This window comes from Tetrao urogallus (assembly GCF_951394365.1).
Source record: "Tetrao urogallus genome assembly, chromosome: 9".
Taxonomy (NCBI): Eukaryota; Metazoa; Chordata; class Aves; order Galliformes; family Phasianidae; genus Tetrao; species Tetrao urogallus.
The window spans coordinates 965,712-1,109,890 of record NC_136822.1 but is presented as its reverse complement, the minus strand read 5'-3'; the positions used below and the strand labels follow the sequence as shown (position 1 = coordinate 1,109,890).

General features: G+C 44.2%; 3 protein-coding genes across 3 annotated transcripts; 1 reads left to right on the top strand and 2 right to left on the bottom strand.

Annotated features, from left to right (window-relative positions):
• Positions 1-34,285: 34,285 nt before the first annotated feature.
• Positions 34,286-95,833, bottom strand: AMER3 (APC membrane recruitment protein 3; the record flags this gene model as incomplete). Its single annotated transcript, XM_079539907.1, has 2 exons — positions 34,286-34,539; positions 93,061-95,833. 2 exons carry the CDS (start codon positions 95,831-95,833, stop codon positions 34,286-34,288), a joined length of 3,027 nt encoding a protein of 1,008 aa, XP_079396033.1.
• Positions 95,834-119,119: 23,286 nt separating this feature from the next.
• Positions 119,120-120,163, top strand: GPR148 (G protein-coupled receptor 148; the record flags this gene model as incomplete). Its single annotated transcript, XM_079539800.1, has 1 exon — positions 119,120-120,163. One exon carries the CDS (start codon positions 119,120-119,122, stop codon positions 120,161-120,163), a length of 1,044 nt encoding a protein of 347 aa, XP_079395926.1.
• Positions 120,164-124,934: 4,771 nt separating this feature from the next.
• On the bottom strand, positions 124,935-142,909 carry KLHL6 (kelch like family member 6; the record flags this gene model as incomplete). The annotated part of the gene is made up of 7 exons (XM_079539951.1): positions 124,935-125,236; positions 127,117-127,330; positions 128,235-128,437; positions 132,239-132,476; positions 134,649-135,098; positions 138,605-138,770; positions 142,650-142,909. The coding sequence occupies 7 exons, from the start codon at positions 142,907-142,909 to the stop codon at positions 124,935-124,937; spliced, it is 1,833 nt and encodes a 610-aa protein (XP_079396077.1).
• Between the last annotated feature and the right edge of the window lie 1,270 nt (positions 142,910-144,179).

Genomic DNA, 144,179 nt, shown 5'->3' with positions numbered 1-144,179 from the left:
AGGGCTTCACTTGCAAAAATGCTTTGCACGTCAAGAAGGTGCAACAGTCAAGGCAAAACAAAGCATTTTGCTAAAGTATAATTCCAAAGCAGAAAATAGAGTGCTACCACTCTTATGCAGCTCTAAACCATTAGTACTGGGAGAATTTTCTCATAGCTTAACATGGGACTGAGGTAACTTCAAGAACTGCCACTGATTCAAAAGAGAAGGGCACAGATAGAAAGGGAGATCAGAAGTAAAACTTGAAACAGGGGGCCATTCTTATTTTTAATGCATTTTGATACTGAATGACAAGAAATGGATGGATGTAAGGCTTATATTCTCAGGCTGTAAAAAGCCACCACCTTTGATTTCATCTAAAAGCACTTTCACTTAAAATCCATTGTTTTAGCAATAAAAAGGAGTTCTAGGTTGGTCAGATATTTAAGTGAAATCAAACATAAACTGATTTTCCCTGGCTTACCCTTACATAAAAATAAATAGACTCTTGCTCATACAAGTGCCACCCAAGTGTGGCTGAAACATACAGCAGATGTTACCCAAGTACTGTTGACAGTAAAAGTTCATGAGAGAGTTTTCATGCTTGTGTCTTCCCTCTTCCCATGAATAGAAAATGACAGCACTGTTAGCCACTTCACAGTTGAGAAAATGCTAATTATGAAATCAAGTATTTGTTTCTTAGTACAGACAGTAATTTGGGAGGATCAGAGCCCAGTTTGTTTTATAGGTTCCAGTGACACTTTTGTAATGCCTTTCACCTACGTGTCTGTTTTAGCAAAACTTGGATGACTGAAGACCTAGCGTGTGCTTTGGCTGATTGCAATGGTAGCAAAAGTTGAGCATGGTTTCCTTCTATGTGCTCCAAACCTAAAGGAGCTGAGAAACAGTTATGTACTAAGGTACACAGGTAAATGAGCAAGCGAGTGTTATGACTGGGAAGAAAAAAGCTATCAGAAAAGCCCCAGGGCCTTCCAAGTCTGGCTGTAAATCGGAACAGATTGCCTGTGACACCTGTCTGCACAGCCTCCAAAAACAGAGAAGAGATTATCCACATCACAAAACAAGATGTACTCCAGTCTTACGCTCCACAAGAAAAGTTAATCTTCATTAATTAGTTGCCATAGAAACTTTCAGCCTTGGGAAAGCTATGAATGGTACACCAAGATCAAATACAAATTACTTGGAGCAAATGCCCTCATCATGATTTGGAGAAACAAACAGAAAGGCTAAAGTTTTCCTATTTCATTAAGTTTTACAGAAGAACAAATGTCACAGAGGTTCAAAATGGAAAAAAAAAAAAAATTAATTAGAAAAATACACATTGCAAATCACGGTTATAACAATTCCTGCAAGCTTTCTGGCAAAGACCTGAGATGGACACCTGAATGATGAACAACCTAAACAGCAAACTAGCAGTAGCAAGAATGAAACAGCAGCCCAGAAAGCAGGTGTGAAGGCCGTGCTCTTACCGCCTGCTGCATGCGAGGCCAGGTGTGGCAGAACACCAGGGATCTTAGCACACTCCTAAATTATTTCGTCACACAAAAGAGAAGTTCTGGGAGCAATTATTCACGCTGACTCTGGCTTCTGTTCCTCCTTTCAGAACTGTCTGTGTAGTCTATACTTTTTCAGAAGTTCAAACCTGTCTCCCCAGAGAAAAAACACCCCACGAGCCTGCTTTCCCCCAGCACTGATTGCACCTGTCTCATCGGCACGGCAGGGCTGAACAAAACTGACAGCGTCCTGCTGAACCTGCCGAGCCGGCAGAATGTGATGGGCAGAGCTGAGCAAGATGAAAACAGCTGAGGAAGCAGATCTGCTTTTGTTTCATGCGGGGCTGATTTGCCTGTTTTCTGTTGTTTGGGAGAAGGAACGAAGAGAACGCAGAGCGGCACACGATTTTTAGGCTTCCAGCTGATATTTTGTACAGGGTGCAATCAGTTGTTTTGCTCTAGGAGTGTGCTTGGAAACCAGACACCTAGCTGTGGAGTACACCATGACCAAAGCTGCGTGGTGCTGCAGTAGCACTCCTCTGCTCTTGTACTGCAGCACATCTCTGGCTTTCCTATTTCCTAGATATTAGAGGGAATGTCCTCTGAACTTTCTTTAGCTGAAACGGTGGATTACAGCAATGTAAGATGTGTAGTGTTTATATTATGCATATACATACCTGATTATATGTATATATAACATGCATATATATCATAGAATCATAGAATGGCCTGGGTTTAAAAGGAGCACAATGCTCATCCAGTTCCAACCCCCTGCTGAGTGCAGGGTCGCCAGCCACCAGCCCAGGCTGCCCAGAGCCACATCCAGCCTGGCCTTGAACGCCTGCAGGGGTGGGGCATCCACAGCCTCCTTGGGCAACCTGTTCCGGTGCCTCACCACCCTCTGAAATGATGTATATATAGCAGTGTAAAATAGCTATCTCTGAGATGATCTCCCTTTTTGTTCAGGAAGCACAAGATGTTACCACTAGGATCACTAAAATGTCCTCTTGCAGATCAGAAAAACATTTCATGAGTGACGGGTGATCAAAAAGCTTGATTGTTCCAAAGATGGCCAAAACCTGCGTAAGGTAGAGTTCACTGTTTTCCTCAAATAAATCAGCCAAGTTTTCCAGAAAAAAAAAAAAACAAACACACATACACAAAATCACCAAAAAAAGAGAAGACCCTTACAGCTGACTTGGGATATGTTCCCTCTGTGTATGGCAGCAGTGGCTCTGTGCAAGCTCCAGATTTACGTGTTTGCCCAGACATACAAGCAGATTTTGCTGCGACATCAGTCCCCACCTTGCCCCATATTATTTCACTGTCAGCACACAAGCTAGCTGGGGTGTTATGGCTTGGTCTGCAACTCCTGAATAGCCATTCCCTCTGATGGAATAATTGCCTTCGTTGTAACTGTTGATAAATATCTAAATATGTCTTGAAACAGTCTCTTTAAACTGGGATGAGCCTTTACCAGGGGATGTCATGTTAAGATTCAATCATCAGGGCCTTATGACCTGCTTAAGTAAAATACAGAATGAACAAAAATCTATCTGTGTTGACAGGGAGGCATTACATGCTGTGTATGAACCTGCGTAGAAAGAGAGTTTTAAAGTTGCCTTCATGCCTTACTACGATCACCAGTCAGTAAGCATTACGTAAACTGTATGATAAAAAATGCTGCCATTCACAGAAATATGGTATCAGACACCAGCTCAAGCACTACAGTAACCACATGTGCTCTAGAATAATCCTGTGCATGATGAAAGTACAGTGTAAAAGTTAACTGTCCTGTCTACCCGCTCATGATTGCTTCTATCTATTGGTGCTTGCAAATGCATTCAGATTCTCACTGTTTGAAGGCTCCCTGCGTGCTGAATGTCAGCATGAGATCTAGCTACCCAGAGCAGACTGCTCTGAGCGGGATCTAGCAGTGTTCAGGCCCAGTGTCAGCAGAAGACAGATGGGTCAGATTTAGTGAACAGTGACTTTGAAAAGATCTGCTCTCTCTTACAGTTCAAACTATCCCATGGCCACCTTCCCACCACTTCTTACATTTTCTAGACTTTCCTCTCATGCATCTCAATTCTCATCAAAAAACAAAGTATTTCTCGTGTACCATTTAATGACATATGTCTGTCATTTATATTTCAGTCACTAAACACTGGAACATATAAATTAGAATTCGAGATAGGCAGTAATTTACTCCTTACGTAATGTGTGTAATTTTATCTCCATTAATGAGGACACAGTATAAGCACAGCATAAGGAAGATATTTTTCCCCTCCCAGAACTGCAGAAATACCAGTTCTTAACCCAACCTCACTTTGCTTATCTTGCTCAGCCGACAGTGTATGATTTTTTGTTGTTGCTCTTCAGAAACTTCTGCTCCTTCATAGAGTTGGTTATTTGCATCTCAAATTATTACACTCAACCTCTTTAAAAAACTCCTGGAATACAAAGAGTTTGACGCTCACCTGTTGCCAACAGATTTGTTGAAGTTGTATTCAAGACTGAATAGGTGAGACTGCAAACTTGCTCAGAGATGGCTATTCAAAATATTAAGCTCAGCCAGTAGAGAGAGCCAGGCTCTACAAACAAGGCTTACCCAAGGCCCTCATGACCACATTACTGTTTTGTTGTCTTGTTTTAAAATTAGTAACAGAAGTAAAAATGTTAATGGAACTGCAGTGAAATGGAAAAACACTTGTCTTGCATTTTTCCAGAGAGGCCATATATATATATATATATATATATATATATATATATATATATATATATATATGTATATGATGAGGGAGCATTTCACTCGAAAATGAACGCTGTCATCCATTTGTCAGTGCAGGTATGCAGGGCACTGAATCAGTAACAAACCTACCATGGGTGATTTCCAAGAGTAACAGCTTGCTCATTAGTTTCCACCTACTTAGCATCATTTTAGAAAATTGGCTCATGGGAGGGGAGTTGAGATGCAGAAGTATTATAATAAGGAGTCATCCACTGCCAGAACAAGCATTGCCTATGAATTCCTACCTGTCAATTTGGCAAGACCCACCCACTGAAGACCACATCAATATTTCACCTTTATTTTTGTGTGGTATGAAAGATGCCATTTCAGTGAGGTGTGTAAAATGCCTCTACAGACTCCAGCCCATCACTGAAGTGCCTGGAACAAGGCAGTCCTATGGCAGCAGTGCTTCTGTGTTGCAAGAAAGTCTTAATTATTTTAATCTTCTTCTTGCATATTGCATTAAACCACAAAAATTTTGTCACTGACAATTAATCTCATGCAAACTTGTCTTGACTCCTAGGAGTTTGAATCAGGCAACAATTCTTGTGGGTTCAAAAGTTGAACCTAAGGCTATGTGTAGGTCTTGGTAATTTTTAACTGCGGTGTGGTTTAATCACACAGATTTTCATTCTTCATTTGTCTCTCGCATACCAGGTGAAACTCTTTTCTTAAGGAACATTACTTAAGTGCTACAAGATCACAATCGTATTAATTGAAATCTTACTTATCTGGGTAGTTAAATGCTCATCTGCATGACCTCAATAATGTTATTGAAAGTTTCTCAGCACCAAGAGCTATTCTTGCTGCTCAAGATTCCGTCTCTGAAAAGGAAACTGTGACTCCTAAGCAGTTTCTCTTCTTTGCAGCACAGCCAATAAAGGGATGATTCTGGTGATATGACAATCTGCTGATCAGCTGCCAATGATCACTCTGCAGGAAATCTTGATCTTTATACAACATGAGCTCTGATTAAACCAAAACTAATTAAGACCTTCAAGAATTTCCCCCCATTTCTCACCATAAACACCATTCCTCATCCTCGGATGTCACCCTTTCACATGCATTCTCCTAATTGCCAAGTTTTCTTTTCTAAGACATAAATTACTGCTTTTATTGGAACTGCTTTAGCCTACAAACAATTAATGTTGTTAGAGATCATATACAGAAATTATCACACACACATCAATGATTTGAACACAGAATTTACTTACACCCTCCACGACTGATAATAGCACTCTTGTACTGAAGACCACAATGACTGTTGCAGCAGTATTTCAGATGATGTATGCATTTCTATCATCCCTGCTAATCTATATACATACAGGCAGGTCAATCAGGAATTACCTGGCTGCCATTAATTTCAGTTTCCATTACTGTCGAAGATTCACAAACTCTTCAAAGACTCTGCCTTCTATTCAGATACTATAGTATTCAGATACTATAGTATGTAGATAGTATTCAGATACTATATGTATTAAGCAGTTCTACCTTTATATTTCATTAAGACTCTTCCCAGCAAAATGCACTCCCTCCTTCACTCAGTAATGGTGAGAGTTCATTTACCACTTTCCCTCCTTAGCGTATCTTCACTGACAAAACAGCAATGAATGACCCAAACCCCATTTCATTTTTCAGTTGATAATGTTTTCAGGCTAATTCTTTGAACTGATCTGTGAACTAGCTCAGCTTAATTCCAGTTTATTTGCTTCTGATACAGGAAAGTAAAGAGTGCATACTCTCAGCTGGTATCATCTCCTTGCATGGACAAAAAGCTCCACATACAGCAGTGTGCTCTTGCAGCCCAGAAGACCAACTGCACCCTGGGCTGCATCTGCTATACACTCTGTGGTTTGATGCAATGTCAAAAAACAAATCCTTTTTAGATGGAAGCCATTGCAGAAATAAAATATGTAAGTTCCACCCTTCTTTAGTATCCACGCTATTATTAGAAAATTTAATTCTGGCCATCATACGCGTTGTTTCAGTGGAAAATGCCCTTTGACCAATGCATTTTACATTCAATTATATACATTAAATATATACAATTCAAAATTAAGAGACTGCAGTTAACTTGAGTTGAAAAGCATTCATCTACAGTTTGATTTGGTTCCGCTGATAGAAATACATTCTCAGAGGCACTTAGTTTTGTTTTTCAAACCACTTAAAAACGCAAGTCATTTTTATCTATTTTTTTCAAAAATAAGTATTCACCAAGAATGATGTTCATTCTACACGCACGTATAACCCGCGGGTTCTTACAACCATACCTGTAATCATACAAATGTGTTGCTTTGCTCATTAAATGAGACCTCAGCAGCCCTCTTTGTAAGTTTGTAATGAAGAGATGCTTATGCTGGTATTACCTGTAGAGCTACTCAAGCACTGTGAGTTGCCATAGATGTTTCTACAAGATCTAAGCTGACATTGTCATTCTAGCTCCAGCTCTATAGTGGCTTGGTTGAATTTATACTACAAGCAGTTCATTAGCTAAACACTGACAGTCTTCTTCAGCCTGTTTTACAAGAAGGCAGTTCTCACCCAATGCTGAGATGGAGTTTTTGATTGCTCTTTATAGTTTCGGTTACTATTTAGAAAGCTGGAGCATTAGTGCACAGAAACACCATACAGGATCACATTAATATCTAGAAGATTAAAACCCAAGGTTGCACACACTCACCGGATGCCCAGTGTTAATACATCATTAGGATATCTACACCATATCCATTTGCCTAACAGTTGAGCATGCCCTAAGATCACAGCAGTGATCACCCCACCATCTAGATTAGATGGTAAACAACTGATAAACATGTTTCTAAGACAGCTGCATGTAAGAATCATTCCTTAGTTTTAGATGTGGAAAAATCAGAGTCATTTTTCAGCTAAATTTGGTACAGTCAAGACACGGCCTCATTTAACAGCCATGTTACAGCTGCCTGCAGCTCAACCAGAACTTGTGTGGATGACAAGGTACATTTTCATATTCTGACTTCTCCGAGGGAATGTCCACTCAGCAGGGTCTCTGCCTCTATGGAAATGTCTGGTAGAGAAAAAGGGGCACCCTCAGAGCACAACAGCCAGGCATTGTTTTAATGTCCATTTTGCAGGTATCATAGAGGTGCCAATGCTGAGACTAGCAAAAATTAACCCAGGTATAGGATTGATGGTCATAAAAAAAAAAAAAAACACAAAGTTGAGACAGAAAACTAACATGTAAAGAGGCTCTTTCATGAAATAGATGTGAGACCTAAAACAACTACAGATATGAAGTGTTATTTCTTAAGTCACATATATATTGTCCACGTATATTGTAGATAAATTCTTTAGTCTAACTCATGTAAATCTGATCTTTACATATTCTTCAAAGAGAGAACCAGCAAAGTTGGGTTCAGATCCAACGTCTAAGCTGGATAGACTGCAAAAACTAGCCAGGAAGAAGACACACACATTTCTGAGCAGAATTAAAAATGTGGTCAATGAGAAGGAGAAATGTTTGAACGCTGAATCTGACTGAATCTGATTTGGGATGTCCTGCAGCTGTGCAAGACTGCTTCCTGAAGATCATCATGTGCTGTGTTCAGATACTCCAGTTCTAACTAAACAAGTTTTTTTTAAAGCAAGCCTACTTCTGTGCAGGTGGAACAGAGTTTGGTAATAGTTCAGAGATACGCACAAGAGCTGCAATCTCAGACCATGTTTACATTTCTCTGGTAAATGATCTTCTACTTCAGTATTGCTGCAACAGAACCTTGTTATCCTTTCCAAAGAGGCCAGCAAAAGCTTTTATTGCAATAGCAAGGCTTCGAGGAACGAACGACAACAAGGTGCTCCTTCGTCTCCTCCGATTCAGCACCCCACTGTCCCATTAGGTGCATTCACACACCATGGGTCCTCACCAGCACCATCCCTATTCACCCACAGGCCTGCCCAAAACACACTGACTGAGAAAACAGCACCCTGCCACAACCTCGCCATTGCCTCTGCGCAGAGCAGAAATGGCAGAGCAGTGCTCTGACAGCTCTTAGGAGAGCAGCAGGGCTCCTGCAGCCCATGCCTGGAGAGGCAGCGATCGCTGCTCAGGCAGACATGAGCCTTTCCAAGTGGCCAGGGATTGTTTAGCTGGTATTAGTGGCCTGGAGCTTTGCTCTCCACAGAACAATAGGCGTACTATTTTAGAGGCATTAAAGGTATTAGTGGCAGATCTGCATCCGTGCCTCGTTTACCGCTGTACGGGTGGTATTAGATGAGAATTGAAAATAACTGCAACAGGCTGCTTGTTTTGAAATGCTCCATGCCATCGGTGAAAGCATGGTGATTATTATGACTGTCATAAAACACAGCAGTACTAACCAGCATCTTCTGGTTTTGCAGTTCAGGAAAACAATAACACACTTCTGCAAACTTTGCTACTGCACCTCAGAAAAACTGATCAAATACAGATCATCTGAGAGTTTCGAGTTTGCATTTAATTAGAAGTTACATTCTGAAAATTTCATGTTTTCAAACCAAGGCAAGAGTACAGATATGGAGAATATTTTAATGAAAAGATTATTTAAATTAGCAGAAAAAAAAAATCAAAAAAAAAAAAACAGCTGCTGAAGACAATCCAACTGTGTGTCTGTATCAATTTCAACATCTTTTTCTATTTCTCTTGGCAGAACCAAAAATAAACATATTAAACTCTTAAATGGATTCTTACGAGAGATAAAAATCTTGATTGGCCAAGATAGACCAGCATGTCAGTGCCAACACAGCTCCAGAAGATCAGATGTGCATGCAATTTTGTGTCTGCTCTGAGCAGGCAGTGAGAGAGTGTGATGCTATCAGAGCATGACCTGATAAAATCCCACCTCTGTGAACTTATTGCAGGCCTGACAGAAACACAAGCACTGCATGCTTTTAACACTGTGCAGGTGCCTGTGTATTTAAGGACATGGATGCAACAGTTCAGTTAACCTGGGACGGCGAACTTGGGGCAGAGCAGGATGGCCTGAAGCATTGTTTGCACAGCTTCCCATGCCTTCCAAGCACAGCTTAAAGTATTGCACCTCTAGAAAGGGCAGGAATGAAAAGTTAGGACTGGGCGTTAGGCTGACAGCCAATGATGGTGTCACATCAGAGTTCGACCTCTGGTCCCCAGATCCTCTGAAGAAGCCATGCCAGGAGGCTGCTCCAACAAGCAGCTGAATACTCTGCAGTGCTTCAGAGCGTTAGCAAGGAAACCTCCCAGCTGAGCCCAGCGAGGGCAGCCTGGGGAGCAACCCCTCCTACAGCTGCAGCTGCAGGTTTGTGCTCTTCCCATCTCCTCCTGCTTCTTCTACCAGCAGCAGCACCTGCTGCAGCCCAGAGGAGGACCAGTGTCACCACAGTGAGCTTTCCCATTTATCCCAAAGCCAACCCAGGCTATTAGCTGTTTGGCCTAAGCTGTTTTTGACTTCCAGTCAGGAGGAGGTGGTACCTCTCGAGTTCCTGGCAATCTTAGGAATCTTAGGAGATTAAATCACGTTAAGGAATATGGCAAAGACCTCAAAACTGCATTTCAAGCTATTTGGGGGCATTTTAATAAATTACAGGAATGTCAGAGCACAGTGTGGTGTACAGGACAAGTAAAACACAGCTATATATGTGTCTAGGTCAGCTTCAGTTAGTTACAGGCTGTCTATTCCATAAAAACTTCACAGAAAATGATGAAGAAGGAGAAGAAGAAGATGGAGGAGAAGAAGAAGGAGAAGGAGAAGAAACTGCAATTAAAGCAGACTTAATTTGACTTCCCTTCTGGAAAAAGTCATACAGACTTAGCTGGCACATTCAAGTCAATGAACACAAAGTGACACCTGTACATATATACAGACCTGTGTCAATCTCAAACTTAAACCAGAGGCAGTACAAGGCTGTTACTAAAAGATCGTCTTCAGAATTGGTCCAGCAACCAACATAACAGAGCTGACAGTTACCTCTCTGTTTAGTCAGCCCTGTTTTTTAAAGCTCTCGTGGCTGAACACTACTGTAGAGGTCTCATCTATATGTAAATAAATAAATAACAACAAAGTCTCTTTCAAGTACTAACATACAAACAAGTATACAGTCTCTCACCTTACATTCATTTACATACACTTTAGCAGCATGTTTTATGCTGAAGTTTTTCAAAGCCAAAGGTTTGCCGTGTGATAAAACAGCACTACCAGAACAACGAGTCAATCGCTATAGCCCAGCAATGGAGAAAAACTCGCCCGTTGTATTTTTTCTGTCCCTCGTTTCCTCCTCTCAAAGAATGCAGCACTTGGTGTATCGAGGTAATTGAGGAAAAGCTAAGTGGATATTTCCAATGCAACCGCTACTTTCAATGCTATTTTCAATGCAATTTTGAAGATCAGCTCCTCACAGTCCCCTTACTGAAGGCTGCCAAAAATACGGCCTTCTTTTGGCTTAGAAGAGTCACTTTTTTTTTATGAACCGGGTACAATTAGCAGGTTCTGACTGTAGCTTTTCTCACCAAAGGGCAATTGGTTTCCACAGAGAATCTCTGGGCTGAGGATTCCTGCTGACTTTGCAGCAGTGGCTGCAGTCCTGCAGCATACTTTACCTAGAATTAGTTTAGCATGAAAATTTGTAAATGACAACGTAATGGTAAGTGGGAAATTCAGCTGATTGTAATTATTCTATTCCTTAAGTATTTTCCTTCTAAGTCAGCACAATGTCTGTTGCGCCTAAAATTCTAATATTGTAGATGGCAGAATAATCCAATATTTGCTAATCCAATTAAACTTTCAGTTCCTTGGATCCACACTTCTCCAGATCATCTGGGCACGTCATTCCTGGTGCACACTTCCAGTGAGAGCTGCCACACGCTCACGGCACTGCTGAGCCATAATGGTGAGCGGGGCGGCAGCCACCGCCGTGCCCACAGCTCAGCCAACCACCTTGGACTAAGAGCAGGCAGAGGCAGGTCCCTGAGCTGCAGAATTTATTGCATTCACAGGAAAGGAAACTGGCTCACGGAGTTGCACTGAAGCTCAGATTTTTGATCGGGATGTTTTAATGTGAAGCATACATTTATAGTTCTGTGCAACGTCCTGTAGTTCATTTTCTACCTTAAATGTTTGCAACGATAGTAGCATTCAATTGCTTGATATGGCATGCTTAAAATACAACAAACGCTTCAGGAAAACATAATAAAAGTGAATCACAATTTCATTTTGCCTCACAACATGCACTTGTTTCTACTAACAACTCCCTGCTTACTGATGTTGTTTACACCGTAAGTTTTATAGGTTTCATCATGCAACTATCTCCCAACATAAAGCCAGAATAAGGGTTTTCTTTTTGTTCTAGCAGAATGTAACCACTTTCTACAAAACATATATTAACACAGCAGGCAAATGGCAAACCTGGTGAGTGCATTCTCTCTTAGTGGGCACCGGCTCTCAGGAAAACTGCTTTCTACATTCCCATACAAAGACTTCGTATCTAAGTTTCTCTCCTGCCAAAACAAAACTAAGCCAAACAAACTCCCACACTTAGGAAAAGTTTGAAATTGCTTACCTTGAAGAAGCTCCGAAGAAAATACATAATGCTTAGCATTTTGGAAGGTTTAAAATGAGGAATTGTTCAATCTTTAGAACATTGAAGGCCTGGGTGAATTCCTACACTCCTGCTATGTCTTTAGTTACATGCTTTCTTGTTGCTATTTTGGACGGTCTTAGTACAAGAGAAGCATATGAGCCATGCCAGGAGCTTATGCTAAGGAGTTGCATAACAATTAGGGCTTATCTGTGCCTCGCTGTACAGTACAGCAATGCAAACAGGTTTGTTCACAGTTTACTAGCCTCAGAACACTTCTACTAGGCATGCCCAGAATGATGCCATTGTATTTGCTAAAGAAACTAAAGCTATTTGTGAGTGCTTCTAAAAGAACTGGAACTACAAAGGACAGCACATGTTCCCGTACATCCCCCCCAGCTTTTGATTTGCCAACTGCAAGTTCAGTCAGCGAGCATTATGCGTGCTGCAGCATTTAAAAGCAAAGGCTCCCACAGCATGAGCTTTTTAGGTACTGTCTTTAAGGTGAGAGCAAACTGCAGAAAACTCTTTTGAAAAGCAGAAGAGTAAAGAAAATGCCCATTTCTTCTTTCTCACTAAACATTAAAGTCCCTTAAAGATCAACATTTAGCAACACAAAGATGCAATTTATGCCGTGTAGCAAAGAACCTATCAACATCTGGCCGGGACAGGGGCTTACAGGTAGACTGCTCACAGCAGATTTAGAACTAAAGACAGCAACCCTGGAGTGCACACCTCACCAGCAGTCAGGCACAGCCTGCTACTGCAGTACTGCAAACCCCCCTGCAGCTTCCAGCAGCCCTTCTTGCCAGCCCATTTCAAATGGAAATGCTATTGTTTTGGCAGTATGTACAAATCAGACACCTATGCATAAATCAAACACTCCAGAGGAGGAAGTTGTCTTTTAACACGCACAGACCTTTCTGCTGTTGTGGGAACAGCATCAGTTAGGCATACACAGCAACGAGGAAGGGCACACCTGACTTGTTTTAAGCCAGGCCAATAATTCTTAAATTGCTGCATAAGGCTGCAAATGCAATGTTGTCTGTGGTTTGATCTGCCCATCAGCAGTATTGCTTCGGTGAAATTCAGTCCTGCTGTTTTCATAGGATTTCGTGGATAAAAACATGCTCTCCTTAAATCTTGGTTTTAAAAGATATGTATTATACATCAATATTACAGATATAAATACATACTATATAGTCTAAAATACTATACATGTATTTATAATATTTTTACAAATGTTCTAGAGGGAAATGGGCCTGGCTTGAGAGCTTGCAATGCTTTTATTTGTTAACTTTGAAGTTCAGGTTATTTTTAAGGATGACTGACTGCCATTACAGCCTTCCCTGTACAATGCACATCCAAAGCAGTCCTGCTGTCCTGCTCCTGCTGCAGCAAACATTGGGCAGGGTGGCCCTACCAGAGTCTGGCTGGGGCAGAGGGAAGTGCCACTGGGGTGGTCCAGCCCTGAACTGCTTTGGCATTTATTTTTTACAGAGGAAAATAAAGCCTTATTCACATCTGAGAGGAGGCTTTTTAGTAAGAACCAACCTATGCCATGTCAAAGGCCAGATTTGTATCTGCTATCCTGTTTCTGCAGAACTGCCTGTATTGCAAACAGCACACTGGGAGCGTATCATTCCCACTGCCTAGGGGGAGCCCCAAGACCTCGACTGCTCTTTCAGTTTCTGAAATTATGGTTTAAACTGGAGACAAATGCTGCCCAGCTCTCATGCTGTCCTTCCACACTTCACGTGTTTGTGGGCTGGGAATAGGACGTTTGACCTTTTCACCAGATTCCTGTAAATCAGCTCAGAGCTGTTTCTCAGAGACTATTACATTTCTTGGACTGGTTTATTTCAACCTGCTTCACCAAGCAGGACGTGTATGTATTCCCGTAATCCTGCAATGCTTTAATGACAACAGTACAACTACAGGGAGTCCCAGGCATAGAGACACTGCCTTCAGCAGAGCTGGCAATGTGGAGTGGCTGAGACACAGCCCCCTGACTGAAGTTAGGTACCAAAACCCTGCAGGGCACTGAGGCCAGGATTCTCTGAAGGCAGACAAACAGCACTGAAACACCACTGATGTACTACTAGTAGAAGGCTTTCCTTCCCATGATTCCAACTGCCTTGACTGGTGCATGTACCATTCTCTAGGGTTATCTCAATATAGCTGGGTATTACCATGTTGGCTTCCAAAACAACAAAACATTAGAAAATTAGCTGATAATCATTCCAGCTTTATGGCTGCAGAGCTCAAAGGTAAGAAGCCCCGTGTGCACTGGTCAGCACAAGATGGGGGTGGGGACTGGGCCTGCCCTCCTGCCTTTTCTGAGAGCATCACGTGGTTTTGAAAGGCTCCTCCAAGGAGCAACACCTGACTTTCAAGGAAGGGGCTTGTGGTTCATTGTGGTGATTATTTACGCAGCGACTTTTTTTGTCCTATGTTGTGACAAAGCCTAGAGATTTCACTGTTTTCATTCCAGTAAAGAGATAAATGTCCACTATTAAATGTGGCATTTAATATGGTTTAGTGAAATCGTGTTCTGAAATGCTGCAGTCGGAAACAACAAGCTCCATCAGTGCAGACTTTGAGCTGTCACCCTGAGGTGGGCAGTAAGGGACGTGGTGCAGGCAGCCTTCACTAACTTCCACAGCAAGATGGCTCATGTGACCAAACAGGTCTTCTGATTTCTGAATGATCGTGTCAGACACTTTCATCTACTGTGTAATTGCTTATCTGCCCTTAGGCAGTTCATTTGATTGCCATTATTCTAAAAAGATACCTCTTGACTCATTCTAACATGTTGGTTCAAGTACTCTTTGAATCCTCTTGAATTTCCCTCCTGTGATGTGAGTTTTCTGTCTTCACAGAAGGTTAAAGGTTCTGGGTTTATAATGAGAAATCACACTTTTAGGAGCTGAGATGGTTGTTTCTGTGCTTTACTGCAGTCTTAGCTGTACTAAGCCAGAAATCTCCATGCACTAACACTGGCCACCATTGCTTAACACAATTCTATTGCTTACTCACCTTAGCATACAGCAACAGAGTTAGAATTTGTCAAGTCTGCGTTACACAATAGGGCAGTTGAAGAGTTTGCTTTAATTATGACTGTAAAGAAGCATCATAAAGTGTGAGCATTAAAAGCCATGGATCTGACTACAAAGGGAAGTTACAAATGTGTAAAGGCATGTTGATCTCTCTCACTCTACACTGGGAGCTGCTGGTGCTGCCATGGGCAGCAGGAAGGGCACTGCTGTCACCACATGCTCAGTCCCATACCCATAGGCTGATCAAGATATTTTTGCTCAAGTTTGACACCTCGATTCAATGTGCCCAGGCTGTGAGATGCAGCATCCTTGCAAAGTCAATTCAGAGCTGGTTAAATCTCCAAGATACTCTTCTAAACTGGAGCCAGAAGTAATATGGAGTTAGATGTCTGGTAACTTAGTTCAGCAGAGAGCTATTGCTGTGGTCAAAACATACCTCACTCATATTCACTTAAATCCTACTGAGCAAAGAACTAAAAATAACTGGGAAGTAGTTACCTTTGACTGTAACAAAGCCTTGTGAGATTAATTCCAAACAGCATTTCTGGAAAAAAAATTACTGGTTCTGAGAAAGTCTGGAGCAAAGAAAGTACTGAAGCCCCAGAATACAATTCCACGCTCAGATATGCTCAGCACAGCAGAAATAAATGGAAATTGCAGTGCGAAAGTAACTTTCTATGAATTTTTCCTTTGCCTTGGGAGAAGTCCTGCTGGTATTAAGTTGGCTAGATTTGAGACTGACTTCCCCTGTAATTCCCCATAGTCTCCTGGGCAGCTGGACAGCAAAGTGGTGGCATCACAGGCAGATGAGGAAAATGGCAGGTTGTAATGAAGTAGCGTTGCGCTATTTTTCTTCTCAAACTTATTCATAAACTCGTGACAAATGTCTCAAAGTTATAATCAAGACAATTATCAAGGCAATTATCTATCAAGTTGGATGATCAATGGAGTCAAATCCAGCTGGCGACCGGTCGTGAGTGGTGTTCCCCAGGGGTCGGTGCTGGGGCCTGTCCTCTTCAATATCTTTATTGATGACCTCGATGAGGGCATCGAGTGCACCCTCAGTAAATTCGCAGATGACACCAAATTGGCTGGAAGCGTGGATCTGCCTGGGGGTAGCGAGGCCCTACAGAGGGATCTGGACAGGCTGGAGAGCTGGGCTGGAGCCAATGGGATGAGTTTCAACAAGGCCAAATGCCGGGTCCTGCACTTCGGCCACAACAACCCCAGGCGACGCTACAGGCTTGGGGCGGTGTGGCTGGAGGACTGCGTAGAAGAAATGGACCTGGGGGTATTGATTGATGCTCGGCTGAACATGAGCCGACAGTGTGCCCAGGTGGCCAAGAAGGCCAATGGCATCCTGGCTTGCATCAGAAACAGTGTTGCAAGCAGGAGCAGAGAGGTGATTGTTCCCCTATATTCAGCACTCGTGAGGCCGCACCTCGAGTACTGTGTCCAGTTTTGGGCCCCTCACTGCAAGAAAGATATTGAGGCCCTGGAACGTGTTCAAAGAAGGGCAACGAAGCTGGTGAGGGGTCTGGAACACAGGCCATATGAGGAGAGGCTGAAGGAGCTGGGAATGTTCAGCCTGGAGAATAGGAGGCTCAGGGGAGACCTTATTGCTCTCTATAACTTCCTGAAGGGAGGTTGTAGTGAGCTGGGGGTCGGCCTCTTCTCTCGTGTCATTAGTGATAGGACCAGAGGGAATGGCTTCAAGCTACGCCAGGGGAAATTCAGGCTGGACATGAGGAAGTATTACTTTTCAGTAAGGGTGGTCAGGCACTGGAATGGACTGCCCAGGGAGGTGGTGGAATCACCGACCCTGGGGGTGTTCAAGGAAAGACTGGATGTTGCGTTGAGGGACATGGTTTAGTAGGAGCTATTGGGAATAGGTGAACGGTTGGACTGGGTGATCTTTTAGGTCTTTTCCAACCTTAGTGATTCTATGATTCTATGATTCTAAGTTTGTTATTAATAGCTCCTCTGCATGGTTGGTAACATTACAGTGGTGCAAATGAGAATCCGGCCCATCACTCTCAGTGCATCCTACACTGCATGTAAAATCCACTTTCTTTTCTTTGCATCAGCCAGTCCCAAATGCACAGAAGCTGATGGCACCCGCAGTAGGATGAGATACAGTGATAGCAGACAAAGAGCTGATGCTACAGTGCCAAGCCATGAGGTACATGGACAGAAAGAGATATGAACCAGCTCTACATATTACCCATCTGACGGGAGACACAAAATTGAAATGGCCAATATCTGGGCTATTAAAAGACTGTTACTAGGTCAGAGTCTTTCTCTGGTATGGAATCCCACTTTAAGGGCCTGACTCTCTGGAACCAAGAAAAACAGGCCTTTGGGGAGATCTGATAAGACAGAGGATAGAACAGCACTTTTTAACTGAGTGATGGATTCCAGTTAGGACAATGATACTATTTCAAAGGTTCATGACATTCAGATTTCTAATCCAGTACGTCTATTGTAAGTGATAGAGGCAGGGTACTTTATGGAGAGGTGTGTCTGGAGCAAAAGCTCTCAGGAATCCATTCCAGGAATAAACAGTGCACACACAACAGAGAAGTTTCCACAAATTACTGTCTGCTTCTCTGATCCCACAGCTAATCAATGGGGAGTGAGAAAGTCTAGAGCTTTCTTCCCAAGCAGGTAATATCACGAGGTTAGTTATCTGAGATAGGATTTGTTCTTCATTCAAGAATAACATCAGAACTGATTAAAAAACAAAGTACTTGTACCCTTTGTACAATCACACCTTTGATTAACATCCAAATGTTATTCTTGACAACCAACATGTTTTCAGCCAAGGTGTTGTTAGCACACTGTGTTTTCACTCGTAGCAGAAACAATTAGGTTGTATATACATAGACAGTGGCAACATGATACACAATAGCTGGTACAGTCCCAAATTATGCCATTATTGTCATATAGTGCTGCACTTTACAGTGACAAATATTAAATGCAGGCCAACTCCTCAAATCTATAAGCACACAGGTCGAAGCTCTGTATATACAAGCATAAGAAACAACATTTCTGTGCATTTAAAATAAAAAATCCTGACTAATTTGCTTTCCTTCTTACTTACTGTTGGCCTGGAAGCATTCCTTCTCCCAGAAAATCATGGCATGCATATTCTATACTATCTCAAACATCCATTCACTGTGTCTGTCCTCCTGTATGTCTTTTCCCTGCAGTATTGTATCATGTCCACAATTTCCATGTTTTTTGTTTTTACTTTTTCATGCTTGGTTCTTTTGAGTAGGAAATTTTTCGTGAATATCTTTGAATACTCAGAGAAACCTCTTTCCAATCAGCAGTAAAGGGAAGAAGGACATAGAAAAGGAAGAATATTGAAGGGAAGTGCAGTTCAGGAAAGAATAGGAAATGTTTCAGAGTAGGACGAAGTCACTGCATCCCAATCTCTATGTGTTTGTCCAGCATTAGCAATCAGACTGAAGGACAGTTTGATTGTCTGTGATTTCACAGTCTGTCAGAGCAGGACATGAACCATATTTCTTAGTCATTCAAGGTTAGCTACTAGTTTAACAGCTTGCCAGATGCTCTCTTTGGTTCTCCACAAAATGTGTTCTTTCCAACACAGTATGACACACTCTACAAAGGTTCTAACAAAACACTCATGCGCTTGCTGAAAATTCAAAATCAGAAGACCATGGTTTGCTCAGGCTGTCAGCTGTTGGTGTACCAAACCGTGCTGGAAATTGCACTCCCCTGACAGGACATGACATTCCTTCTGCCCTTTCAGTCCTTGCAGTTTAATCACTGGGTTTCAAATCACATGCACTAAAGCTCAGGTGAGTCACCAGCAAGAAAAACAAGATTAGAGCCTGTCATATCCCATCTGCCCCATGTGCACAAAACTAGTTGCACAGCTCCAAGGCAGTGAAACCCACAGACAGTCATGGAAAGAACCTCCCATTTGCCATGCTCTCCATTTGCCATCATCTCTTCAGAGCAGTGTTTATGTTCACAATATTTTATTGGGGTTTTTTTCCGTGTTTACTGTTTTTTTGGGGGGAAATCCCAGCAGCTCTTCTACAAGCAGAAGGTCACCTGATTTTACTCTTCCTGAGACAATACAGACACACCAGGAAAGCAGCACACCACTTCATGTATTGCCAACACTATCTCAGTTCTTTAAGTGTTTTCACTGAAGTAATTCTTTAAAATTCTTCTAACTAACCATCGTGCTGAACTTTTCTGCACAGCAGAAAAGAAACGCTTTCATGTAATTTGTGCTACTCATTCAGGAGTAAAAGAATTCTAGATGAATCCATTTCAAACTCAGAAATCTGATTCTGGTTTGAAAATTGATCAAGGTCATACAACCACCTACAAAAACAGCTGTGTTATCTAACTGTCATTTAATTAATTACCTTCCAATCATCTAATGCTAGGATATCTTCCTCAGCTAAGCAAATCCATTTTAGCTGTGGACAGCTTTTCCTTGTTCTAAATCTACTAACAGGTTTGAAAACTTCAAGCAACTGTGCCTCCACCTAGTTGGTAACCCCAAGTAACTCAGTACACCTTTTCTCTAATGAAGGCAACACTAGAGCAGCAGGAAGGCTGTCTGTATTACACCTCTCTATACCACAAGACAGCTTTCTCTAAGGCCTTTTGTTTTCCTACCGTTAGTTCACACCACATAGAAGACTGATTTATCCTCCTTTTAACTCTGTGCAAGGCTTCTCGCAAGCACATGGACTTGTGGTTCTACTTCCAGGGATCCAATGTTCTGTAATTAATATTCACTTGAACAACCATTGGGAAAATAGTATAGAAAAACAATCTGATTTCCTCCACATCCTCTTCTGTATCACACGAGCCTATGTGGAACATCTCATACTTATCAGCAGCTATTGCTGAAGCCCATGCCTCCAGTTTCCTGCAAATGACTGAAAGGTATATCCAGAGAACTTACATGGTTTCATATAAATTTCTCAGATGATAAGCATTACCTCAGTATAATTTTCTTTTCAGGAAGCCCTGCATATTAAAGAATAGTTTCCATATAACCCCTAACTTTGGGGTTAGCCATGGTGGGTTCAAATGAATACCTAATGTCTTCTTGAAAGGAGATGAATTTCTGGAGACATTTAAATATCAGAAAAAAATTTCAAACATGAATACTAAGAGGCCTATCATTTCAGCTGTCATTTCACAGTTTGTTTATAGTATCCTACTTTTGAATTGGGGCCAGGATTCATAGAATGCTTAGAATTAAAATACGACGTGCAGCTTCTTCCAGGAGCACTGCATCCTTCGTATATCAGAAGTATCATTTGATCTCAAGGGATTCTCAGTGCTGTTTGCAAGACCTGAACTTGCTTGTAAATTGGGCACCTTCCTGATCAAGTGAAGGAGATGAGTTGCAGCTATTCAGTGTTGGAAGCACTGTGGTCTACATCTTTCCAAATACTTGCTACACCTTTCCATTAGGAAAGAATCATTGGCTGCCATGATATAAGCAAGTAGAAAAGACTTAATTAAAGACTTAATTAGAAGAAAAATATCACGCTTTCAATGCTCCTCATAAGCAGGCAACTCATTTTCAGCTGTAAGTTTCATGTACAACAGGTTTCATGTACTGTTAGGCTTGTTTTACTACTTAATTTTCTAGGGAGCAAGTGGAGAGATTTAATATTCAGGATGTTTGATGAATGGTATTTTCTCAGAGAACTCTATGAAACCAGTTTTACCATTTTGTCTGTTCAGAAGCAAACATGCATAGGGCGCTGTCTGATGTTCTCGTCAGAACACAGGGAATGGGATATATTTATGTACTCCCAGCACTAAATTACACAGTTTTGCAGAGTATTTCACACATAATTAATCACATACATAACTATATGCTGTTTAAATTACACTTGAATTAAGACACTGCATACCAATCACTTTATACTGGTACTTCCTAGGAGGGGACACGAGCTGCAAACAGGCCAATGACAGCCATGGCTAGCAAGCTTTCCTCTTAACCTTACTTGGAATTGAGCTGATTAATATATTTTTCATTTTTAATTGTGTTTTAAAAACAGTTTCTTCTCAACTCATGCCTCCTCAAGGCTGCCACATGGTACCCAACACAAGCATACGGAACGATTTGCCTTTCATGGTGAGACAGTTGTAGTTATGGAAGAAAAATGTGCAACAAAATGAGGTGTAAACTCCTCCACGTACAGACAGCAGAAGGACTCAACAGGACTTAACAGAACTTAACAGAAAGAAGTTTCACTGGCCAGGTGCTTTCACAGCCATGCTTCCACTGCCAATCTTTTTTGCAATTTGGTTTGCTATAAATTTCACTTATTTCAAATTAGAACAACAATATATTAAGATGTCCTTGCAAGTCATTTTATATCTGGGAAGTCTGGCTCATATGGAACACTTTTGGCAGCAGGTAGACAAAAGCCAGGTGGACCTGAGGTGCTTCATGTCTTTGGAAGGAATGGAAATGTAATAAAAAAGAAACAGAAGGCAGAAGATAGGAGACACCACAACATGCTTCTGAGTAATTAAGTGAAAGGACTGAGCAGACACAGGCTGTGCTGTAGCTGTCCCAGGTCCATTCAGCTCCACACTCAAGGTGCTAACCACTGAAGAGTAATGTTCTATTTTGTCCTTGCTCACTTGAGTTGATCTTTTATTGCAATACGTAGAGCAGAAGAGTTTCAGTGGGACTGCAGAACACTCCCACCACAAAACAATTCAACACATCACTGAGGTATGAGGAGCAAGAGTGTTCTTCCAAAGAGTTAGAAACACAGCTTTTAGCCCTCAGATGGAGGAAATAAATGAAAGGAAATAAATTCTTGAGTTGAATTCTTCAGCTCAAGAATCTGATCATGTCTCTTCACCAGACTTTGATAAAACCTCTCACGAGGGATAAATATCCTTCTCTTCCCCATCACGTCTTCCTCATATCATCTCTTTTTGGCAGCACATACATTTGTCAACAGCTGTCAAGGATGAAGTACAGGAAGAGTAAAATTTCATCTAAAACCTCTGAAGAATACCTTGAGAGCTCAGCAAAAAATTTAATTACTGCCCTTGAACCAGACCAATGTATTAGTTTCACAAAGTCAATCATGCCACTAGGTTTATGTTTTTGTTGCTCTTTTTTTGCATGTTTTAATAAGAAATATTAAAAATTTTGGTTTGGTTATTTATATGCAAACTGTTTTGTGTATTTTACAAGGGCTGCTCTGAAAGTAATGCCTCCTGTTTGTTTTGGCCTGTGATATCAGAGGCAAACGGTGGTGGTGCAGTAGTAATGGTTGAACCTTCCGGCCCATATCCTCTTACATTTTGTTGCCATGTGGCAGATGGCAGCAGAGGGACAGTCTGACAGAATGGCAGCTGACATGGAAGTGTGGATGGAGCAAAGGTATGGAATTGAATTCTTCCACGCAGAAAAAATTGCGCCCACTGACATCCACTGACACTTGGATGGACTTGGATGTTTATTCCTACCTCAGGCCTTGCTGGATACAGCATTTTATTACTATGCTCCCAATTCCTTAGGATAATTGTGCTTCCTAAATTGCTTTAATGGAACAACAAACAGAGAATTCAAGGTACTCAAAGCCCTGACAGTGTGCAAACATGTGACGGCTCTGAGATCATTATTAACCTACAAAAAACAGGTCTATGTTTAAAAAAAAAAAAAAAAAGGCAAATTACTGAAATAAAATAATAAAACTAGCATCAAACAAAGCTCTAGGTAAAAGGGCTAAAATACTGAGTTTAATTTGAAAAAGGATTCAGTTCTGGAAACTATAGTTTGACAGAATCAAACAATAGTCAAATCTTCACAGTTCACAATTATGCAAAAAAATTTACTCTGTTATTTGAGCTCTTTAGTGTAGTTGTTGTACATAAGTGGGGCATGATCAAAGACAAGGCTGAATACTGTTAGCTTGTAGTGTCTTCAAGTGAATCGTTCAATTGTATTCTGTTATATGAATATAACAGAATATATATATCATATACACTATGTGATGTGTAGTGTAGTGTCACAGAAATAAAAATTTATCACAATTTAATATTATAATGCATAAGAGGAACAAGTTAACTTAAAATTGTATACTTGTATTGTCTGAGCTTGGCAGAATGGTTATGCTATCAAATCTGTTTTGCATTCTGTTTCCTGAAATCTCTTTTAACAGTTGTAAGAGCTACAAGATGGCACCTGCTATAGTGTTGAAATAGATGGCTTTTTCTGCATATTTTCTTTCGGTGCTCAAAAAATTCCCCTTAAAGGAAGCTGGATTTTGTTTTAAACTGGTAGAACAGAGACTGTAGATTGTTACAAAGAGCCTCTCTGACTATACCATGAATGAAAGCATGTTTCCAGCTCAAATGTACAAAATAGGCGTGCACCTGGTTGTAGAGCTTTCTCCTCTCAGAAGGACTCTCTTCTGTTTCTCCAGCAGTTGTTCTTACAGCTCTTCCATGGCTCTCCTATGCAGAGATATTGGGATAGAAAAAGAAGAAGTCAGCTGGCGTTTCACCTTTGGGGAACAAGGAGCTGTCAGCATTATTGCTTTTCAATTCACTTGTCTGTGAGGAAAAAAGTGAAGGTGACACATATGAAGGAGGGTTAAAGGAAGATTACCAGTTGCAAAACCAAGCTTTCAAGCATTAAGAACCGCCAGAATTCAGATTACCAGTAGGGCTCTGAAGTAGTTCTCTTAAGTATTACAGTATAGTCTTTAATTATGCAACGTAAAGTGTTTTCCACAAGTTCCAACCTTCATTTCAGCACAGGAATGAACAATACTCACTTAGTGTTCAAGCTTTACTTAGCTTTATTATCACTGTTCAGTGTACAAAGTAGGGGCAGAAGTAACAATGCTAGCCACCAAAGTGTCTCCATTGTGTTGCATGTTATGGGGAACCGCAGGCATGCTGGCAGGGAAAGAAAGGTCAGCCCTTGCTCTCATGTCAGCAGTCACCACTGCATAAGTTGTGGTTTCACTAGGGTAATATTGAGAGTTTCCAGAATTAGAAAAGTTTATAGCTCTGGTGACCGACAGGAACTCACTTTTGCACCGGTGCAGGCACTTTCCTGCCTGCCTTAGAGGTTAACTGGTCATTCACCTACCTTCTCATCCCCCATTCATCCCATATCCCATTTGTTCTCAGACTGTAGTCACTCAGAGATAAGGGTGCTGTCCACTGTCTTCTGCAGTTCTGCTGATGGCCTGACACTAACCACACACAAAGTGTGTGTAAGTGGCTCTATACCATTCATAAAGGGAAGAGATGGAGTGCTGAGCTCTGTCAGTAGCTGCCAACCTTCTCTGCTCTTCCCTCTTTAGACTGCAGAAAGTGTGCCAGAGCTGCAAAGGATGAAGCTCAGGGATACGTTGATTGCATGCTCATCTTTCTGATGCATTACTGGATGTTTACAGCTTTGTCTTCTTGTAGTTTGGGATGACAAATAACTGCACTGTGACTAGCTCAGATTAAGGATGATCAGATTGAGGATGGATCTTGTGGGGAAATGGGAAAAAACACTGCATTTGCTTTCATTGTGGGAAGCCTTCCTTAAGCTTAATGCCACAGGTGGTGGCTAAAGGGAAGAAATTAAGAGCAGAAAAACTAGCCCCAAATTCTTTGCTCTCACCTGGAGCCAGGCCAGCCCATCACACTCATTTGACAGCTGCCCCCTGGTGGAAGGAGGTTCTGCAGATCAACCCCACGCAGGGAATTGTACCAGGCAGAGGCCAGGTGGAGGCCACAGGCAGCTTGCACATTTCTGCCTCACCTCACTTGTTTACAGATGGACCACTTGTGAGTAAGCCTGCAGGGAGTAAATGAGGAGAAACTACCCCTGAGTAGACATTGCCTACCCAGGGGTAGGGGAGCTTTGCCAGGCTGAGATTGGGTGGCTGAGGTCAGCCCTTAAGGCTAAATGAGAACCACAGACTTTAATCCTGGAGCTGATTCTGACCAGGAGCTGCCCTTCAACTTATAGGTGCCACACTTACAAGACTTCTTTGTACAGGAAATGCAAGATATTAAATCTTCTCATTGCTTCCTGGTAGCATCGGAAGTTATTTAATCCATGCAATACAACTTCAACTCAAGTTTGCCTGAAGAATCTATGTCAAAAATAATGACTCACTAGAGGCAATGAGGGATAACATAAGTATTTAAGGACCTGAGTGTTAGACAACATAATAATGATCAATACTGACTACGATGTCTGTGATTTTTTCAGGACTGAGCTAATAGAATTCAAAGGTATAATAATTTAGATTTTTCAAATATACAAAAATTAAAATCTGAGAATATTCAAGAGCAAGAAGTAGTCAGTACTGCAGTCTAGACATGGGGGGAGATTCAAAGTTATAACATTTAATTTTTCAACAGACTACAATTCTCCCATTGAAGCATAGTTAGAAGTATGAAGAAACCTCAATGTGAATTGAATTCTCTCCTGAGAATACCTCTAACTATAATGGACAAAAAAGTAAGACAGTGAGAAAGAATAAATACTCCTGTAAGACACAGTAAGTTAGAGGCTACATGAAAATGTGCAAGAAGTTTGCCACAAAAAGTGATCGTAAGGATGGAAGACCTTCCTGGCGAGGTCAGGCTGAGAGAGCTGGGGATGCACAGCCTTGAGAAGAGAAGGTGAGACCTGAGAGCAGCCAGCAGGGCCTTTAGCAACTCTTCAGCAGGATCTGCCGTGACAGGACAAGGGGAAATGGCTTCAAACTAAAAGAGGGGTGATTTAGATTGGATATAAGGAAGAAGTTTTAATTAATAAGAGTGGTTAGGCACTGGCACAGGTTGCCCAGAGATGTGGTGGATGCCCCATCCTTGAAATATTCAAGCTCAGGCTGCACCAGGCATCTGATTGAGTTGTAGGCATCCCTGTTCAGTGCAGGGGAGTTGGACCAGGTGGCCATTAAGGGTCCCTTCCAACTCAAACGATTCTATGAAGTTACTGTGACAGATTGGGGAAAGATGAGGACTTTTAGTACACAGGTAATAAAAACTGCAAAAGAAAACGCTGCTTTTTTGATAAAAGGAAACTGATTAAATTAGCAGCTGAGAAATGGCAAAGACTGAAAGTTTTGTTTCAACAATAGAAAGTAATCATTAACATGAAGTTAAGACAGCCTTATAAGTAGCTTTTACAAAGAACTGGTATAGAAATTGAGAGGAAGTCAGCTAAAGATTTGCTGTCTCGATTCCATTTATAGATGCACATTGGAAATTAACAAGATAACTTCAGTGTACTCACAAGTATTTTTGAAAAGACATGGGAAATTACCAGACCATGGAGTGAGCCTGTGCAGCACTGAGTGCATAAGTCTGACATTCATCTTAAGTAGAATAATAGAGTAAAGAAAGAGAAAGGAAATGTCTAAACCATAAAACCACAAGCAAAGCACGTTTACAAAGAAGACTATAAAGATAATGAGTATATTCACATGATTGCAAAATTAGCACATGAAAAGGAAAAGCATTTGTAACACATTTATATGCTACTTATGTATGACTTCATGAAACCCACCATTATTAATCAAAGATCTGATGCACAAATATATGAGATCAAGGCACAGCAAAACAAGGTTTGTCATGCAGAACAAATAGAGATCTTGGGAAGACTTCTGCACTTGCATCAAAATTTCCTCTTTGTGTTCTAAAATGTAAATTATGATAATAGAATAAGACTCTAAATTATATTTAAAAAAAAAAACAACAACAAAAACAACATCAATAAACAGGAAATAAGTTTCAAAATCTTTTATGCACTCATGAATTCAGTTTAATGGTTAAGCCCTAATTATTGTCCTAAGGACTGAGGCTTTCCTTCACTGTTACCTTGGAAAGTATACATCGTTTTCAGATGTAGACAGGCTTTGTTTGAAAGAATGCCACTATATGTGATTAAATACTATATATCCTTCTAGTAGACATAAGGGGACAACTTGTCTAGCCACACTGCAAGCATCACTTGTAAATACAGCTGTGTCTGCCTAGTTGGAAATGTTGTCAAAAAAGAAAAAATAAATCATTTCACATACACAGCAATTCAGGAATTGTCACGCTGTTTTTACTCAGTGAGATTAATGCTATCCACCAGCAGTTTCCACTTTGCTGTTTGTTATAAACAAACAGATGGAATAGAGAAATGCCATAGAGCAGGTTAAGATCATAAGTATTTCATCCAGTATGATCAATGCAAAGCCAGAGGTCAAATTACTTGACACCAGAGGTCAAGCATTCAACGCATGGAAAGTCTGGTGTTTGGTTTGGCTGTGAAGTCTGAAAAACAAGAGTGTAACCACTCAGTACTCTGTGTTTCCTGCCAGGGGTTAATAACCAGTGTCCTCACTAGATGACATGGCTATAATAGCCATACTGAAGGGGCCTGTGCCTCCCACAGTGCTCATAAGTTTTGTTCAAATGTGCCAATTTAAAATGAAATTCAGGTTGCCATCACACAAGGTACTGTGTATCTGGAGAAAGAAACTACATGGCAGTAAGACGATGTGGAAAGAGGAAGACTTAAACAGGCCTGCAGGAAAATGGGACTTCATATACTGGCTTCCAGCGGGAAGATCTGGGCTTCTGACTCAAAGAGTGCTTGGGAAAAAGTTGCAGTAGCAGTGATAACACATCTGCATCCACAGGTGGAAATATGGGAGGGATGTGAGGACAGGCAGTGACTTACTGATCCATCAGGGAGCTTGGGGGAAAAAGGGAAAATCTGGGGGTATGCAAACAGATTTTTGTTCCTTTCTTTTGCTTGCTTTTTAACCTTAAAGTTAAAAAAAGACTATTTGGAAGAATTACTCTCTGTTACATTACGTCATAACAAATCTCTCATCTGATACCAGGATGAGGTGTTAGCATTTACTGCTTTATACAGATGATGGGATCACAAGATGATTCTGCTAGCAGACCAGGATTTCCTCAGAAGATACGTGCCCAGTTTCAAACAAGAAAGCCCAGATGGTAGCTTGTGTAATCTAAAGAGAAGATTCTTATATGGTTCAGTATTGAAATACGTGAACGTTGCAGAAACACTCCCACAAAACTTCCTGGGGCACAGTGTGTGCAGTCTAAATAAATACATCACACTCCTAGTAACTGCACCAATGCTTGTGTCCTTTCAGCAGTCACATTTAACTGGTGAATTAATATCCCTGTTAGTGTTATGTGCGGAAGGATGGCACTATCTATACCCAGTGATGATGGAGGTGCTACGTCCGAGTACAGCTTGAAAAAGAAAGGCATTTTTTCCTTTAGTATTAGGAAGGTTTCCATGTTACTGTTCTGTGTCCATAAGTTCATCTACAGCTGCACAGTAAGAGTCCTCAGTCCTTTTGCAGGCTCTCTCATCACTATGTTGACTATGAGCCCAGGCTTGAGACCAGGACCTGGCAGCAAGGGTAAGGTCTTTTGGCAGAGCTTTTCCCATGGCAAAGCAAGGAGCTGGGAGCTGGGGTAGAGGGCAAACTGCTGCCAACTATGACAAAAATTGTTCTCAGAAATGCTGAAAGCCTCAGAACTTCCCGTTTCCAAGGGGACACCATCACACTGAGAACCATTAGACAGCTACTATCTTATTTCAATTACAAATCAGACTCCGGCTGCTGCCTAAGCAGCACTGGTAAACCAGCAAAACACAACTGTTTATGTAAAGCGCTTGGAGCTCTTCACAGATGAAGAATAAATTATGAGGCTGAATGAGATTGTATGGATCTGGAACTACAAAGCTGAAGATTAGCTGGCATCTCGTGCAGATTTCAGTGGGTATTAATGCTGGGTGTACAGTGAGAGGCATCTCCACAGACTCTCCTGTAGCACAGTGAATTTGTTCCAAAAATAATTCATGAAAGGAAACACACGTCTGCAGTGCTACAAGCAGCAGTGCAAGTCATGGGGAACAGAGGCCTCTCATACATTTACAACGAGAGAGAGTAATTCTGCTTTTGCTTTTCCTAAATCAAAATCTTTTTTGGCCTGACAGTGTATTTGAGATTTCTAACATGGGATCTGACCAGATTCACATTTCAGTTTTATTTTTGAAACTTCAGAACTAAGCAGGCTTTAACTTTAGATCAAGCATCTTATCTAGAAATAACTTCTTCTGGCCTGACTTTGTGTAAAAGATGGTCCTTAATAGACAGCAAAGGCCAATGGTAAGAGGGAAAACTCACGTATGAAATACAAAATATATCTACCAGGTAACATTTAAACACAGAAAGTTCAGCACAGATTTTAGGGAGTCGACATTACTGGGAGCATATGAATCCAAATTTGATGTTTTTCTGGTTTTAGACACACATTTTTGAGTAAAATGTTGTATTACAAAAGGAGTGCAACTAAATAATTAAAATGGTTTTCAAAGCCATTCATCTAAAATATCTTTGACAAGCAAAATTATATTTATCTGAATGTTAACAAGATCTAAGATATTTCCATATGTAAACACTGCATCCCTAGGCACCTCAGGAAAGCTGCAATATGAAAAGGAAAAACGGGGCAGCAGGGAGGTATGCTGGGCAAACACTGCAGCCAACTATCTCTGTTTGGTTGCCCATTGCTTTCCCAAAAGAAAACTGGTATGGATGCATGGTACAACACCAGGAAAGGTACCAAAGATGTGAGTTATCTGTACAGCAATTTGCCAGGGGGTGGAAGCAAACCTACATGACGCCTGCCATTGCACAGGTCCTGAGTACAGGATGTGTTGCTGTGCCCAGCCCTGGGAGCCAGGTGCCCCAAGGCATCCCCTGCCTGGGCTGTCAGCAGCCCTACAGCACACCCAGCGAGAGCTGGCAGCCCCCACACAGCCCAGCCAATGCAGTGCAATGCACCCCATGCAACCCAGAGGTAGGAACACACTTAGTGTGACAATTACTATGAATGGTCAGTTCACACAGCTTCCATTTATATGGCGTGGGAATGGATGTAAATTAGCTCTTTCATCCCAGACACTTCCATATTGACCTCAACGTCCTCTGTTTCCCCACTGACACAGAGGAAGGTTCGATTACATTCAGAAGTCCCTGTCTATGCTAGGAACCAGCTACAGAACAACACAGAGACCATCAGTCCCACGGGATCTCTGTCCATCACCTTTTAACTTAATAGCAATGCAGTGACAGGAAAAACACATAAATCTGGTGCTGATGTCTCTGCTAAATAGTCTCAGCAATGAGCACTGATTCATGTGCAGAGGCTTGCTGAACAGTTGTGTGTGTTCAGACTCCATAATTAGACTTTCATACAGACATTTGCTCCTCTCAGACATTGCCTCTTCCCATACATCAAGCATGAATGACCACAGAACACAGCTGCAACGTAGGCACTCTGGCAGCAGACGTGCACGTGCACTGACTTACATTTTTGTCTGCATCAGTTCCTCTGGGTCATTGTGATCTGCTGCAGTTCCTTCACTAGGATTCAGAGGTGCTTTTTGGCTGACCACAGCCAGCCCTTTTTCTGCCCTTGTATCCCATCTGTGCTCTGATTGAGGGCAATCGTGATTCTGCCTGCGTGTGTAAGAAAGCGTTACGACAAGCGGTTGGATGGTTGGATGCATCCCGAGATCACTGAGTTTGTGAAGCAATGAGCAAAACAAATCCACAAATGAGTTCCATATCTTCACAAGCTTTGAATATTTTGTATGTTTTGGTGGGTTGCTTTTTTTGTTTGTTTTATTTTGTTTTTTCCCCACAGGAAATAACCAAATAATCTAATCTTTTTACAGTGTTACAGCTTGGCACTGCAATTATTTTTCCCTCTGTATATAACTAATGGCTCGGGAGCATTAGTGAAAGAGATTTATTACTGAGACAGAAGAATCCTGCTTGACGTCACAGACTGATTTTCAACCCTATTTATTCATTATTTAAGATTTACTGATATATTTTTCATAGAAAATGAGTTGTATTCTAGCACATCACTTTGATTAAAAAAAAAAAAACAAAAGTCAGTAACCGAACTTTAAATCTCTTGGGTTTTAAAACAAATAAGGAACTCTATCAGTGAAGAAATACATCCTAAACTTGCCTGCCACATCTTCCACCTGACTGGAGGGTGAGATGAGGATGCCCATACTTGGCTCCGTCAAGAGCTGTACAGCTGCATTATGCACTGAAGCTGGCACCCATGTTCTTTCAGTTCTCATGTTGGTATTAGAAGAAAATGTTTCAAATAAGCTGTCCCCAGTCTTCAGCACAACACTTTCTAAGTCTTCTTTCTTAGGCTTCTGTTGACATTCATTGGGCCTGTCAAGACCCCTCTAGATAGCAGCCCTGCCCTCAAGCACATCAGCCAACTGTCACCTCTCCCAGTACACTTTGTTATCTCCTCCACACTGGTGATAAAGGCGTTGAACAGGACAAGTGCTGGGGCAGATGTTACTCTTGGTCTCCAGGCAGAGTGTTGCTAACTAATCGCCACCCTCTGAACCTGTCTAGTCAACTACTTTTTACCCCTGGATTGTTCAGTCATCCAGACCATAACGTGTTCACTTGGATACAAAAGTATTTTGAGAGATGGCATCGAAAGTTTTGTTAATGTAAGTGAGAAAATCGCTTGTAGGGCTACAAATCCTTTCATTTTATCACAAGAAGGCGATCAGGTGAGCTGGATATCATTTATCTATGGCAAACCTATGCTGACAGTTTCCAGTCATCATAAACGCACTTCCAGGAGAATTGGTCCATGATTTTCACCTGAACCTGGAGAAGGTTGATGAGCTTGCAGATCTGTGAATTGGTGGAGGTTTTTTCTGGCTTCTTTATGTGCTCCATATTCCCTTTCTTCTAGTTGACAGGGGGCTCCACTGATCCCAAAGGATTGTGAGGTATGAAGAGAGGGGACTTGCAAGGACACGCACTTCTGGTATAGCCCAGTCCATGGACATGTATGGCTATGTCCTCTCAAGTAGCTTCTGTGGCTTCTCAGATTGGATATTGGGAAAAAATTCTTCTTAGAAAGAGTGGTCAAACATTGGCACAGGCTGCCCAGGGAAGTGGTGGAGTCACCATCCCTAGAGGTGTTCAGGATACACGCAGATGTGGCACCAAAGGGCAAGGTTTAGTGGGCATGGTAGGGATGAGTTGATGGTTGATCTTAGTGGCCTTTTCCAACCTCACTGATTCTGCAATTCTATGAAGTGTTCAGAACATAAACTCAGCCAGAATACTGAGAAAGGAACGCAAATTCTTAAAAAATGTTTTTGACAGAGCCAAAAAGTGTGACTCAGTTTCCCTTCAGTCTCCTTGGGAGCTAAAAAACCCTGGCTTCAAATCTGAGCAATAAAATGGAGTCCCACACTCACAGCACCACCACAATGAGCCCTTCATTAGCCAGCACTTCCGCAGACTATTAAAGGAGAGGAGGATTTACCAAACAGCTAATCCTCAGTAATGAAAGGTTTCCAACAAAGCCCTCCTTCCAGGGAGTCTCGGCACTTTCACATTAGCACGAAGTGAATAGATAGAGTGGTTCAGGAAACCTGCCAAACAGTAGCTCATGCCCTGAAAACAAAGACCTGCAGTCTTTAGGGAGCTAAAGAAAAAACAGTAGTGTTTTGGGTTATTTCTAGTCATCATAGTTACTTTCTTCTTCACTTTCTTTCATGCTATTTCCTGAGCAGTCTTCCATCTATGGAATGTATGCACGTTTGTCCTTTAAATTTCATTCACACCTATAAATCAGTTTTTGCACTGCCTTACCCTATTATCTACATGAGACAGAGGTTTCCTCTCTGCCCAGGCCATGTTCCCCCTGGACATATGCCGTGTTTATTACTATCAGCCCCCAAGGAACAGTGAGACCACTGACTACTACACATTCATTTCCCTGGGGCTTTGCTTTGCTTTGGTGTTGAACAGTCTGACAACTGGATCTTTTCCATTTGGGGTTTATTTTAAGAAGATTTGTTTAGTCAGAACCATTTAAGATCCAAGGGTGGGTTTTTTTTGTTTGTTTTTGTTTTTAAGATTTGTAAAGGCAATACATGTTCTTCAGAACTGAGTAGAGAATGTCAGAATTAACATCAAAACATAGATAATCCTTGTGGAAGCTATGCTAAGGCACGTGGAAGATAGGAAGGCAATATGGGAGAACAGTATGGCTTCACCAAGGGCAAATCCTGTGTGACCAACATAGTGGCCTCTGAATCAATGGACAAGAGAAAAGCTACTGATATCATCTGTCTCAACTTCAGGAAGGCCTTTGACACAGTAGCCCACAGCATCCTTCTTTCCAAATTGGAAAGGTAAGGATTTGATGGGTGGACTGTTCAGTGAATGAAGAACTGGCTGCAGGATTGAGTTCAGATGGTGGTGGTCAATGGCTCAATGTCTGAACGGAGATCAGTGATGAGTGGTGCTCCCAGGCTGCTGGGACTGACACTCTTTAATATCTTCATCAGTGGCATTGACAGTGGGGTCAAGAGCACCCTCGACAAGTTTGCTGATGACACCAAGCTGTGGGGTGCATTTGACACACCAGAGGGATGGGACACCATCCAGAGGAACATAGACAAGCTGTGCAGTGGGTCCAGGTGAACGTCATGAGGTTCAACAAATCCAAGTACACCTGGGTTGAGGCAACCCTCGCTACCAATACAAGCTGGAGATTGAGTGCAGCCCTGTCAAAGATGACCTGGGTTGCACTGGTGGGTGGCAGCTGGACATAAGCCAGTAATGTGCCCTCACAGCCCAGAAAGCCAACTGTATTCTGGACTGCACCAAAAAAAAGCATGGCCAGCAGGTCAGGGAGGTGGTCCTACCCCTCTGCTCTGTTCTGAGGCCTCACCTGGAGCACTGCGTCCAGATGTGGAGTCCTCAGCACAGGAGAGACATGGAGCTGTTGGAGCACAGCCTGAGGAGGGCCACAGAAATGATGCCAGGGATGGAACAGCTCTCCTACAGGACAGGCTGAGAGAGCTGGGGCTGTGCAGATGGAGAAGAGAAGGCAGGGGGAGAGCTGAGGGCAGCCTGTCAGCATCTAAAGGGGAGCGACAGGAAAGAAGGGGACAGACTCTTTAGCAGGGTCTATGGTGACAGGACAAGGGGAAATGGCCTCAAGCTGAATAGTGGCAGATTTAGGTTGAGTATAAGGAAAAAGTCTTTCACACTGAGGATGTGAGGCACTGGCACAGGCTGCCCAGAGATGTGATGGATGCCCCATCCATGGAGAACTTAAGGTCATGGTGACCTGGGCTCTGAGCACCTGATGGAGCTGTGGGTGTCCCTGATCATTGCAGAGGAGCTGGACTAGATGACCTTTAAATGTCTCTTCCAACTCTAAGGACCCTACGATCCTATAGCAAATAAAGGTCACAGCTCTCAGTTTTATGTCTCTGGCAGGCAGATGAAGGCAGCCTGTGGGAGGACGACGGGCATAACGCAGTACGGATAGCAGAGCAAGGCTGACACCTGACGGTTCCAGCTAGCGAGGACGACGCTCGCGCTGCTCTGCGGACAGAAACGCCGCCCGGAGGCGCTGAGGAACGCGGCCGCCAGGAGGCAGCGCCCGCCATTCCGTCCCGCGGCTCCGGGCGGGGAGCGGGGCAGGGCGGGAAGTGTCGGTGTCCGTGTGTCGTTGCCTGCGGGACGGAATGCGCGCCTGACCTCCTCGTTCGGAATAACTTGGCGCTAAGGCGCCGCGACTTGCCGTTAAAGGGCAGCAATAAAGTGTGCTTGAAACCCCGGGCCCTGTAGGGTTGCGAGCTCACACGAGGCCCTGGGGGTTTCGTGCCCAGCCATCGAGCGCAGAGCGGTGCTGGCTCCGAGGGGGGTCATGCGGGAACCACGGCCAGCCTGGGAAGACACCACTTGTGACAGCCTGCTTCTGTGGCAGCCTGTGGGCTCCTGGGCTGAACCTGACCCGTCACCTTATTGCACAGTGCCTACATGTCAAGCTGGATGTTTGCTGCACCCCCTCCTTCTTGGTTATTTCACAGAAGGGTGGGCCTGCTTGGAAAGGAGCTTCAGGACTCATCAAGCCCAACCGTGCCACAGCAGCGTGACTCTTAACACCTCCTGCAAACGGGGATTCCACCACTCCCCTGGGCAGCCAGTTTGGATGTTGAGACTTCCTGCTAGTGCCTTAGCGCAGGTGGTTGCAGGGAGCAAGAAGGTCCTTCCTCTGCCCCTCTCCTCCAGACTGACCCATCTGCTTTCCTCGCCTCTCTCAGAAGCCTTGTGTTCCAGCCCTTTCACCAGCTGCGCTGCTTTTCTCCGCACACACTCAAGCATTCTTGAAGTGAGCAGCCCAAAACCGAACGCAGTATTCGATACGCAGTCTCAGCAGATTTCCTACATCTGAGTAAATCACGCAAATGATTTACGAACAGAAACCCCCACATTCCTGGCATGCCCTGTTGTTGCCCTTTCCCCCACAAGATAGCTCCTGTCACAAGAAGTTACCCTCTAAGTAAAATTCAAGACTAGAGACTCCTGCCAGTCAAATTAGTGCACCTTAAATCATCTTGTAAACCTGGAAAGTGAAACAAGAAAAAGGGAGCTTGGATTTACTTGCTGAGATTTCATAATTAGCCTCCAAAAATTGTCACAATAAACTAATAGAACCAAAGAAATTATATCATTTTCTCTTTTGGACTAAATGAGCAGATAATCCTCCAGTGAACAAATCCTGCACTTGGCAAGCTAGCATGGTGCATTTGCCAGTCTTGACAGATATTGTAGATAATGGTCTCTTTTTTTGCTCAGCTCCACAGTCGTAACGTTGAGTCTTAACACATTTATCTTTTAGTAACGATGTAAAGCTCAACTGTAACAGAGGCTTTGCATCAATGCAGGATCTCTGTCCTCTGCCAAATGACAGCCCTTTCCCCAAAAGCTAGAACTGATAATTTCCTACAGATATTTGTCCCTCAGTACACCCTCAAATTCACCACATTAGCCATGTTTTCCTCTATGCTACTTATAGTTACAATAAACACTGTAAAAAAAATAAAAAGCAGAGATCGTATTTGTAGCAATCTGACTGCAAGCAAGCAAATGTTACTTGAAGTGTGTGTTTTAATGCTTCATCTTCCAAGGTTTCAGCTCAGTCGTTTGTTATTATAATTTGAAGTATCTCAAATACTTTCACATGTATGTTATGTTGAGTCCAAAGACTCACAGAATGTCCCCTCAAGAAAATATGGTAAAGATAATAATCTAATAGCTTTGTTTTTTCCTAAAAAAAAAATATATATAGTTGGCAGAACACAAATCTTAATTATGATCCTGAATCTGTGCTATGAGTCTAAAGGGGAAATTGCAAATGAATGTGAAAGCATTCATCAGTTTCACCTGGGAGATTTCAAATATTCCATTTTTCATTGCTTCCATTTCTCTGAACACAAATAATATGCCAATCTTAGTTTTCTTTTAAAGAGAGACTGAAGCTAATAATCTTGAGTCACTTGAGTAACAAGTAGATTAGCCTGGGTTTGAGTAAATATAAAAAGGCAATAATTACAGGAAATAATAGTGTGGATTGCTTTCAGTCTTTGGACTTCATTCATTCCTAAAGTAAAGGACAGATACCAGGTGAAGGTCAGGTTATCAGCATTCAGTGCCTTGCACTATATCAGGCTTTCCAAATGACTGTAAGCAAAATATTTTCTGTATCCACCCCTCGTTGTCCTTTTGCTACATCACGGATACGCTGGAAGACTGAATCCGTGGAGAAGGTACTCAAACACCATGGTGACAACTTCTGTACAAAGAATGCGAGAAGTTCAGGCATATTATAAGGAAAAGATAACAAATTGTGTCCTGACTCTCTGTAAACCGTCTGCTCTTCTCACAGCTCTTTCTCTCTAAGCTCTTTTGGTTTCATTCTTTACCATAAAAATAAAATCTTGTTTTCCTTCTCTTTTCCTTCATTTCAAAGGACACAGTCGTTACAGGTGCTTCCTCATGTTAGAAGTTAGCACAAGTTACCAGAAAGCTAATGATGAGAGCAAGTATCTGGGAAGATTAATTGTTGTGTGGGACAGATTCAGCTGTCATGTACTAACAAACCTATCACACTGTACTCTTCCTAAAACCACCTTTGAAGTACCAGAATGCAAGCAAGTTCTAACTGCAAACAAATTAATCCAGATTCTGTCTTTGCTTTCAAAGCCTGCACTGACAGCAAACAGAATAGCCTGCATTCCACTTCATCTGCTCAGGGGAAAATACTTGGCACAGTTTCAGCATGGAAAGCAGCAGAGAACTGTAGCACCTTTATTGTCATCATTTAGGTAATAAACACACAAGGCAGATTACTTAGCAGGTCTTTTTACTTGCATTTAATCAAGGACTGAAAAAACACTAGAATATACTGCTTAACTGTGCAGGGTAAGAGCTCACTTCTATGTAATAGAAGTCTGCTTTGTTTGCAGTGTGAATGCTGATTTTTGCACAAAGAGCTCAGGAGCCCTCTGCCTGGGGACAAGGATCACTGAAGGTACTTTCTGGACAGTTAATTTAGTGGTAAGTACACAGCAGTGTCTGAACTTGCATACCTGATGCTGAAGTCTGCACAGCCTGCCATACAGTTCTGGACGCTGGAGTTTTATTTCTTCCAGACAATGTTCTATATTCTGTTCATGGAGGCCCCTACTAAAATCCAGTCCACAAGTGTTCAGTGACTGCTGCTGTCTCCTGTTTGAACAGACTGGTTCAGACCAAAGTAGTCTGAGAAGTCTGTAGATGTTACAGACATAAAGTAGATCTACGAATCTGCACAGCCCCCAAAAGGGGCTATTGCTTCGTATCTGTGTCCCTTAAGGGATTTTTAAAGGTACAGGAATAACACTCTCAACAAAAGCCTTCATCTTTCAAAACTTTATTCTGCACTCATGAATTCCAAAGGACATTTCTTTTGCCATATTTGCAAATATAGGAATGTTGACATATCGCTTGTGGAAATCAATCCACAGTGGCTATTTTGACTGCATGACAACATTGACACATGATTTTACAACTAAAATCAGCCACTATACAGATGATTTCTGTAACCTCCTTTCCACGTTTGCTGCCAAGCCAGGAACACGTAATCTTTCTCCACTAAAAAACATCCCCAAATTTGATGCAGACTCCTCATAATCAGTATAGCGCACACTCAGAACATCTTTCAATCTCACACGCATAAAATTCTGTTTTTTTTTTGTTTTTTTTTGTTTTTGTTTTTGTTTTTTTGTACACTTCTTTATTCAACTTCTATGTAGCTATTGACATGTCCAGAGCCCTGCCTTTATCTTTAAATATAAAACATGGCAGTAGTTTAGTTTTACCTGAAGGAGACTGTCTGCAGCATCCTGGAGTAAGGTTAGCCAGCAATTTTAACTAGATAAGACTTAGGTTTACCCAGTATTAGTGAAGGTATAGCTAGCCAAGTGAAATGCACTACTGACAGATGGTCTCTATTTAAGAGAAACATAGCTTAAAATTCTGAGTTCTTCTTGCTAATTAGGTCTAATGAATGCACTTAATGTGTGATGCAAATTCCATCAGCAGATCATAAACAGAATCGATGGTGCTGAATACTTTATTTCATTCAATCAACATTAGGACAGTCTACAGCTGAAACTGTGTGTTTGCCTTGTTCTATGAACTACAGTATATTTAATGTATTATTCATATGAAGTCTTTTCTGTTACTTTAAATGTCATTTTGCAGCTAGAAGGCATAATCTGCATAATAAAAATCTCGATGGAAAAATGATTTCACTTGCCAAACACACAAGATGGCTTTGGAGGCATTTCACATCTCTTTGGAGATTTCTCGTGCAGTGTTTCACGAAGAGCTTGCTGCTTTTTAGCTCACTGGCTGTCACTGCACCCCTGAGAGCACTCTGCATCCCTAATGCCCAACCACATCCCAAAGCACCGCACCCTGGAAGACTGCACCGGTTTGTCTGCATCAGATAGATTTGTTGGCAAATGATGTGAACTGTTGGGGTTCCGCCTGTTAACTTCCTTTGCTCCATGTGCTGCATTAGCAAGAAACATTCAATTCAGTTTTTCCCTCTAGGACTTTTCATTGATGCGATTACTACAGGCTAATGTCTGTAAAAATGGGCCAGGAAGAATTTCCCTTAATAGAGGAAGGGGAATGTTATGCTACTCATTAAGATATAGTTAATATGCTGGTAACATTCTCTAGCCAAGACATAATATGAGCTTTCTCCTCATCCTCTGAATATATCTCAGGTATATTAAAGACAGCTGAAAGCTAAACTGGAAGTACAAGAAAGATCAGAATGATATCTGTCCCTACCTTATTACACAATTGTATCTCAGGGATCCTGTCCCTCAAATGGCAACACAGCCTTTTTGCTGAACATAGCCATGGGCTATTTAACAGCCATGGGCTGACCGCTGAAACCGGAAAGAAAACACTTCCTGACAAACAGGAAGGCATTTGGAGCCACTCTTCTGCCGTGCCTGGGACAGCTCGCCCTCCGTCAGAGGAGAAACTGTCTCTCCATTGTCCACTTCTACTTTAACTCCAGATTTAGGCTTCACCAAACTTCACTGGCAGTCGGATCACACATGCCTCTGTCAGGAAGACAGGGAGCTGACAGGAACGCTCCTCGATGAAACAAATCCCCGTTTGCCATTTTCCTGTCATCACGTCTCAGATATGTGCCAATCACTGGACAAGATCAGATTGCTGGCAGTGGTCACAGAGCTGGCTCTCAACCAGCCCCTGGGGACCAGGGCTGAACCACCAGTACTGACAAGGCACAGAGCTCTCTGTGACACGTACCAAGGCACAGCAGTGCCAGCTGCTAACCAGGTCTGACCTACGTTTGTTCTAGAGTGAATGCTACCATCCTCCACAGGAGACATAAAGTCACAGAATGGCTTGGGTTGGAAGGGATCTCAAGGATCATCAAGCTCTAATCCCCCTGATGCATGCAGGGCCTCCAACCTCCATACTTAATACTAGATGACACTGTCCAGGGCCCCATCCAACCTGGCCTTGAACACCTCCAGGGACGGGGCATCCACAACCTCTCCAGGCAGCCTGTTCCAGCACCTCATCACTTTCTTGGAAAAGCCCCACAGCAAGAACATATTTCTGGCTTTCAGTTCCCTGGAACTTTTCTAGTTCACAAGTGCTTTGCACAAAACTAGGCAGCAAGTCTGCTTGTCCTTGGAGATCCTCACCCCGTAGTAAGGGCAGGAGAAGAAAAGGTGTCTACCTTCAGTGCAGCAATTACTTCAGATTCAAGCCAAGAGACAAGCAGGGTAAAGATTGGGAGCTATTGCCTTTCAGCTTCCTTATTACAGACAGAATGTTAGGTATACTCAATTAGTACCCACCAAAACAGACTCAGTTCTTCTGCTGAAGAAGTAGTACAGCACAGCATAGTTTCTGCTCTTTGCAGAAGTACTACCTCAAACTGACTAGTTTAGTGGAGATGAGCATTGTGCTTTACCAATCACCTTTCTTTTACACATATCTCTTAGTTCCAGCTGTCCTTTCCACACTCAAGACTTAAATCTTGCATTTTTCACATGCAATCTGTGCCGTGATTGCTAATGCCATATTTACAATGAAGTATGGAACTCAAATTAACCAAAACAGTTGTTGAAGTAGGTTTTTTTGTATCCATCCACATGTCAGGCATCTGTTCTACCACTGGGAATAAATGCACGTTTATCTCACAGTTCTCTGTTGACTTAGCACAGTATGCAGTGCTGGTGACTTAGTGTGCCCATAAGTGCACATTCACATTTAAAAGCAGATAGATATGATTTTTGCCAGACTGACTGCAGGGTGATGGGCAGGTGTTGTTCCGTGCAAAACAGCTCACTGTATTAGAGAAAGGGAATTTCTCTATGCAGTGCATGTGGGTATAATCTGAGTGTAGCATGTCAGATGAGGGCTTGCACCATGTTTTCGTTTCCCCATGAGCCTCCCGGTCCATTTGCATGTGAATGGCATGGAACATAAAGCCACAGCTCTCCTCTGCTGTGCCGGAGGTCAGAAAGATCAGCTACAGCTGTGTAAAAGATGTGGGTTTTCCCTCTTGCCACAGGAGACCAAATCTCAATGTAACTAATACAACCTGCTTAAGTCAACTGCAACAAATACCGTAAGGGCCACGATTTACAGGCATTAGGAAAGTTGCTGAAATTAAAAGGACAGCGTTGATACACACAATAACCGGGCAGTGGAGAAATAACTTTCCAAGCACTTTTGACATTCTAAGACAAACTATTCACATTCTGAAATGGAACCTCATTTCCATCCCAGTACTCTCTCCTCATGGGAGCTTGGGGGAAGGGAACTAAAGGGAAAAGACTGAAAAATGACACTCACACAGGAGGAGCAACCTTCCAGAGATAATCAATGGCTCTGTAATGAGCAGAGGACTCTGCTGAATATTGATCAGCAAGTGCTGGCAAGACTCTGCTCTGGGGAGTCAACCCTTTGCCAGCTGCCTTGCATGAACACAAAGGAGGCCTCAGCAAAAGGCAAATTGTAAATGGCAGGTTTTGTATGAGAGGCTCTATTCAGGCCCTCAGTAAAGAAAAAAAAAACAAGTATAGCCACAGCACTAGCAAGCACAAAGCATCAGCAGTCCTGGTAGCTTCTGCTATTAAAGCAGTTCTATGAGTTGCCATCCCAGGTATGCCCTAATAAACTTGCTTTAAAGATTTCCATTTCCAAATATGGCTGATTCTATGAGTTGCCACCAGTTCCTCTTCCCTAAAGTTTCCAGAAAATGGGGTGCTTTCACAGACACACCCACACCCAGCAGTTTTGTCTGACGTTGCACCTCAGAGCACGCAGGGTATATTTACACATTTCGAGTAATACTGTATGCTGATACCTAGGCCAGTTCTAAGCAGATTTCATACACCGAAAGCATCACAGCTGCGTGTTAGTACATTGTCAGTGCTGTCCATTGCTCCTGACTCATTCATAAGTTAGAGTTTAGGATTTCAGTATCTTTTTTTTCCCGTAGGTGGTTAGATATTAAGTTTTTGATTACAGGCATCTGTAGAGAAGCACAGAACTGCTTGCTTACCGCTGAGGAAATGAGCCATTAGTGACTAAAAAGTTATCCTACCTTTTCGGAAGCAGAGAGTCTTTTCTCACAGGCTTTCTGTGGAAAGAGAAATTGTGATAGTCAGGGGAAAGAGATCTGGCAACCAAATTCTTTAAAAAAGAAGGAGAAAAAGAAGGAAAGAAAGAAGTTCCAGTTCCTGCCTGGTGTAACTCATCTGACTTCAACGGGGCTGTCCCAGGATAGACTCGTCCCTCTGTCTTTGCCAAAAAGAGAACAACAGGAGCCAGCCAAAGGCATCTGCTTTTGCATTTCCTCACTGAATCTGTTCATTATGCTCTCATGATAGAGAAGCTGTAAATAAAGGCGCTTCATGATGTTGCATTGTGCTATCCATAATTACACTGTATGCGCTTCACCAGTACACATGCTTCAGGGCACATTGCAAAAGCTTTTTATGTATTCAGGACTCTCTCTGGGAGGGTGGGTTAAAAGAAGAGGGGGGAAAGCCAGCAGTTAGAAAAATGGAGTCTAGCAGTTACCTAGAAAGGAGCTCAGCATAAGAGGGAGAGAGGAGAGCAGGCTTTGCAGACTACACTGCAAAAAGGCAATGCTAGAAATCCATGCCTAGCAGCACCCTAGTTAGACTGCATGCTCAAAACTTACCCTTTCTCTTTAAGATTACCAGTTCTCTAAGAGAATAATCATGTTTATATGGTTCTACCACACTGAAACTTCAATCTGGATGTGGAAACCAAGGAACTTTTCTAGCACAAGACTCTCAGTTTGGAAGCTCTCTGAGGCTAACTTTATATAGCCATCAAGTACGCAGTTCTCCAGCAGATTCATTCAGGAAGATCCCAGAATGTCCTGACTTGTGCTTTGACTTCAGAGTGATGCAAGTCAGGCATAACTCCCTTCCTTGGAATTAACATTAGAAAAAGCTAGGTTGAGATCAGAAGCAAATCCTGAATTCTATAATGCTTAGAAGATAAGCTTGCAGTGATTGGCAGAGTGTGGTGCAATTTGTTGTGCTTCCATGAAGAAATTCTGTTTATCCTGCAAACATTTACTGCTCCCAATAATACTGTCAGTTTGGATGTACTAAAGCCCTGTGGGAATATAGCACTTCTGGTGAGAGCTTTGCTTTCACAGGTTCAGAACATGCCAACAGATTCACCTGTGTAGCCTACATCCTGTAGAGATGTATTTGTGTTTGAAAAGAGCATGGAAAAAATCCCGAGGTGTGGGGTGGGGAAGGAAGCATTTGAGGGCTGAAAGCAGACACTGGTCTGAGAAGAGAAGCACTGACAGAAGTACCAAACAAGGATGAAGACAGGAGCTGGTGGGAAAGGAGGTTTGTGCGAAATTTTCCCCTCATGTTAGCTGCATGCACATGTAACTAACTCTGATACAAAAATCACACACCTAGGTTGTCTGGCTTTTTATAAGAAGCAATTCTCAGGGTTACACACCCCAAGTAAAAGGCACTATTCAAAATGAAGAGATTACATTATGTGATCTGTATCAAAATACACTAAAAAAAAGGCACTGAACAATGTTAAATTGTTTGAAGAGTTAGATTTTGCTGTGGACTGCAGAACAAAGCAGCTTCAAAGTGTGTACATCATGGCATCATTTGGACAGTTTAACAGCAATCTGGAAGATTTCTTATCTGTGCAGTCGCACTTAAAACAATAATAACAAAAAATATCCACAAACCAAGTTGTCTCCTATTGTTATCATCTTTAGCAGAGAAGTAGTTGACAAGTGGAACCATTCAGACAGGTAGTTCTTTTCTGAGCACTGGTCTCATAAAAGTAAATGCTGACAGGCTTGCGTTACTTGAGAAGTGTTTGCAAATCAGTCCTTACATGTAAGCAGTGCTGCACATTCCACTAGGAAGAACTGGGTGTTTCCTAATTCACTGCTCAAGTGACAACAGACATGAGATATTGGGGAGCAGTCAGTGACAACAGTACTGAAGTGATAAGAAAAGGAACTTCTGCATTTCATACCGGAGAACCAGTGCTAAAAGCTGCCCTATCTGGGCCCCAGGGCTTAGCATCTAACACAGAGAGTATTTCCCAGGAATACCCAACCAGGAGCTGGCTGGGAAGAAAGCAATTACATGCCATCCCTTTAAGTTCTGAAGAGCAAAAGTGTCCAGGAAGGCTGGACATTCCCCAAGAAGGAAATCTTCAGGATATGGACTGCAATGAAGGTTGAAATATAAAGCTGCGTGCAGATGAAAGTGCTGTGATTCAAGTGGCTTGGGACCAAACCCAATCCGATTTGCACCCAAAACCACAAACCATTTCAGGCTTGTTTGAAACTTGGCCAACTATTGCTGAAAGGTTCACAAATTCACTGCACTTGCCCTGAACTTTGCATTGGAAATGAAAGAGTAAAATAAAACTCTAATGTTGAAAGCTTTGCCCTTTTTTTTGGTATTTTGCCTACTCTGATGCCTTACAGAAAAATAACAATACGTTGTTCTGTCTGAGCAGTGATCCCAAACCCCTTTCCTTATGTGCATTCTCCCCCGTATCTTTTCCTGTACGTCTGAAGACTTCCCTCACCCATCAGCCTCACTGAATCTGTGATCTTTAAGATGAGGAAGATCTCCTGCTACAGAAACACTGTGGGTTATGTGCACTTTTTTCACTCACAGGAGGAAAATTCTCCCATCCCCAAAGCTCACTTAGCTAATTAAATATAATGTAGTCTTAAAAGTCTTCTAAAAACAAATGAAAAATTTTACCAAAGAAAGCCGTTATATAGAAGGACTTTGCATACTGATGATGGTCCTGTCAGTGGCGCTACTCCCTAGACTGGATTCACAGATTCTGCTGGGTGTATTTATTCATTGCTTTTCATATATATATAAAGACCTTTGCAGTTCAGCAGAAGTCATGACTTTGAACCTAACCAATAACAAGTGCCCCACTGTTTTTCTGTAAGAATTCCTGTTCTTCCTGATGCAGTACCTCCCTTCCATTGTAAGAACTATTTTTGAAGTAATCACTTAGCACCTCAGTGTTCAAATTAACACTGCAGACCTGGGGAACTTTAAGACAAATTGTAAAACATTTTGTTAAGAGGAGAAGAGGATGAACCATTTGTCACCATATGCAACTCTTGAAATTATTTAAACAGCATTCAATTTAAAGTAAAATCAATTTATCTTTGCCAGTGAAGCTTACTACAACTGCTAGAATATCCATTTTGTTCCCTGCTCATTTTTCCCTCTTCTAATTGTGGGCTCTTTTTTGATATACCTCCCTATTTCTTTATTTATTTTACAAAGATTTCCATTTCTGTAGAGACAGAGTTAAACCATCTCAAAGATCCACTGGTCATCTCAAATCCGGGAAGAAAACTCTCTAGCTCCAATGTGGTGTTAGAAAGTGGCATTCCTTTATTCTTCACGGTGCACACCAGGTAACTTGAGAAGTGAGTGCACAACCTCAGAGTTCAGGTTCTACATTTATACAGCTAAAACACACGTAGGCAGTACTTTGGCATACATCTTTACTCTTTCTCAATGTCTCATAGATATGTGCTAATGTCCCTTTGGGCAGGCTCAGTGGTATTCAGAGTGGTCCAGCGCTTTCCTACTTCTTCCCCTTTTTTCACCATCAGCTTCATCACTGGACCCCTTTGACTCACCCTCGTTCACTTTTCCCCAGTTTGAAAGGTTCCCATTGCTTGTTAGGCCACAATGAACCACTTTTTAAAAACGACCTATGTGGAACACGAGGAAAATGTCCTTGCATGTTTTGAGGCAAAAAATAAAAGTTTCTACTGTGACTCCAGTACTTCTCATGAGGCAAAACCATTGAGGCAGAAGATAAAAGTATTCTATTATGTTCCCAGTGCAAAATTATTGAGGAAAAGCAAGACTGAAATGGAAACTTTTAAAACTATCACTTATGGACTCCTTTTGCTAAACTAATATATTGGTTCTTAAGCTAATGCATTAATCCCTATTGCTAAGCAAACCAACCAGTATCACATTCACAGGAAACTCAGTGACAGTGTGAAAATAAAAAAACATTAAAAGCCAAAGAGTTGTGAAAGCTTCTCAGCAACGAACTACCATTTTTCAGGTTTATTTTAGAGCTGTAGAAAGCGTTCTTTAAATTTTCAGTGCTTTTTAACATACAAACTGTAGGTGTCATTCTATTGTGGTTTGACCAGGCAGGCAGCTGAGCACCACGCAGTCGGCTGCTCACCACCAGTGGGACTGGGGAGAGAGTTGGGAAAAAACCCAACAAAGTAGAACTCGTGGGTTGAAATCAGAAACTATTTCCTGCAACTGAAAAGGAAGAGAGGAGAATAGTAATGATAAAAAAGTAATGCCTCCTATTCATGATTCTGGCCCATGACATCAGAGGCAGGTGTCGGTGGGATGGCAGTAGAGGCTGAACCTTAACTCCAGTGTCCCATTATGTTTCGTTGCCGTGTGACGGATGGCAGCAGAGGGGCAGTCTGACAGAATGGAGTCTGACGTGGAAACACACATGGAGCAAAGGTGTGGGATTGCATTCCCACCAACACACAAAACGAATGATTCCCAAGCGATTGCTCACCACTCACCAACTGTTGCCCTGCCAATCCCAGCAGAGGCAGCTTTCCTGACCAACTCCCCAGTTTCATAGTTTTTCCACGTGCCACCATACAGTATGGAATATCCCTGAGGGCAGCTGTCCCAGCTCTGTCCCCTTCCAGCTCCTCACTGGCAGGGCAGCACACGAAGCTGAAAACTGAAGTGCCCTCAGCTCTGTGCAGCACTGCTCAACATCAACTAAACGCTGTTACCCACATTGTTTTTCTCCTAAAGCCATATCATGGCACCATACCAGACACTATGAACTAAAAATCAACTTTGTCCCAGGTTAAACCAGGACATATTCAAATTTCAGTTCTCCTTTCCCACTAACAAGTAAGCCTCCTCTTCATCTTCCATTTGTCCATTCTGCAGAGATAGCTAAAGGCTCCCTCACAAGTTGAAGGCTTGATATACAGAGCACATAGACACATGCCTTCTCAAAAAAGCTACATACTTCCTGGTGGGGATAGGCCAGTATTCCCTGTAAAATGAACAAAAGACACAGAGATGGAGAGTTTCTCCAAGGCCCTATAGGAAGCTTCAAGAAGAAATGTGGGTGAACAGAGATCAACAATGTTTTCACACAGAGTGGTGCAAATTTCTCAGTCTGGAAAGTAAAATCAACTGTATTGGAACTGTAATGCTGGTTTGAGCACGCACAGTAGACTGTGTGTGGACCAACAGTACAGAGCTCTGGAGAGCAGAGCTTGCATGAGCTCTAGCTCCAGCCAGGCTTCTGTGTCCCGGCAGCCCCAGGTCAGCAGTACCCTGACATAAGCAAACAGCACTGCAAGCCATGTGGCAGCCAAGTCAGAGGTGCTATCTTCCAGAGCTAACATTTCCAAAAGAAAACAGAGTGAAATTGAGCATGTCTACAAAAACCAAGATGTACCAAGATGTATGTAGTTTCAGTGAGTTTGGAATACCATGAGATCACATCTTTATTATTATCATCTGTTGTGACTCGTAACTCTCTGACAAATTGGTATTCAAACAAGGACCCTTTTTGAAGCGCTGTGATGGGCTTCAAGGAAAAGTACCAATTTAATAGGCAATGTAATAGCTGTCCCCTCCCCAGGAGAGGGGTGGATCCAGGACTTCTAGAGAAATGTCCCACACTAACGTTCCCAGGATACCTTTAGTGCAGGCTTGCTCTGGGAGCCTTTGTCCGTTTCCAGCAGCATACATGCTATTGCATTTCTTTTTAGGAAGCCTTTTCATGCTTCCAACACGTTTTGCTGATGCAAGTCCCCCCACACTCTCTGCTGGTTACCCTGGCTCATTATTAATGTGGGGTGAGAAATGAAAGGCTGTACTTTCCAAATGAACACTGCTGTGGTTACACCATTTAGAATTTCAACCTGGACTAAGCAAAGCACAGAAGTCAGTAGCTGTTACAATCAGCACCCGTTACAAACTGATCCAAGCTCTTAAGAAATGATTTGCAAGACAATTGACAATTCCAAGTGTGAAATATTCATAGTTTAATACCTTTACATTGGAAACTATGATTTCATAGTTGATTTCAACCTGAAAGCTGTCTTCATTTTTAAGTAACGTCCTTGTTCAGTCATTTGCTTCCAGGAGCTGGGACTTGAAGAGGAAAGAAATGTAATCTTTTATTGCCAACGTTATGAAATCTATTTTCTCCTGAGCATTGACGTTAATGTTTCTCTCACATTTTAGTTCATCTCCCCCACACTTCTCACCACACCTTAAGGGCTGGGTCTCTTTTTAGGCAGGGAGAGACTAGCTACCAAGTTGTGCTAGGGTTATCTGTTTTGCTAATAGGATTACAGCAAATAATACCCCTCCAAAAACACTTATTCCTATGGAAACAGCATTAATCCTTTCTGCTTGCCCCACCCCATAACTTTGTCTGAACACAAAAGTTGTCTGCATTGGCAGCCAAAAAACTTTTTTGGATGTTTCTAAATCCTAGGAGGTTTTTGTTGTTTTCTTTTTTTTCTTCTTTTCAGTTGGTCTCTGCAGAAAAACACAGCCTTCACTCTACTTTTTGCCTATGACATTCTCTCCCAGGCAAGCGTTACAGGGCATTTATATTTTTCTCCACAAATCAATATCGTACATAATTTTGAGGAAAAGGTAAAGAGATACAGAAGGAGCCATAAATAGAACTGTAGCTTCTGTGCTGCTAGTTCTGTGCCTCAGATAAAGCCTCCATAGAGCACGACTAGCCAACACAGAAGATTTTAATAACCAATGCCACAACACAACATACTGCCCCATTTTCCCAGATGAAGTCCCAAGGACAGATTTGTGTCACCTGTATGATGTAAGAGGACATAATGTGGACTTGTTTCACTCGGAGGGTGTCACATCGACACAAAGTCGGCTGCAATGGTTAAAGTGAGCAGCAACGCTGAAAGCTGTGCTCCAGGGGCAGATTCACATCTTCCTGCAGTGCCCTGGGGCAGCAGCAGAACCTCTGGCTGAGGGTCAGTAGGAGAATTTTGAGCGGCAAACCTAGGCAGGCGCCCTGAAAATCTGTCCAGGTACCCGTGCTGTGCCCAGAGATTGCACCTGAACCAAAGGAAATGTTTCTGTCCTACTCCTCTGTTACCAAGAGGTTCTCTAAACACCAATGCTACAACCTGGCATACTGCATAAGGAGAAGCTTTATCTCACCATTTTCTTTTTTCTAGAATCAAAATGGTGGTCCATACATGATTATAAGCAGAATTACACTACTTTCTCTAATCTATGAATAAATCCACCAATGCCATCCATAAACAAAGATGAGACTTAATAAAGGAGAGAAAAACCTCCTTTCAACAAGGAAAAAGTAGGATATATCTACTAACATTAAAAGCAATGGGCAGCTTTTTTATTAAACGTTATTTCATATCACTCTTACAGGAAATGGGTTGGTATGGTTAAAGGTCAGATGGCTCCAGAAGACGAGCTTTTTCCGCACGCTTCTGAGTGCAAACACAAGTTCCCAAACAAATTGGAGCTATGTGTGGAAAGGATACATTTGCTGATATTTAGAAGTTCAAATTTGATTTTATTCCCTGTTCCAGAATGGCAGAGTGATGTAGCTAGCTTTCAATGCTGTCCTGCCCAAGCATTTTTGTGGTTTTCTGGATGCTGTGCTACCTGGCAATATATTGTTGCTTTTATTATGTCACACCTCAAATTCTGCAATACGTGCTAATTTTCATCCATGTTGTAAATAATCACACTTGGAGCACTGTGATTTTTTTCTGTCCATCACCAGCTCTGCTTTTATTCCAGCAGATATAACCAGGAACAGACTGAAAACACCTCCTTGGATGTCTGCAATCATGAGAAACTTTCTAGGAAGAATATCAAGTGTTCCAGCACTCACAGGAAGAAATAATTTGTTCTCAGTCATCTATTTGCAGGTTCTCAGCCCACCCTGTGTTCTCTACTGTCACATAGGATTTCAGACAGTGGATTTGTTTTTTAAGCAATTATGAAGTAATAACTCAGCAGGAAAGCCTTCCCTTCGCATATGAGCTCCAGTGCTGCATGAGTCTGCATGGGCAGTTCATTTCAGGAACCAGGCTTAAACCAGTCCCATAAAGATGATTCAGCTTTGATTGAAAGCACAGTTTGATAACTATGATAACTGAGAAAAGACTGTTACACAGACAAGTAGCTCCCGAACACAGGCATACAAACGAAGATGTGGGAATGCTCAGAGAACGAGCCGTAAAACTGAGGCGTGCTGGTTTTCCAGGGATCATTCCCCAGGTTTATAAAGGATCTTTCAGCATTGCTGTGCATAGCAGCCTTTCACAGCCCTCTGTGAACACACTGGGTGTCACTCAGAGCTGGATCCAGGAGATGGCCTGATGAATACTAAACGTATTGGAAAAAATACTGTTCTTGGCTTATTTGGAGTGGGCAAAGGAGGAAGTCAGACTCTCCAGCATACGCTGAATGATTTACACTACTCAAAAAGAGCCAAATCACTGCCCAGAACGAAGAACCAGTCTGCATGAAGCCCTCTGTCAGGTTCAATACTCTGCAGTTTTCCCATTTCATTGCCTTATTGACTATGGTTGTCATATGGTGGTCCTACTCAGCACTCTAAATACCATTTCATGATCAGACAGGCTGCTTTCTTATTTCTAGTCCAAACGAATCCAGAAAATTTGGACATAAACAAAAGAAAATGAATCAAATAGTCAGAAATACTTCTCTTGAACAAAATAAGCCCCATAATTCCAAAAACATTGTGAACAGATCTAAGTATGTATCTAATCAGGCCATTCACCCTAAAGATCAGCAGTTTTGATTAAATAAGCAAAGGGAGATTGAATATCCTCACTGATACATCTGAGACAGATTCCAGCATTCCAAGGGGCAAAGAGAATGCTTAGGGCTTCCTGAAAGACATCCCTCTTAAGCTATCTCAAGTTGCGCTTATTAAAAACCTTGGCTTTCCCTCTGAGGTCTGAAGGCTGACAGTGAGCTTCAGTGGAGCTCCATTTATAGCCAAATAAAAAACACTTCACTGAGAAAACGCATATTTCTGCAAGCAGCTGAACCTACAGTCTTGGATCCATAGTCAACCAGACTTGGTTTCCTATGGATCTACAGTTCTCCAGAGTGGAGATGGAAATATTTGGCACTGCGTGTGATGTTTGATAATGGACAAATGTACGCAGAAGCCTTTCCCTTGGGAGGGGCATGAGTTCAGTCTGTCTCCATTCCCTGACTTCTGCCTCTATGAACTCTGCAGCTTCTGCCTCTCTCAAGTTTTGCTGAAATTGGAAAGTGTTCAGAAGATAGAGGAGTTACAGACACAGCAAGATCATGTAAGCCTATGAAATAACTATAAAAACCATACTTTGCTTTCCAACCAACACTCACGTTAAAGCATTTGGAAAATAACTCTGAAGGGAGTCAGCCAGTTCCCACTGCAGTATTTTCATTTTCCAGCCTGCCACCTACCAGCACAGAACAAGAAGCACGGGCTGAGCCTGTCTCACATACTGTAGATCAAGATTCCGCTCCTTGCTGCGCCAAATGCTTTCTGTGACCACAGTAAATTAGGCTGGGACCAAATTAAAAACATAAAAGAGAAACAGAGACTGGAACCTCAAAATGTGGGCTTCCTAAACATAACGTTCTGCTGCTTAAAAATATAATACGTAAAGTGTCCTCAGCAGGGTACACTGACAATGTTAAAAATAGGGTAACAGCAGGCAATAATTACACCAATACACAATCGCAATAAAATAATGATGCACCTAAAGCATCTTCCCTCCCTTTAATAGACAGCTTTCTCAGAGGCTGTCATTTGGGACCCACAGAGGGATTGCTCTCCAGAAGAAATTGCCCGCATCTTTAACATCCAGCCTGCTGTGTACAGATGGAATGAGAAATAAGGCATAGAACACGATAGTGGTAACTCCAAGAGGGGCTTGTGCTTCTACTGAGGAAGTTTTAGAAGTCTGCAATAACAAAAGACTGAAATTTGCCTATCAGCATCCTTCTTTCCTCAGTTGGATGACACACAAAGCAATTATTCCCTCCATGCTTCCTTGTGGACAAAGCCAAATGGTTAGAGAATTCCTTCACAATAGAGGAAAACCTCAAAGGGGCTTTATCCACCTTTACCACCGCCACATGCACTGACATATTCCAGTCCTACAGTGTTTAAAATTGGAAATAAAAATCAAGCTAAAAAAATATTAAAAAGGGGAGATGGCTCAGAAGAGGCTGTGTTAATTTAATCATTTGTTTCTAAAACTTGACTGATGTTTCTGAAGTTGTTTTCTTCTTTGTGAAGTAGCAGCTCTGGACACAATACATTGAGCAGGCAAGAACTGGAAAATAAAGGGATTATCTGTGATGGAAAGAGCCACTAACAGAATGCACTAACAGAATCCAACTAAGTACATTCTGCGTGCACTTTTATGCAGTTTGACACAAGAAAATACCTACAAAATAATAGAAGTCCTAATGCCTTCAACAGCAACACCCAAGTGTGAGGCTGGGCACCAGACTGCCTCTCACCAAGTTTTCAGCTCAGCTTTTCCAAGGGGTTTTGTTACATTTCAGGTCTACCAGTTGTAAGAACTTTTAGCCCAAGTGAAGGATCTCACTATTTCATACAGCATCTGAATAGCAGCTACTTCAGACAAGAGGTGTAGGACTAGAAAAGCTCCTCCTACTGACAATCTGTACCACCTAGCCAAGTGCATCTCTGCATAGATGCATTCAAGGCCAGGCTGGATGTGGCTCTGGGCAGCCTGGTCTGGTGGTTGGCAACCCTGTCCACAGCAGGAGGATTTAAATAAGGTGATCTTTGAGGTCCTTTTCAACCCAGGCCATTCTACAATTCTCTGTAAGAAGCTTTACCTGTCCACAGGTACCCAATGAAAGAGTGCCTAACCATTCTTTCTTTATAACTATCCAGTGTTCCTAAGTGGGGCTTGAAAAGGAGAACCAGCTCAAAGGATGAAAGGATTGTCTTTCTGCATGTGGAATATTTGGGAAGGTCCCAAGTCTTTTTTCTCCCCCACAAGTTGCAGTGACCCCTAAAACCTGGAGCCTACTTTCAGACACATAACAGAGGTTTCCCAGAGGGCAGCCTGCAGAAGACTGTGGGCTGTGTGCACCACTTACACCCAAACAAAGGCCGCTCGGCTCTATTCCCCTTTGGGGACAGGGGTGATGAGGAGTCACAGGCAGCCTCTGACACTCCACAAGCACCCAACCTGTGGTGAGGAACTGAACTGGTTTTGCCACACAGGTTGGAAAAAAAAAAAAAAAAGAATGCCTATGAAACACTGCAGCACCATTTCCAGCTGCTGGTTGTCCCGCTGGGCAGCCCTACTGGATTCTGCCTAGAGAAACACTGTCCTGCTTTTTCATTTTGTGAGTCTGAAGGAGAATAAAAACAGTGCTCTTTGAATGGACTAGGATGTGGAAGAGGCTGAAGTCATGGAAGAGGGTCAGGAAATAAGAAAACTTGGTCTCAAATCTCAACAGTTTTTAAGAAAGCATAGAAAGAAAGCAGAATTAATAACTAGATGTTGCTGTAATAAAAAAAAGTTTGTTATCCTGTCAGCTTAGCCAGAACACCGTAATATTCTCAGAGAGCTTTGTAAAGTCTGCAGTTTCAACAGAAGTTGTTCTATTTCTCCTTGTCCCTTCATTTCTCAGAGCTCTTGCATGCAGTGTGTAAATATAATGCTGTATGCAAGCGGATACAGACAGGAGCCTCTCTCCTAATTGTGTTTTAATAACACAGCCTGTTAATTACAAAACACTCTGCACTCAGAAATGGAGTGATCATAAATTACTCCAGTCGCAAACTATACAAAGTACTTACAGCCCAGTCCAGATGGAGAACTCTGTATAGCAATAGGCTTATGTGAGGAAGAGAGCTGAATGGATGCTGGGCCTCCTGTGTTACACTCTGCCAGCTCCTGCTCCCTGCATGGTAGTGGCATCTCGTGCTTTTCCTTCCATCAAGTGCTAGCCTCTTCCCAACAGTCTTATTTGCCTACACATTATTTGCCACTCGTCAGGTGTAGATACAACTGTTTGTTCTAAAATACAGCGTGTGTGCACAAAACTACTGTGCCACTTCACGTTTCCTGCTCTTGTAATGTCCCCAAAATGTACGCATTGGCAACAAGTCCAAGATACCGAAACTGGTGGACACCCCCAGACTGACCAGTGATATCTGCCTCTGGCTTATCCTATGACAGAGGTATGGCTCTTAAAACCAACAAATTTGTGTTCAGTTGCAAAGGAGTCAAACCACAGCAAGAACAACCAGATAAATTTTCCAATTAGAAACTTTTCTGAGAAGGAGCAGCCAACACACATAGAGGTGCTTGTAAGAGAGGGTTTCTTGCTGCTGAGGCAGCAGCTGATCCTACAGCTCTGGTCTGCACCACATCACCATGTATTTCCTACCTATCACATACTTCTGAAAAAAACCAAACACCCAGGAAATATTTCTTTGATGTTTGTTTCAGCCTATCTGGTGATTTACCCATCAGCTAAATACCTACAAGAGCAGGTCTTGTATTGTTGCATTCAAAGACAAAGGAAGACGTAGTACAGATTCCAGGTTTATTCATACAGCAATGCTATACATAAAACATCACTATTTTGAGCTCACATGTCTCAGACCTTCTCTGCTTCAACTTAGACCTTACAATTATCACGTGAGTAGGACTGAATGTTTCATTATTTAAGTCTGAAAATAAAAGCAGCTTTCTGCAAAGTGAAACTGAATGAAGACAGCATTTACAACTGGCCCAATACTTTGCTTTTTCTCCTATAGAGTAACACAGTCTGCAAAAGTATTTCCATTAGATGCAATCAGTTCACATTTAAGCTAAGTCCCACCGCAGCCTGTGCACTGTTTCTTCACAAAATATTCCAAAATCTCAATTTTATACTTTTGTTTACGTTTTCAGAGCTGAAATACATTCTGTTGCCCACCCAACACGAAAGGAAAATGCAAGCCCTTAAAGAGCACCACAAGGAATTTCATTTAGAACACAATCTAACGTAGTCACAAATATCTTGAAATGAAGGAACAGTGTATAAACGGGCTAGCAATTACTCGTGTAGTGCCCTGTATTCTACTCCAGCAGTAGCCCCTGTAAGCGTTCCCCCGATGGATCACCTACGTCTGGGCGCAGTGTCAGTGTTTGCAGTGCCCCTTTTACAACAAACAGTGAAGACAACTGCCTGGTGCATGTTAATAAACTATCGAATACGTCAGCAGGCACTGCTTAATTTGCCTTTTAAGTACATAGGCAGCTAACTGAAAAATCTCACATGTTTGCACTGAAATCTCTTACCTTGCGGAGTTCCAGCAATAACCAGCACATCAGGTACACTGCCAAGGTGAATTTCGCTTTCACATATCTTTCAGGCAAAAAGGTAAGGTATGTTTGTACCAAATCCAGTTCTTCACTGCCAATACTACTGCCAACATTATTGATATCATCTCTGCTACCCTCCTGTCTTCTTCCTTCATCTTCTGCACCCAAATATCTATTGAACTCCATTAAAAAAAAGTGTTTCCCCTTCTCCACAAAGCCCTGATCTTTCCAGTGACAGCTAGAGAAAGCTTTTATCTCATCTCAGTATGGATATTCATCACTCCTCTGAAACTATGCAGCCTTGTCTTTAAGCCAGCCCAAACAGCCAGATTATGGGAGAACTTTCTTTAAAGTGCGTTGGCTCTTTGCCTTTCTTGTATTGAATGACCTCTTGCAACCATGCATGCAGCTACAAGATAAATATAGCACCAGCTAGCCTTGTCATACAACACAAGAATACTCCTGCTGTTGCCAAGAGAAAGGAGAAAGATGCCATTTATTTCAAGAGCAAGCCCCAGCAGCACCAGTACTCCCTCATTTACTTGAGGAGGGAGGGGGAAAGATGAAAAATCTGTTTTCTTTTATTATTATTATTATTATTATTATTATTATTATTATTTTTGCCAACTTCCCCAGAACAAACCTCAATTCTGTAAAAATAAATAAAGAAATAAAGAAATAATGTTCTTGTGGAGGAGGATTTTCTCATTCCAGAGACTTCTAGCCACAGTAATTCATTGTCTGGGATGTTGAAGATGCCAAGCTTCTGAAGGCTATGCATTTCCAAAGGATAAATGAAGTCTTGCAGATGAACTGGGGCCAAGACATTTTGAAATAACAAATAGCCCTTCCAAAGGCAAAAATATGAAGAAAATATGCAAGAGATCAGCTAAGCAATCAACTAAGCAATTTTTTAGCTAAACATTAAGCAGCTCATTTGTGCCTTGCGGCAGCTCAAATTTCCCACTTTTCGTTACAGAAAGCAAAGATCTAAAGGTTTCAGTTAAATGGTATCAATTCTGAGAGCTCAACAGTATCAACAACTAAATACTTCACTTTCATCAACAAAGTCAATTTGTGATGTAGCAAAGTTAGACTTTTTTTTTTTTTTTTGGCACAGTGTTGAGATATTCAAGGAAAAAAAATCATTACGGCTTGCAGAAAAAATTGATCACAAATACTGATATCTTGGAACAGCCCTTTTTAATATACAGAGGATCTTCTGATACCCAAAGCTTCCATCACCTCGAAACGCCCTTAAGGATCAAATGCAGCAGTTATTAAGAAGTGACACCTAATTTTATAGTCTTTAATCATGTTAAGTACCACCTCAAGCTAATCTCAATGATTTTTATAGGACTACTCGTACACGTTGTCTTAAAGTTAGAACGAGTGTTTCAGAAAATAAAAGGTAAAGACAGTTACTACACAGCCCAACACAGTCTGGCCATAACAAGTGGCAAATGAAATGCAAAGAAATCCCCACATTTGTTTTGTCTGACAAAGTATCCAGCTCACCTGGTTCCACTGATGGGTTCAGCTGCCACTATTTCCCTCTCCTTTCATATTCACACCAGTTTGAGAAAGAGAAAATACAATGAAATACAGAGCCAAACCTTTCTGTGAGTGCTCGCTGCAATGATGAGGAGCACCATTTCTATTCCTGCAGGGAAGCCCGAGTACAGATGTTGAACTCAAACTTTCTTGCAACTGCAGAGGGGTTGGATAGCATCCCAGTGTTCACTCCTCCTAGCCTTATCCCTATGCTGCCAACAACATGTGCCTGCAATTCCCATATGATGCTCACTCAGAACATAACTTTTGAGTAATCAGCCCCTATCTACAGCCCCAATCTTCTCCTACCTGCAGCAGTTTGATGCACTGCTCGTGGAGTCATAGGTGTCAGCAGGCAGCAACCTGCAGTAGTCTTCTCTGCACAGTGGCAGGCACTTCTCACTCTTGATTGTGAGAGCAAGCCACTTCATGAGCAGGAAAACTTCACAACTTTGCCTGCTTTCCTTTCCTGTCTAGAGAGGTGAGTAGCCCATTGTCTTTGAAAGCAGTTGTGGCCATGCCAAAAGCCTGCATCACTGCTGCTGCCATGTATAGTTAAGGCACACCTGACAGAAGATGACAAAAGGAGAAGTCAAGCAAAAGAAATGTCAAGAAGGAAGTAGTTAAGATGGCTTTAATTTCAGCACACTGTCAGCTGAGCTTGAAATCACAATAATGGATGCAGGTGCTATCTGGTATTGCTAATTTACTTTCAGTTGGTTTCAGAAGAACATGGCATTTCATACACTGGCAAAGTCATTATTTCTGTCCTTCCATTCCTTCCTGATTCTTTTACCACTAAGTCTCCATATGAGATATTTTTACCCCTAACACGTTTTTTCTGATCCCCGCCATTCATGATGTGAACAACTACATGCAAACCAACAAAGAGAAGGCTGCCTAAGTTACTTTCTGACCCTATAAGTGCAAATGAAATGGCATTTAAAATATGTTCCCCTTGTACTCTTCTGGTCATCAATATTCCCAACATTTCTATCCTAACAAAAACATAATAGAATTCTCACTAGTTTTAGGGAAGTAACTCAGACTTTAAGCCCTAAAGCTCCTTAATTTGGAGTTCTTATACTTTGCCATGGTCCATATAGTCATTTTCAGTCCTTCCAGATAAGTGCATGGCTGCACTGAGATTTATGTCAAAAGAATCAAGCCCTGCATTACCAAACTGTACATGCTTCATCTTCAGCTTGCAAGTCTTCACACAAGTAAAAGTGTATTAGCATGTATCTTCAGCACAGGTCAGTCTACAGAACAAGAAGTCATACACCACTGAACAATTGCTATTCCCCAGTTGACTTACTGCTTTTGTCTTATTTTTTACCTACAAATCAGCGTCTGAGTAAAAACCCCCAAACTAAATCATAAACTTTAGTGATAGGAGGAATGCTGCTGTTTAAATTATAATGTATTATAGTACTGCAACAAAATCCACCTTGACCACAAGGGTACACAAGCAGTCCTCTAGAACAGTGTAATGCTATGATGCGATGGAAAGCACAGCAATGACAGCAGGGTAGCAACCTGAAAAGCTGCAGCAAGAGAATAAGCCCAAGCGCAGCAGCCATAAACACTGGAAGAGAAGTGGGGGGCAGGGGGGAAGCTGCTGATAACTGCTGATCCTTGCTGACCCCACAAAGGCAGAGATCTCCAGCAAGATACCCTTGTCCCCACTGCCACTTAAATGAGGTCTGGGAAGGGGAGCATCCTGGCTCCAGCCATTCTACTCACTCACTACATTGCATGCATCTGAGCTCCCCTGGGTTGGCCCTGCATTTCCACCAGGTGCTCAATCACTGCTTCAAGCTGTGACTGAGAATTTCCACTACAAACAGCTACAGCCTCCTGCCTGTGGAACAGGAGCCTTAAAGGTGCAGACAGCTCCAGATGACTTTAGGATACTCCAGGATGCAGAAAAACTAAACGTTTTAGATTTGTACCATGGAGATCACCCAGTAAAAATGGACCATGGGCCTTCTGATTAGCAAGACAACTCCAGTGGATCATTCTATATGTTACTACAAAGTATATCTTACTCCCAGGCTGAATTTGCCTTGTTTTTACCTCCTGGACTTGTAATTTCTGTGCATATCTTTTCGTCCTTTTTCTTCTTTCTTTCCTTGTCTTCTCCCAGCAATGTCTTCTCCCTGAAATGACAATTTATGAAGTTATCAAACAGACTTCACTTGTCTTTTAAATTAATGAAATAAAGTTAATTTCATTTCTCACTTGAATGCCTTTCTCAACTTTCAGGTTCTTCCCTTCATATTTTCCTGAATCACCACCAGTTTTTCAGCATCCTTTGGGAAGTAGAAAATTCTTTTACTCCTCAGAATTTCTTGTAATTTATAAAAATAATAATAAAAAAATAGTTACTTTTTGTTATAATTGGATGAAATCTATGCAGTTGTGAAGAATTAATTTCACTGCTGGGGGTCCCTGCCAAACATGGCAATTTTCTTTCCACAGCCTGCAGTTACAAGTCCAACATTTGTGTTGTGTTGAATTGTTGATTCATATTTGCAGACAGCTTTTCTTGCCAGAGAGGATCAGAGTGCACGCTTCCAGCTTCTTCAGCACAAAATGTACTGCAGAAGAATGGGTCCTTTTGTTTTGTTTTGTTTTTAAAGTTAAAAATGATTCATAGCAGAAACATGATGTTACAGAAGGGTGCATGTAAGCTCCTGGTAGGTCATATCCAGCTCCCAGTTCCCTGCTTAGTTCTGCCCACACTGAAGAACAGCTGCTCACAAGAGCTCAGGATAGGAACATGCTTCCTGATTCCAACATTTAATAACTAAAAGAAATTTTTATTTCAGTAACCCTTGTCTCCACCTTATCTTCCATGGGTTTCTAAGCATACTGTAAGAAAGGTTCCTGTAAACTGTACTGAGAAACTAAATGATGATCTTCAAGTCAATGTTTTTGCTGGCATCCTTAGACAGCCCATCCCTGACCTATTAACACCATTAAGTACCTCTGAAATATAATAAGAAGTCACAGATATTTGAATCATGGAATTATAGAATTGTTAAGATTGGAAAGACAATCATTAAGATCATCCAGTCCAACCATCAACCCATGCCCACAAACACTCCAGACTACGTCACTCAGAGTGACGTCTACCCTTTCCTTGAAAGTCTCTGGGCACGGTGACTCCACCACATCCCGGGGCAGCCTGTTACAATGCTTCACCAATGCCTCAAAGACTGAGAATAGTTTTTTCCTAACATGCAACTTGAATCTCCCCTGGCACAGCATAAGGCCAGTACCTCTTGTCCTATCGATAGTTACATAGGAGAAGATGGCAGCTGCCACCTCACCTCAACCTCCTTTCAAGAGTTACAGAGGGCAATAAGGAAGGTCTCCCCTGAGCCTCCTCTTCTCTGAACTGAGCAATCCCAGTTCCGTCAGCCACTCCTCGCAGGACTTGGGCTCCAGACCCTTGCCAGCTTTGTTGCCCTTCTCTGGACATGCTCCAAGGCCTCAGTGTCTTTTTTTGGAGTGGGAAACCCAAAACGGAACACAGTATTCAAGGTGTGGCCTCACCAGAGCTGAGAACAGAGCACAGTCACTTCCCTGCTTCTGCTGGCAACACTATTTCTGATAGAAGCCAGGTTGCCATTGGCCTTCTTGGCCACCTGAGCACACTGCTGGCTCACATTTGTATGGTTGTGCATTAGCACCCAAGATCCTTTTCCTCCATTCAGCTTGCTAGCTTTGCCCCGAGCCTGAAGCATTACCTGGGTCTATTGTGACCAAAATGCAGGACCCAGCACTTGGTCTTGTTAAAGCTCATATAATTGGCCTTTGCCCATCAAACCAGCCTGTCCTGATCCCTCTATAGGGCCTTCTAACCCCCAGACAGATCAACATCTCCTCCCAGCTTGTTGCCAGCAACAAACTGAGGATGCACTCAATCCCCTCATCCAGATAATCAGTAGAGATACTGAACAGGATGAGTTCCAAAACCAGCCTCTGGGGAATGCTATTCATGACTTAACTCATGGATTTAACTCCATTCACCATAACTCTCTGGGCCTGGCCCTCCTGCCATTTCTTTATCCAGAAAAGAGTGTACCTGTTCAAGCCACAGACTGCTAGCTCCTCCAGGAGAATACTATGGGAGACTGTTGGTGCTCAGTCAAGTTAGAGAGCTCTCACAGTTTCTTGTAGCATCAGAACTGTTCTCTGAATGGTTCTGCTTTATTGTGTTCAACATACATCTTATATACCATTCACTTACAAGCCAGGAATTCCTTTCCCTCTAATCAGTTAGTTGGCCTAGCTTCTCCCAAAACACAGTGATAAAGGATGAAAGGTAGAAACCTTTCAAGTGTGATAAGATTAAGAATGCATACAAACAGAACCTCCTGTTTACCCTTAGACGCAACAGATCCCATTTGCTCTGTCTTACACTCCAGACTCCCAAGGTTTCACAGTGATAAGGTCTATCAAGGAGTCTGATAAACTCTTTGCTGACTTGCTCACATCTTCCCCCACAGGAGACAGTGTCAAAGGCTTTGCTGGACTACAACAACAGCCTTTTCCTCATCCACCAGAGGGTCACCTGGTCATAGAAGGAAGTCAAATTAGTCAAGCAGGACCTGCCTTTGATGATCCGTGCTGGCTAGGCCATATCTCCCAGCTGTCCCACACACGCTGTGATATGTGCATTCAAGACGATCTGCTCCGTGACCCTCCCCAACACTGAGGTCAGGCTGGCAGGCCTGTAGTTCCTTGGATCCTCCTTCTCGTTCTTGTAGATGGACATCACACTGATGAGTCTCCAATCATCTGGGAACTCCCAACTGACTAGGACTGTTGCTAAATGATGGAAGACAGCTTTGCAACCACTTCCAGCATCTCCCTCAGTATCCTTGGGTGAGTCCCATCAGCCCCATGGGCTTGTGACAATCCCAAACCCTGATAACTGATCTGACCACCAAAGAAAGAAGCAAAGAAGACATTGAATACCTCGGCTTTTTCCTCAACTTTGTCAGTGATGCTCCCCATAGCATTTAATAAAGGATGCAGGTTCTCCTTGGCCCTTCTTCTGTTGTTAGTGCATTTATAAAAACATTTTTGTTTTATTTTACAGTGCTGGTTTGATTAAGTTCTAACTGGGCTTTCTAATTTTTCCTCTTCATATTCTAGCAACATTCCTGTACTCTTCCCAGATTGCCTGACCCTTCTTCTAAAGGTGGTAAACTCTCTTTTTTTCCCTGAGCTTCAGTGACAGCTCTCTGTTCAGCACAACCAGACTTCTTCCCTGCAATCTCAATATTTGATATCAAACACTGTTGCAAATCTGCTCTCAAAAGTAACAAGAGGCTCTATAGAGAAAAGAAGAAATTTCAGAAAAAAGGCATTTTATAGAGACGTACTTGGTTAGTGGAGGATGTGCCCATGTGAGCCTTGATTAAGGTAAGCTCACGTTCCTCTGACTTTGACCAGCCATGACCCTTAACAGAGTCAGAAGAAAGAGAAGTGCATGAGTACAAAAGAAAGAAGTTGTGGTTAAGGCTGGATAAGAAGTTGCCTGTTTAGTTGACAAACAGAGAGAAGGCTTGGGTGCGTGATTGCCACACGTTAACCAGTCAGAAGTGTTACACATGCTTTATGGCTGTGACCAACCAGAGAATGCTATGCATTATATTAGAGTTGTTCTTCTTCCAACAGACGGTCTCTGCTATCACTTCCATAAAGTGTCCAAGTCCGTTCAATTCTCCTGACATAATCTGTGAAAGGCAAGCTGCTAAGGGTGATGAATTTGAAACATATGGTATCCATAATTTGAAGAGACGAGGTGTCAAGATGTAAGAATGCTGAGAAGTTGTTCCAGTTATGATGGACAGATTAGTAACGGGACTGGTACGATTCAAATTAGGTGGAAGGATAAAGTAACCTCACACAATAAATGAGCTGAGTTGTGTAAACCTCACTCGGTGCTTTCTAGACTCTACAGTGATTCCTTTCAGAAGTGGGGAGAAGAACACTCAACGCTGATGTCACACCTCCCTCTTTCAAAGGCTGCAGCAGTTAACCTTCACCTAACTGATAAGACTGCTCATCCCTGATGTTGAGGCCCAGAAAGCTCATCTATCTTAAACAGGTATCTTGTGGTTGTGTACCAAATTAAAGCTCCAGTTCAGACTGGGTTATTGTAAATATCTAGTTGCATACAGACTATGATTTTAATTTGTATGTATTTACACTACTACCCGGATGTATGTACCTGTTATAAGTATATTTTAGATGAGTAATTGGTGGTCGCAGGTTCCAGCAGTGTACAGTCAAAAGGCCAACTGGAATGGCAATGTATAGCATTTTAAAACTCCTTAAAACTATTGAGAGTTTATACTAATAAAATCTTCAAATGAGGTGTAGCCCATTTCAATCCCATCATGACTGGTTATTCCTTTTAGTACTTAGTTCTAGCAGTGACAATACTAAACAGATACTTGTATGCCAGCATTGATATTGGTGCTTTCTAGAATATTTGTAAAAAGTAGCTACGTAAATCATACTCTCTAACATTTCACGTTATTCTATCATAGCACAATGGTGGTTTTTCTACTTTTTTTTTTTTTTTTAGTTTAGTTTATTCGTTTTTAACCAGAAGAAGCTTAGAAGCTTTCACTTTAATTGTTATGGTAGATGAAAAGGGAAAGACAGGAGTAAATCCTTCCAGGACGAGACAGCTCAAAGTCTGTAGCAGGATGCAAACGTGTTTCCTTCTGAGGGAGATTTCACATCTCTACTAACCACCAGAGTTTTCTGCTCCTTCCCATTTGGACCTACTGACCAAATCTGAGTACTTCCCCGCTCCCCACCTACCATCAGAAGGGATTAAAACAGTGTTGTTAGGAGATGTAGGATTTTTATCATAAGTGAGCAACACTGCTCCTCCACACTTTTCCAGTATTTCTGCAAGTAATAAGCAGTAATATCCCACGACTCTTAAGAGATTCTGAGACCAGCCATCTTCCATTCTTGCCCTAACCCCCTCTACCTTTCCATTACAGAAACTTAATAAACTTAAGGAAAAAGGATAATGCTAACCTAATGGAAAGCTACTGTGTTCCTTGCCTTTCTCACTGCATTCTGCAAAATAGGTTGCTGTTTTGCTTTATTGCATTTGTCTTATCATAAATTCTCATGATTCTAGCCCTACAAACAGCGTCTTGGCTACCAGAGACTCCAGAAGGAGCCACAGAGTTCTTGACTGAGCAATCCCCCCAGACTGGGTAGGCCATGTGATATTTGTGATTATTTGAACCCACTGGCAATCTTGCATTAGTGCTTAGAGATTTACCCAGCACCTAAGAACACAGCAAAGCCTTCCTAATCTGCAGTGACCAAGGAATGCTCTGAAAGCAAACTGGAATTTGTTGGACTGTGACCGTCTGGCTGGGCTATTTCCCAGCAGTTTGCTCTGAGCTTTGTAACACTTCATACTTATTCACAAATGCACAGCAGTATTTAGAATATTTTTTTGCACAAGTGAGTCACTGCTACACTGCCTTCCATTAAAGCCTCCCCGAGGTTGCATACAGTATTCAGACATTTGCATTGGAGCTGAACATGTGACTACAGCACACGTAAACTCTCCCAAACTGGGTCTGGTTTCTGTGCAGTAAAGGTACAGGTTTCTGCACACGTTGTAAGAAAAAAACACAGAGAAGCTTTGGAATTTGTTTGGTAGCCAGAGTTTATGCAGTGAACTCAATACCAATGAGGGAAACACCAGGATGGCAAATCTTCCGAGGAAACGCAGCCCTTGTGATTGATAAAGCAGCATTGGATCACATGGAAAATGAGGCTTTTCCAAATAGGGGCCTAGATTTGAAAGGATTCAGGGCTTTGGTTTAGCTAAATGTAGGAGGTTTTGGACCACAGGAGCCTCAGGAAAAGGAAAAAAAAAAAAAAGAAAAAAAAAAAAGAAGGAAAAATCTTTTGTAGCGAAATAATAATGTTTTAAGTGCACTCTGATGCTGCTTGCTGCTTGTGACAGGGTGAGCAATGTCCTGGAGTGGCACTCACTGTGTTGCAGTACATCTGGTTCTCGCCCCAGCAAGCCCGAGAGGTGCGAAAAGGAAAACTGGCTGTTTCCAAAGGAAGCTTTCAGCCAGGTTTCAGCCAGAGGATTGTGGTCTGGTCTCACAGCTCACAGCAGGATGCAACCACCCTGCCTGTGCATCACTCTTCAGGAGACCCCTGGCCACCTGCTGGAGCATCCATCTTTGCTCGTAGCTTGTTGAAGCACTGTGGGATTTGCTGTGGAGGATCAGCACTCAATGCGTGCTTTGTTCCTCTGCTCTTGAAATCCTCACAATATCCTAGGAGAAACAGGGAAGGCGTGCAGGTTTCCCCACACACCGCAGAGGCCATGGCCAGATTTACCCCCCCGGCCCGCGCCTCACAGCACTCCCAGCCCAGCCCTGGGCACACGGCAGCAGGGCCCTGAGTTCTGCCCATGGCAGCCCAGCCTCTTGGAACAGCCTGCAGGCACTGCCTTGTCCCCAGGCATCCGCTGCTCTGCTCTGCACAGGAGCACACCCTGGCCCTCTCTTATGCCAGATTTAACCCTCGTTGTTTTCCTTGTTTCATCATACAGTTACAAGCAATGAAGATGAAACACCTAAAGGTGTGTCTGGAAATGAATACTTCCTTCAAGGAGCCAACTTACTCATTTGGGAAGCACATCATACAAGGTAAGGGAGAGCTTTGGACAAGCAGCTAGGTCAGCACTGATGCCTCAGAGAGGCCAGAAATTCCCTTCCTCTCACTCTCTTCCCCTTCCCTTCTCAAAGCAGTGAGTGCCTACATTTAGAAGTTAATGCCATTTCCGAATGGCACACACTTCATAATCTACTAACTTCCTCGGGATAAAATTAGAGTACATAGTATTCTGATCTCAGTGTTCTGGTTCTCCCAGTGCTAACTGGCTGATGTACCATGTTAATTTGTAGAAGAAAGGAATGAGGGGACAGTGCCTGTTTAAGCCTCTGAGGTAGGCTGGGGATTTAAAAGAAATAAATGAACTCTTCCTAAGCAGTAGATTTTTTCACTGAATGATAAATTTTCAGTGCTGGATAATAGTGATCCACTAGCATCTTAAAAAACAATAAAATGATGTGGATTAGAGGCCAAACATAACATAGAATCCAAGTGACTTTAATACATAATGTAACCAAAATACACATGGTAACTAAAATATAATACATAAAGCATATATACATCAAATATGATGTATGAAAAATAGTTAACAAAATATGTTAGACATAGCATATGTATCATAATTACATATTCATATATGCATGGTAAATTCTATTGATCTGCTACTCAGATTTTTCTAAACAATACTTCCCATTTCTTCCCTATTCTTGACCTCGACAAGTATGCATGAACCCTCTTTTTAGGTGCATATTCACAAGGTGTATGTGTAAAATACATGTGTATTTTATCCTCCAAAAGCCCCACTGCTCTATATCCTTTCCACTATGTAGAAGTCAGAATATGTATCACTGTTCTCCCTGAAATACCCCTGTCACACATCCTGTGCATTTCCTGCACGCCCTAAGGATTTACAATATCTTGCCACCAAACACTCCGACCTACTTAAAACAATTCTACATTTTAAGTGAAACAAAAGAATTGCTGTAAACTTTTTGCTAAGTTCACATCACTCATCTTTGGCTGGAGTACTCAAATTCCGTATCATACTCTGCTTTGGAAGAATCCTGGCAGTGCATGTATGTGGGATATTTCTTCCTACATTTTTCCCAAACATTTTTGCTGGTCTGAGATGATTTGCACTCTGGTTCCCTAAAGCAATAAACGTTCTGTTCACTCACAGCAGTAAGTAGGGATTTCTTAAGGATAATACGGTACCTGATGCTTCACATCTGAAGGTTATATCTGAGTGCTGGGAGTTCCAAAAACCTCTGAAACTGGAGTGAACTCTGCATTGAAGAAGTAATGTCAAGGCTTTAGCAGTAAATAGCATTTTAAAAATAATCCTTCTCAGGACACTCTAGTACTTCTCAGTAAACCACGAGAGGGAAAACCCTCTTTTCCTCTTTCAAATAGTACATAGTTATTTTCCTTTTTAAATTGTTATTCTGATGTTACATGTGCACAAATAACTGCTCACTGCTTCTGTTCTTGTAAAAACAGGACAGGAAATTGATAAGAAATTTCAAAGAAACGGATCTGAAATTTTGTAGTTACAAATGTCTGTGTAATTTTTTTCATCATTTATTTTAATTTTCTGTATTATTTTCTGTATTACAATCTGTAGGAAGAGAGTTGGTGAGCAAAGTTAATGAAGGTAGCATTGTAATTCCAAAAGGGAAGGGGTTGCCTGCAAAGGGACAAAGTTCTGTGCAGGATACTTGTGCACTTACGTTCAAGGGTAAGGCAGCCAACATCAGATTAGACTTGGGGTGTGAAAATAACCGTCCTGTTAAAGGGACTCCAACCACATCTTTACAAAACATGAAAATTGTGTTAATGTTGTATCTTACCCTGTTCATTCTGGTTTATCACTTGGGAAAAGAAGGCAGCTGCTTTCTGGTACATAAACAGAGCTTTTTCTCTCCTTTAAAACAAAGTCAACTAAGTTCTGTTTGAATCCACCAATTTTTAGTGCATTTATCATTTCTGCTACATGATAAATGCATGTGTTTGGACAGTATAGGACACACTGGCACAGGTTGCCCAAGGAGGCTGTGGATGCCCCATCCCTGCAGGCATTCAAGGCCAGGCTGGATGTGGCTCTGGGCAGCCTGGGCTGCTGGTTGGCGACCTGCACACAGCAGGGGGCTGGAACTGGATGAGCACTGTGCTCCTTTGCAACCTCTGCCATTCTGTGATTCTATGATTCTATGACACTATATTATGCTTACTGATATTTTGTTTGGGTATTTTCAGAATGTCTTTCCCCAAGGAGTAAATCTTGCCACAGTAATGTAGAATACCACCTACAACCCTGTTGCTTTAAGGTGATTAAAAGTTGCCATAAAATATGCAAAGTGTTTCTGTAAAATTCAAGAAAAATTATGGCAATGAAAAATAATTATACTTCCTCAAAATGACTTCACAAGTGAATCACCATTCTGCATATATCTGTGTATTAAAATATAGTGACATTTTCTGTTGTCATGTGGCAAATTATGACAGAAATACACTGTTTCTCTTAAACCTCTTGTCATGGCACAACTTCCTCCAAAATCCTACTTTTTTTCTTTGTTTTAAGAAGACTATTATTTAACATCCATCTGCAAACATGGTTTCAAGGGCATGAAGTTGTCAGGAAGCACTAACTGCTGAGACAGGCTGGCATCACCAACTGCTGTGACACCGCTGGTGGGGTTTCTAGAGAAAAGTCCTGTTGAGTTTGACGTAGTTGCAACGTCCTTGTTATTTTGCCATGCAGTATAATATGTAGAGGTGGGCTGCATCCATATCTACAAGTGGGTTCTTCAGCAGTCACCTGCAATACAAGCAAAAACATGCTAAGTGTTTGCATATTTGTCACAGTATTGTAGAGTCATAGAATCCTTAGAGCTGGAAAGGACCTTTAAAGGCCACGTCGTCCAACTGCCCACAGTGCACAGGGACACCACAGCTGGATCAGGTTGCCCAGGGCCTGACCAGCCTGGCCTTGAAAGTCTCCATGGATGGGGCACCCACCACATCTCTGGGCAGCCTGTGCCGGTGCCTCACCACCCTCAGTGTGAAAGACTTTTTCCTTATATCTAACCTAAATCTCATCTCTTTGAGCTTGAAGGCATTTTCCCTTGTAGCCCAGACCCTGCTAAAGAGTCTGTCCCCTTCTTTCCCGTAGCTCCTCTTTGGATACTGACATGCCAATTCTTTCTGATATTTTATTTAACAACATGCTGTTGAAAGAATGAAGAAGGGAAAATGAATGAAGATGAGATCAGACACTGGCTACCACCAGAGTAGGACCACCAGAGTGCTACTTTCTTGATTCAAAGTAAATAGGATTTCAGGCACATAAAACAGCAACATTTAGTATGAAAACCCACCTCTTCCTGGACATAGGTAAATATTTTATTGGCATTGAGATATCTACTGCTGTAACATTCATTGAGAATATTCTAACAGAGCAGAGTGCAGTGCTGTGAGGTATCCTGTTCCCTTCCTGTCACATCTGTGTCTGCTACCTGCTTTGACAGCAGTGATGTAGAAACAAAGCAAATAGATGTGGAGAGAATACGTCTGTTCTTCTCAGGAGTCTTTAATGTGTGCTCTTCCAGGAATCCTGCCCAGCAGAGTCCTTTGCAAGGGCTGTTCAGTGACTGCTTCATGGGTAGAATTTCAATCGTTCATAGGCACGAACTGCAAGAAGCCCAGGGTTAGCTGTGGCACGAGGGATTCAAGAGGGCCACTATAGCTGTACTCCAAATAACATCTAAAGAGCTCCTAAGTTTCAGTATGCCAGAGACAGCCATCATTGCTTATTTGCTATTTTTCAGAAGTATTTAAGGCGGGTCCTTAGCAGGAATTGTCTGTGGGCAGAGTAGGCTCATCCTTCTCTTAATTGCCTCATGCACAGAGTTGTCTGTACGCCACCACCCTGCCAGCTCTCCTGGCAGCAGCACAACCAGCTCCTGGAGTGATGGCACATCCCAGTGCCTGGGAGCAGCCCTGCCTGCCTCAGGAACACTTCCCAACCTGGGCAGACTTCTACTCCTCTGACAATCTCAGTCACATACACTGCAGCACTATATGGCTGGCCAGCGCGGCAATCCTTGATCTGCTGGCTGATTTTCCATGGGTTAAAAGGATCGGTGAGCCCATTTCTTACCCAGCCCTGTTCAGTGAGCCTGCAAACAGCAGAAGCATTGCCGGCTCTTGCTGTGGAGGTGCAGGATGCCACAAGATACAAAGTGCCGGCAGAACTCTGACACCAAGTGGCTGCTCGCTCAGCTTCCAGACCCTGCAGAGCAATCTCTGCACATCTCTGCTATGGAGGCCTCCGGCAGGGGGGCCTCACTGCATGATTTTTACATAATAAATATGTTTAAGTCGTTGGGCTCCATATGCCTAGAGTGATGAAGCCAGACCAGCTGGGGGTAGCCCCTCAAGTTCTGTCACTCCTAAGATTTTTGCTACCAAGTACATTTTCTTTTCCACGCCCCAGTTATTCAGAATGCTTGCCAAGAATGAGAGTTTTGGCACCTGAACTGGAATTCTGCCATTCCCTGAAAAAAACAAGGATATTTAGCATGTGTCTGGAAGAACGATCTGAAAGCTGCTAAGTGCAAAGGCATTCTCATCTGCTGGAATTGCTGTGATTTCTTTCCAAGCACTCTGCTATGCTCCCAGTGTGTGTCCTGCCTTCAGGAAGGTATTTTTCTATCAATTCATAAAGTAGTGAAGTTTGAAGATCTCTAAAGCATCATCTGCTCTGAAAAATCTCACCAAAGCCCTGTTGCTCTGGTGAAACATCCTCTTTACAGTGAGGTAAGTAATCTTCAGGGTGGTGATGTGCTTCTTCAAAATGCTGCAAGTCACCACCAGAGTTGCTAATGGGAAAACGTGTGTGTGTGCTGCTGGGACGTGCATCTCAGAAGCCCCGAAGGAAAAGCCAGGAGGTCATGCAAAGAGAGAGAGATCCACCGTGCAGGTTTTACCTGATCTGAATTGCTCTGAAATCAATACTCTGCCTGCGATCACTGAAAAAACCTGACAACATCTGTGAATACCTTGACCTTCATGAGAATACAAAAAGGATTCGGAGAGTGCAGTGTTCCGATACACTTGTGTCCTTTTTCTGGCTGTATCATAAGGGGTAGACTGGCTGGTGTCGCATTACTGACTCAGTTGGAGCAGGAATGACTGCCCTGGAGCTGTGAATGGAATGACTCCACGGAGCAGTGCATTATCAGCCCGTGAGCACAAGGTGGCACAGCAGAGTAGGACTACAGTCCGACGAACAAGAAAGGAATTCGGAAGATGCGGTTCATGATGCAGTTTTTGTCATATCTCAGCTGTCCCTGCAGATTGAAACTGTGGGATATTCTGAGTGATGTCCCAGCTCTCAGTCCTTCCTTTTACAGCCACATTTGAAGATTTATCTTGTTTCTGCTCTGTTTATTGCTGGAATTTTTAAGTCTCGCCGTACATCCTTCATTTTTTCATTTCTTCATTTGTTTTACTTTTTGATTCATCTATTTCTTCCAGAGGTTGCCTAAGAAACATAACATTACCTAATCTTTTGTTCTCTGCAGTGGAATACTGGCCCTTTAAGGCCAGAAGAGATGTTTTGCAAGATCAGTTGCTCATCTGCCTAAGGGAATCTGTTTAAAAACATTTGCTGTAGTCTCTGCTAGAAAGAAGAGTGTCTTGGGAGCTATTAACCTCAGAGGCAAGCTAGAATGGAGGGCCACAGATCCCTTCAAGGGCATAGAGTGAAGAATCTTGTAGTGGGAAAACAGAAGGTTTCTCTTTCTCTCATCTGAGACAAAGAATCATAGAATTGCCTGGGTTGAAAAGGGCCACGGTGACCATGTAGTTTCAATTCCCCTGCTATGTGCAAGGTTGCCAACCAGTAGACCAGGCTGCCCAGAGCCACATCCAGCCTGGGGCATCCACAACAAAGAACAAAGGTATGTTAGTGTTCTGAACCCCAGAACTCACAGTGATGAGACGAGTGAAGAGTTAACCAGGTATGTGAAGGAGGACTGAGCTAATGTCTGCTCTGCAAGAGAGGAGAGAAGCCTGCTGATGCAGCTGAAGGAGGGCAGGGGTTGGCATTCTAAATCAAGGCAGTCAGAACTGGAAAGAGGAATCGAGGCAGGCTCTTTGCAGGAGATACTTCTACCCTGGAGGAATGCCCGGAAGCATTCTTCATCTGGCCTGGCCATTTGGATTGCTGTAACCTGGATGTCAAGTTTATTTAATAGCTCTGCTTCAGCAGAGATTGTTCTAGCTGGTTACGTAGACTGGAAGTTAGCTGGGAATTTTTTCTTGTAATGACTTGCAGATGGACAATAAACAGCGTTTCAAAACTTGTGAATGTTATAAGAATTCACTTTTACTGGAACAACAACAACAACAACAAAAGAATCCAGAAAAATAGGAAAAATGCATGGTTTCCTAGATTGCATCATTTGCCCATTAGTAGTACAGAATTGATCAGAAGCATGAGGCACAAAATAGGCAATCTATTTCAGCAGTCTGCCAGGGAGTTATTCAGAAACTCCCATGAAAGAAAACATTTTTAAAATACCATCATCACTAATTGGCCCATTTTTAGAACAGCAAATATTTTGCAGGAAGGATTTTCATTTCCCGGTCAGCTCCGTTTCTCAGAGCATTTGCCATTTCTGAACAGTGCCCTGAGCACACGACTGCCCACTAACAAAAGTAAGTGCTGTGACTGATGTTTAGGAGCACGTTTTGTAGGAAGCTTCCCAAAATACTGGCAGTACGAGGTTGGATTGCAGCCCTGCAGAAAACTGACCATCCAAAAAAAAAAGAGTGTGCAGCTATGCTGGTGACCAGGAGTTATGGTTAACTCTGCATAAGGTTCTAGGGCCCTTGATGGTGTAAGTCAATCCTTTGTGTAATATTCTAACTATGAACACAGTGCATTTTTGCTCGTATACCTCACGTTGAGTTGTAATGAGTTTTAAAGTGGGAAATCAATGCAGTGCAAATTCTGCTCCTTGACTTTCTCCAGCCTTTGTATGCCACTCCAGAGATCTTAAACCAGTATTTTCTAAGCAGAAGAGAGAAACAGCCAAAGCACAAAGGGTACGACTGTAGTGCTGAATGTTCCACGACCCAGCTGGGCACAGATCAGCACTCTGGGGTGTGACCTGACAGCGAAGCCACTTGTGTAAGAAAGACAATCTGCCACTCTTGGGGAATCAAGAAGCTGTACTGTAAAAACATTTTCTGCTTTTATAAGCTACATCTGCCAGAGAACGCTGTGCCAGCACAATATCCTGCATATTGTAAAGCGTAATACCTGTGCTGACAAAGCACTGCCCCAGCCTAAGCTGCTTCCTTTCCTCTTGCTGCACAATAGAAAAGGCACAGAAAGAAAGAAAAAGGACAGAGCCTCTTGAATTGCCTCTTTGCTGGAGAATCACAGTCATGCAGTCATAACGGGGTCCCTGTTTGTACTGCTGGGATCCAGATCCATTTTTATTTGTCCCCATAATTCAGTGACAAATTGCAAACGTTCCCTGCCTTTCTTAACTGCATCTCAAGTAGTTCACCTGAGACAAGTAGGTTTCTCTATCTTCATGACCATATTCCTTCTCTAAATCTTTTCTTTCTGCAGGCAAATCCTAAAAAATTTCTGATCAGGAGAGTTAGTAGAAGTATTTCATGAGCATGTAAGCAAACAGGATTATCACAACGTGATAATGTAACTGATACATTAGATAGAATCGTCCCCTGCTCCATCCCAGCCCATCTTTAACACCAACTTATTTGAACAACATCATTCTAATGTATTTCTCCTGGAGAAATAGTGTCTGAGCTTTGTTGTGCTTTCGTAGGTACCCAGCTGTCCCTGTAAGTTACAATATCATCACATGCTCAGTGCACATGATTACATGGGCAGGATCAGGCTGTCAGAATTTGTATCTGTAATCTCTGGTTCCAAATGAAGTTTGCTGTTTTGCTGTTTGCAGCTTGTTCCCATCCTCATTGTCTGCTTCACAGCTCACGTTCATCCTCTGAGTCAAGGTCACAGACAGTCTGAAAATCAATTCCCCATGCCTCCATTCTGCCTTCCTCAACCTTAATTCTTATCTCTACGAAAGAGCTGCCAGCACAGACCTAATATCTGATGCACTGAAACAAGTTCACATGTGCAAAATCTTTGCCAAATAGGAGGCCTATAATTAAATATTCTGTAAATAATCTCTTCTTCTAGCTATCACAAGCATTTCAGATTATTTTTATTGGATACTCATTCAAATCTTGCCAGTGCTGCATTTTGCTGATGCTGATTGAAATGGTAATGAAGGCAGTAAGGCCCCTCAAATTCTTCAGTTTGTCACAAAGATGTAATTTACAGGCAGTTAGCAGTGTCACAATTGCATCTGGCTCATCAGCTGCAAAGGACCAGCTAGCTGTGTCTGCCGGGCACGGCTGGCTTGGATTGCAGTGAATCCTGCCTCATCCTTGTGTGGCACGTTTGTGCTGTGTTTGTTGGCTTGCTAAAGTTGGGGTCAGCAAAAAAGACCCTAATAATCATTTTAGCAGATAACGGATTTGTATCAGCACGTTTGCAATTATTTTTCCTAAGCCAGCTCCTTTTCTTTTGCTAGGCAAAGCCCACTGTTCTGCCAGACTCTGCAGTGCTCTGCCTTAACATTCTTTCAATATTTTCACATCCAAATCATGTCTGCATCTGGCTTGCGTTGTGCATAAAATCATTTTATCCACATGACTTATACTCTAATTCATGTTCTGTTCATTTTTCTTCCAGATATCAAAACTGCCCTTTCCCCTGGCTTTGGAAAGCACAATATTGCCTGCTGTATCCGCTCAGAATATTCTCACAGAGCTAGTATTTTTCTCTCTGTTAAGCTAGCCCAAATGTCTGTTGTTTTGCATGCATTCCCTGACCTCTTTCATTCTGTAACAACAGCATTCTGTGGTTAACCTCCCTTCCAAGGCTTCTGATGGCCAATGTCTGCCTTGTCAGTTGTCTCCTAGTCTGTCTAGGTATTGATTCCCATTTATGATTAACCAACAGTGCTAGTCTTCATTTGCTCCTTGTTACAGTTCCAATGAAGTGAGTAATGTAATATTTGTCCTATGCAGATTGCTCTGGTTGGAAATCCGCCCTACAAGTAAGACAGCACTAACTGACATTTCAGCTTCTGATGGTTGAGCTGGTAGCGTCTTGTTGTTTCCACGTACTCACACAACTTTCAGTATCCATCTGCGGATGTTTGCTATTATTCCTTCTAGAGTCCATTTCTAGGTCTTTGGGACAGAGACCCTAAACTGATCTTTGTTTTCCCCTTAGCACAGGGAGAGAAGAAGGGCAAGGGGAAAGAAAATCAGACCATCCAGGTTTGGAATAGGTGGGCACAGTTGCAACAGAAACATCTACGAGATTATCACTCTTTGATTTTGCAGAACTAAAATTGAAATTGAGTCTTGCTGGAATATTGTCTATGGTCAACCAGCCTCGACGTTGTAGCTTACCAAGTCCTGCTCATTTTCACCTCCTTGCTCTATTTGTTGTGATACTCCTTTGACAGGAAAGAGACCTGCTGTTCGATCTGCATGAAATGGGCTTTTAATAAATTTCATGAAGCAGTAATGTGACACGCAGATGAAGCAGCATGGAACAATTTCAAATTTAAATAAAGTGAATGCTTACATTCTCAGGAACAAATGAATTTCATTCTCTCTTGCTGAAGAAAGTCAGAAAGAAAGAAATAGAGCTAGAAAGAAATTACCAGGTGTTACATACGATGTCAGTGGCTCCATTTTGAGTGATGATGAAGTAAGGCAAATCCACCACTGCTTCTATCTGAAAAGTGCCAGGTCACATAGTTTTCAAATATGAGAATATAAAATGGAACCTTTTCCAGCTCAGAACTCAAGTTGTAGAACATTCAGCAGAGGAATGAGACTCCTTGGGGCAGCCTCTTACCCTGACAGAGGAATGTTTTCTTCCAGGAACCCATGGAAAGGTCTTGCATACCAGAACCCTACTGTCTACTGCAAAAATAACAGCAACTCCTCAATGCCAGGCTCATGTGCACTGCTTCATGGCAGAGGTCTGAAAGCTCGCTGATGTCTCTGATGTAGACTCAGTAGTTTTCTGTGCCACCCTCAGAAGGCGATAGTGCCTGTGTGAGCTCTAAGGCTGTTCAGCCCTCATGAAGAGATCTTAGGACACACTAATCTTTTTTACAGAAGATAAATGTATTATCAGGGAAAATTACACCCTCAGAGGGGCTTATCAGCTGATGAAACTTCTTTTGCTCACAGCTATCTGATTTGTGTGCTACAGAACACTTAGACTGAGGAATCCATCTGCATCTCTGAGGCTTTAAAAACTCTTGTGGTGTTTAAAGAGCAGTAGCCTAGAGATGCCCCAAAATCATACAGCTGGAGAGACCAGGGAAGCTGCTGAGATGCTGAGATTCAGCCCAGGCAGTCCAGGTTTGAGGTCTTCTGATAGGTGTTCACATGACAGTAGCATCCAATCCAGTAGGAATGTGGTTGTTAGGGAAGCACTGCTCTTGTCACTGCATTCAGCGCTTCTCTGGGACTGCAGAGTTCTGCTTTTGTTACCAGCAGGGCTGTTGGGGCAGCTGGGGCAGCTGAGTGGGGATTCTCAGCACTTTGTGTCTTCAGGCACTGAGGATCCTACCATGCGGTTTTCCTTTCCAATCCTGCAGGCTGCCGTGTTCCACTGGCAACAGGAATATTGTCTCTAGATGACCTTCCAACACCTGGTGACTGTGTTTCTAATCACAATTCACACATTTGACCTTCTAACAAGCAGCCTAAGCATTAAAAATGTATGAGCCCTTGGTAAGGGGGGACAGCTAAATGGCTGCAGTAACACTGAAGCTGTGGTGGACCTGAATTATTGATAGAAAGAGTGGTTTTCCTTTCCTTTTAGCTACTGAATAATACATTAAAAGCTGCACAATAAGATTATTTTCATTACTCACATAAATGACTTGTTCAGTATCAAAGAGTGGGGAGAAGAAATGAAAAGTGCCCTGGAATGGTAAACATATTACACTTAAAAAATTTATCTTCTAGTGTATTTATTCACTTTGGATCTATTTTCCAACAAATGTTTTGTTTTGAAAGACATATTAGGGAACATTTCCTATAATTTAGGGACTGTGAAGTTAGTTTTGAAATCCTTGCATGTAACTGATGCTGCGAGTGAAGTTTATCAGTAGAGAAAAACTGATGTGTCCTTTATTTTTGCTGCCCAGAGAGGCTGTGGATGCCCTGTCCCTGGAGGTGTTCAAGGCCAGGTTGGATGGGGCCCTGGGCAGCCTGGTCTGGTATTAAATGTGGAGGTTGGTGGCCCTGCCTGGGGTGGGGGGTTGGAGATTCGTGATCCTTGAGGTCCCTTCCAACCCAGGCCATCCTGTGATTCTGTGTGATTATTAGTGGGTGCACATGCTAAACTAAATAAAAAAAATGCATTTAGGAGTTAAAGTTACCAGGCAGATTGATTCCTGCATACCCTGTCCTTACAGTTGTTCTGTTTTTGAACACCTCATAATTCCTACGTGCAGTACGCAACACTGAGATGTCGCCATCTGCACAGCATTGTGGATGAATTGAGTTTGTTCAATTTTGCTTTTCCTATTTAGCCTGATTGCAGTAAAAATAACCCGTATGTAAGTGTTTGCAGGAATTAATAGGCTGTTTGGCTTTCGACGCTGCCTGGGGCTATTAGATCTCCTGGCTGGTTATTAATGTACCCAGCAAGAGTCCCATTGCAGATTTCTGTTAATCAGCAGCATTCTTACTGCAGGCAATAGACCACGGCGGCCCTGAATGGTGAGTAGATAGCTGCTTCTACATTTCCCCTTGTGCTGCTCCCGTGCAGGGCTGCTTGTTGTTGACTTTGAACTGGACATCTCCTTTTCTATCCGCTTTGAACTTACTTCAGCACAGACTCAGCAATACCTGTTAGGCTGCCTGGGCAGCTTTCTATTTATATCCCTTTGGAAACAATTTTAAAAAGAGAAAGAAACTGAAATTATCCAAATTCATTTGTTACAAGCACTGTGGAAAAGTGACGCTTCCAAAATAGTGTGTTTCCTTTCTTCTGTTCATATTTTCTTGGTATAAGAGCTAAGAATAGCACAGCTACGAGTATTGCCTCAGATAAGTATCAATAAATGCTATGTTTTAGTCATGTATTGATTTAGAACCCACTCAACTCACTTGAATGATCTCCATGGATTTTAGAGTCTTCAGAATATCTGCTTTTGGGAGGCTTTACATTTGATACTAAAATTTCATAGAATCACAGAATGGCAGAGGTTGCAAAGGCCTACAGTGCTCATCCAGTTCCAACCCCCTGCTGTGTGCAGGTCACCAACCAGCAGCCCAGGCTGCCCAGAGCCACATCCAGCCTGGCCTTGAATGCCTGCAGGGATGGGGCATCCACAGCCTCCTTGGGCAACCTGTGCCAGTGCCTCACCACCCTCTGGCTGAAAAACTTCCTCCTAATATCCAACCTAAAACTCCCCTGTCTCACTTTAAAACCTTAGTACTTTTTGGCAGCCAAACAGGCTGTTCCCTTACACACCTCCAGCTGATGCAAAGTAAGCAGCATCAGTGCCCTTCTCCACACAACCTTCTGGACAACTCAGCCTTCTAACTATCCAGCTTCAATCCCCATGTGTGTTCTGATCACAAGTTCTCAGCAGGACTGTCAAGAGTTGATAAATGTTGTGTTTCTGGAGTCTGTCTGGTGAGAGGATCTACTCTGAGTTCAGTGTGAGTGGCCTGCAAAGTGACTATCCCAGAGTAGAACAGAAACGTGTGCCACTGACCTACTTAGCCCTGAAAGTCTCCATATTCCATTATTGATGAGCTGTTCTGCTTAAAGCCCTCCTTGTTGTGCTTAGTTCAGTGTCAGGGAGATTCCAACAGTTCTTTCGTTTCTAGAGTAATGTAAATAGAATCTTTCTGCTTTATCATCCAGTGGGACACATACAGATGAAATACGTGGACTGAGTCAGAATTTGGTATTGACATTGTATGTTTCTTTCTTAAAGACAAGGCACTGCAATAGGGCATGCTTTTCTTCTTAGTCGCCTCTGATGAGCTAAAAAGGCAGGAGAAGGAAGTCCTCCTGGGCTACGCTTAGCAGTGTCTGTGACATACAGACAACAGTATGTCTGTATGAGAGAAGTTATTTAAGTATTGCAATTTTGTTATTTAGGAACTGACTGCATGGCTGTATGGATTTAACTTAATAGCAGTCTCTTAGAAAAACAGGAAGGCCAGACGGTGAGTCAGTCCAGGGTACATCCTGGTAAACACTTCAGGGTAGGCAAAGGGCAGATGCTTAAATTATTCCTTTGAGCTTCATAACGTCTAGGTTCCTGCCAAGGTGAATAGCTGGCATTGGCAGTGATGGGGTACAACCAGTGCTGTGAAGTACTAAGCAGATTTTATGCTGTGACATGGGGGAGATCCGTTGAAGGAAAATGAATGCCTGCTGCAGGCTCCAGCAGAGCACTAAGCTAAGCCATCCCTGGGCTTTCTGCTAGGTGAAAACCTCCACAATAAGTTAGACACTCTGCAAACACTGCAGTGTTCTTTTTTTTTCTTTTTCTTATGCTCAGTATTAAACACACTACTCCTGAGTGAAGACTGACAGGTCTTTCTGTTAACAGCTCTCACCACCAGCCTGGTATGCATCCAGGCAGATCTGCTTAGGCAGTGATGGCAATCAGGCCAGGCACTTCTTGTGCTGCTGGGCTACTCTAAAAGCAGCCACAACCCAGAAGTAAATGTACACACAGAGGCACAAATGCAGATGCACTGTGCACTATATCCTACAGTAGCACATGAGCTGTGCCCAGCACTGCACTGAGTGGGAAAGAAAGGAGTTCTGTGACATCTTTTCTTCTGTTTCAGTCATCAGTGCAGGCTGCTGTAAGACTTTCCTGTTCCAAATCTTATAGAGCTGCTCTGCCAACTGGAGATCAGCCAGCATCAATGTGCGACCCAGAAATATTGCAGTTCTTTGGTAATGCTGTTGCATGAATGTTTTTCTCAGCCCTAGGAAAGGTATTCCCTTTTCACAAAGACAGTTTTTGGAGAGAGGATCCAGGATTTCCAGTCTTTAATCACACCGAAGAATCTGATCCACCGTTTTCTTGATCCCCATTACAGCTGCTCATCCACCACTTTTCCAAAGAATGTTGAGCTGCTGACCTGCTTTCATCCCATAACCACAGCACAGACTGTTCTGTTGCCCCTCCCCACAATTGTCCATAAATTAGGACACAGTCTATTGCAAACTTTCATGTCCTTTGTATTGTGTGAGTATAGAATGGGTTGGACTATCTGGGAAATGAATTCCAAGGGTTCCCTACCACAACAAGACCAGCTGAATACATAATTCTTTTTGCTCCTCCTGGGGAAGGGAAGCAGATGAGTAACAGTTAGCATTTGTTTGGTAAGCATTTGTATTCTTGCAGATGAATCAATTGAAAGGTCATTACATTCTCAAAGCATTATCTACAGAGTATATGGATATTCTGTTTTATCTAAAAGATGAGAAGTCACTACTTAGCAATCATAAATGAGTGATCTTTTATGTTCTCAAGTTCTCATTTTCATCCCTAAAGAAAATCGCTTAGCAGATTAGCAGGGCACAGTAGGCAGGATTTTTGTTTTTTTTAGTATTTTGTCACAATAAGACCATATGAAAACAATCTATGAATGATACACAGATGGTGAAAAGGGAACAATTTGTTATGTCATAGAACACAGGGCATAACAGGCTCCCAGACATTGATCAGGCAGTTGATGTAAAGTAGAATTCAATAGTACAAAATGTCACAGAGGCCAGAACTATGTATTGGTTCAAAATGAGATGAAATAGATAATGGAAAATATAGCTGTTTCTTATGTCCAGTGGCATAGATATTACTTGCCTTTAGCTTAGATATCTTACTACCACTGAATGTCAAAGGATGAGAAACACAAGAGTATTTGCTTGTTTTGATTTGCCCTACTTCTATTTTCTTTCATAAGCATTCTGTCCTGTCACTGCTGGGGAGTGAATGGGGCTTTCATCTGATCTGATATGGATGCTTTGCATATTCATATAAATGCAGCTGTTCAGTGTGTCAAACCGTCACTGCGTCTTTTCTGTCGTTCATAATAACAGAATTCCTCAGAACCACACTTGAATTATGGAAGGTGTGAGTTCAGCTTTGTGAAAGGCTGCAAAGGAGTTCCCAAATATTACTGTGTGCACTGCAGTGTTTTGTAACAAACTAAACTGAAGCCTTCGTGCCTTACTCATCTGTAACAAACATTGAAGAGAACCTCACTGAAACCACAGTTGGGCTGAGTAGACTTTTTCCAGATTTGCCATTTTGGTGAAAGCACACAGATTTTCAAGCGTTTTCAGTTACCCCCCGGGGCATAAAAGGCCCAGTCTTCCAGAAACCAGTGAAACCTGCACTTTGTGTTGTTAGGTATTCGTGCCATGGAAATGTGATTATGAAACTGCACTAAGTTATAAGTTAATGGAGAGTTCAGAGTTGCATCTTTAAAAGATATTTGGTGGTGGTGTACCAAAGAGAAGGATGTAATCCCTGCCAGTGATCCCTTCCCATCTTCGCAAGTTGTGTTTGAAAAAAAGTCTTCAGCCCTTCAAGCAAAATCAGCTCCATTGCTACGAAGCTGTGGTTGCTGGATATTCTCCCCTGACTTCTAAGCTATTTTCTACAAAATGTCAGGAATCTCCTGCCTGAAAGCACAGCAAAGGAAGGTTTTTAACATTAACATCACTTCGATAGTAATCAGACCCTTAGTTGACATATGGATGATCTTCCTGTACGCTAGAGAAAGCTCCCTTTGTGATGGGATATGTTTTCCACTGCAAGAAGTTCTGTTCTGGGCTATTACTCGTAGTTCTGTTGGGCCCACTTTAAATTGTTATGCCTTCATTTAATTCCAGTGCTGAAGTGGTTTGCTGGGTGGTATGATGAGAGATAACCTGTTGTTATTGATTTATATTCTGTACGTGATTGCCTTATTAGATGCAAACACTTTTTACAGATTTCCTAGAATGATGACATTCAGTGACCACTGAAAAAAAATCACATGCCCTCAGGTCACCTTGAGAGTGAGTTGCTCTCTCTGCTTTGGGCAGAAAGAAGATCTGGAAGTCCCCTCCTGGAAGTCCTGCAGCTTTGTGTCCAAACAACATACAAGGAAAGACAAAGGAAGGTGGATAAGGAACTGCTCTCACTGCAACGTCTTTCCTGAGGCTAGACATGAAGTTAATGCTGCTTCTAGTAGTGTTATCTTCAGATCTGCATCTCTTCCATTCCTGCAGAAGAGAATCAGAGCTAAGAAGGGTGAAAGAGGCAGAAGAAAAAAGGCAACAGTGAGGAATTCTGAAGGGGTTGGGTCTGAAGATTAGAAATAAGGAAATTTCCCTGTCCTAATGGAGAATGCTCAGGGTATACAATTGCCAAGGAGCAGTTTTTCTACAAAAGGATTGTTTTTGCTGAACTGTTTTCTTGTTGCTTTGTTGTTGTTGCTGTTGTTTGTTTCTTTGTTCGCAGACCAGTGGGAAAGCCATTCTAGAAGTTGGTTAGGAATCCTTTCTATTCTCTGAACAATGAATAGCTTGGTGAACAGGCTTGTAAACAAACTCGTCTGTTCTAAATGCTCTCCCAATTTAAAATACCTTTCTGTAGCATTTTTCAAAAGCTTCATGAATAATTAAAAATAAACTAATAGGAGAAGGTCAGTGGTAATTTATTAAGCCAGTAATTCTTGTAACTCAGCATTAAGAGGTGGCAGTTCATTGCTAACAATGCTACTGTTGTCTGAGTCCTTCTAGGCAAAGAACCAGAAAACACTTCCAAGCTAATTGGAATCTGCATGAAGCATTCACTCTTTCAACACATGCAGCATCCGATCAGAAATCAGTGACTAACAGTGCACTTACTGATAGAGCCAGCCCAAAAGACTAAGCAAGGCAGCTCTGCAGTTCTTGAGCCATGGTGCCCCTTCCACCTCACACGTGTGAAGAACCTTCACGATGGCTGGGCTGCGAAGGATGTTGTGAAAAGGGATGTGGAAGGATGCGAGCTGTGCACTGGAGAGAGCAGTGATTTTTGGTAAATCTCTGCATGAAGTCGGAGGTGACCAGCAGATCTGTGACCGCCGTTAATGCTCCATGATCCCCGATGGGCTTCCCCTCACACTGTTGATGAGGCAGGCTGTGTGTGCAGGGCTAACCATGCTGCCTTGTGAGGGCAGCGTGTGGCACAGTGCTGTGCCTGGTGTGCTATCCCAGAATGCAGCTTCTTCTGGGTTTCTGAGCTCCTACAGCACATCAGGCCAAATGGAAGCTGTTCCATATGAAAAAAACTTTGGTCCCACTGCAATGCTCTCCCTCCTGAGAGCCCATCTTATCTATATTATTCCACTATCCAAGTCTTCCCAGCCCATTAAGAAGTCCAAAGAATGGAGAGTTGCAGCATCTGGAAGGAGCGTATGCAGGGAAGAGGTACATGTCTTTAAAAGTAAAACCACATGCCTATGGGATAGCTACATTGCACAGCTTAGGTTGCTTTTTTTAAAGACTATAGAGGTTAAAACATTCCTCTGGCTTCCTTCCTCAGCATTGGCTCAGCTACACCAGTGTTCACACAGTGGAAGCGGTCTGGACACCACCTCCATTTTGGAACTCTACCAGCAGCTTCCTGAGTTACCAGAAATGGCCATTTGGTTCACAGCATTCATCCTGCCCTGGCCACGTGGCACTGGTTTGCAGGTGTCTCTGTTCCTGGTTTGCTTGGCTCTCAGTGCAGGGGAAGAAGAACCCAACTGTTCTGCCATGGTCATCTGTTGTTATTCTGTAAGTCTTTTCTGGGTGGCGATAGAAAAATAAGTGGCTTTATGGGGTGTTCCTCCAAGAAATTGGTTATACCTCTCAAGAAATTGTCTCTGGAGCTTAAAATACATTACCAGGATACTTGTCATGATTTATTGTTTACTACTGACTTTCAGCATAAATATTTGAATGCTTGCCATGTGAAAAGTCCTAATTATTGTCTACATCCAGCCTGGTGAGTTCATTTGAGATTCCTTTTTGTAGAATGTAAGGTACAGTACTAGCAAAAGAAATTGAGAAATTGTTTCTTCATTTGTTTTCGCCAGCACTGTCTGACACTCTGGGCAACTTGGACGTACAATCGTCTGCCTACTCAAAGAGAAGCCAAAAAGGTCTGAGGTCCCACTGCTAGTCAGGACTGAGTCAGTAATTACTATCCAATACTATTATAACCTTTTTTTTTGTTATTTCCTTAGCTAATAATGGAAAGTAGCATAATTCCTGACATACTACAATACAGTTTAGGGTAGAATTCTGCCCTACTGAACATACATGTGATGAGGGTTGGTGACATTGAGTTCTGAGGAAAATCCTGCAGGTTTTTGGAGTAGTTTCCTGTTAATTTACTGGTTGTTAGGCTGGAAATGAACCACAGGACTTGGCCCCACAAAAATACAGCTTTCCTAACAAGCAATTAAGGCATTGACAGTAAGAGCAGGAATGGGAAAGGTGTTAGGGTACACAGTAGTGGCTGATGAATACTAGAACTATTCTAGAAGGAAGAAGGTAACCAGAAAGGTGGAACTGCCCTTTTTTGTTATGACTGCTAGAGTTTTTGTAGGGCTCAGAAGAGAGCTCTTCAACTTGTGTTCTGGGGTTACTACCAGTCCCTAAAATATTACAGCATCACTGGTAAAAGGCCTGAGAAAATAAAGTAGAAAACATCCATTTTTCCAATGAAATGAACAAGAAGAAAGAAAATAGAAGTAATGAATGAACAGTCAATATTTAGAATAAATGCTATTGAGATAAATGAAAGTTGCTTGGTTTTAGGTCTTTTAAAAAGCTGCTTCATCAATGGATTTTTTTTAATATTCAGTGGCTACGTGGCCTTTTAATTAAGTAAGTTTGAGACACACTGCAATAGACACTAGTTTTACTTGGGAAGCTCTAAGTTACTCCAGCATTTTATGTTCCTGTATAACCCGATGACTATTTGATTGAATTACTGTGGGTCGTGGGCATTACAATTTCAACGTACACTGATGGCAGCACCGTCTTTACCTTTATAATGCAAAAACATAAGCTCCAGAGGTCAAAGGAGAAATAGACAGAATGTGGGTTCTAAAGCAGTGCAGTAGGCAGTGGGGTTGGCTTTTAGAGCCTTTCTCCTTGTTATTACTTGACAAGAGCTGGCACTAATCCAGCCTTACCTGAATTTCTACCTTGGTTTTAGACTTCAGTCCTACTAAAGAAGTAGGATACAAATATATCCTAAGGGCTCTAGGCTACATAAGATACTGTTAGGGACGTTAGAATACTTCTCGTTTGAAGGAGTTTTCAAAATGAGTTCATTTAACTGAGGATGCTTTATCATCGCTTTGAAGAGATTTGCCTGGAACTTTCTGGAGGGAGAAGGAAGAGCAAAGGAGTGTAGTGGGGCACCTACATTCCTACATTTCCTTCTGAACTTCAAATTCACAGACCTAAAATCCAACGCTGAGGTCTCTCTGTGGATGCATTTTAGCCTGAATTAAGTTGGAATGTGGAACCAACACTTCTTGAATGTAAATACTGCTCGCTGTATCTCAGAAGAAAGGTTATGTATCAGGATATTCATTTTATTTGTATGTTTTCTTTCTTTTTAAATGTCTGCACGTATGCATATCTTCATGAAAACTCATAACACAAAGCCCCTCACATTTCTGTCATTCTCAGCATACAGCCCTCAATCTGCAACAACTGTCATTTTAAAATGAATCTCATCCATGCTTAATTTGTGTTTCAAGGATAGCACTCAGCCATACGGTCTAGTGCCAATCCCTTTTAGTAAACACTGAAGGAAATCTAACATACCTTTCCCTAACAGATTTTTTTTTTTATTAGCTTTATTATGTGTTTTTAAGTCAAACAGCTTTTGAACTGTGAAAAAATCTAAGGACATCTTTACATTTCTAAGTGTGATTCATCAGACGTTCCAAATTTTTACAAATTATAGTTGAAGAGCTCTCGTGAGAGCTGGGATGATTCAAGCACTGTCTTGTTACTAATTGTAGCTTTAAGAAAGTAGCAAAAAAACGATCCTTAAATTGCAAGCCTGCTGCTTCCTGCTGTCTTTTTGCTGAGTTACTTAGCAAGCTGCTTCCAAATACTTTACCTCTCCTGCAAACTAACCTAACAAAGCTCAGCTCACTCTGAAGACGTTCGGTTGTTCCTCAGGAAGATGCAAAATTTTTGGTTTGATGGTGGGTTTTTTTGCAAAACGTATTCCATATGTGGTTAGAACAGCATCTTAATTATAACCAGGTCTGAGGGAGTTGGTCGCTATAGCAACAGTCCATTTAGTGCATTTTAAGAGGAAAACCCAACTCGTCTGAATGTTTGAGGGAAGACAGAACGAAAGAGGAAGGGAGGTTGAGCTTGCTTTTCTCTAAGCCATAAACTGCAGCATCCTCTGTTTAAAGCAGGCATGCGGGGGAGCAGCTTCCATTTCCTCAATGGTTCTCATGCTGCTGACAGGCTCCTTGGCTGTCTGTATAAAATGCAACCTTCCTGATTTCAGAAATGCAACTGCGCCGGGGCGAATCAAGGATAGCACCTCACTGAATGTTTCCTAAATGTGCAGATGGAAACAGGAGGCACCATCTCCCTAAAAAAAGCTGGAGCTAAGGAAATGTGTGATGCAGTGTCTTGTCCAGCATGTGTCCTGCTATACAGAAGCTCCCCCTGTGTCCTTACTGAAGCCAGAGGGAATTTGGTGTCAGCTGATTCCTCTGCAAGCATCTCCTGGGATGTGTGTCTGCCTTTGATTCAATGGTATGGAATTGTTTTTTTTTCAGAGTGCCTGGTATGGTGCTCTGCTTTGGTTCTAGGAGAAAAACAACACTGATAACACACTGATGTTTACAGCTGCTGCTAAGCAGTGCTGTACAGAACCAGGCAGTTCTCAGCAAAGGGCCCAAGGAGCTGGGAGGGAACAGAGTGAGTGATTTACACTGGCCAAAAGGAGCTTCCATACCACGTGAAATCATGGAGGGGAATGGGAGTTCTGCCACTGCTCTGGGTCTAGCTGGGCACTGGTCAGAGGGTGGTGATCAATTGTGTATCACTTGTTGTATACATACATACATATTTATATATACATATAGTCATAACTATTATCCTTTTCCTTTTCTCTATCACAGCAAATAGATTTCTCTCAACTTAGGAGCTTTACTTCATTTTTTTCCAGTTCTCTCTCCCATCCCACTGGGAAGGGAGGGTTGAGCAAATGGTTGTGTGCTGCTGAGCCACCTGCTGGGTTAAACCACAACAGTATCACAGATCCAAAGACACTGTGGTTTGTTTTCCCTCTCGTGGCTTAAGATGGAAAAATATACCAAGGGGACAAAAAACCTTACTCCTACCAAATCTTAGGTTGTGATGCTTCCCTCCCCATCACTGTCAGTTACTGCCCATACCTTGGGCAATGTGACCAAAGCACTGACCCAAGGCTCAATTTTGAGGCTGCTGTTGGAGTTATCAGAGCTTTTGTGAGCATAGGGGGTTCTGTGCAAGCCTGCATGTTTTGACAGCATGCTGAGCACTCGATTTTCATTTTGTGCATAATGATTTACAACTTGCTGAGATTCTGTAGGCTCAGCACATCTCCTTTGCAGAAGCAGAGAGGAAAGAGGAGCCCTGGCTTGTGCAGCTTTGCTGGAGCAAAGGACCAGTTCTAAATCATGGCTTTGCGTCCACTGTGACACAGCTCTCCCCACTGTCCCCATCCCATTGGGCTCAGCCACTGAAGTGGGGATGCAGAGATCTTCTCTGCATGGGGAGGAGGGTTTGTTCCCTTGAGTGGGGTTTTGTGCTCCTCAGGGTGAGGAGAATTGTTGGGGAGGAATAATGATGTTGAGGAGATGCCAACTCCGCAGGTGTGTTGGAAGGGGTTTCGTGGTAGGTTGGGCCCACCAGGAGGGAGCAATGGGAGTCTACAGCACGTGGTGGGAAAGAGTTGAATCTGTGTGGAGCAGCTTGTGAGGAAATTTTTTGTGAAGGGAAAACGAGTAAATCTGGAGAGGAAGATAGCATGGTTAGTTATGGTTGCTGGAGAGGGTGCAGACCAATAAAATCTGCATTCTCATGCCCTGTGCTCTTTGTGAAGGAAGAATCATTCAATCAGAAATAAGGATGAAGAGCGCCTTTCCTTTTCTTGGATCTCCAATAATCTCTGTTCCTTGACCCACGCTCTCCCGTTTTCCCCTTGGATGTCAGAATCACCTTGAAGGAAGAGGAGAACTTGCTGGCTGCAATCTCATGGTGTCATTTGTGCAATTGCCACCACCGGCTGCCACTGCTGCTAAGTGCCACGGGATCGTTCAAGCTGTACCTCAATGGGCGTCCCACAGAGCTTGAGGAGGCAGAGTGAGATTTGATGTCGTACTCGGCAGGAAGAACCAAACACACAGCACTTCTTCACTCCTCCCTCCGGTGAGCTGTGTTGCTGTCCAAGAACCAGGAACTACTTTCTCACCTCCAAATGTTGTAAATGAGACGCAGTGCCCCTGATTCTAATTCCATTAAAAAGTGCCACACCAGATGCACACAGCATTCCTTGAAGAACTGAGGAGGAGAATGCTCAAACCAAAAGAGCCTTCCTCTGATGGGAAATGCTGCTTGTTTGGGATAGTTCCTGAAAAGAGTCTGTAGTCAGAGAAGTGTGGCTGCCTGTGCAGCTCCCTGTGCTACTTTTCCTTTGCACTACCCTACAACAGCAGAGCTTCACGCCTTTCACTGCAACAGCCAATGTTTTGCTTTTTTCTGTACCCTTATATCTTCCTGCACATCGCAGCAAAATGGAAGGGAAGCACATTTTCTTCAGAATGACACAATTTGAACTCATTCATTGAAACAAGTAGGATGATATTTGGCTAAATTTCAAGCAGATACTATAAGGTCAAAAACTTCTGCAGCCAAAACCTGACTCACATTTTTGCAGTTGTGTCACTCCCCACACAAGCAGTTAATGTGTTTGCATTCTGCCTTGTCTTCTCCCATTTCTCACACAGACATGCTGGCTGTTTCTTTCCTGTGCCCCGTCCCTCACCTTTCTGCTCATAGAAATGCTCTCCTTTTCCTTATTCCCCATCACCACCCCCCTCAAGATCTCAAATGTGAGGCTGAAGGAGACAGGGAGCCAAATTCTGCTCTTGGTGTTAGATCTGGAAATCATTCCCCTGGCTTCACATTTATGCTAATGCAAAAAAGATGAGAATTTAGCTTTCTGTACTGTTGTCAACAGGGGAAAAATAAAGTCCCTATAAGACCGTATCCATAGAAACCATCCTGCTGCAATAGAAAGTAAAGCAGCAAATCAATCTCTTCAGTTTTAAAATGAAACCCATTTAACAACATTACAGTGCATCTGCTGTTGACGAGATCATCTGTGCTGATAACTCTGTTGAAAAGCCCTTCTGTACCGTATAAGCTGGCATGAATATTTCTTCAGCCTGATAAAATTCAGATTTTGGGTAGAGTAGGCATTGATGAGAAAAAACAGGGAAGACAGGACAATGAGACAGAGCCAAGTCCAGCAGCAACGGTGTTTAATGAGAGAGAAAATTGTTCAATTTAGCATTTAGCCCAAGTATCTGGGCACATGGTGCCTAACACTCCAGTGTGGCAGCAGAGGCAATGACCTGTTCCCTCTGCCTTCCTGCTCTTTGGTTATGTGGGACCATATGTGACAAACACTACATTTTTACTTTGCAATGCATTTGTCTGAGTGGGAGTACATGTATGTGTGTGTGTGTGTGTGTGTGTATGTGGCTGGTGGACTGTCAGATGAGATTTCAAGAGCTGCCTCAGTGCAAGACAATCCAGGCTGACTGCATTAGAAAGGTGCATGTTTCGGAGGCAGAGGCACTGCCAATGCAGTGCATGTGCTGGCTGTCTCTGCATTTTATTGTTTTTACATTTCATTCTGTCAGACTCGGGAGAGGACCTCTCTTCTATGCCATGGAGAATGCATGGGAATATATAGATGTACCATCCAGGCTGCATCCACTGCGTGCTGAGGGATTCTGCATTCGTTTTTTCTCCAATTGAAAAATCTCTGTGGGCATTTTGAGAAATATTACTGTTCTTTATCAGACAATCGCCCATCCACAGAGGAGGAGGCACAGTTCTGCATTGCCTTTGCACTGAGCCTAAATCCTGCAGTCTCCACCTTTCCTATGCTTTGCAGATAGATAGAGGATATCTGTCTGGCAGAAATGCAGCCTTATTTTAGACAAAGGGGATAAAATTGAACAGGGGACAATTAAAAAGCATTACAGAAATTGCCTCGGCTGTGAGTAGCCCTTTTGTTGGTGAGGATCGGATACACATCCCTGTGTCACTTTGCAGTGTTGCTTCTAAATCTCAGTCCCTTGATAACAGCAATCACACACGCTGTCTCCTTTCATCTACAGCTGCCCTATATATTATGGCAATCCCTCTTTGATGGAAAGTTATCTATTCTTTTCTGACCTGAGGGCAAGGTTATTCCAATACTCTCCATTTAGTGCCATCACTGAAACATATCCAAAAGCATCAACCGGTGCATAATGGTGCTGCTCAGCATCTGAATGAAATGAGAGCACATACCAAGTGAAGCACGCATGCTTTTTGCTGCTGTGCCATTTCTAACAGAGAGTGGAAGATGCATTTCTCACCACCTTGTGTGGTAGAAATGGCTCCGTGGTCTGATAGGCTGAGATTTTCACTGTTAGGAAAAGAGATCCCAACGCACTGCTTTAGGACAGGGTTCCACTGTTGAGGCAGAAGAGTTTCCTACTGGAAAGCAACTAGCTGAAAAGCAAAGATTGCAACTTGGTTTCCACGGACAATAATTGACAAATCCAGGGATTCTACCCACATTGAGGGATAAAACGCGTTCATTTCCTAAGTCCCAGACTTTCAATATTGAAGAATGATATTTCTGCCATTCATTGAACTTCTTACTGGAAATTTCCAATGCCTACTTAACCCTTCTGTATCTCCATATAACGATGCTGTTTACCATCAGAGTTCATATTCCTGGTCAGATTAAACACTACTCTTTTGCAAATTTCTGTCTAAAAAAAGAAGCAGAAGAAGAGCGCAGACTGGCACTTCTCATACTGTTATTCACCAAGGGGAGCAGCTCAGGGGACCAGGCATGGCTCAGGGAAACCCTGCACACCATTTGGAGCAGAGAGAGTGGATGTGTTTGTTCCTGTGGGTGCAAAACCATGTGGAGATTGGGTGACAACACCCAGAGATTTGAATGGCTTTTGACATCAGCCTTTCCTCTACCTGTGATCAATGGCAAGTCGACCTTCCCTACCATGAGAGTCCATGGGAGGAGCACTGATGGAGCTGCTTATTGCAGCTCAGAGGGCCAAAGCAGGGTGCTGCCTCTGGCTCTGGCCCTGCAAAGCAGTGAACCACAGAGCATTCTTCATGCATAAGCTCCTAAGGTTTGCACAGTCATGTCCAGAGTAGGAGTGCTTCTTGATGATGCCTGTCTCCATGGATTCAAAGTTGACTCTATGTTTGCATGCTGCCCGTTGTACACCACCACCCCCATGGGTATAGCAAATACCCTGAGTCACCTTCTGAAAATAAACAAGATTTCCAGCAGACCTGGAAGCCATCTGGTAGTGGAGGCAGGCGAGAAGACACTGGGCTGAAAAGCTCAGTGATGTGGCAGTGTTTCTATCTGTCACCATAGCCACTTCTTTTGACAACGTTAAACACCGTTTTAATTATTGCATAAACGTGCTTTCTGTTAGAAATTTGTAACAAACAACAAGCCAGTAGTAAAATGTCTCCTTGGGATGAGACCTTTTCTCATAGTCACTTTACAAGCACACAAATCCCATCTATATTTAAAAATTTTACCACTGGAGAGACCTCTACCACAAATCAGCGTACCTCTTTTGGACAAAACAATTATCTTCTGTCTGGACTCTGGTGGCAGCACCCGAGCTGTGTGCTGTTCCTGACACTGTAGGTCAGAGCAGTGACGCAGTGCAGCCCTGGCCCTGCTCTGCCCCTCGTGGTGCGTTCTGTGCTTTCCATCCAGCCACTGCCCCGCTGCAGCACCCTGTGCACTAACGCAACAAACTGCAACTATCGGGCCTATACGCAGCACCAGCTGTGACCACAACTTCTGAACATGCAACTGGATTATGCCTCAGTGAGGGGTACTGAAGACTGACAATCTGCAGAGACTCCTGAAACCATCCTGCCGTGTCTTGGGAGATCTGAGTGGTGAAGGGCAGTTTCATGAAGATGTATGAAGCAAAGAGTGTGGCTTTCTCCCTAGGTTTGAAACTGAAAGGCTGCTTTGGGCTCATGCAGAGAGAAACTCTGTCCTCCTTGTTTTCTGCTGCTTGAGAAGCCTTTGGAGGTGCCAGGGAGCAGTCACAGTGCTGGTGAGCCAAGGCCAGCTGTGTTCCCTGGGTCCCCCTGTGCTGTTTCTTCCTGCTGCCCCAGCCCTCCCCAGTCTCCCAACACCTCCTCCAAAGGCATCTTTTCAGCATGCAGCTGGTTGGTCAGATTGGTCCCCATGCTGTGGAAGTGTGGCTCGGTGTTTAAGTTATCATTAGGTAGGAAGAGCATTTTGTGACTTGGTGGTGAGAGTTCATGCCGAGGGCTTTCTGCACTCTGCCGCCAGGCAACCACGATCCTGGTTTTGTTTAAACACAACAGATCCAGGAGAAGGAAAAGGATAAGTTTTCACTGCTTCAACTCGTGTACAGATTGCTGCCTCAGGCAGAAGGCTGAGCTTCAGCTTTTGTGTGGGATTCATAAGTCTCAGTGAAGGTGATGCTGCTGTACAGGTTCCCTGGTTTGGGTTCCCTGGTTGGTTACATTCTGAACACTCTTACCTGCCTCACTGAAGTGAAAGCTAAGACCAGTGAAACTGGAAAATGGTGAGAACCCCAAGGACACATCAGACCATGCAGCCATAGGTGCTCCTCTGTAAGAAGAGGACAGATGCAACCTGCTGCTCTCCGACCCCCGTGAGCACTCACCTTCTCAGCACGATGTGCTATGGGTGGCCGCTCCCCATCGCAGTGCTGTCTGGGGCTGCTGCCTCCGGGCAGGGGCACAGGGCAGCCCCTCCTGCCATGCAGCCCCAGGGCCCCGGGCTGTGCTGCTCAGCCCCCCAGGGCTGCAGGGCGCTGGGCAGGCTGTGCGTGGCTGGTGAGGCAGCGGGAGCACTGGGGAGAGGTAGGAACGTGGGCCTGCTGAGAGCTGTGGGAACCGAATCGCCTGCACTGAGCTCAAACGTGAAGTCTTTTAAATAGGAGAGTGCTTTGTTATTTAGCTGGGCATATTCAAAATTGATCTTGCCCCTGGTGACTTCATCTAGGAATTTTGCTCTGCTTTTCTGCTCTTCAGAGTAAATTTTTTCCCCGTTTTGCTTCAAATGATACAGATTGCTGGCTTGGAGGCCTTTTTCATAATTGTATTGATTTGTGCAGGGAATATTGCAATATTCTGGCTTTTGGTCAGTGCAGTTGCATTCATTTTGCAACAACAGCTTGTTTTTGTATTGAGACATCTTACAGATAATACTGTTCATGTCATTCCCAATGCAGTTGTCTTCCAGGTGCTTGTTGTCATAGCTGATTTTTAACGATGCCACTTGTGTCATGCAGTGCTCCAAGAGCTGCACTATGCCAGCACTGCTCTCCCGTGGCGTGGGGCTGACGTAGCCCTGGAAATGTCCAAGCCCAAGAGGCTGCAGCAGCTCATCGCAGATGGACAAAGAGTGGTACATCACTTCACTTCTGTCCTCCCTCTCCAGAGTATCCAGGGGTGAGGTGGCAGCAGTCTTGTAGGAATAACAAGACTCTACGTCATGACTGTCGTTTAGCAAAGGGTTTTCAGAGCTCTGTGAGCCACAGTGTCTGCTCAAATCTTCTGTCAGCAGGTTTTCACCTCCTGGTGTCTGGCATCCCTCTGGCATTGTCTCCTTCTCATCCTCAGTTGAAGATGGATGTCTGTCGTCCCCATTTGCCTGTGACTGTGGTGCACAGTTTGATGCTTTGGTTTCTACAGTGCCAGGCACTGTAGGTGAGTCCTGGTGTTGGCACCCTGTCCTTCCTTGGAAGGCCTCATTAGCTATGTGAGTGTAAGAATCTCTTTCAGCAACATTTTCTGAAGAGGTCTGGGTTGCAGCCTTGCCTTCATCCAAAAACACCCTTAGGTGAGATGAATTAGATTCTTCCTTGCTCTTTTTCTCCTGCTGAGCCTCTGTGCTAACTTTCTGCTCTGGGCTGGGACTGCGAGTGACCAGTGAGTCATTACACTTTTCTGTCTGTGATCTGGGACTCTGCAGAGAGTCTGGGGAAGAAACAAGTCCTGCGTGTTTTCGCAGCCAGTTTATTATCCCCATTGTTAGTGAAAGTTCAGTATCACAGAGCTTTAGCAAGCATTCTTTGCCTTTCCACGTGCTGTGGAAAAATCCTTGGCTGATAATGTCTATACCTGGCTGGGAAGCCATGTTTTCTTCAGCTCCAACATGAAAGCTGTAGATGGACAAGGGGATTTCAATGGCTTGTTCTGAAATGCTTTCAGATGTACACAAGTCGTCATCCATGACCGGGTTTATTTTGACTTCGTTTGGGTCATAGAAGAGCTCATAAAGGGCATCTCCACTGTAGCTGTCTCTTGGAAATCTGCCTGGGACCCCAGGAGTCTGAGCTTCCTTCACTTCGTCATCTTGTCCAGGAGAGAATGAATCATAGTAGCCTTCATCACTTGTGGATATGGATTCCTGGTTGTCACTTTTTGGCGTTCCGGTTTCTGTGGAGCTCTCTTTGGAATTGTCCCCATCTTTATCAGGCAGTGTCTGGGGCCTCGTGGCAGGTGCAGCAGCCTGGCCTCCAGCTTTTCCCCTTTCAGAACCAGGAACCTTCAGTACCTTCTTATCAAACAGCATGCTCTGATGCAGCCTCACCGATTTGTTAATGTTGTCCCAAAACTTTGCAAATTCAACGGCCTCATTCTGGCCAGGGGAGGCCAGCTGCTCCACACCACCCTGGAAGGAGCCCATGACGGGGCTCTCCTTGTGCTTGCTCCGTCTCACCAGGACTTCTTTGCTGCTCTCCAGCTCCAGGTGAGCAGAGCTCTCGTCAGCAAAGATTTCCCCGCAGCCAGTGAGGGAGTCAAAGCTCTTCAGCGATGCGACATCTTCACACAGAGCGTTGCAGCAGTCGTAGGAAGAGTCAGACTGCAGCTCGTTGTCGGAGCAGTCCTGGGACAAGCAATCAGCGGCAAATGTCTCTCCAGTTTTGAAAAAGGACTTTGCGAGACGCCCAGGCATCTCACCCTTGCAGCCCGGAGAGGACAGATTCTTGTCCTTGTCAACCAGGAACGTGAGGCTCTCTGGCTTACTTTTCTTTATATGAAATATATCTCTGAGCCCTTTCTTCGACCTCTTGAGGGATATCCTCTTCCTGGGAATAGTTTTTGCAACAGCCGGTACAAAAGGCATCTGTGGCACAAAGTTCCTGTAATCGATCATCTGGCTGCTGCAGGCGGGCGGGCTGGGGCTGGCCACACACTCTTTCTTACTGGTGGAACTGGACACCCCTGAAAAGCTGGCGCTATTGACAAGTCTCCCCTTGCCCTTTGCAGCAAACCCTTCCTCACAAACCCTGCTGCTCGGGCTGCACCGCTCGCTTTTATCAGCCTCACTAACACAGTCGTGGGTTTTACTCTTCCTCACGAGTTTGTAGTAGGTTCCAGAAGGCTTTTCCAGGCTGTTCTCACCAGCTCCACTCCTTGCTGTTCTGCTGGAAAATCTGTAGTTCTTGTGCGTGGCCAAACACGCCAGCTGGACTTGGGCTATGCTTTGATTTCCCTCCAGAGCAGCCCTTTTGTCCTTGCCCACATCATCTCTGTTTGTAGGAATGGTGTGTGCTGGTGGCACTTTCTCGTGTTGCACACTGGATTTTATGAAGGTCCTTCCTCTCTTGAGTTCCATGCTGCTGCTTCCTCACATCTGCTTCTGTAAAGAAAGCAGCAGAACACAGCTACTGTTAGAGGAGGGCTGGCAGCGAGCAGTCAGCTAATATTCTCCAAAGAACAGGAGAAGGAGCCCATCTGCTCCAACCTGCAGCCCCAGCAGCACTTGTAAACCACAAGAGACTGCAGCTGGGAGCACCACTGGGGCACAGTGTGACTTGCTCTGTTTGTCACTGTGATTTCCATCACTGAGTCATAGCACTGCACGAGAAGCAGATTAGTGAGACAGGAGGTATGTGCATGAAGGTGACAGACCCAGGGAGGACTCAGCACTCACGGTGCATCGGTAACTGAGGCTCTGAGAAGAACATTCTGTTGGTAAGAATGGAGCGGTGTTTGGGTTTAGTATGAGGACTGTGAGCACAGTGAATCTATTTCTATAGCTATTTCTAAATATACTCTGATACCTGTATCAGTTTTAACTTTGGTCTATGCCTATGTGGTTCAGGATTGAACCGGTTCATGTTTTCATCTATATAATTACTTATTACGTTGGCTGTGATCCTTTCAGTTTTCCAGCAGTTATTTCGTACACACATCTGACTCTTCCCTGCCTTATGTCAACTTGAATTGTAAGTCAACAGAATTGTATGAATGTAGGAAGGGAAGAAGGAGGCACTTCCTGAAAGCTGCCAGAGAAACCATTCTTTTAGCTGATAGAAAGCAGAACAAAAACTCTTACGTCCTGCTCTTGACAGAGCGTGCTTTCCTTAATGAAATCTCATTAAATATTTGTCTTGTTTTGAGTTGTTTATACATAACTAAACCCACTTACAGCCATGGAACTGTGGAAAACATACAAACAACGCAGTGCTGTATCTAGCACTCCTTGACAAACCACATCTATCAGCCCTGATGAAATTAAAATTAACAATCCTAATGCTCCCTAGAGAGAGATGTCGGATCAGATCCCTGGATCCAGACCAGTAGCCAGTACAAACTCAGCAAGGATGACTTGAAATTCAGCACCAGGATAAGCCTTTGCATCTGCCTGGAGTCACAGTCAGAGCAGTGCTTCCTTGCACCACAACAGCTGTCCGTAGCCCACTGAGCCAACCAGTTGCCAGGGCTGGAGCAGCAGTACTTGGCAGCATCTCATAAGGCACAGGTCAGCTGCCCCAGCAGGTAGATCAGGACAGCTCATTGCCCAAAGAAGCTGCAAAGTGGCGGGTGGCTGGCAGAATTCACAAGTAAATGTAGGTCAGAGACAAAAGGTGGAAAACACAAGGGGACAGCATGAGCATTCTGCATCGGGAGGATGGATGCAGTGGAAAACATGGCGGGTGGTGATAGGTGGGGTCTGGCGGTGTGACTGTGATGGTGGCATGTTTATTTGCGTTGGGGGCTGCATGCGAGTAGTACAAAGCATTCTTAATGAAAGGCAGTAAACATTTTACTACACTGTCACATAGCTGCATTTCACTGATGCTGCAGAAAGCCTGTTTTGCATATTTAGAAATAGGTCACTGGGACACGACTGCACTCCTCTTCTGAAAAGCAAGGTGTGATTGAAAAGAAATTTGGTGCTCAGGACTCCAACAGAGTTGTGAAACCAACCATAAACAGCCGACGCCAGGCTGGGTATTGATGTCCCACAAATGTCGTGTCTGACATCCCAGTCCCTGACAGCAGATGTAGGTGCTGTGTCCCAGCAGGCTGCCCTGCTGCTGGGAAGCTCCACAGGACTCTGTGCCCTCTGTGATTTTAGCAGGAGAGCAGCGCTGTGCTTAGTGCTGGGCTGCTTCTACCTGTTCTGAGTGTTAAACAAGGGTTATTTTGGTAGGAAATGGCGTATTTCAAAAGGAATACGTTTCTGCTGCTGCATCATTATCCTGTTTGAACAATGGCACAACTTTGGGAATCTTCCCTGTTAAAACCATTATCAACCGTGAGCTCCAGGACGGAGTGCCAAATACCTGAGCCTGCTGAATTGTTTTTAATTGTTCTTTTTTTTTTGGATCTTGACCCCCTTTTTATCCTCGTGATATAAATTATCAGTGTATTTATTTCTTTTCAAATATAGAACAAGAATAATTACGCAGTGCTGCACTCTTTCTACACTTTCCGATGCTCTCAGCCCTTCTGGTTGCAATGGCCCATACTGGGATATCAAGTTTTTGTGCCCGCAGGGACACAAGGCATATCTCTAACCCCACAAGCTGTACCAGAGCTGTTAGAAGAGATGTAAGGGGAAGTTCCCCTCCAGCAGTTATGTAAAACTGATCAAAATCACGCGAAAAACTACTCTGGACATTTTAAAATTGTACATCTGTGGGATTTCTTGACCTGTGCACACAGCTGCAGGTCTGTAGCTGTTCCTTTGAGCTTCTCTTCCCTTGGACATAACTTGCATTACCTTTCTTCTTCACGTGGGTCAAGAGAAAGCAAAGGACTGATTTCCACCTTACGAAAGGAAAAACATTTTGCAATTAAAAATCACTCCAAAGAACAGAAACCTGCAGAAACCAGCAGACCAAGGTTCGTTTGTCCCGTTTCCAGCAAACTCTGGATGCTTTCTTCATTTGTGTCACTTCACCTCTGTTTTGCATTGCTTGTGGAGCACTCATTTGGACAGAACACATCCCTGAGTCTCCTACAGTTGTGCTGGGCTTCTCAGCTGCAGCTAACAGTGCTTTTCTCTCTCTTGGTCACACCAGCTGCTTGCTGCTGGGGTTTCACAAGCTTCTAAGTAGACAACCAGGTCTGTAGGCTGAGTTTGTATGGGAAGAAGGGTGGGGATATGGGTAACAGATATATGGGTAACATTTCTCAAAAATGGAGTTGCTTTGTGTTCAAGCTTATGCCATCTGTGCAGGGTGTCTGACAGCCTTCTTGTAAACACAGGAGGGTTTCTGCTGTGTCTGTGATTCATCTGCAAGTGAATTAATGTTTTGGAATGGGAAGGTGAGCACGTGTGTGGGCTGGGGAGACTTGGTTTTAGTCAGCCAAAGAAATTCCTTACAGTCCCGTGTTATGAGGACTGGATGGAATTAGGAAAGCGTTCTGCTTAATGCAACTCATCTTCAGATGGCCTAAATCCCACCTCAGCACGGCTCAATAGCCAGGAGGAGTGGAGAGGAGCGTGCAGCCCTGGGCTGGATGTTCAGCAGGAGGGAGATGGGTGCAGGAGGCACTCAGGCTGTCCGAACCTCCAATGTGTGGGTCAGAGAAGGGGCAGGCCACTTTTGCCTCTGTACATTCATGGATCTCAAGGTGAGATAAGGGAATTTTCTGGGGTCATCTCTCTGTGGAGGAGTGGAGAAAGATTTGTTTTGACTTCTGGGCTGATGATGATAATATTATTATCTTACATACTACTAGCTTGTCTCTCGTGGCAAAGGTTAGGTTCCACATCATTTACTCCTAAGAAAAATTAAAATAGATTGCTTTTTAATGTCTCCGTACCTAAAATACCAGTCCTTCTGGATGAAACTTCAGGAAAATCAGCGTGCTGGAAAAGAAGGGGTATTTGCTTCAGCAAGTGCATAGATGGGAATAATAGGATTAAGAAGAGAGAGTTTTCATGAACTCTCTAGCTTCAGCAAATTTGGTTTAATTAATAAGAAAAATTACTTTTCCTAAGCAAGGAAAAGTATAATTAATGTTCATCTATTCCAAAATCTTATCAGCTGTCTGGCTGGGACACTCTCTCTTGCTCGTTTGATGTGTGATTTATAACTGATTGTCTTTCCAGGAGACTAGAAGTTAGCAGAATTCAGAACACAGGCGTTGTGTTTCAGGGCAGCCAGGAGTGCCCTTTCCCCTTTTTCACATTTAGTCTATTTATAAAACTGGCATGCTGTGGAGCTGGGGCTGCGCTGCCTTGCTAAGCAGAGTTCTGCAGGACACCTGGGCTCTACTTTCACCTCCCTCCAAGCATTTTCCTTTTATTTAACAGAAGGCTGTATAAACCTGGCACAGTTCTCAAGTTTATTACATTTAAAAAGAAGGGGGAAACCGTATTTGCACTGCTTTTGTGCTCTAGGGTACAGCTCTGGAATGAGCCCAAAATCCCTTTTCCACAAGTGGCTTCATACCAATGAGACTTCTGATTCTGAGCATCGATCGCCTTTGAGAATGTTACCCCTGCATTCCAAAAGGAAATGGTAGCATCACTACATTTCTTGACAACACGTACCTGGCTAGGGCAACTGAGCACGTGTAACGCTTTAAATGGACACTTCAAAACAAAGCATGTTTTAGAGCATCTCTGATAAATGGTACAACAGGAGAGGGAAAGCGCTGAGCACTGAGCCATCTGGATCCCACCTCCAATGGTGAGTTACCCTTGGGTGGGTTTTGCTGTGCGCTGGCTGAAAGCCCTGAAGTGCATCAGCAGACAAGAGTGAGGAGCCAAGAGCCTCCACTACTTGCAAAGACAGTGGATGGTGCTCATCAATAATGCTTAGGATCCAATCAATTAGCAGTGCATAAAGAAGAGCTTGTGCTCCCAGCAAAGTGGAGGTTATTCTGGGAATAGGACCATTTATTTACCATCAAACCCCTTCACATCCCCAGGAGATGAGTGGTAATAATAGAAACGTTTACTAAAAACCCTGAGTATTCAGGGTTGCATTCAGTGCCTGCTGATGGGTGGTGAGATCCTGTTCACACCACTGTAACACTATTTCTAGTAACCAAATAAGCACGATAGTTCCTATGAGGAAAAACCAAAGAGGATTTAAAGCTCCGCTTCTCACTTCCTCTGTGCTCATCTCTATCAGAAAACAGAAAAGAGCAGGGGGGGAAAGGATGGAGGGCGTAGCCAGGGGCAGTCATGGCTCACAGTGCAGGAGGATGCTTCTCTCCAAAGGAAGCCGTGTGGCACACAGACCTGCACTGACACCGTGCCTCTCGTTGGGAGTGCTCCTCTCAGCGCTGCTGGTGGCTGTATCTCATCAGTGCCCCCAACCACCCATCCCTCTGGGTAACCCGGGATGCCCATTTATTCACACAGACATTTAGCTCAGGCAATGGCTTTCTCTTTAAAAAACACCTTGGCTTTTTTTTTTTCTTATATCTTAATTCCACCAAGCAGACAAAATAAAACCTCATGCTCCCCAGCAGAATACTAGAAGGATGCGTAGTTAAATGCTTAATCTTCTTAGCTATGTGCTATAGGGAAGCCTGAGCCTTCCTTTAAGCCCTGCCAACTGCTCTGTGCAGCTCTGGCTTTTCCATAGTAAAATTAAGCATGTTCCTACTCACAGCATCCCCACAGGAGGGGTCCCAGGGGCAGAGGCAGAGCCCAGGGCAGCCCAACCTGGTGTGAGCGGGGACAAACCGTGACAAAAGGAGGCTCTTCTCCAACAAACCCTCCGCTCCCTTCACCCAGTTTTCTTCTGAGCCTGAAAGAAGCATAACTGCTTGAAATGTTCTTCTTGCACCGCATGAAAGGCAGCATCAACTCCTGCACAGGGAGCTGCCAAAGCAGCAGGCTGCTGCTAGCAGGAAGGCAGCTGAGCAGAATCCCCTGCTGCGTACCTGAAAGAGAAGCAGGGCATCTTTGCTCGCCCTGGCCAGCAGCCTGTTGTGCATTAACCCTGACAGCTTTGGCTGTTTTCAGTAGTTTATTGCTTTAAGAGGAGATTGGATGTGCATTTATGTAAACGCAGGCGTGCACTCATCCTATGGATGGAAAAATAAGTCAAAAACAATGCTTTGAAAAGAAGCAGTCACCCCAAAATAACAGTCCCTTGCAGTCTCTGTGAGTGTGAGAGCACAGGGCTTGACACTGCACCAGAGCAAACAAGAAGGCAGATGACAAAAATCCTACTCACCACGCTTAGCACTGAGCAGAAATCCTCTCTCCTAGCCCTGCTATGAGGCTGGTCTTTATCCAGAGGCTCCGGTGATGCTTTTCAGATTCAGAGGGGCTGGACCACTGCTGCTCTCCAGTGCTACTCTCCACCCCCTGTCTTTTACTCCTCCTTCTTTCATCCCCACCCCCTCATTCCTCCTCCTTGCAGCTTTCCATACCTTACATAGATTCTGGGCTTCCACATGTAGCTTGATTTAGGAAAGATGCATATTTCAGCCATCTGCTTGGTATCACAGAAATGCCTTCTTTGCTAAGGAATAAGAGCCCAGGAAGTAAGCCTGGGAGTCCTGAGCCAGCATTTCACTTCCCCTGTACACCACAGCTTATTACACAGGGAGGAACACATCCACATCAACATCATTTCTCACGTGGATTTTCGTTTCTGACTGGGATTCAGGAAAAGCAGTCACAGTGTGTTTCCAGGTGAGAGAGATGATGATGATGATAGTGCTTTGTGAGGCTTCTGTTTGTGCCAAACTCAGAGAGGATTATGTGAGCGAAGTGATGAAGGGGTGCGTGTGAATAGCACAGCTGCCCAAAGCTGGAGCCTCACACTGCTGCCACCATGTGATCTCTGATATCCCCTTAGAGCCAGCCTAACTTCTGTTTCGGTGTGCAACGATGTCAACATCTGATGTTACATCATCCTTCAGTATGGAGATGAATTCATTATCGTCACAAACACCAAAGGTTTAATTGCACACTGGTGTAACACTGACTTCCTTGCCCCAGCCCTCTCCCCATGAAGACCTTCCAATCTGATCAGATGTCCATTGACCCTTCCAGATCCCCTGCCTTCCCCTTCCTGCTTTTTAAAATAACATTTCCAGGCCTCCTAAATCCAAAGCATGTGTTGTGAAGCAGTGGCTTAATCCACTGCAGCAGTTCACCACGCACTGCAGTTTCTGAGTACTGAGCCATACAGAGCCAGCATCACTGCTTTGGCACTACGAGCAGGCTGCTCTCAGGCAATGGAGTGAAGCAGAGTACATTCAGACAGACCAATTCTGTGCAAGTATGTCCTCCAGCTCTCTAAGAGTCAGATGAGTGTTCTCTGAGAAAATGGTGCATCAGACAGTGAGTGCTGATATCTTCTGTCTCCCACATGGCAGCAGAAAGGGAACAAAAGCCATAAGCTTCTCCTTGTTCTCATCTCCCATTTTCAGTGTGCTTTAGCTGAATCTTGGAGATGAAGCAGGGAAGGAACTTAAACTTTTGTGCTGTGTAAGCTTCCAGAACTAAAATGTCACCCCGTTAGCACTGCAGGAGGCAGAGATGAGTGCTCGTGCTCAGAATGGCAGCCAGAAAGCCTCGCTGTCCTTGGTGGCAGAGGCTGGGAAGTTGAATCTTGAAAAACATCCCCAGTCCAGTCCAATGTGCAACAGGCAGAAAGCCCTTCCTTTACCTACTGAAAGGCTGGAGGAGAAGTGAACAAGTAGCAGGTGAATCCTCGTAGTTCTGGCAAGCAGATGAAGGGCAATCATGAGGGAAAATGCGTTAAATAGAAGTTGATTTGATGGCTTCTATTCTGCCTGAAATATTTGTTCTAATATAAGAAGAAGCCTTTCTTCATAAGTACTATATGCAGCCACAGATTTCAGATGGTAAATCTTTGCTCTGCAGTGCTGCAGCCTTTGAGAGCCTCCAGTTGGTGCACTCTGTTTTGGAAACAGGGGACTTTACAACTTCAAAGTCCTTCTTTATCCAAAGTGATGCCAAAGTCTGCTGGAAATGCTGGCAGACACGAGATTCAACCAGAGGAATCCTGTGCAATTCAGAGCTGAGGTCTGATGTTGATATTGTCCAAGAAAACCTGCAAAAAAACACAGTTTCAGAATTTGGACCTGAAAATCATGCATGCACATTATTTCTGTGTTGAGTTTCTGAACTCTGAAGAATACATAAGAAAAGGTGTACCCAAATTTGCCACATGGAGAGAGAAACAGACAACTGCAAGTACCTAAAATTTGCAGATGAAGCCTACTGTATGTTCAACTCAAGTTCAATAGGACTATCCTTAACGATCCAGACAAGTGCATCTGGCCAGGAAGGAGCTCCTAGCTCCTGTAGCATTTCGGGTGGTTCCTGTAGAAGCTCTCTCTCTAGGACAGAGTGTCACTGCTCCTCAGGGATGGGGGTAGCTCTCACACAGGTCTTCCTGTCTCACAGACAGCACCCAGTGCTGTTTGCTGGAGCCATTAGAGGCGATTGTACTAGTCCTGATCAGATACCCAAATCTGTTTATAGTCATTCAGATAAAGCAGCTTCTGTGATGAGAGAACTCCAAGTATTTGATTGGGTGTTTGTTTATTTTAGAACATCCATTTGGAAAAATATTTCCATTTTCAGGGCATTTTATTCCTTCCTACAAAGGAAGTGGCCTACATCCATCGCTAAGGCAGTACGTAGTTGTAGCTGTCCATGGCCATAGTGATCCATAGCCTTAGTTTTCTTGGGTGTGAATCACAGTCCCATTCCATGCACCAGTAAATACACAGAACATTGAGTAGCAGCTCACCCACGGTACCTTTATGCATTGCAGGGGAACTTTTTTCCTATCCAAATAGTTCTCAACTTACAGTTCCCTGAACTTCCCCCTGGGCTTCTCTGCCATTCCTTCATTTCAGGCTATTTCCCCACGGCTATCAATCGGGTTCAAAAGGTTACCTCCTGCAATACCTCATCATCCTCCCTGATTAATTAAGTCTGTCCAGAATTGTTTCAAACATCACTGGGGATGAAAGAGATGGGAAATCAGAAAACTGCAAATGAGTGCCAATGAGGGGCATGTGGAACAGCTGCCATCTGTTCAGCAGAAACACGCTGCCCTTGGCTTGGGGAAGGCAGAAGAGGACCCTCGAGAGGAGAGGAATAAGAGTTGATGGTGTGGCATGAGGGCAGCAAGGATCCTTGGTACAGCGAGGAGGACTGGGGGAAGGAGGAGGGCAAACCATGTGGGGGCTGGTATGGAAACACAGAGAGGGATGAGCAAGCCCAGCCTGCCAGGGATGGGAAGGCTGCATCTCCCCAGTGTGGGCAGCAAATTTTGGCATCAGGTGAATGAAGGCGACTTTTAGCAGGAGAAACTCACAGAAAGCAAACTGTGCTGTTTTATCTTTTTCTCTCCTGAAAAAAATGTAACCGGCTCTTTGAGCCCGCAGAGATCGGAAAAACTGTTTGCTGAGACAGCAGTATTTGTTTCTGGAAATGTCTCACAGAATGAATTTGACCCAGGCTTTTTCCTGCCAGTGAACGAACCAGTGAAGAGTCTAACATCTTTGATCCAGTTGAGTTTTCTGCTAGTATCAGCTCAAATTTAATAATTGATGGATCCGTATCGGTATTTCTTGGTCTTGCAGGCTGCAGAGGATGGGTAATGGGATACGGAGGATTTTCTCTCCAGACGTCTGGCAGATGACGCCACCAGGTTGAAGTGAACAATCTTTGCTACTTATCTGACTGTTTTCCAGGGCTTGCATTAAGTTAATTGCTATTCTGTTCTCATCTACTTGGAGAGCAGCAAAATTTAGGATTGTTATTAATAACGGCGCTTAGCACAGAAATAGAAGGGAATGGCACCTTGAGAACCCAAGTGCAGAAATGTTAAAATACAAATATCCGAGTCACATATTCAAAAGTTTCTCCATTCCAGGTATTCTAGAATATAAAAACGGGGGGAAATTCATTACTGTGAGGGCGTGAGGCCCTGGCACTGCTGTGCAGAGAGCTGTGGGTCCCCATCCCTGCAGTGCTCAGGGCCAGGCTGGGGATCCCTGGACATCCTGAGCTGGGGGTGTCCCTGGTGGGCTTTAAGACCCCTTCCCAAAGCAGCTCATTGAACTGCTACTGCCATTAAAAGATTTTCACTGTCTCAAATGCAAAATAATCATTCAGCAACATTTTCTCTGAATCTACTGCAGGAGATGCTTGTGTGATGACTTGAGGGGATGCTATAGGAAATCTTTAATGACTGTTTTGTGTGACTTCATTTCCCTGCTTAATTTTGTATTGTTCTTTGTCAGAGCTCATAATTAATCCCTCTGAAGGCTTTGTTAGAGGCTCAGCCAAGAAACCAAAAATGGAAATGCAGGTGAAGAGGCCATAGATAACACGACTTCAAATAACAGGCTGGCCACCAGTGAGGGAGCAGCTATTTCAGTGGCTCTGATGTTATAGTCTTTCAGGTGCTGAAGTGGGGATCCATGAAGGGCTAAAATCAAAAAGGCCTCCTCAGTACAAGATAAATGAGATGCTGGATAATGTTACCAGGGCAAAGTGCAAAAGCACAGCAGGCTGAGATCCACATACACAGGTAGGGATGCTAAACATTGAGCAGGACAGGCTGCTGCTCCTGCCTCTGCCCTGCTCTGTTGGCACACTTTTATGTTGTATCTGTAAGAAAAAATAAATTGCCACCCAGACTCTGGCATGGTCACACTGCAGACAACGGTCTTGTCACAGGATCTCACAATTGAGTCCTCATGGACAACACAGAGCATATCACAAATCCTGCCCACAAGAAAGAATCCTTTTGGCTGTGTGTACAGACAGTGGGACCTCAAGGGAAAAGAGCACAGTGTCCAGGATGCCAGATGCAACAGGTGCACCTTGACATACAGTCCCACTGCCTGCTAGTCTGTATTCCAAAACAGGCAAACAAAAGGGAATTTCAAAGACAAAAATGAAGGCTCTGCAATCACCATTGGTGCCCTTGGTAACAGTGCCATTGCAAATGCTCATGGCTGACGTCCCCAATCAAACATTCTGGAAACAAATCTGCATGTTGGATCTGTCCTGGTGGTGGCAAGTAGCATGCCAAAACCAAGTGTCATTTTAAAGTGGCAAAATGCATGTCTTAGAATAATGCACTGGCTCTTAACAGCAGCTTGCTAGCAGACCTAGAGGTGCTGTTTGATGGTGCGTGTGTGTGTTTTGCTTTCTCACCTCCTGTGTGCCCAGTAGCAGTGGCCAACACCAGCAACTTGCTGCCTGCTGCTGCCTGAGCGGTCTGCCCAGCTGGGAGGTGAAACTTCTGAACACGCACCTTGAAGTCTCTTAATGATGTCTGTAGTAAAAATACAGCATTACAGGTAAGACTCTTCTGATAGTGTGGCATGAGCATTAATATATTTCTTCAGTTGCAGCAGAAAGAAGAGTAACACTGTATGAACTTAGCCCCTGACAGAATGCTTCATTAATGTATCATGAGTACTGACAGTGCCAAGGTCATCATTTGGTTTGCAGCTACACTAATTATCAGAAGGTTTTAAAATAAGGGTTTTTTTTATAGGTCTTCTAGCTGCCAGGGCATTGTGAGCGGGGTGATTTGTCAGGTGCCATTCTTTGGGTTTTATGCTCTCATGGCATTGGCACTTCCATTGCTCTGGAACAGAACAATCTCTCCCTGGCTGTTTGCTTTTTTCACAGAGGGGTTATTAAAGTTTCCAAGCCAGCTGATGCACCTAGATAGCACTCAAACACAAAGCTGTTACATTTTTCTCTTCCCAATGGACAGCAGTCCCTTTTCAACCAGCAGCATCGTGTCAGCAGAAGCCAGCACAGCGCTGGGGGCCAGGAGCAAGCACACCCATGGCCAGAAGCCTGGAACCATGGCACTGAACTGTAGCAGAGTGGATGCTGTGATCTCCAGTGTTCCTAAGTGCTGGCAGGGCTGGCAAACCTGTGAAATAGGACACAAGCAAGGCTAAGAAGAAGGAGAGCAGCTGAGTGCTCCATCACAACTTCATGGTCTGTGCTGGCAGAGCTGCACAGTCAGTCATCTGGAAATGGCCAGTGTTCAGAGAGCCCAGCCCATCCCTGCACACCAGAGTGGGCACAGAGTGGCTTCTTCCTTTTGCCCATTAATGAGTTCCAGCCAAGCAGGAAGTCTGGGCTGACACGTAGCTCTGTTGTCGTCACAGAAATGGCACGAGTGGCAGAATGATGGGGACCGTGATTTCCTCATCTGTTGCTCCATCCCTACGTTCTGAGTACCTGAAATGTCACTGTGCCTCGTCATGCTGCAGGTCTTCATGACCTAAACGTGACTTTGAAGTTGTGTGTTGTTTTGCCTGATGTGTGCTGCTGTTCCACCCAAAATGGTGCTCTGATGGCAGTAAGAAGGTGGAGACCAGGCTTGCCACAGCCCAGCACTCAGCTACACTCAGTGCCCCACGGCTGTGGGCAGCAGGCCAAAGGAGACAAGAAGGAAGAAAAAAAGGATCCACTGCAGACAGGTAAGGGTAGTAGATACCAAAAGCAGACAATCAGTAACGGCTTACAATATCCCAGAATAGTAGGCTTCGTGACAGTGCTTCAGCTATCAACCATGAGCACATCATGAGGAAAAGCAAACAAACAGAAACATCCTCTTTTAAAGGGGCAGTGGCTCATAAGCTTTAATGAAGTGGTAACTAAAGTTTGAGAAAATGGTAAAAACCTAAATTTTTGTCCAGACTTACCGAAATTCTGTCCGTTTTCCAGCTTTGTGATGGGATTCCTAGGTAATCTTGCAGCTGCTGCAGGACCCGGCTGCAAGCATGAACCTGAACCTCTCTGAAATGGCTCAATGGCTCCAACATTTTCTATATTAACACTGTCTTTTGACCAGAGAATCTGACTCAGAACACCTAGTATCTCTGCAGAAGGTACTGAGTAGCTACCTGATGCACTGAACCACATAGCAGGGATGCAGCACTACATAGATGTTCTTGCATTTCCACACCATCCCTGTGCTGCCCAGTAGTTGCACTGTGCCTTTTTTGAGTGTGAATTAGAGTGAACAAAAATTGAAACCAGGTTGTTTGGTTCTTTTTTTGGCTTGTTTGTCTTAAGGAAAGCTTCCTAAAGAGATCAGTCAAAGGAAATACACATTTTGTAGGAAATGATCCTGCAGCAAGCAGGCTTGACTGTTCCAAAGGAGTGGATGAGTGGATGAGTGGATGCTGCAGCGGCCAAGCAGGAGCCTTCTGACTGGAATGGGCAGCTCAAAAAGTGCGTTTCCTGGGATGCTAAAAGAAATAATGCCTTTGCTCAGGATGTGGTGCGAGGACAAAGAGAGTTTCCACTAGATGGCCCTCCACATCAAAGCTTGAGCACAGCCTGTAGATGGGCAGTTTCTTGGCTTTGAATTTCACTGTAAGCTTGTCAACAGCAAGAGATTCAAAGAGTCCCAAACTTCCTGTTCTGTGATTCATGCAGACAAACTCCAGGCCTGAAACCAGGCAGTGCCATTCCTGCAACTCTATACTGATATTAAAATACCTTATGCTTTTTACTATCAACCCGTGTTCAGAACATGTATACTTCAAATCCTCACAGAGTGCACCTGGGAGGTTATCTGCCCGCAACCAGCCAACGGGAGGCCATTTTGTAGGTTCTGCCTTAGAGTAGACCAGAGAATACTTCCTTATATTTGTTGCTCTTGGGGCACCTGTTGTCCAAACACCACCTTCCTGTCTCTCTTATGCTCTGCTAACGCTGCCTGCTGTTTAATTGCAGGATGCTTGACACAAACCTCATCTTGCACACACAGCCCTTCCAGCGCTGCTTCATCCCAAGGGAGGGCTCACGGCACAGGAGTACACAGCTTCAGAGCTTTGTAAATGAGCCTGGTCGACATGTAACAGTGACTGCATTCGGTCCTGCTGGTCTGCAGATGCTGACAAAGAGAGTTTTGTCAGGGAGCTGGCCAGAATTTAATGCAAAACTGATCACTGCTGCTACCTGGATGACTTGTGCAAAACGGCTGGTCAGTGCACCTGCAGGCACCACTCATCACTTTAAGAGATGGAAACGCACATGGGGAGGTGTGAGACCAAGGGTAAGTCACAGAGTTGGGCTTCCTAATGTTTGGGAGTAAGGAAGGGTTTGCGGACTAGGTTTATGGGTCAGAGGTGGCACTAGAAAGATTCCACAGAACAGTTTTGCAACCTGCATAGCCCAGAACTGGGAGCTCTCACTGTCTTCAGTCACTGCTGCTAACAGTGGTAACCAGGTAAGCAAGTTTGGGAAAATCTGTGCTAATACAGAAGCAAATGTCTTCCTTCTCGTTTTGTGAAGTGACATGTGAGCTTTGGGTCTTAGGCTGCTGCAAAATATGATGCAGGCTCAGTACAATTTGAAATTAGTTGTTTGGCTGGAGAAGGGCAAACAGTGATACTAAAAATTGGTGCCACTGAATTCAGGCTTTCACTAATAGGGTGTAATGTAAGTACAGAACATCCATCAAGCAATGCACAGATGGATTAAGAAGTTGGTACTAAGTGCCTACAAAGAAAAACAAAATAAGGAAATGCATTTTGAAATGTATTTTTGTGAGTAGGCAAGAACTAGAATATTTCCTGGGGAGGAAAGGCAGCCACTTCACAAGAGTGCAGCTGTGTATTAGTGTGGGCCCTGCTGAGTTCTCTTTGGTTCACTGTGCTGCCTTCAAGGGGCTGGGATGTTTCTTTTGCTGAGGAGGATGGTGTTGTTGCTAAATGGTATTATGATAACATAATGAGAAATCAGAGGAGCTAAGTCTTGACAAGGCATCCAGCTCTAGTTAATTAAAATAGAGAAGTCCTACCATGGTGCCAAGGGAAATCAGAGAAGCACAGATGGGGAGATTTGATTGCTTACTGGGGATTAGCATGGTTAGTACAGAGGTCTTAAACAGACAAAGGGACAATCTGGACAACTTTAAGGCTGGAACAAGCAGAATCAGCAGCTGGGAAGAGGTGTAGATGAGGATTGTACATAAGGCAATCACTGCCAGTGTGGATTTACAAAAGAAAAGGCAGCCCACAGTGTTAGCCCAACACCATATTTATGGGAGTAAAGTCTGGAAAAAAGAGTATTTATACCTGATCGTGACTCTTCATGGTAAAGGCAATTCTATCCGTGTGTAGCAGAGCGAGGTCCAGGCCAGCCCTGTGCAACAAACCATCCTGAGCCAAACTGTTCCCAGTCTTCACAGGCTGGTTCATCCTTTTCCATGTTACAAGGCTGAGTGGTCAGAGCACATCTCAGCATGAGAGCCATGAGAGTCATCTAATTGCCTGTCACAGCTCTTCTGGCTCTGGCAGCAACAGCCAGCCTGCCCCACATGGCAGGGGAACATACACTTCACAGGGATGAAGCTGCAAGTGGCATTTGCTGCTCAAAGCAGCCAAAATCCTCTTGTGTCCAGTCTCCACAAGAGACTGTAGCGCAAAAATGTAAGTGGATCATAGAAAGGCATCTTCCACGCTCAGCTTGGTCTGACAGCCAGGAGCCAGGTACGTAACAAAGAGAACCACAGGGAATGGATCAGGGGGCTTGGGAACAGCGCTGTGCGTGTGGCCCACGCCGGACCCCCGCTGGGTCCATAGCAGGCTGTGCCTTTCACTCAGCACACGCTGGCCGTAATCTCACTGCCATGTGGTGGCTGTGTCTGGCACCTGCTCCACTGTGTCAGCTAAGGTCAGCATCTCTCCGCAGGCACAGGAATTTTAGAGACTCGGTGCTGCTTGAGCTCCTGTGTCACCCGGTACTGCTGCTGTGCCCTAGAGCTGGAGGGGCCCCTTGGCCTCCACAAGAGCTCCTTCCCCAGATGGGCACTGGGCCCCGCACTGAGCACACCCTGCACAGAGGGCACCGCTCCTCACAGCCCACCATGAAAGGCATGAGCAGGAAGAGAGAACGCACGTATCTTCTTGCACACTGCCTTTCTCCTCCCACTCCTGCTTCTGCTCCAACTCTACCAGTCACGAGTGTTGTTCCCCAGGGGTTGGTACTGGGGGCTGTCCTGTGCAATGTGTTTATTGATTACCTGGAAGAAGAGATTGAGTCACCCTCAGCAAGTTTGCAGATGACGCTAAGTTGGGAGGAGGTGTTGATTTTTCTGGGGGTAGGAAGGCCAATGGGATGAAGTTCGACAGGTCCAAGTGCCAGGTCCTGCACTTTGGCCACAATAACCCCAGGCAATGCTACAGGCTTGGAGCAGAGTGGCTGGAAGAATGTGGAGAAGAAAAGGACCTGGGGCTGTTGGTCATTGCTTGGCTGAATATGAGGCAGCAGCGTGCCCACGTAGCCAAGGCCAATGGCCTCCTGGCTTGTATCAGAAGCAGTGCAGCCAGCAGGAGCAGGAGGTGATTGTCCCTTGTACTGCAGTGGTGAGGTTGCACCTCAAGCACTGAGTTCAGTTTTGGGCCCCTCACTACAAGAAAATCACTGAGGCCCTGGTGCAGGTCCAGAGAAGGGCAACGAAGCTGTGCAGGATCTGGAGCACAGGTCTGATGGGGAGCATCTAAAGGAACTGGGATTGTTCATTTGGAGAAGGGGAGGCTCGTGGGAGACCTTATAGCTCTCTACAGCTGCATGAAAAGAGGTTGAGGGGAGGGTTGGTCTCTTCTTCTGTATAACCAGTGGCAGGATAAGAGGATGGCCTCAAGCTGCACCAGGGGAGATTCAGGCTAGATGTCAGGAAAATTTTCTTCTCTGAAAGAGTGGTCAGGTGCTGGAATAGGCTTCCCAGGGAAGTGATGGAGTCACCATCCCCAGAGATGTTCAATAAATGTATAGATGTTGTACTGAGGGTACAACATGGTTTAGAAGGGGAATACTGGTGGTAGGTGGACAGTTGTAGTGGATAATCTTGGAGGTCTTTCCAACCTTGGTGATTCTATGATTCTACCACATTTCTTTCCACGTTACTTCCTATATTCTCTTTGTCTCCTGTCTTGCTCAGGGCCTGCACACCCTCTCCAGGTGGAAGGGAAGAGTGGGACTGCAGAGCTGAGGCTGGGGTCCTCCTGGCTGATGGATGGCCTTGGCAGCACTCACTTGCCTACCTCTATGTTCAGACTGTCTCTAGTACCCTTGCTTCTCCCATCTTTCTTCTGGAATTTCTTGCTCTCTCTGCTCTCCAGCCATCTGTCTCCTTTCTCATCAAACCATACTGTAAAGTATTCCCTTTATTCTCCTGTGCACTGCATGGCTTTTTACATGAAAGAAAACACATTAGGACAGGGACACAGCCAGAATATTTCTGCTTTTGCCTGCCTGTGGCATTCTTTTGCTGGTGATGCTGGAGATCAGTACTGGCAGCAGGTGAAGCAGAGGCAGAAGATTTCAGGTGCCAGCCATGGCCTGAGCAGTAGGAAGGCTGATGCTCTTTGAGGGTTGCTGGGTATATTTGGCTTCCTTTTTTGAGAAGCTTTCTCCCAGGAGAAGGAGCTTTCTCCCTGACCTGGATGAGGAGTCAAGGAGCCACAAATTCAGACATGTATTTCTAGTTCTGCTCATAACTGCATGTGATCTTGAACGTGGAGTTACCTGATAGCTGATAAATCCTCAGGTTAGAGAACTGTGGTAATGTTCTTTACCTAAGGTCGTATGTTTATGTAAGTAACTCCCATTTGCATCAATGTTGTATACAGTTTGAAATTCGTTTAGAATTATTAGACTGGTAAAAGTTCCTCTCTGTGAATTAAACAACCTTTAAGAAAGTGGACTTGTATTTCAAAAACAGCCTTACTAAGAAAGCCGTTGATGCTGTTTTGTAAATGTGTGGCTGAAAAAAGGCACACAGGAGAGATCCTTCAATCTAGCAATCAGTGCAGGATGTTTCTCTCCTGGGGGAGAGCAGGTGGCACTTGGGACCTCACGGCATTTCTTTTTCTCGGGTTGTATAATTCATTTAGCCTTTTGTTGACAGATTGGTCATACGTTCCAAAATCCTGTTCTTTTGACACTCAGCTTACTTCTCAATATTGCACCTGAAAAGCAAGTTTGGTACAAACTTTGTCTTGGCTTTGTGATCACCAAGGTGATGGTGTTTGGAATCAGAAACAGTGATTTAGCCTCACTCTTCTTCTCAGCCTCTCAGTGCCCTCTGTTTTCTTTGGGAAACTCATTAAAATTCTTCAAAGCACTTTCTAATCCCTATTTTCTTCTCCTGTTTTGTCTTTCACTTGACCTTTAAAATCACTGTAATCTGATTTTAGTTCTCACACTTGTTCCTTTACTTCCTTACCTCTATTAAGTGACAAGCTAGATTTGTGAACTTTGTACAGTTACAAGGGCAGTGCGTGTGCATCTTATCTATAGCAAATACCAGGCAAGGATGGAATAGCTTTCAATAATTCTGGAGACAAGTGGAGACAAATAGCTGAGGCACAGAGATAGCTGGAAATCAGGCTGGGGCAGTCAGGCTGTATGGCTCCAGCTGGGGTCCTGATGTAGAAGACTTGCAGAAAAGCTAATAGGAAATATTGGACGTTTATAAAAAAGTTGTCTTTTAACTGACTTCCTATTAGAACGAGGAGAAAATTAAAAAACCCAATCAGAAATACAGTGTAGGTAATCTATTCTGACTCCTTGTTTGGTGCTGGCAGCTGCTCATTTCCTCACACAGAGAATATGGACACGGACAGGACACAACTACAGCTGGTAGGTCCCTTCCTGCTGGCAGGAGCTGGGCTGCTCATGGCATTCAGCTCTTCGTAGCACAGAGGGCTTCTCCAGCCCTCACTAAGCCCAGAATGGGGGCATTCAGGGGAGGAAACCAAAGGAACTGGTGCAGCACATGGAGACTCCCGAGGTCAAAGTTCTGTTACTAAACCTGGCTGGAAAGATCACCATGAAACAGCAGAGCAGTGAAAATGTTGATTTAGTTGGACAAAGCCAAGGCTGACCAAAGGCCTTTCTGTGCTGCTGTCCCTGGGCTCGCGGCCAGGCAGATCGGTCACTGGGGCAGATACAAAGCACGGCATCATTTCTCAGGCCAGGACCCAGCACATGATGCTGGAGCCAGCAGCCTTGTCAGCATCCAGCCTGGCTACCTGGTGGCACCCAGGAATCCCAGAGGCAAACACGGGCGTGCAATGTGGTCACAGAATTCCTCTCATAAGACAGACTCCTGGGATGCAGGGATGGGGAAACCCTAGCATTGCTGTGGTCAGCTTCCTTTTCCTGCACAAGTATGGCCATGGCAGCAGTAGGGTTTCAGTCCTGGTGAGTCGGTTAGACTGAATTCTGCATGAAATAGGAAGCTTTCCTGTGTGTGCACAGTGAAGCCCACAGCAGCTACTATAAGACAGCAATAGTTCTGACCTTCTCTGTTCAGTTTAACAATATCTGTTTATACTCAGTATCAGACTACGATAAAGTACAGTCCTTGCTGGATTTACAGTGCTCAGTATGACTGAATGCATGCCTTCTTAGATCTCCCAAACTCAGCAGATAAGAGAGCTAAGCTTTCACTGGGATACTGGCTGAAGCAGAAATGAGTAAAGTGATTAAAAACATATTGTTGTTTGAAAATCAATACAGACTGTAAAATAAGAGCCAGAAGAGAGGTTGCTAATATGATAGGTCTGAATCAGCAAGATACGTAGAAAGTGCATCCACCTAACAAGTTTACCAGAGAACATAAAAAAAAAATAATCAATAACTAGAGCATTAAGGGCAGATTTACAGGAAATTGCAGGAGAACCATCCGCTTTGGTACCACAAAACACTGAGCACAGCAGTGAGACAGCTGTCTAAATTCAATATGCTCTGGAGTGATCTTTAGATTCACCATCTCCTTGCAAGTAATCCATTGCCATCGTTAGGCTGCTGTGGGCAAGTGCTGAGTGCAGGATAAGCCAGGCTTTGAACCTGGGGTGTCCCACAGGTGCTGCAGCACTCTCTATGTGAAGGCTAAGTGGGAGCCCCGAGCTATTTCCCATTTGCCAGATGCAAACCTGCTTCCAATCACTGCAGGACAATTGGCAAGCTCATTCCTTTGCTTACACTTTGCATCATATACCTGCTTACTCTTTCACAGCTGCACAAGTGGATTCTTCAAAGTGATAAAGAATTACTCTTTTGGTAAATTCTCCCATTTTAGTATCATAACTATAGCAGAATTGAAGTTCTCTGCACAATACTGCTATAACAGATTGTCCTGCAGCCATTGCTCTGCAGGGGGATCAATGGAGAGCAGGTGAAGCTTTGTCAGAGCTGCCTCTTTTGCTCTGAACCTCGTGGTAGAGAGGACAGAGAGGATGTCAGTGTTCATTACCCTCCCAACATAGCTGGAACACCAGACCAGTGATAATTAGCTCTTACAGGAAGGAGTGACTCTGCTATAAGGAGGTTTTCAGGCCTTGGGAAGAACATTTCTAGATTGAAAATAGTAACTACTTGCTAGCTCAAAAACTCTAAGCAAACAAGTCCTTGAGGTATGCATTTATAGAACTACAGTGATGTTACATAGCAATGCTTGGCTGCATTAGCCCTATATTGAGTATTGCTGAGTATTGTTTTTGCATTTATTTTTCCATCATCCAAAAGTGTGCAGTTGAGATGACAATGAGTTTGTTCACATTGAATCTTTACCAGCAGCTGGAAAATATATCTGTGATTTCATCCAGGATCTTCCTGCTCATATGGCACCTTTAGAACACCAGGAGCTGGGAGGAAGGGTATACAGGCTGTTAAAAGAAGTCTGAAATTTAGTTTAGGGAGCTGATTTGTTCATGCTCAGTTTTCTTGGGTTTTCTCCTCTCCATTTTGCAAGAGCAGTATAATTCAACAGTTTGGGTGCTTGAGTGCTGCTTCCTCCTTAAGGTATTAGCTGTGCTGCAGCTTGTTGATAGATACAGGGTAGGATCCTGAAGCCAAATACATCATCACATCAGCACTGTTCGCATACTTTTCAGTGGAGGCAGGACTGAGCCAGGGAAGAGCCCCCTTCTGTTTTGCCTACCCAAGCACCACAGCCACTGAAATGCTGCTCTTAAAATGATGGTTGTTCTTCCTTCTATCCCTTTGTTCCATGAGGTGCGGACAGTCAAACAGTCCTGACACACGGCTCCATGAATGCCAGCATGGTGCAGAGAGATGAAATGTGCACAAGGCTTACGACAGATACTGAGTTTCACAAGCTGTCTGCTGTGTGCTTTGGCACGCTCCGAGGCTGCATGTCCACGGCACAGCACGTCCGTCTGTGAGCTGAGATGGCACCACCTCCCATGGACAGAGCCAGGCTGAGTTGCTGCGTGCTGGCAGTGTTCGTGCGTGCTGGTAGTGCTGGGGAAATGATGAATGCAGTGATGCCATTGTAAGGAGCGAGCTGCATTCCCACGGCTCCTGCAGCAACAGTAGGATCCATATTGGTTGAGAGGAGGAGGAAAGTCACAGCTGGAAAAAGAGTTGGATTTGACCGCTGAGTTTGGGAGGTTCTCGTGGGCTTGTTAGGACGACCAGAAGGGTTTTCTGAACTTACATGCGGGTATTTTTAAAGATAACTTCAAAGCAGTAGGGCAGGCTGCAGGTTTCAATGGCTACATTTTGACTGCTATCTTGGCTTGCATGAGCGCTATGTTTCAAATACTGAGAGCAGTCCTTTGGTGCTCACCATTACTTAAAATGCTTCAGGATAGCCCTGCACAGCTGGTGAGAAAAGCACCTAGAGCAGGGAGGTGACAAGCCTTTACTCTGTAATGGGATGTTGTAGCAGCAGCGTGCTGCTTGGTGTGGTTTTCGAGTGGGAAGTGACTGCAGGAGGTGTGGGTCGTGAAAGAAAACAATGCTGATATGGAAAAGAAGACTTTAAACCACAGCAGAGCAGCGTCGAAGCAGCCTGGTCAGGTGACAGTCATGCTTCCTTCCTCCTTGCCCTGCCTGCACCGCCATGGGCTCTTCTGAGACAGTGCATGCATCAGTCGTTCCTCACAGATGCGAAACATGAGGAGCAGCAAGGCAGCAAGTGGGATTTCTATATCCATAATAAGGAGGTGTACTGCAGGCGGCCTGGTGCTGCTCCTGTGCTGCCTCTGGCAGGGCCTGGGAGGAGGAGGGAGGAGTGTCTGTTTGTCCTGAAGCACAGTGGCCATTTCTCCTCTTCCTGCTCAGGAAAGTACTTTGTTTATCCCAGGGATGTGGCCACCCAGAGAAGTCAAATCTCATGCTGTTCTTTCAACTGCTTTGAAAAAATGACCTAAGACTGTGTCCTTCTGTGTTTGTTTCCTGACAATACGCAGACACTGCTGGCATTCAGGGCAACTACTATCAGAGAGGTGAAGGCCTTATTCTTGTTTAAGGCATGCACTACAGTTCATTCATTGCATAGCAACAGCCCTAGTAAATAAGCCAGAATGAGCACTCTATCATAGACCTTTACTGGGGAAGTTTTTCCTTCTCTGCATCCATCTTAATCATTGCAAATTTTCTGTCATGCAGCCTAGAGCATCTTCCTCACCTTGGTTTTGTTCCTCTCAGACCCAGCTCATTGCCCGCATGCTCTGCAATTTTCCTAGTTTGAGACACAGCCAGTTGCTCCCTACCTATAACTCCTAACCCATTATAATCTACTTCAAACCCACCACTCTTTTCTGTATAAAATTTTCTGTGCAGTACCAACACGTAAACTCTTTGCTCTACAACACTCAAGCAATGTTGCTTACTTTGCATCGTACAATGACTGCATCAATAATCTTTTTTGACTGACTAAAATGTTACTAGCCAGTGCTGAGCCTATGAAAAAGAACAGCTTTGCTTCTGATCAGATCACTTCTGGGAGAACATAAAGAGTTCTTTTTCCACAACCCAGATCCTTCACATTCTCTTGTTGCACCCCAGGCTCTGAGATCTGGTGGTAAAAGCAGTGCAGCACAGCAAACGTGTGCTGGTCAGCAAGTAAAGCATTGGTCTCCAAAAGACCATTGGAAAGCCAGGTGTGCTGCAGGGTATGCTGGCATGTGACTGCACACGTCGCTCATCCCAACAAGCTACAGATTGTAAGTCAAGCAGTGAAGAGAATTCAGTATTTGTATGCATTAATAGAGACAGGGAAGGCTTGTTGTCTGTAAATAAGATGCTTTGATTCACTCCTCCATAAATAGAATCAATTAATTCATGAGAGCCATTCTGATACAATTTTACAACAGGATTGAAAGCCATCTCTATCGATCTCTTCAAATCGATTGTGCTGTTCAACACCAATTGGTACAAAGCATCATTTGGTCATCTTTATGACTCTCCTACATCAGTGCACTCAGAATGTCATTCTGTATCATTTCACATCTGCTGAATTGAGCTAATATCCCATCTGCCTCAGTGATAATGTTATGAGCTCAAACTCAGATTATGATAATGAACAACTCACTCATTTCTGATCAGAGAGCTAGCTGAGGGATTAGATTATTTTTTAAAGCTTACAAAGGTTCATTCTCTACTAAACATCGGGTTTTGCAGAAAGAAAAGTAACTCTTCACTTCAGGAAAAATCATTTTTTGGCACGGCAGAATTTGCTTACAGGGTTCCATGTCGCACCGCCTTCCACTTGCTGTCGAAGAGCAGACAGAATTGGCTGGGAAGTCTTTTTGCTTCCACAGGCATCTGCCCATCTAAGCACTCAGCACTCAGAAGATCTTGCTTTTCTCCAAGTCAGTCATATAAAATCCTAAGAAAATGAGCATCTTCTGTGGGTCCGTCACAAGGATGAATGCATCCCTCCAGAGACAGTCCAACATCTCCTCAGATTTGGAAGTTTCTTCATATTATCTGCTGGAGGAATGGACTCTCAACACATCAGATACAAACGTGAAGATGTTTTTAATCCCTCCCATCGTCTGCCTTGTGGCAGGTGTCCTCGTCATTCCTTCCATCTTGTTTGTGATCTTCTCTAGGTTCAACATCCGCCAGGAGACAAGGTACATGCTGCTGGGGAACGCTCTGCTGTGCGACCTGCTCTACCTTTTGCTCTACACCCTGTCAGCTGCTCTCAGTGCAGCACGTGTAGTTCTCCCAAAGGAAGCCTGCATTCTCCAGCTGTTTTCACTGGCCGTGGCTTACTGTGGAGGATTGTTCACAGCTGCTGCGATGGTTTTGGACACGTACATAGCTATTCTGTTTCCTCTGCGCTACACTGCTATTCTGCCATCTTCACGAGCAAGGAAAGTGATTGCATTGCTATGGGTCTGTTCTGGGGCTTTCCCTGGGGTTTTGTTCCTGGTGCTATCCAGCACTCACAGCTTTGTGCCCTGCGTCCTGGAGATGTGCGCCATCCCGGTCATAATATTGCTAACTCTGAGCGGGACCAACACAGTGAAACTCAGTTTCTGGATGTCTGCTATGGCTATCTTTCTCTTCCTGTCCCTAATATTCTGCTGCTACGGTGTTCTTTATTTTAAAACCAGGCGATCAGGTATATGGGAGAGCATCTGCTCCAGAGCCAGCGTGACATTTTTAATGCACAACACTGTGTTCTTCTTTTATTTCTCTCCACTCTTGGTTCTGTTCGTGGAATCATTCTTGTACGTTAACATTGTCATTGGACTGCAGACATCAATTTGGATCTCCCTGACGATCTGTAACGTCCTGATGATTCTGCCTAAAGTTTTGTTCCCCTTTCTGTACGGGCTTCGGTACAGAGAGATCTCAGCATCTCTCAGATCCCTTGTCAGAATTAAGCCTCTTCACCTGGTGTCACCTGCTCCATTGCCTCCATCCTGAGGCAGCACAGCAGACAGACGCATCCTTGCCTCATCAGTGGGTAAGCCTGGTGGCAATCACTCAGCTTCTGTCAGAAGGCCACAGGTCTTTCATCACATCACAGCTGGGATTGCAGCAGATGCTGCCCCATGAAGTTCCAACCTTTGTTCTGGTGTTGGAGGAGATAGTGAGTCAAAGTCATTTCCACCTACCTGCGGCAGATGCCCTTCTGGAAAATAGAAAATGAAAAACTAGATGGTGTGAAGCAGAGGAGTGCAAAGCAAAGGGGGTAGCTAGAGCTCTTGACATGAGCAAGATCCTTAAACAAGTGTGCTGGGAGCAGAACCACTGTTTTTTTCTCTGACAGATACTCTTGCAAGGTTGGTAACTGACATCCTATTCTATAAAACATTTGAAGGAAGGTGCCTCTGCAGACCGCAGTGCCGTGCTGCACCGCATGCCCTGTGTTATCCTGTGTCTGCCTTACGGGCTCTGCCTGACTGTCTGCCAAACAACGTGCTCCCATGGAGCTGGGCTGCTGGGCTGCCTCAGGGGGGCAACGAGGGGCACTGGGTGGCCGCCTCATTAGCTGAAGCAGCTGCCTGTGGAGTTGCAGGCTAAAAATATCCCTCCAAAGAGAAGTGATGTTTTTTTTCAGTCTAACCGAGATTACCCCAGAGATCTGTTTTGTAGCGTGTTCTGCAAACTGCTATGTCAGCACAGCTGAGGGGAGATACATTCTGTTGTGGAGGTGGGAATGTGCAGGGATGTGGTGGGGCTGTTCTGTGAAGGGACCTCCTTGTGTGAGAGCATCTTGAAGCTGAAGTTGTTGCAAGTGAATAAACCATCTTGCATGTTTGTTTCACTCATGGCTCTGTGCTTCCCGTGTGTTTAACTGAAGGAAAGTTAAATCGCTGAGTAACCACTTTGTTTTCCGGAAGAAAAAAACCCTCTTCACAATCGTGTTCAATACAAAAGTAGGACCTCACAGCTGCTATGATGTTCCACCCAGATGAAGGTACTGTAGACACTGTCCCACACCAGCTGTGTCTGTATAAGGACTTTGGTTGCAGCCTATGAGGAGGGTCTCCCATAACACGGGTAAGGGTGGGAACAACACCTGTGTGCTTGGCCAGCACATGATCAGGGCTGGAAGGCATGAGGATGCACCCTCCAAGGCTCAGTCCTGGGCCACATTGCTACACCTCTGCCTGGTGGCAAGAGCGCCAATAACATACAGGATGTTCTCCGTGGAATATCCTTTCAAGCTTTATTGCTGGAAGCTTGCCTATATTGTAAAAGTTCAGACTAAGTAGTGAAGAAACCTATGTTAATAGCATGGAGCAAGGTAGGGCCATAGCTGACTTGGTGTAGCTGCAGGTTAGCAATGTTCAATCTTCCTGCTAACCTCTGTTAATCACAAAGCTAACCTCCAGGACAGACTCAGACCAACTTGCAATGCCAGTTCTGAACAGCTGTCCCATGGGTGTATTTAGAGGCAGCTGGAAGTCTGGCATCACACAGAAGAACACAGAATGCAGGAGGAAGTGAACTGGTGATAATAGCAACTTAATGTACGTACCAAGCCTGTATATGGTGATATATCATAAAGACCAAGCAATAAAATGCTGCTCTGTGGAAATGGCCCTTTGAGAAAGGTGGATACAGTCACCTTGTACATCTCCCTGGACTTGTTCCCTGGAATGGGGGTTTGCCTAGAATAATTAGCTGAGCTGCAATTAATCGGGTTGAACAGCAATCCAGACAAGGCATCCCCATGGAGAGCTAATGCTATCTTCTTAATGCTTCTGAATGTAGTTCGACACTGGACAGACAGGGCTTCCTAAGTGACAACCTATATATTAGCTCTTACGTGGGCTGCTGCCGTGCTGTTTGGTGCAGAAGCAGTATGTTACTGCATGCGCGGGAGGAGCACGTGGTGCAACAAACCATCTGGGGCTTCCCACAGCTGCCCGCACAGATCTGAGGGGGTCACAAGGGCAGGGTCACCAGCAAGACGTTCCTATAATTCTTCATTCTCATAAATGTCTTCAGTTTCATCTTAAATATAGTAAGGCTTCCCCACTTGCAGTGATCAGCAGCCTTGTAAGGATGTCTCCAGAGAGCTCTGGGAGTTCAGGTGGAGGCTATTTACCACGGCCCTGCCGTTGACCTCCCTGAGGTCATCAAAGTGAACTTCTTGGATGTCAGTCTGTCTGCCCAGCACATTAAATGAAACGGAGAGCAGTCGACTCTAACATGTGATTTGGCAGCTGGGAGCAGTAACCCCTGAACAAATTGCAGTAGCACAAGTGCTGCACCTCAAGGTGTATGCTGGACTCTAAGGCGTACCCCAGATGTATCCTCAGTTCATTTTTCTCTGCTTTTCTCATGCTGATGTCATCACTAAGCTCACCACTGCCATCCCTCTCCCAGCTGGGTTCACAGCCCACAAGCTGAGCTGGGAGATGGGAGCTGAGAGATGGAAGCTGGGAGCTGGGCAGTACTGGTGGAAAGGTCCATCTGTGATTCATGTGTGATCATTCCCCTGGGAGGTAGGTATGTGTGATAGTGGGGGAAAGACAGTGACAGGAAAAGGAAATTGCAGGGTTGCTTGAAACAAGGGCTCTGCTGCGTGCAGCTCTGCCCTGTCTCTGGGGGCACAGCACTGCAGCCCTGGCAGTTTTTCCACAAACCTTGTGATTTTGGCATCTTCGTGAAACCACTGGTGCTGAATGCTTTTGTTTTTCCAGTAGTCCTTTGGATTGCGACATGAGAGAGGTGCAATCTGCATGGAAGGAACAAATCTGAAGGACAAAAAACCACAACTCTGAGCTGCTACGAAGGCATCAGAGCTTCCAGCAGAGCCTGGTGCACTGCAGGAGGAGGAGGCCTGGTGCTGGGCATCAAGGGTGCCTGCAGCCATGTAAATGACACCAGGGGCTCGGCTCTGTCTCTGCTAAGGAGAGCAACAGATCGTGCATTCTGAAGTGATTCTTCTCAAGCAAAAAAATACATGCCTTGCTGCTGGTGTTGCAGGGTGAAAATCAGTAAGTCTGGGCAGGCCAGACTGGTCCACCTCGTGAAAACACACTGCAGTGGTTTATGTAAGGGACATTTATGTAAGGGACATTTCCTCATGTTTCTGGGAGGCAGAGCTGGATGGGACAGCCTGGAACAGTGGAATCATGAGAAGTGCAGCCCCTGCAGAGTGAAGGGCATGAGGGAAGAGGATCAAGGACAGCAGAGCTGCAGATGGAAGGCCTGTAGGAAGAATTAGAACACAAAAATGTTAGTCTGAGCTAGGATTACAGAAGTGATCTTGGAGGCATGGGGTACACTGAGGCAGGATTTCTATCAGGCTTTGTGGGCAAGGACACTGGGGGACTTCTGGGGACACCCACTGCCACAGCTGTCACACAGTGCAGCCCTGTGCAGCTCTGGGTCCCTGCACAGCCTGAGAGCTCTGCACCTGGGGTGCAGAAAACCCCTACTTTTGTCTCACACTAATATGAGAGGTTCTGTTTTTAGTATTGTACCAGGCAAAAGGAGAGACAGCAGAGAGAAGGAGAGAGGCCGGAGGGAGTCAGCACTCTCTGCTTGCACAGATTTGTTTTGTGCAGTGTTTTCTGTTTTTGATTTAATGGTGAGTTGCTCTTTCCAGCAGCTGGGCAGGGGAGGAGGGACTAGAATATGTTCCCAGCCTTTGGCCAAGAGTTTCCCAGAGTGTCCCAGGCATGACCTCTTCCATGTTTATTTTCCCTTCTCTACAACTGACCCAGATGCCGAGACTTGAGCCTCCAGCCCTGCTGGCATGTTGCACATTTGCCCCTTTTGGTACAGCATGTGACGGTCCCGGGGATCAGGCCGGCTGTAGTACCGAGAACTGTTTTTCTTTCCAGCAGGCTGTTCTGTCCGCTGGCGTTCCAGGAAGCCCAAATCCAATAGAAAAAGCCTGGTGGAGCACTGCCATCCAGCGGGGACGGAGCGGGGCTAGGGCAGATCAGGACACGCTTATGTGCAGCAGCAGGGAGGAGAGCCCCGCGGACACAGCGGCAGCCAGCTCGGAATAGAACAGAAGGGAAGCCAACTTTTGGTCTGCTTTATTAGAAAACAACCACAGTGAATGTTCAGTGGAACAAGATTAGAGTTCATTTATATTTGCAGCCGGTCTTTTCGTTGGGACTGACAGCAAAACTTGCAAATTGAGATGGAATTTTTTCATCACACAGAGCTGAAAATCTAACAAAGCGTCTTCAAGCAAGCAAACAAACAAACCGGTTTTAACTTAAGCTAATGTCTTGATCACTGAGAAAAAGCACAGCTTTGGAGGAAACAACATTATATTTCACCAAAGTTATAAAAAAAAAAAAAAAAAAAAAAAAAAAAAAAAGCTTTAATTCCAAAAGTATCTTCTCTTTTTCACTAGTAGGTGCTGCAAGTCCAACTGATCACAATAAATAGCTGAACACACTTCAGGAAAGGCTGAGCCACTTCAGGCAGATCCAGCAGGGAGCTGAGTTTCCCACCTACCTATCACATGTCTTTGTCTGACCTGAGCTACAGTCTCAGCAGGAGAAAACTACAGCTGGTGCCTTCTTTGACTGGAGGGGAGGAATTAAGATAATTTAAGGACGTGCTGTACAGAGAAAACACAAGGGCTGAGCATATATACAGATACTCCCCAGGTGACGCTAGCAGCAGCACCGCCGTCCGTCGCTACCTGCACAGCGTCCCTGCAGACTGTGCCACGGGGCACTGAGGTATGGAGTTCCTGTGCAGTTTCCTGCAGTCAGACAGAAACCGCCCCAGGCACAATCCTGCGGATGTGTGTGTAGGACTTCCTGAGGGTAACGCTCCCGTGGTGAGACACTCCCCGCGGCAGGACACACTCTTCTGTCAGCTTCTGGGTCTCAGGGTCCCAGCACAGCACTGTCGCAATCACTTCGTTCTTTTCATCTCGGCCGCCGGTGATGAACAGCTTGTTGTTGCAAGGAGAGATCCCACAGCTGGCCCTCTCGTGGGTGAACTGAGTCACGAGGCACCACGTATCTTCCTGGGGGCTGTACGAGTAGAGAGCTTTCATCGCCCCACCTGCAGAGGAAGTGGAGATCAGCCTTCAACAAAGCTTCTAACAGAACAACCTGCTTCAGCAAGGCTCCTTGATGGCTTCCGTAAGAATGATTTATGACCCAAAGCCAAAAAAAACCCAAGGTCACGGGATGCTTATTGTTTTGAAAGCCAGAGCCACAGAAAGTCTCTTATTGTTCACAGGGAATTTAAGGCCAGAACAGGCCGCTGTGGTCACGCAGCATAGCACAGTGCACCCAGGGATGGACCTTGCTCATACCTGCTGCTTCAGCAGAAGACACAAGTTTAGGAAAACACAGTTTGTTCAAAAGCTCAGCCCACGAAAGCCGATCTATATGTGCTAAGCTGTCACAAATAGAAGTGGGCACGTGAGTTCTGCACTAACTTCTCTAACTGCGGTTCGCACCTTGCCATTAAAGCACCCTCTGCCTGAATGTAGCTGTTTTCAAAAGCCCTGTTCTTCTTTAAGAGTTTGTAAACTGAACTTTTAATCTTCTTATGGGTAAGCTAAGCAGAATGACCTTCATTTTTTCCATGTTCCCCAAATCTGCAGTCATTCTTGAAACTGTGCACCTTGTCTAGTTTTGCAAGGTCCTTTTCATGTGAAAAATGGTCAATGCCTCAGTACCCAAGAAAGGCTCTGGAAATGTATTTCCTCCTGAGAGTACTAACAGCTAAGTGGTTCTTTACTATGAGGGTGGTGAGGTGATGGAACAGGCTGCCCAGAGAGGCTGCCCCATCCCTATAGGTGTTCAAGGCCAGGTTGGATGGAGCCTGGGCAGCCTGGTCTAGTACTGTGTATGGAGGTTGGAGGTCCTGCCTGTGGCAGAGGGATGAAGCTTGATGATCCCTGAGGTCCCTTCCAACCCAAGCCATTCTATGATTCTATGATTCTGTCTGAGATCTGCAGGGACTGAATGTGTTTTCTACAGCATCTGTATCAATCAAGTAGGGCCAAGGAAATCTTGAAACCTTGATTTTCTTGATGAGTTGCTGCATAGCCTGGGATTCTACCTGTGCCCAAAGTGAGCTCTTATCTGTGGTAGTTGTACTAAAAGTTGCTTTTAATAACGCTTGTCCAGTGCTTAAGGGACAGTCAAGCTACTGTAAGGTGACACAGACAATCACAGCAGCCTAAATCATACACTGTCAGTGAGAGTGACTCATTTGGCTGCGGATAACTCATCAGCCTGTGTAATTTCATTTCTTTAGACGCCATAACCAGAGGCTTTTTTTTTATCTTTCAAAGCTCAGATTCAATCCAAATGTAACTACATTTGTTTCTCACATAAGAACACAGTAGTCTTACAGGTGGATGTTCTTGTCTGAAAGACTGCATGACTTTATCAGGAGCATCATGCCAAACTAGATCAAGAGTTGTAACATCTTGCCCCTAAGTCAGACAGTACCAGCTGGAGATGTACACAGACTCCCTGCTCCACAGTTCAGCTTGCCACCAGTAAACTCCTGTTCTCTCTTTGCCTTTTGTTCTAGTAGCTGACAGAATCAGCCCCAGGCACGATGTCTTTGGATAGCAATGGCTCTGCCCATTTCCCTGCATAAATCCTGCATGCAGTGACTGCATAACACTGGGGAGCAGAGGAGAATGTGAGGTAGCCCACAAGTTCATGCCTTTGCCACTGCGCACCCACTTTTGGGTATCTTTAAGTTTTCTTTAAGCCTTCCAAGATACCTGTAAGAAGGAGGCTGACTTTGTGACTTATCACCACTCCTGCTAAGTGTATGGATTCCCATCCTCGCAGGCTTAGTGGAAAGAGTTATCTGAGTGTTTAATTATATTCCACAGAGTTTGTGGTAAAGCTAACAGGGAGAAACAAGCCCTGGTGTGTCTGGACAAGAAGGAACATTAGTGCTTCACCTACCCACAACATAAATGTGATCACGGAAACTTGCAGCATTGATACATTTGGCTTCAACTGGCATGGGAGCCCTCAGGCTCCACGTGTTGGCTGCAGGGTCGTAGCACTGTGTCTTGTCTGTCGCCAGCTTCCCATTGGGCCCTCCTCCAATCACATAGAGCTTCTTCCTGTAGCTCGCTGCTGCAAAGGAGCTGACATTCACCATCAAGGGAGCGGCCTGTAAAACATCCTCGGTAAGCATTCTGATTTCAGGCAGTCAGGCTGGTACCCGCAGGGTGGGAGTCTGCTCTATTTTATGTCAGACATCGCTTCTGAGGCCATCAGTGGGATACAGAGCATGGTACATGTCCAAGGACAAGAGAGAAGTGTTTCTTTTTTTTTTTCCTTCAAGACTGTAAACCCCTTAATAAAAAGATGCCGTGTTCAAAAGCTGGAATTAAAATTACATTGTTGGCAATTCAAAAGCTAGGAAATGTCAGACATGGCTCTGATCTCTTTTACATGTTTATGTGTGTTGAAAAATAAAGCGCAGGAAACTCATTCATAGTGATCCTTCTACTCGTAGCCATGATTGTTAGATTCCTCTGCAATGTTCTGTGTCATCTGAAAACTGAGGTTTCTATCTGCCATTGTGGTGCCTAATCTCATTAATTTCATGGACTAATACTGTCTAATACTCTCAGCATTTGAAGCAGTTAGCAGAACTGCTTTTTTCCATCCTGTTTACCTTGAAATCTGTTCTTCTACCCTAACTGTGCAACCCACTGCAAATACGGTGTACATGTTGGTGTACACATTTTGTTGTACATATCAGAGCAGCAGTTTTCAGCCCATGCTCTGGTTCACATATGCTCTTACTTGGCACTTTACGGACTACTGGCTCTAAAAGCCAACAAAGGAAAGTCAGGCGTCAGGTGTCTCGCATAATTTGGCTGACAATCCTATGTCTTCCAGTTTCTGCAGGACATGCATTTAGAGAGAGAAAATACCTGGGCTGCTCACAGACCAGAAGTACTTACTTAAAAAGAACTGTATGAGATCCTGTCTTCTCCATTTTTGTGATTTAACGTCATAATATTTTCTTACTCAAATGTGCCAAGTAAAACGATGCAGGGTCTCACCTCTGACCAGCAGTTGTGAAAGGGGTCGTATGCCTCCATGCTGTTGATTCTCTGCATGCCATCAAAGCCCCCGATGACGTACACTTTGCCACCCAGCACGGCCATTTTGTGCCTCCATCGCCCGATGTTCAGGTACTCGATTTGTATCCACTTGTTGATGGAGGCATTGTATTTCCAGACATCGTGCTGCGTTTCTTTGCCACCTGCAGTGTACATGACATGAGTAAGTATGACACCATAGCCTGTAGTTCTACAAAATTTCCAATATATCTAACTTGTGACTGGGCTTGCTCACAATACAGAAGAAACCACTGCTTATTGTCAGCTCCTTCAGTTTACCTGTAATAGTGGCCTGGCCCCATTAAACAAGAAGAATATTTCAGCATTTAGTTTACTTGCTAGTGAAGGAAATATTGAACAATTTCTGCAGCAAACATTCAGTAAATGTAGATCACTGTTTCTCACATCAAACCACAGCCTTTTTTTTGCCACTTCAGCACATTCACTGAGTGAGTGTGCACACAGAGCACAGCAGTACAAGGCAGACCTCTGAGCAGGCTTTGCAGAATGCTGGCAGTCAACAGACAGACATGCCTTAAGTAAGATGGGAGGGTGAGCAGCCAGTGGGACCAGTGCCTGGAAAGCAGGTCTGCTCTGGAATCTGCCTCTGCACAGGGCAGATGGAGCCAGCCAGGCTGGTGCTGCATGAGGTATAAAAAGAGCTGACTGGGAGCTCCTAGCTGACAGCAGTCCTGACTGGCACGTTGCAAGTGCTGCTACTCAGTCCTGGAGCTGCCTGTCCAGAATCTCATTTTTATAAGTCTTTCCAGTTTCTTTCTCTACTGATTTGAGTTTGCTTCACACTTAGACACTGAAGGTCAGAACTGGTCCCTGTAAACTCATTCCAGAGCTGACTTGCAAGAAAATCTTTCCTTGTTCTAAAGCAAAGGGTAATGTTTTAGCCAGTACTTTTGTTTGCATGTCATTCATGGTGGAGATGGAATACGAATGGACGTAGCTAAGCCTGAAACCCTCTGCACAGACGGAGTGGCCAACTGCTTGTCATCTGCAACCTGATTAAACATTGGCTTTGCTGGTGCATGTACTGAAAAGGGAATTCATATTCCATTGAGAAAGTATCTGCCCTTGTTGGTATTCTGTACCACAGCCAGATCACTGCAAATTGATGGAGCTCATCTCTGGGCCAAATAGCAGATTGAATAGGAGATAATTAGCATGCTAGAAAGAGCTGTTTGTAATGCTTTTGTCTAAGTGCTTTTCATATGTGTGTGTTGAATTTTATTTGCACTGAAATGGCTGAAGTGGCAGAAGGACCTGAACACAGCCTTCAGGGCTGCAGTGGGGCTGAGAGGCCGCAGGTGTTTTCCCCTCGCTCTCCCTTGCAGTCCCCATGCCCAGGCTTTGTGCCTCCCACTGCAGGCTGAGAGCTCAGCTAGGAGCTGGGCCCACACATCATGGGGTGGGGAGAGAGTTCTGAGAGAACTGGAGGGCTGTTTCGTTTCTGTTCTTTCTCTAGACCACAGTTCTTTCTAATTTCAGGAAAAATCAGAAATGCATTAGTAAAAGCAGCAGAATGATGAACCATAATGGTGGCATTTTTAGTTGCACTTGAAGTATTTGTATTTATCCAGTCAAAGCAATTCTGCTGTTTGGGGAAATAGTGATCTGGAATCAATGTGGTACAAAGGGCTTTCCTGTTGTTCAGAAGTTAACAGAGCAGAGGAGATTCCAAACTATAGCAAGTTGCTGAGAGAAATGGGCATGTGGTGTGGGAGACAAGTCAGGAAAGATGCAGGCCAATGTTGAAAAGAACTAGAAAGTCACAGGAGCTACAAGTAAAAAAATAGAGTTAAAGGGCAGACCAGGTGTTTATTAGGGAATGAACCATGAAACATTTGGATTAGCTGGAAGCAAACTACTAATGTCTGTGGACCATTCAGCCCTTTATTTGGGTGGCAAGAGTGAAAAGCAGAGAGAAGAAAGATCAGAGGGAATGGAGGTAGGAGTCAAAGGTGTTCAATGATGCAGGGGAGGAAGAGAGAGGAGCTCTGCAGCAAGAGGAAAGCCAGCTGATACTACCATAGGGCCTGGCATGGAGGCAGCCTGGATAGATCAGAAAGGAAAGGTAGAGAAGAGGCATCAGAAAATATGACAGGAGAAGGACAGAGAAATGAGGCTTATGACCTTGAGAAAGAGGAAAGAATAAGAGATTAAAAGCAAACGAAAAGAGACCCTGTCCACTCAAGGGTGTGAAGGTGTGAGAAGAATCTAACTCTGATATCTGGATAAAGATTTAATAAACTTTAAATTGAAATAAAGTAATAAAAATCTGAATTCCCAAAAAGGAAAATGCAATGGAAGACATTTGAATGAAGACAAATTATACACCCCCTTCCCTTTTCTCACATGATTTCTACTCTCCTGTTTTCAGTAAGAGTAGAATCTGGTGGATGATATTGCAGGAAATTCTTCCTACCCATGGAGGCACTGTTCTGTATCATGGTCATAAGATAATAGTAATTACTGTCTTATTTTGCTGTCTCTTTTCTTCTTTAAAGTGGAAGGAGGCCATCAGATTTGTTTTGGACAGAACAGCAATGCCAGCTGTTGGACTGTAACACTAGCAAGCTTGAGTTTAAAGCTCCTAATTGTCAAGGTGAAATCTCTGCAGCTCCAAGATTCACCTTCTACATGGAGCTCAATTGTATTTGTGTGGGCAGGTAAATATACCTGCTGAAGCTCTCAGGAAACCTGCAGATGTTATGTTCAGGACATGTTTGTCTGGATACACGTTGTGTGTCTGGACCACTAAGTTTTCTCTGGCTCTGATGGTTACAGTGCCTTTGACAGATGGGCATTTGCAGAGTCCTGTCTGATGTGCTGTTGCAGGGCTCCTGAAAGTGCAGATTTCAGGTAGCAGCCAAACAGTGGTGACACTTCCCTGCAGGTTGTTGAGTGATTCTTGCTGTGTTAGTCAAACTCTGGCAGTTTATTACTTATGCAGGCAGAGCTGCAAGTAGACAAATTATAAGTCCATATAAATGCCCTCGCAGCTCAGAAAGCCAACCGTATCCTGGGCTGCACCATAAGAAGCATGGCCAGCAGGTCAAGGAGGTGGTCCTGCCCCTCTGCTCCATGCTGTGAGGCCTCACCTGGAGCACCGCGTCCAGATGTGGAGTCCTCAGCACAGGAGAGACATGGAGCTGTTGGAGCACAGCCAGAGGAGGGCCACAGAAATGATGCCAGGGATGGAACAGCTCTCCTCCAGGACAGGCTGAGAGAGCTGGGGCTGTGCAGATGGAGAAGAGAAGGCAGGGGGAGAGCTGAGGGCAGCCTGTCAGTATCTAAAGGGGAGCGACAGGAAAGAAGGGGACAGAGTCTTCAGTGGGGTCTGTGATGATAGAACAAGGGAAAATGGCTTCAAGCTTAAAGAGATTTAGGTTAGATATAAGGAAAATTCTTTTACAGTGCGGGAGTGAGGCACCAGCACAGGCTGCCCAGAGATGTGATGGATGCTCCATCCATGGAGACTTTCAAGGCCAGGCTGGGCAACCTGATCCAGCTGTGGTGTCCCTGTGCAGTGCAGGGCAGTTGAACTACGTGGCCTTTAAAGGTCCCTTCCAGCTCAAAGGATCCTGTGATTCTATGATTGAATGAAGAAGATGCTGGAACAAGTATTCTTCATTTTATGTTTGCTAAACAGTGCTCAGAGGCCTTTCTGTGATTATAGTGTTGCACACAAGAAGCCATGCATACAGAACAACGTTGTTTGAAGAGAAACTTGTGCCTAAACTCCTGCCAGGGCCAGGCAGTGTCCTCACGTGTCCAGCACTTCTCTGGAGCCCACCAAAAGCCAAAGCATTGGGAATGCCCGCAGTGCTCAGTTCTTAGGAAGCAGCTATGAGCGTGCTCTCAACGAAAGCTGAAGCTAATCATGAGAACCATTTGTGCCCCTCAGCCATTCCCCATATCTTGTTCCTTACCCGATATGTAGACTTCATTTTTTAGCGTAATGCATGCAAACTCCACCCATTTTTTATTCTCATTCTCCGTCTCCTGCTCTGTGATTGGTAATTTTGCTACTTCCAGGCGGCTTCGCCTCAGCGGATCCAGGCAAGTCACTTCTGCTACAAATTTCTCATCTTTAGTACAGCCCCCTATGATCATAAACACCTCAGACTGGAACTCGTGCATCCTGGGCTTGGTTCTCTCTGTAATAATCTAAATGCAAGCAAGACAGAGTGAGTATGCAGGGCACTGACACCTACAATTACAGAAAGGTCTGGCGACCTATTTTTTGATTATGTATCTTGCAAATCACAGCTGAGTTACGATCTGCTGAAACAATTATCACATGCTCTATAAGTTAGAAGCCTAGAAAGCAGCCTGGAAGCATTGCAGTAGAGGTTGTGTGGATCCTTTTGGATCCCAGCCTCCCTAGGAGCTCCCAGGCTGGCACCAAGAGCCATCAAAAGGAGGGCACAGTGATGAGGCTGGTTGTGTGTGGGCAGCTGAAGAGCACATGTTTTGCTGGGGCTAGCAGAGGGAGAGTAAGGTGGAAGGGCCACGGGGTTTATGCCTGCCTTGGGGAGCCTGGAGAGAGCAAGACTGTAATTAGTGCTAGCAGATATTATTTGTCCTGAAGACTTATGTTGAAGTGTCAAAACAATAACAATCCTCTATTGTGGTTTCCTTTTATTTGTTTCTTTGTTTGTAAGCTTTAACTGAAAGCCAAAGCTAGAATACTTAAAGCCAGTATGAGACTCTGAAATGTAGTTAGCTCTGATTTACTGCCTGTTGGCTCATTGCATCAACCGAGGACACTGGATAAAGTCACTTCCTAGGTAGAGGTTCACCAGGAGCAAAGAATGCAGGGGGTGCTTGGAAGTTTCTGCCCTGCTTGAAAGGGAATACTTGCAGGCAAGTGCAAATGAGTGCATTACTGTGACCCAGCTCTGTGCTGAAGGACAGAAGAAATAACCTTTATTTCCTTCAATTATTCATCATATAAGAAATGTGGTCTAGATGGTAACAGGAATGCATGAAGTTGTTTCTCTGCTTCTGCTGTCCCAGGACATCTGCCAATTTGTGGACTCTCAAAGTGTGCTGGGAGAGCTCTGCACCCCCTGCAGTAACCCTACTTGTCCAAAGAAGCAGAATGGCTTCTCTCCAGGTTAAATGCTATGGCAGCAGGCAGCCTGCTTACAGTTTTAAACTATTTTTAATATGCTTCTATAAACTGACGTAGTTTATTTCTATTTTAAAAGATTGTTTACGCAGATGCCATGTTTTTTATTTTCCCTATGTTTAACAAATCATTAGGTAAGGTTTTTTTCATCATCTGGTCGCAGAACTTGCTGGCTTTCAGACTCTGTTTTTGTCTGTCTCTTCTGTCAGGGCCGCCTCTGACGGCTGCCTTTTGAAGGCGAGTGCAATGAGTGTACAGCCCTGAGCAACACTCCCTTCATTCGTCCCGCACCAACCTGGGGAATGAGGCCAGCCTGCAGGCTGTGGGGCAAGCCTTCCTTGTGAAGCTCCACCAGAGTGGCTGCCGCTGCCCCAGGTGGCCGGGACCTGACCCACCCAGCCACCAGCACAGAGCTGATCGTCCTCCCCTCCAGTGACTCACATCCACGGTCAGCTATGGATCCTCAGCACGTTCCTGAGGCCTCCCACCTTCCCCTGCCTCCCTGACCCTGGAGGCACCTACCTGTCCTCACGCACTCCTGCACCTTTGCTCCTGTTAGGAAATCTGACCTCCAGCTGCTCTCCCCTCTCACCCACATGTAGGGTCGGGAGATGTGACTGATAGCTAATTTTCCAGGTGAGGAACTGGAGATCCACTGCAGCCTGACTCAAGCAGGCAGGACAGGCCCTGACCAGGTGCCCAGATGAGCCTTTCTTTTTGGGTACAGAGACCCAGAAGATGAGGAGGATAGGCACATCTGGGGAGAGGTCATCTTCTTCCCTGGAAGCTCTTTCTGAAAGATATTTCTCCACAGACTGTGATAGAGTTTAGTGTAGAAATTATTTGTCCTTGCTTGGGCTTGAAATACTACCGAAGACCATGAGGTGTGGGGAGTAATGCAATTTGCTTTGCCTTTTTACTGGGGAAGTCATCCAAGGTCTTTGTTTAGCTGCTCAGGTCTGTGTATGAGGGCTTGAGCCCACACGTTCATAAACAGGAAGCTGGGAGCTTTGATTTTAAAACACTCTACTAAAAGCTTCCCTGCTTTCTAAATCAGCAGGATAACTGGTGAAGCCAACCTTGACACTAATTAGCGACACCTCTGTGTGAATACCTCTTTTTTTGCCTCAAGGCAGTGCTCCTTCCCTGTGGGATTTTTGAGCAGAGGTGTTAAGGAGGAGAGAAAAGCTTCCATTTTTACTCACCTCGTTGCCTGACAGATGGTACATTCTTGCTTCCTGGAGCAAAGGAAAGACATCCGGGCACTGTCTAATGAGCTGATCGGCTTCAACAGTCTCTACAAAATACCAAGGGTCCAACAGGGGCAGACGGACGTTCTCCAGCACGCTTGGCAAGAGAGGAAACCTTTCCGACTCCTTGTAACGGACCCAGTTCATGACGGTTTCAAACACCTGGGCTTCCTCCGTGACGTAGAGATCATCGCTCTTCAGCGTGCTGCAGAGAACATCAGCCGGGAGCTCCAGGAACTCCTCGTAGCTCAGGACCTGGGTGAAGTTCTGGATAATGTAGTTTTGCACCTGTTGCTTCAGGCTGTGCAGGGAGTGGGCATCAGCCAGCCTCAGGATGCCAACGCAGTTGTCTGGCTGAAGGGCTTCGGTGAGAAAACTGGCACAAGCGTCTACCATGCGCAGGAACTGTGGGCAGAAAAAAAAGCCATGCATATCACAGAGTGGTTCTTTGTATGACAGGAGAGCTTATAAGCTCGGGGTCGGCCCTAGTGAGCCAGGAGCTGGGAGAGACAAGAAATCAATCACATGAGGACAGGCATCTCCCAGAATGTTGTGATCTGGAAGGCGAGGACTGAAGTTCTGCCCTGCCTGCATGCACAGCTATGCCATCCTGTTCTGGAGATGTGGCAGGAAGAGAAGGACCAGCTGTACATGCTGAACAGTGAAGGCTGTCTTTCTACTGTGTGCTGTGCAGGAGATCTTTGGAGGTCTTAGTGACCTTTGTTTTCCTTCACAAAACATGTGCCTTTTGCACACAATCTTCATCAAAGAATTTCTCATGTTTATGTTAGTAGGACATCACAACTACTGCCATTAATCTCCTTTGCCCAACAGCCCCGTCAATCTCCCTCAACCTGTTCCTGGACCACAGATATCTCTGGTCCCAGATCCTGGACCACAGGTATCTGCGGGGCATCTGCATGAGCTACAATGTGAGCTGGGTTGCTGGTGATTACTCGAGAAGAGATCATAGAATCACCAACCGCCAAGGTTGGAAAAGACCTCTAAGATCATTCAGTCCAACCATCCACCTATCATTAATATTTCCCCACTAAACCATGTCCCATTTCTTGAACACAAATGATAGGTTACAATACTTTGTGCTGGGCTTTTCTTCTCGTCTGTGATTTGAGATGTAGTAGGACGTAGGTGCTTTGTATCAGTTGTCGCTGAGTGATGCAGTACTGACATACTGAAAGATGGGCCAGAACTGATGCTGTGCATTTTTGTCCATGCCTTTTGGGTCCTTCTTCCAGTCAATGCAGCAAGCAGCTCATTTTAACTTGTTCTGTCCCAGAGCGGAAAGCTGCATACCAGTAATTTAGGGGCAAAGAGGAATTGAAACAAATAGAAGACATTTTTTAACATGATAGTATTTAGATTTGTCTCATTAGTTACAACAGGATCTTTTAGATACTTTGGTTTTGTGCTGACGCTTTTAGAATGTATAGCAGATCGCAGGCGCTGGGTACAAACTACCTGGTTCCTGTTTTACATTGAGATGCGGTCAGGAGTTTAGAGCAACGCAACAGCCTGGTGCACCAAGCTACACGTGGCCTCAGGATGCACAGCCTGTGACATCAATCTGCCAGCAGCTTGCTGCGGGGCCACGCTGCCTCAAGGCTCACACTGCGACCACGCTGCGCATCTCCTGAGGGCCTGAAAGGACTTTGCCAGCACCAGCAGCGCCCGGGGCAGTTACATATTAGCCCTATCGAAGTTGGTGGCACTGAAGTACCAGGTGGGATATGCCATGGTCACGCACGTAGCCATTCGCAGCCTGAACGCTGAGCCCGGCGCAGCGCTCTCCACAGCTGCACGCACACTTGCTCAGAAGAAGCCCACTGCAGCGCTGGCGGTGTAACGGCCGTGCGGTGCCGGGCTGCCCCTGCGCAGCCGAATGCGGAACCGCGAGGCGTGGGTGTGAGAAGCAGGGCTGCAAGGCTGAGCCACAGAGCGGCCGCCCGCAGCTCGGCACACCAGCACTTCCCCGCTCCGCTGCTCCTCACCCTGCTGCCTGGCTCCCACCGCTGCCTTCGGCTACGGGCAAAACTCCCTCAAACTCCCCAGACGTTGCTGGACACGCCGCCGTCAGCCCCACAAGGGCAGGTGAGACGGGAGGAAGACGCCACAAGTCTCTGGTTCCCCTGCTCCCGTTGTCCTTCAGGCAGTCTTTCCTTTCTGTGAGGATCCCTCCTCATGCCGCCCTGGGCATTTTGAATGTTCTGCTCCCTGTGAACATCCTCCCCAGTAGTTGGGTCCTTCTCATACCCCTTCAAATTCATGCTCCTACTGGCACCCTGTTTGCTTGCTCAGCCCCCACTCGGCCTTCTCTCTGAATATAATAAAGCCTTTTTCCCCCACTGCGAGTCCCTGCTTGTCCCAGCTTTGACCCAAGCCACGCTCTGCAAATTATTTACTTTCTGGTCCTCAGTCAAATCGGAGAGGTTGGAGAGTGGTGCTGCCAAAAATTGTTGCTGGTTGGATGAAAAAAAAAAAAAAGTACTGTTTGGAAATTGGTTTTTTCACATCGTTAAGTGGAAAGGAAAAAAGTGCCACAAGAAAAATATTATGACAAATTAAAGCATTCATCTTTTTAGCTGTAAATACATTGAAATCAAACATTAGTCTCTTTCAAATGTTTCTTTTTGCTCTTCAGCATGCGTAGCAGAGGCAAACTGGCAGAATGCTCATAGTTACTAAATCTTTTTTACACAAAACATATCTTCAGCCAAAAACCTCACCCGTGTATAATGTGAGGCTTTCAGACCTTATAAATCTTGAGGGTGTCCAAGACAGCTGCAGCAAAGCTTGGGATCACTGCTTCTCATAGAACATTCCTAGTTTTCTAGGTTTTTGCATGTTACTCTTGCTCATGGCACCCTCCTGACCTTACCAATACTCTCGCAGCATTTGACAGTTTTCCTTAAAGCACCAGCTATGGAAATCAAGTTGAATCTGAATTTTCATGAAAACTAGGGAAAAGAAAGGAAAAAAACCTAAGTTCATGCTCTTGATGGTTTCAGGGAAAAAAAAGCCTGAGGAAAAAAGCTTCAGAAGAAAACAAACAAAAAATCTCAGGAACGTGCCCTGAAAATTAACCCAGAGCAACCTTTGAGTGCTCTCTGTTGCAGTACTGGTCTGCTGAAAACATCAGCAAGCTGCACACAGCCCCAGGCACCTTCCCCGAGCAACCCCGTGGTCAGGGGCAACTTCCCTGCTCTCCCCACAGCAAGCACCAGCTGCCCCCACCACAAGGCACCAGGCTGGTGTCACAGCAACACATGACGCGTTCGTTAAGGTTCAGGAATCTTTAGTTCATGGTGAACTGTGGTGCTTGGGGAGTCAGGTGCTCCTCTCCTCCCTGGACACACACACACACACACACCAGCACTTGGCAGGTTATGCTGGTTGCAGTTTGCTAGGGATTTGCAGCTCAGTACCAGGACCTGCAATTTGCTAGAGCTCACAGGTGATTTAAAGTACACGTGAATACTTGATGGACCAAAGGCTGAGTAACGCTGCTCAGTCTGAGTGCCTCAGTCGTGACTAAATCAGGACTCCTGCGAAGGCAGGTGCAGGCTGTGCGGTGAGCCTCCATCTCCAGGCGGGGGGAGGCAGTGATGAAGTTACTGTCCTGCTGGGCAGGCAATGGTGGGGCAGGGCTGTCACATGCTGCCCAGGGCCTGCAGCCCGGCAGGAGCTCTGGGAGACAGAGCCTTGCTGTTTGCCTGTTGGTACAGCACAGAGTGCAGAAGCATTCCAGCCCATGGCTGCCACGGCCAATTTTTACTGCAGCGTAAATACAAACAAAGCCAAGTGCCCCTGGAACCCATAAAATCAAAGTATGCAGTACTATAACCAGGGTAGAGCAGACTGTAGCTGGACCCATGGGTTTGAGCTATCTGTACCTGAAAGAGGCTGGCGGCTTCCAAAACTTTCTGCACATTTTGCTTTGTGATGAGCATCTTGCTGGTGTAAGTGTAGTCCAAAAGTATATTCATGGTTTCTGCGTCGACTCCTTTAAGTATAATCTTCTCTTCATATTTCTCTCTCAGATCGTTGCAGAACATGGCCCTGAAAAGAAAGATGTTTATCTTTTATTGCATCCCAGCCAGGATGAGACATTCTTAAAACATTTGGTTATATAGATTTCAAAACAAAATATTTGGATTGCCTCATATTTTATGCAATTAGCCCTCTAGCAAAGTAATAAGGAGTAATATGCTTTTGTTGTTTTCATGCCTCTTTACTCAGCTGATAAGGAAGACACTTAGAAATGATACCTCAGAGCTGGACTTGCAGCAGACCTGGAACTCTGTAGCAACAGAAGGCAGCCCTGAGAAGTCAGTGCTTCTGTGCTTCAGAGCTGCAGGCTGCTACTTAGACTGAGCCCTGAGGTTCCAAAATGGCTTTGATCCCACTGGTACCAAGGATGGGCCAGGAGAGAATGTGTTTTCCTCTGCTAAGTCCTGGTAGGACTATAGAGTTAGTGCCACTGGCCAGAGGATTGTCTGGGTAACCGGGAGTGGAGCTGCTGTTAACATAAACATGCAGTGTTTTCACCTTACTGGTACGCTCTCCTTTTGGTGGATGATACCGTATTTGAAAAGCAACAGTCACATGTAACTTTGGTGCTGGTCAAGTTTTTCATGTTGGATATGAAAAATAAATTTCTCCAAGAGCTATTTTAATGCTCTTTCACTGTGGTTGATGCAAGGCAAACACCGTCTGCATTTTCAGACCACAGTTACAAGTATTTCATACAACGCTTTTGATTTTATGTAGAAGGTTGATCAGTCTGGCCTTGATTACTGCGTTTGAGGTGAGAATTCATGTCACTCAGAGTCTGGCACAACAGAATAGAAGCACGAGTCCACTTATGCCTGCACTGATGAAAAACATGCAGCTCTAATGTGTCATTAGGGGTTCTCTGCTGTGTACACCAAGCCCTTCTTTATTAGTCACATAAAATGTTGACAAGCCATTGCAACCTGGGAAGTGCCTAGGGGTCAAAATGCTTCTTGGAAAAGACAGCAAGAAAGCTGTCAGATTGATGCAGCTCACAGGAGTAAAGATGTTCACAGGTTTTCTTGCAAAGCAGGCAGAGTTATTGGCAAATGGGTGGAAGGTATCAGCTGCTCCTTGCTCTGATTGCTGCCTGCTCCTTGTCTCAGCGGAGGATTTATAGCCAGAGAGCTTATATTAGCTTCCTGGTGTGTAAGGCTGCATTTCAGGAAAAAGTCCTAACTTTTAAGCAGGAAAATTGGGCAGAGAAGTCATAGAAAATAGCGCTCATCTGAAGTTCTCCTCGTCCTTTTACTCAGCTCGTGAGAGGGTTTTTGAGCACTGCTCTGCTCCAGCTGCTGCTGCCCTAGAAATCAGTGCATTCAAAAGGCATAGAGATGCCTTCTGAATGCTCCTTAATCTCAGCGGGCAAATGGTGGATTGTCCTTCGCTTCTCTCACTGCCGATGCTGTTGGTTGTGGGTAAGCCAGGGGCACGCAGGCAGGTGGCCATCTGAAAAAAGCAGTGCCCACTTTTCCACAGGACTGAGATTTCGATGCGAAGTGAGGTTTGCACAAAACCGCTGTTTCAGTTGCGCGGAATTGATAGGTGCCGAATGCTCCATCTGAGTGAGAAATGGGCTGCTGTAGGGTGCAGGTGTTGTCTGCTCTTGTTCCTTTTCTCTCTTACACTGCTGGCTCCAGTCTTGTATTGAATCTTCCCTGTCTGGAGGAGAGGCAAACTTTCACTTCCATCCCGCAGAGCGGGAGCGTTGTACTGCACTCGGATAGCCAGCATCCATCGGGAGAGCTGGCTGCTGTGTCCTTCTGCTCTGCTTCTGATGGCCTTCTCTGGGGCTCTAAGCACTGCAGATACGCCCACCAATTCTGTTGTCTGTTTCTTTGTTTCCTGTCCCTGTGTAATTCTAAACTAAACCTTTGAACCAACATTTATTTTAATAAATGCACTTCTGAAGTGAGGGGCCCAGGGCCAAAATATGGATGCCTAAACGTGGGTGCGTTAACAAAAATCAGGGAGAAATCTCAATGAAACAAATGCAGTTTGTGAAGCACTTTTTAAGTACCCACCCACGCTGGAGTGCTTGTGCTCAGGAATATGAACCTGACTTCAAACAACCATGCTGGAATTCAAGGATGCTCTGGAAAATACCGGCTCACTCCTCTCCCTGTTCTCCCACCACCTCAGGCAATGCAGTGAGGGACTGCTGCTCCACCTTGACCTCTGCTCTTGTACCTTCATGTGGGAGGAGGGAGAACATTAATTCCACTTTGGCCACAGGTGTAGGGCATGTCAGAAGCGCTGGGCTATCTATTTTCAAGCAGATGCTGAAGGAAGGGCATAGAGCCATAGCTTTGTTCAGCTGTGCTTACAGCAGCTGCCATGAACTGGTTGTGCTTCCAGTTGTCAGGAAAGGCCTTGGAGGCCCTGCAATCACAGAATCATAGAATGATGGAATGGTTTGTGTCAGAAGGGGCCTTTAAGATCACATAGTTCCACCCCCCTGCTACAGGCAGGGACACCTCCCAGTAGCCCAGGTTGCTCACATTGCATGGCATTTGCTTACAGGAATGGTGTGGTTGAAAAATTTCTTCCAGCCCCTGTAGTTCCTGGTGAGTGATGGCAAGATGAAATAAGTAGAACTAGCAAAGCTCAACTCCCTGCAGACTTATGTCTTCCTTTCCTCCCTCGCAGGAACCTCACCTTCCCTCCCCAGACCCCGTGCTCTGTCTCATTGCTGCTCTCACACACTCCCCATCTCTCATGACACAGCTCCGTGTGCCTCCATGTCTGGCCCAGTACAGCAGTGCATGCTTTGGCTCCCTCAGGGCAGCTGAGGCGGTGGGGCCCTGCTCCCAGCCCCTCTCCTCTTCCCAGCTGCCCATTTCCTTCAGACTTGTGGGCGCTCCACAGTTTTGAGGTTTCTGCCTTTCTGCCAAGCTCGACTGAAACTAACCCAAAGAGTTTGGGCATCTCTGCTTGTAGCTGCGTATTTTCACATACACTATCTCTGTAGTATAGCTGCAGGAGTAATCCCCATCTCTGTATATTCAACATCTCTGCAGTAAGACAATAAAACCAGAACTGTGCTTTCAGGCACTGCCTGCAAAGCTTACAAAACCCATTAAAATTAGTTTTCTACTTATGTCACAAGTGGTCACAGGTTCTTTTTTTCTCATGTTTCCTCTGTAGCTATTCAGTCATCTGACCACTTCAGCAGTAAAAAAAGAAAGAAAAAAATCCCAGCCATGCAAATGTGATTGTCTAAACGATAGTGGAAAATCTGTGTTAAAACCAATACCAAGTTCCTCTATGTGTCTACAATTTGTCCTTGCTGGCCTGTGGTCTCAGCTACCCACTGTAGTGCTGAAAGAATGCAAAATTCAAGATGGGAGTGAAATGGCAAGTTGCTTTCAAGTTGGTTATTCCTGTTACAGTTGATTTTCAGTAACCCTAGGAGAAATGAAAACTTCCTTCTCTTTCCTCCTCAATGATTTTATGCAATATATATTTTTACCACAGAACGGTAATGAGAACAATGATCAAATTGTGCAAATCCACTCCTATCCCAAGAAAAATATCCTGTGATCCAAATGAATCTTCCTCTTTGCTTGGATCCCAAAGGAATAACACAAGGGGCTCCGGATGCTTGGTTACAAATCCACTTCCCACTTGCTGGCCGCCCATTCTCCTTCTCTCTGCATGCCCCCAGCAGGTTTGTTGGGTGCTGGTAACAGAACTCTGGCGAATCCACAGCTTTGCACCTGCCTTATTTAAGGCTTTGACTTGAAAAAGAGCTGAAAGTATCAGGAGTCACAGACTCACCGCAAAGTTGCAGAGTTTACCACCCACTTTACTCTCCTTGGAGATCTATGGCTCAAGACTAAGACGCAACTTGAGTTCCTCGGTTTGTTTCTTAGCGTGCCTTACCTGAAATAATTGCTGGCTGCAGCAAGGACCACTCTGTGACAGGAGAATTCCCTGCTATCCACACACAGGATGACATCCGTAAGGGAATTTTCAAGCCGAAGGTTCTCCAGGCCATTCTGGAGCACCAGAGAGAGCCCCGTGTCATCAAACTTGATCTTTTCGCCGCTGGAGACCTCCACCAGCTCCCCCATTTTTGTCGAGCACTCATTGTCCAAGGAGAACTCAGCGTCCTCAGAGCTCTTCTCCAGCGTGTCCCCCATGTTCTGGCCAGCACCGTCTCATTCTGTTGGTGCCTCGATCTAAAAGAGTTCCTAAGCCTCAGACGAGTCACACTGCAGAAGTTGGGCGGATTTCCTGTCCAGAGCTCCTCTCCGCTTATCTGTAGCTGTCACACACACATAACAGGAAGCCTTGCACTTTCTCATCCTGTTAACACAAACAAAGACTTTTTTTTTTTAACTTTTTTTTTTTTTTTTCCTGGTGAATTTCAGGCAGCATCAGTGTGTTTAGAAAGGAGTTAAGATGCCTCTGTGTGTGAGAAGATTACAAGTGAGAGGAAGGGCTGCTTCCCACCCCTGGCCAGCCCTGCTCTGTTACCCAGACCTGCTGGCCCCAGCGATAGGCACACTGCAGGCCGGCCGGGCTGCAGAGGGGAACAGGCCATTCTTTTAACATTCTTTTTCCAGGTACATTATTATTAATCGCCGTGCTGGTACTTCGGGGTGTTATTTTTTAATAATAATTTAGTAACATATATTCACAAGCTTTCTAGATAACCTTCTGTCCATCAAGACATGCTAGATGACAAACGTGGAAAAACTCTTCTTTCCATCTCAGGATGTTTTGCAATGCTATGACTTCTACAGAGGCTGAATTAGGTCTCCGTGGGCTTTGCCTAGCAGAGAATCCGGCCCATAAGCACGAGCTGACACACAAGCAGCACGGAGCCTGCTGAAATAACAGGGCAAAAGCCCTGGCAAGTCTGGGAGGCTCTCATGCGGGGGGTACAGAATGAGTCCCCCAGAGGGCTGAGCTCCTGGCAGTGAGAGCGCCAACAGACCTTGCCCTTGTGACACTGATTTCTAGGAACCCTGGTTTGGTGAGTCCTCGGATTTTAACTGTGTTTGTTTCCTCTTCTGTCTCCCAGTTTGTTGACATGAACTAACAGGGTTAAGGGAAGCTTGATTTTAGAAAAGGGAGGTGAAAGCAGCCTTCAGAGAGAGCTGGACTCAGTCAGGTTTCGTATGGGATAAGAAGATCAAGAGGAAGGAAAGAGAGAAGTCTCCCTCCTACCTTCCCCTACCTCTGTGTAGTGGGCTTTTTTCCTATTTTGTGCAATCTGTGTACAGCTTTGGCTTTTTTCCTTCCCAACTGATGTCAATGCATTCCTGCTGCCCTTTGTGCTAGCTTCTGGTGATGAACACCTTCTATTTTAAGCCAGTCCAATCTCTCCACCAAATATCGCTCCAGGAATACAATCAGACCTCTGAAAAATATCGGGTGTGGTTTTGAAATGGCAATATTTTAATC